The sequence below is a fragment of the Crinia signifera genome, chromosome 9, assembly GCF_055691185.1.
Source record: "Crinia signifera chromosome 9, ASM5569118v1, whole genome shotgun sequence".
In the NCBI taxonomy this organism is placed as follows: Eukaryota; Metazoa; Chordata; class Amphibia; order Anura; family Myobatrachidae; genus Crinia; species Crinia signifera.
Window position 1 is genome coordinate 22073853 of NC_139225.1, and position 144179 is coordinate 22218031.

Sequence of the window (144179 nt, forward strand, 5' to 3'; positions counted from 1 at the left end):
AAATCTGTCCCCCCACTGTCCCTGTGTGTACCCTGCCCCTCACCCTACTGACCCTGCGTGTACTCTGTCCCCCACCCCACTGTCCCTGTGTGTACCCTGCCCCCCACTGTCCCAGTGTGTACCCAGTGCCCCCGTGAGTACGCTGCCCCCCTCCCCAGTGCCCCTGTGTGTACGCTGCCCCCCCCCCAGTGCCCCCGTGTGTACGGTGCCCCCTCCTCCAGTGCCCCTGTGTGTACGTTGTCCCCCCCAGTGCCCCTGTGTGTATGCTGTCGCCCCCCCTAGTGCCCCCCCCCCACTGCCCCAGTGTGTATGCTGTTCCCCCCACTGCCCCAGTGTGTACGCTGTCCCCCCCAGTGTCCCTGTGTGTACGCTGCCCTCCCCAGTGCCCCCGTGTGCGTGCTGTCCCCCCAGTACCCCATGTGTGCTCTGTCCCCCCCCAGTGCCCCCGTATGTGTTCTGATCCCCCAGTGCCCCCGTATGCGTTCTGTTCCCCCAGTGCCCCCGTGTGTGTTCTGTCCCCCCAAGTGCCCCCATGTGTGTTCTGTCCCCCCCAGTGCCCCCGTGTGTGCTCTGTCCCCCCGCAGTACGCTGCCCCCCCCAGTGCCCCGTGTGTGCTTTGCCCCTCCCCAGTGCCCCGTGTGTGATCTGCCCCTCCCCAGTGCCCGTGTGTGCTCTGCCCCTCCCCAGTGCCCCCACATGTTTGCTGCACCCCCGCAGTGCCCCCATGTGTACACTGCCTAGCCCAGTGCCCAAGTGTGTACTCTGCTCCCCCCCAGTGCCCCGTGTGTATGCTGTCCCCCCCCCGTGCCCACGTGTGTACGCTGTTCCACCCCAGTGCCCCCCGCGTGTACGCTGTACCCCCAGTGCCCCCCCGCGTGTACGCTGTACCCCCCAGTGCCCCCCCGCGTGTACGCTGTACCCCCCAGTGCCCCCCCGCGTGTACGCTGTACCCCCAGTGCCCCCCGCGTGTACGCTGTACCCCCCCGTGCCCCCCGCGTGTACGCTGTGCCCCCCGCGTGTACGCTGTGCCCCCCGCGTGTACGCTGTACCCCCCAGTGCCCCCCCGCGTGTACGCTGTACCCCCCAGTGACCCCCCGCGTGTACGCTGTACCCCCCAGTGACCCCCCGCGTGTACGCTGTACCCCCCAGTGCCCCCCACGTGTACGCTGTACCCCCCAGTGCCCCCCGCGTGTACGCTGTACCCCCCAGTGCCCCCCGCGTGTACGCTGTACCCCCAGTGCCCCCCCGCGTGTACGCTGTACCCCCAGTGCCCCCCCCACACGTGTACACTGTACCCCCAGTGCCCCCCCCGCGGGTACGCTGTACCCCCCAGTGCACCCCCGCGTGTACGCTGTACCCCCCAGTGCCCTCCGCGTGTACGCTGTACCCCCCAGTGCCCCCCGCGTGTACGCTGTACCCCCCATTGCCCCCCGCGTGTACGCTGTACCCCCATTGCCCCCCGCGTGTACGCTGTACCCCCATTGCCCCCCGCGTGTACGCTGTACCCCCCATTGCCCCCCGCGTGTACGCAGTACCCCCCAGCGTGTACGCTGTACCCCCCAGTGCCCCCCCGCGTGTACGCTGTACCCCCCAGTACCCCCCCCCCCCCGCGTGTACGCTGCCCCCACCAGTGCCCCCACCAGTGCCCCCGTGTGTACGCTGTGCCCCCCTCTGCGTGTACGCTGTGCCCCCTCCGCGTGTACGCTGTGCCCACCCACCATGTGTACATTGTGCCCCGTGTACGCTGTCCCCCCCAGTGCCCCCCGTGTGTACGCTGACCCCCCAGTGCCCCCGTGTGTACGCTGACCCCCCCAGTGCCCCCCCGTGTGTACGCTGACCCCCCCCCAGTGCCCCCATGTGTACGCTGACCCTCCCAGTGCCCCCTTTGTGTACGCTGTCCCCCCAGTGCCCCAAGTGTGTACGCTGTCCCCCCAGTACCCCCCATGTGTATGCTGCCGCCCCCCGTGTGTACGCTGTCCCCCGTGTGTACGCTGTCCCCCCCAGTGCCCCCCGTGTGTACGCTGTCCCCCCCAGTGCCCCCTGTGTGTACGCTGTCCCCCCAGTGCCCCCCGTGTGTACGCTGTCCCCCCTAGTGCCCCCCGTGTGTACACTATGCCCCCCATGTGTATGCTGTCCCCCCAGTGCTTCCCGTGTGTACGCTGTCCCCCCCAGTGCCTCCCGTGTGTACGCTGACCCCCCCAGTGCCCTCGTGTGTACACTGTCCCCCCCCAGTGCCCCCCGTGTGTATGCTGCCTCCCCCTCATTTGTACACTGATCCCCCCAGTGCCCCCCGTGTGTATGCTGTCCCCCCAGTGCCCCCCCGTGTGTACGCTGTCCCCCCCGTGTGTACGCTGTCCCCCCCTGTGCCCCCCGTGTGTACGCTGTCCCCCCAGTGGCCCCGTGTGTACGCTGTCCCCCCTAGTGCCCCCCGTGTGTACGCTGTCCCCCCCAGTGCCCCCCGATGTGTACGCTGTGGCCCCCCCAAAGTGTACGCTGTGGCCCCCCCGATGTGTACGCTGTGGCCCCCCGTGTGTACGCTGTGGCCCCCCCCCGCGTGTACGCTGTACCCCCCAGTGCCCCTCCGCGTGTACGCTGTACCCCCCAGTGCCCCCCCCGCGTGTACGCTGTACCCCCCCAGTGCCCCCCCGCGTGTACGCTGTACCCCCCAGTGCCCCCCCGCGTGTACGCTGTACCCCCCAGTGCCCCCCCCGCGTGTACGCTGTACCCCCCAGTGCTCCCCCGCGTGTACGCTGTACCCCCCGCGTGTACGCTGTACCCCCCAGTGCCCCCCGCGTGTACGCTGTACCCCCTCCGTGTGTACGCTGTGCCCTTTAATATTACTATTATTATATTTCCTGCCCAGACGCTGACTACCCCATGGTACCGCCAGGACTGAGACGCTTCCACAGCCTGCGGACCAGATTCAGGCGCTTCCTTGAGTTGCCATCGGGAAGGCAGAAAGAAGCCATCAGAGGAGCAGCTGAACCCAGGTAAATCTGTCCCCCCACTGTCCCTGTGTGTACCCTGCCCCTCACCCCACTGACCCTGCGTGTACTCTGTCCCCCACCCCACTGTCCCTGTGTTTACCCTGCCCCCCCACTGTCCCAGTGTGTACCCAGTGCCCCCGTGAGTGCGCTGTCCCCCCCAGTGCCCCCTTGTTTACGCTGCCCCCTCCCCAGTGCCCCTGTGTGTACGCTGCCCCCCCCCCAGTGCCCCCGTGTGTACGGTGCCCCCTCCTCCAGTGCCCCTGTGTGTACGTTGTCCCCCCAGTGCCCCTGTGTGTATGCTGTCGCCCCCCCTAGTGCCCCCCCCACTGCCCCAGTGTGTATGCTGTTCCCCCCACTGCCCCAGTGTGTACGCTGTCCCCCCCAGTGCCCCCGTGTGTACCCAGTGTCCCTGTGTGTACGCTGCCCTCCCCAGTGCCCCCGTGTGCGTGCTGTCCCCCCAGTACCCCATGTGTGCTCTGTCCCCCCCCAGTGCCCCCGTATGTGTTCTGTTCCCCCAGTGCCCCCGTATGCGTTCTGTTCCCCCAGTGCCCCCCGTGTTTGTTCTGTCCCCCCAAGTGCCCCCATGTGTGTTCTGTCCCCCCCAGTGCCCCCGTGTGTGCTCTGTCCCCCCGCAGTACGCTGCCCCCCCCAGTGCCCTGTGTGTGCTTTGCCCCTCCCCCAGTGCCCTGTGTGTGCTTTGCCCCTCCCCAGTGCCCCGTGTGTGCTCTGCCCCTCCCCAGTGCCCCGTGTGTGCTCTGCCCCTCCCCAGTGCCCCCACGTGTTTGCTGCACCCCGCAGTGCCCCCATGTGTACACTGCCTAGCCCAGTGCCCAAGTGTGTACGCTGCTCCCCCCCAGTGCCCCGTGTGTATGCTGTCCCCCCCCCCCCGTGCCCACGTGTGTACGCTGTTCCACCCCAGTGCCCCCCGCGTGTACGCTGTACCCCCCAGTGCCCCCCCGCGTGTACGCTGTACCCCCAGTGCCCCCCGCGTGTACGCTGTACCCCCCAGTGCCCCCCGCGTGTACGCTGTACCCCAGTGCCCCCCGCGTGTACGCTGTACCCCCCAGTGCCCCCCGCGTGTACGTTGTACTCCCCAGTGCCCCCCGTGTGTACGTTGTACCCCCCAGTGCCCCCCGCGTGTACGCTGTACCCCCCAGTGACCCCCCGCGTGTACGCTGTACCCCCCAGTGACCCCCCGCGTGTACGCTGTACCCCCCAGTGCCCCCCCGCGTGTACGCTGTTCTCCCCCGGTGCCCCCGCGTGTACGCTGTACCCCCCCCACGTGTACGCTGTACCCCCCAGTGCCCCCCCCGCGTGTACGCTGTACCCCCCAGTGCCCCCCGCGTGTACGCTGTACCCCCCAGTGCCCCCCGCGTGTACGCTGTACCCCCCCATTGCCCCCGCGTGTACGCTGTACCCCCGCGTGTACGCTGTACCCCCGCGTGTACGCTGTACCCCCCATTGCCCCCCGCGTGTACGCTGTACCCCCCATTGCCCCCCGCGTGCACGCTGTACCCCCCAGCGTGTACGCTGTACCCCCCAGTGCCCCCCCGCGTGTACGCTGTACCCCCCCCGCGTGTACGCTGTACCCCCCAGTGCCCCCCCACGTATGCAGTGCCCCCGCGTGTACACTGTACCCCCCAGTACCCCCCCCCCCCGTGTACGCTGCCCCCACCAGTGCCCCCGTGTGTACGCTGTGCCCACCTCTGCGTGTACGCTGTGCCCCCCTCCGCGTGTACGCTGTGCCCACCCACCATGTGTACATCGTGCCCCGTGTACGCTGTCCCCCCCAGTGCCCCCCGTGTGTACGCTGACCCCCCAGTGCCCCCGTGTGTACGCTGACCCCCCCCAGTGCCCCCCCGTGTGTACGCTGACCCCCCCCCCAGTGCCCCCATGTGTACGCTGACCCTCCCAGTGCCCCCTTTGTGTACGCTGTCCCCCCCAGTGCCCCAAGTGTGTACGCTGTCCCCCCCAGTACCCCCCGTGTGTATGCTGCCGCCCCCCGTGTGTACGCTGTCCCCCCCCGTGTGTATGCTGTCCCGCCAGTGCCCCCCGTGTGTACGCTGTCCCCCCCAGTGCCCCCCGTGTGTACGCTGTCCCCCCAGTGCCCCCCGTGTGTACGCTGTCCCCCCAGTGCCCCCCGTGTGTACGCTGTCCCCCCTAGTGCCCCCCGTGTGTACACTATGCCCCCATGTGTATGCTGTCCCCCCCAGTGCCTCCCCGTGTGTACGCTGTCCCCCCCCAGTGCCTCCCGTGTGTACGCTGACCCCCCCAGTGCCCTCGTGTGTACACTGTCCCCCCCCCCGTGCCCCCCGTGTGTATGCTGCCGCCCCCTCATTTGTACGCTGATCCCCCCCAGTGCCCCCCGTGTGTATGCTGTCCCCCCCAGTGCCCCCCCGTGTGTACGCTGTCCCCCCCGTGTGTACGCTGTGTCCCCCCTGTGCCCCCCGTGTGTACGCTGTCCCCCCCAGTGCCACCCGTGTGTACCCTGTCCCCCCAGTGCCCCCGTGTGTACGCTGTCCCCCTAGTGCCCCCCGTGTGTACGCTGTCCCCCCCAGTGCCCCCCGATGTGTGCGCTGTGGCCCCCCCCGATGTGTACGCTGTGGCCCCCCGATGTGTACGCTGTGGCCCCCCGTGTTTACGCTTTGGCCCCCCCCCCGTGTGTACGCTGTGGCCCCCCCCCGTGTGTACGCTGTGGCCCCCGTGTGTACGCTGTGCCCCCCTGTGTACGCTGTGGCCCCCCCTGTGTGTACGCTGTGCCCCCCCGTGTGTACGCTGTGCCCTTTAATATTATTATTATATTTCCTGCCCAGACGCTGACCACCCCATGGTACCACCGGGACTGAGGCGCTTCCACAGCCTGTGGACCAGATTCAGGCGCTTCCTTGAGTTGCCTCCGCCACTGCGAAGGCACAAAGAAGCCACCCTGGTCATCAGAGGAGCAGCTGCACCAAGGTAAATCCATTCTCCCACTGTCCCTGTGTGTACCCTGTCCCCCACCCCACTGTCCCTGTGTGTTCCAGTGCCCCGTGTGTACGCTGTCCCCCCCAGTGCCCCCGTGTGTGCGCTGTCCCCCCCAGTGCCCCAGTGTGTGCGCTGTCCCCCCCAGTGCCCCCGTGTGTGCGCTGTCCCCCCCAGTGCCCCCGTGTGTGCGCTCTGCCCCCCCCAGTGCCCCGTGTGTGCTCATTCACCCCCCAGTGCCCCGTGTGTGCTCTGTCCCACCCCCCAGTGCCCCGTGAGTGCTCTGTCCCACCCCCCAGTGCCCCCGTGTGTGCTCTGTCCCACCCCAGTGCCCCCGTGTGTGCTCTGTCCCACCCCCCAGTCCCCCCGTGAGTGCTCTGTCCCACCCCCCAGTCCCCCCGTGAGTGCTCTGTCCCACCCCCCAGTGCCCCCGTGTGTGATCTGTCCCACCCCCCAGTGCCCCGTGTGTGCTCTGTCCCACCCCCCAGTGCCCCCGTGTGTGCTCTGTCCCACCCCCAGTGCCCCGTTTGTGCTCTGTCCACCCCCCCAGTGCCCCCGTTTGTGCTCTGTCCCACCCCCAGTGCCCCCATGTGTGCTCTTGAATTTACAAAAAATAAATTAAAAAAAAGCGATGAAATTCCATTGACAAAAAACCTCACGGTTTCACATGTCCCATTAAGGCTTCTTACACATGATCTGGCATTTCTGAAACCTGTTGTAACTCTTCCACTCAAACGCCAAAAGCAATGAAATTACGATCATTAAGGCTGACGCCTTAATGGACGTGTTCCTTGCGCAATACAGATATGGTACGCCATCACAGCCTGTGTGTAAGTGCAGATTCAGCACTCTCACAGAGTGAGATTGCTGTCACTCACACAATGGTGGAGCTGCTAATTCACAGATTTGTGTGCTCATTGGAATACACACATGCAGTCTATGCAACTGAAGGTCTGAGCAGTAAACAGAGCAGAGAGGATGGGGTAAAAGGTGGTGTTAATTGGGGTAGGAGGCAGTGTGGTGCAGATGGAGAGGAATACAAATGTGTAGATGGTAGGAAGGCTAAGCAGCACTGATGGGGGACAAACGAAGCAGATGGGTGGAAAACAGTGGCACAGATTGGGGAAGGTAAGACAGAGTGATGCGATTAGGTGGGAAACAGAGGAGCAGTTGGAGGAAAGACAGCACTGATGGGGGAGGGGGTTCGGAGCAAAGGGATAAAGGGAAAACAGAGCAGTACAGATGGAGAGGGGAGACAGCAGTACAGATGGAAGGAAACTGTCATGGATGAGGCAGGCAGAGCAGCATGGATGGAGGGGGAGACAGAGTATCACTAATGGAGGGGAAGCCAGTGTCACAGATTGAAGGAAACAGTGGCATCTGTGTGGAAAGACAGAGCAGCACAGATGGGGAAAGATACATTGGTGCAGATGAGGGAATACACACAGCAGTAGGTATCGGGGAAGACAGAGCAGCATAAATGGTGTATAGGAGAAGAAAGTGTAGATGCATAGTAGTTGGGAGTATTATAGTTTTTGCAATTATGAAAGATGTTTCTGGTAACTGTACGTGAATACTAAATGAAATGGATATAGGTAGTGAGTGTGAAAGATGTTTCCCTCAGTGGGATAGTCTAGTAATTTTGTTTATTCTAGCACCCGCTATCTTTGAAAACCCATGAAGTTCCTCCACCCTGTCCGGGGTATTGCTGTCTGATGTAGTGTTTCTAGCACAGGTCTGGTTTGCAGTGCTGATATACAGATCACACTGTGCTAGAAGCACTACAGCAGACAGCTACACCCCAGGCAGGGAAGAGGAACTGCATGGGTTTTCAAAGATGGCGGGTGCTAGAATGAACACTATAGTAATTCAGTGGGCTAGACAGTTTTAGATGATTGCAGGTACTTATTAGGATGAGTGCGCCACATAACTGCTCAGACCTTCAGTTGCATAGACTGCATGTGTGTATTCCAATGAGCACACAAATCTGTGAATTAGCAGCTCCACCATTGTGTGAGTGACAGCAATCTCACTCTGTGAGAGTGCTGAATCTGCACTTACACACAGGCTGTGATGGCGTACCATATCTGTATTGCGCAAGGAACACGTCCATTAAGGCGTCAGCCTTAATGATCGTAATTTCATTGCTTTTTGGCGTTTGAGTGGAAGAGTTACAACAGGTTTCAGAAATGCCAGATCATGTGTAAGAAGCCTTAATGGGACATGTGAAACCGTGAGGTTTTTTGTCAATGGAATATATATATATATATATATATGGATTCTGGGTAACTGGAAACATTTTGCAGGTGATGAGCTCACTTTAGGATTATGGGAAAATATGGATTATTTTAGTGTTGATTTGGTCAGGGGGTCCATCTAGTGATATTATTCACATCTCTAAACATTACCCGGTGCCTTTGAATGAAATAAACCCCTCAATTAACCATAAAAATACATGGTGCAATCACTGAGCAGAAATTACCTCACAAACCAGTCTCCATCTTTTCACTTTTGTTTTTGCATTAATACCAGCGCTGTCCTGTATTTTATTATTTATCTATTATTTATTATCCCTCCCAGCTCTGTATTAATCACTCAAATTTCCTAAACACATCAATCACCCAGAGTTCCATCCTCCAATCACACATCAGCAATAATAAAATGCATAAAAGTTTTCCATAATGAGAAGAAGAGATGAACGGTGTCTGTCGTCCATGTGTATCACAACACGCTAAGCGGGCGAGATGTACTAAGCCTTAATAAGTGATAAAATGGAGAGTGATAAACCTCCAACCAATCAGCTCCTACCTGTCATTTTTCAAATACAGCCTGTGACAGGGCTATTACGAGCTGATTGGCTGGTTGTTTATCACTCTCAATTTTATCACTTTTCAAGCTTAGTACATCTCGCCCGCTGTGATGTCAGGGCACCCCGAACTTAGGCACGGAGTCCCGGCAGCTCTCCTCCAATTATTGCTCTCAGTGCTCCTACCATGTGTGACATGAGTCTTGTCAATCCATGACACATGTAATACCCGGATTAGGGGTCTGAGCGCTCTAGTGCTACTCTGCACTACTCCCAGCAGAAAGGTGGGGGACGGCCAGAGGAGGCTGCACACAGGCCTCCTCCTCTCTTAGGGGCCCATTTATCATGATCGCATTCAGTGGCGTAACTATATATTTTTGCGCCCCCCCCCCCCCCGCCAAATTTTTTCGGCGCCCCCCCCCCCCCCCATTCTCATACCTGCCGGTCACTGTCTCCCTCAGTCACCCCTGCGCTGCTGCCCGGCCGCATCTGCGTCACTGTCCCGTCACTCGCTCCCGGCGCCGGCTCCTGCTGATAATGAAAAGTGACTCTTAGAAAATGGCTGCCAAAACTGTCTGCAATACGGGGGCAGCCATTTTCTAAGAGTCACTTTTCATTATCAGATGCGGCCGGGCAGCAGCGCAGCATGTAACTATAGCCCCGCAGCCCCCCAGGCGCCCATAGTTACTCTGCGCCTCCCCGCCATGGCGGGGGCTGCGGTGGCTTAGTTACGCCAGTGATCGCATTTACAATGCAATCTGGGCGGAATATTACCGCCCTGGATCGCATTGTAAAATGCGATCATATCACCTGAATTTATCAAGGTTGAGGGTGCAGGGACAGGGCTCCGAAAGGAGCCCATCCCTGCGAAGCCCTGACCCGGAAGCCGGGGGGTCAGCGCATGCGCGGTTATGCTCTGACCCCTGCCGACCCCTCTTACCGCACTACCCTGCTCGGGCAGTGCGAAGTGTAGCCATAGGCTACAATGGCGATAGCCCAGGGGTGCGATGCCGGGCTGCCTGATGTTGATACATCGGGCAGCTTCGCATCCCCCATAGAAACCTATGGGGGATGCGGCCAGCGGCGCTGCGGTATCCCTTTAATACATTTGGGGATACTAAATATTTGCGGTGAACCCCCGAAAACATGTGTTTTCGGGGATTTAACCACAAATATTGCTTGATAAATGCGGCCCTTAAACCGGCCCTGTGAACAACCACCAGTGTACAATAACCCACATTTGCAAAATGAAAGCAGGTCCTTCGTGTGAAGATACTTACAGCAATGACATTGAGATGGTGGTTACAGTCACACTGGGGGCAGGGCACTTTTGTCAGACCATGGCATTTTGCACCTATACGTCCCTGTTCTCTGTATAGTCATCCGCTGTATTCATAAAAATATGAAAATATAATCTCTTATATATTTGGCTACATCTGTCACTTAAAGTGTGTGAGTGTGTCTGTAATGCTGGGTGGAGCCTCTGACTCACATGACAGAGAACCAGGCCAGTGAGCCCACAGTGCCAGACACCCTCTGCCTCCCCATGTTGCCCAGCTACTCCACCACCACCAGGTGAGCGCCCCCCCCCCCCCCCCCCGCGATTTTTAGAATGTTTTCATATTCATTCTCATGTCGACAGGGACACCACTGAAGTGCCACACTTATGTCAACATATACATGTGTTGACCTTTCTGTGTTGATTTTTTTCTTGTGGCGATTCGCGGCACCCCCCTCAACCCCCACGACCCCCCTCCCGCAATTCACGGCACCCCGTGACCCCCCCCCCCTCCCGCGATTCGCGGACACCCCCCCACCCCACCCCCCGCGATTCATGGCAACCCCAGGATTAAATGGCACAGGCAAAACACTGACATGGCTATGGTCGACAATGAAAATGGTTGACATGAGTTTTTGAGGATTTATTTTTCATTTTTTTAATGTTTTCATATTCATTCTCATGTGTCGACATGGACACCAATAAAGTGCCACACTTATGTCAACATTTACATGTGTTGACCTTTCTGTGTTGATTTTTTTCTTGTGGCGATTCGCGGCAAACCCCGTGACCCCCCTCCCACGATTTGCGGCACCCCCCCACACCCACGGCACCCCCCCTCCTACGATTCGCGGCAACCCCCACCCCGCGACCCCCTATCCCGCAATTCGCTGCACCCCCCGCGCCCCCCCCCCGCGATTCGTGGCACCCACCCCCCCAACCCCCGTGACCCCCCTCCCGCAATTCACGGCACCCCCCCCCCGCGCGATTTGCGGACAACCCCCACCCCTGCGATTCACGGACACCCCAGGATTAAATGGCACATGCAAAACACTGACATGGCTATGGTCAACAATGAAAATGGTTGACATGAGTTTTTGAAGATTTATTTTTCATTTTTTGAATGTTTTCATATTCATTCTCATGTGTTGACATGGACACCAATGAAGTGCCACACTTATGTCAACATTTACTTGTGTTGACCTTTCTGTGTTGATTTTTTCTTGTGGAAATTTTTTTCCAACTTTGTGCACGTCAACCTAGACATCATCAACCAAGACGTTGCATAATATACAACACCTTTTCTGTTTTACTGTAGGTGTTTTAAGTCAGATATTTTACTGCCACTATTACTGTTTATGTAAATGCATTCTGTATGACAGCAACATCCTACCATCCTGCTACAAGAATATATAACCAACTAGGTGATTAATCGCACCCCGTGCCCCCCCGCCCCCCTCCCACGATTCACGGCAACCACTGTGCCCCCGCAATTCGCAACCCCCCCTCACGCGATTCACGCCCCCCTCCCGCGCTTTGCGGACCCCCACCCCCTCCTGCGATTCGCAGACACCTGCACCCCCTCCTCCCGCAATTCTGCCCCCTCCCTCCCTTAATTCACGGCACCCCCCGCTCCCCTCTTTAGTCCCCCGTATGCCCACACACCCCTATCACTACCCAGCTTCCTGCTCTCCTGAACCGTAACTTCCACCACTGGGGAGTGGCTGACGCTGTGTTGCCCACATACCCCTATCACGCCTCATAGCCCAGCCTCCTGCTCCCATGCACCCTAACTCCCACCCAGTAGGAGGAGACACTGACTTAGGGCCACCGTCCTGTACTCCTGTGCTGCCACGCTGGACCCTCACCCACTGGCAGAAGCTGCACAGTGTCTCCTACCCTCCTCTTTAGTCCCCCTTATGCCCACACACCCCTATCACTACCCAGCCTCCTGTTTTCCTGTGTCGTGACCTCCGCCAGTGTGGAGCCGCTGACTCAAAAACACCCTACTATACTATTGCACACACCCCCCCCCCCCCACATGTCACTGTACCCTCCACACTATCAATGTACATCTTACTCTGTAACCGCTTTTTAATTAAACAAAACAATACACACCCCCTTCCAAATCATATGCTCTCTATTTAACACATTTCACCTATAACTCAAGTTGCAATACAGGCATCTTTCATACAATTCTAACCATATTTCTCATATACAAACGTTCACAAATTAAGGGGGCGCAGCTCCTTACGACGGTGTGAAGATGAATCACCTAGTATAGACATATCTACCTACATACATACAGATGCATCCTCGTGTACCTATTGTAGCTGTAATGCGACATCCAGCACAAGTCACCCAGCACAACTGAGACACTCTGAGATGCGCAGCATCAAATAATCTGGAAAACTGTATTTTTCTTTACATTTTCATTTCATCAGCAAATCACCTCCCACAGGGCCACATGTACTAAGCCTGGTGACATGATAAAGTGGAGAGTGATAACGCACCAGCCAATCAGCTCCTAACAGCATAACATTGCCAGTTAGGGGCTGATTGGCTGGTGCAACTTCATCAGGCTTAATAAATCTGTCTCACAGTGTATTACAGATACTGGGTTGCTACTTTAATGCACAGAAGCTAGTTTTACACATGTACATATGTTTGAGTGTCTGTTTTTGGCCATTTCCCCCTGTCCGCCTGTGTAAGATGAGTGGGAAGAGGATGATGTGGAATATAATGTAGATGTGATGTGCCGCACGGCCATCACCAACTGCCGCCCGCATGCCACATCTGAATGATGCATGGTGTAAAGCCTCAGCACTGGCATTTCCTGGGCAGAAGTGGATGTGGACACAGGAAAGAAAATACCTCTCAGGTGAGATTGATTTTTTGGCTAGTAATCGCTGCCAGTGATCTCTGTGAGTTACTGTACCAGTGAGTGGAGCTCAGCGCACAATTAAATCTGTGCTTTTTCTTTCTTTTTCCCCCTTTTTTTTTTTTTTTTCTTACTTTGATCACCTTCTGCCTCCGGCTACAATGAGCCGCCGAGAGTTGGCCCAGCTAATTGGAAATGAAGGTCAGTAAAATTTTTGTTATGTAAATTAAATCTTAAGGTGGCCACACACCTGCAGATTTATCTTCAGATCTGGCTGGTTGGAACAAAAATCTGGTGATTTCTGAATGACAGTTTGGCAGTTTTCCAGCATTTCCAAGCAAATGGTCAACTTGCTCTCATCCATAACCATGTTTTTGTTCCAACCAGCCAAATCTGAAGATAAATCTGTAGGTGTATGGCCACCATTAGACCAATTCCTCTTCTCTAGCAGTTGTCATATGTGGTGGGAGGGATTATAGTAGTGGTGGTTGGCCAGTGTCCCTGTGTTACTGGCTGGCACCTCCCATGCTGTTACTTACAGATCAGGAACCGCTAAACATTGGGGCCTGCATCCGTACACGCATACTGCTGCAGCTCTGTTTTTCAGTTGTATGGTAATTTAATATATACAATCATGTTATTGCTGTAACTCTTATTGTACACCAGCAATATCTGATCCTCACATGTCACATATGGCTATTTGTTATATCTACAATATATGAAATATCATTTAGATGGACCCAGCCAGAACATCAGACTGCCTTGGCTGAGGTCAGGACGCCGCAGACCATCCGATGGGAGTCGATCAGGAAGAAGATCTGGACCATCATCGGGAAGAGGAAGATCTGGACAGAGAGGAAGAGGAGGACATGAGCCCAGTGCCAGTGACCATCAGGCAGAGGCAGTGAGACCAGATCGCCTCCTGCTGGAAATATTCCTGCAGTTCTTCAAGCCCCGCCTCCCCACCTTCTGCAGGCACACCATTGCAGAAGGAGAGAAACCAGAGTACTGCACCATCTGCATCTCTAGCATTGAGGTAGGTACGGAAATGGCTTTGTCGCACTGTCACCACACCTTCCATGTTCCCTGTCTAACAGAATGGCTGAAGGTCACCAACATCTGCCCTCTGTGCCGCGAGGGACTCTTCAGCCTGAATGTTCTCTCCCACCTCACCTGATGGCTCCCCGGCAAATCAGAACCACCACAATGTAAGATCAAAGGTCTAAAGCGGTAAGTTCCCATCTACTATTAATAAATTTTTACATTTTTTTTATCCTTTTCTTTTTTTATATATATTTTTTCTGAAAACAATCTAATGATTGTAAAGACTTGTTCCTGATCCCTCCCAGTTTCTACAATCATTTTTCTATTCTAAAAACTGGAGGGAATTGACGGCAACAAGCTGGGGATTAGGGCTACTGGCGACACCCCACAAAAAAAAACGACATTGAGCAGCCACCTCATGGGTGTGTTGGAAGAGCTGCTAAGCTGCTAATTATTATTATTATGGTGACAGTTACACCGAACTCATTGATAACTTAACAACTTGATCATTTAACATTTAACCTTGGGTATCGCCGGGTACTTCAGCTAGTAATTAGTAACCTGACGATTTTCCTCGCCAATAGGTCTCTGTCATTATTTTAGATTTGTTGATTATTGTTTTACTTGTGTATAAATAAATGTGTCTAACATTAGCTGATGCAGTATCACATGATTTATAGAGCTCCAAATTAATACATTACATTGTGCCACAGGTCGTGCGATACATCATGGAATAACACCACACGGGCTACAGAAAAACAGTGTTATAGGCTAAGGCAGAATGTCCCAAACTCCATAATTACTGGCCAGGTTTTAAGGATGTCCATGTGAGAGCCCTGCGAGGGGACCTGCGGAATACATGTAAAGTAATCCGCGTCCCCTCGCTGCGCTAGCTGCGCTCGCCACGCTTTGGGCCCGGTGGCTCTCTGCACTCGCCACACTATATAAAATCAACTCCACTTCGACGTGGATAGTGGGGGTATAAAAAGGTTGGAGGACGCGTTCCGCCGCCGCTCGCCACGCTTCGGGTGGCGTGGATAGTGCTGATGTTTTAGGAACACATTCATACAGCTGACACAGTAATGACGACATGTGTTAACTAATAACTAATTTACGTGAATAGGAGCGGGTACGAGAAAATCGCATGCTACTATATATACATGATGCGATGCGATTTCATTACGTTTGCGTACGTAATAAATCTAGGCGCCCTGCTAGGAAACAAGTACCAGATGTCTTACCAAATCTCTCTACATTCCTACAGGGCCAATGCTAGGGGGTTTGGCGCCCTCCTGCAAACTATAAATTTGCGCCCACCCAAGCTTTACAAAGGGAATGGCCACACAATAGTACTCCCACTCCAAATTACACCACATAGTAGCACAATATTATACACCTTACACAGCTGTAACTAGCCATTTTGGTGCCATGAGTTCAAAAAACAGGGAGAGTTTGCGCCGTAGGAGCGCGCAAAAATGTAGGAGCGTAGCTTTATGGGGAATGGGCATCGTCATATAAAAGTACCAATTACACTGTAATCCCCATAACACATTATGCTTCACACCTCAATGCCCATTACACATTATACCACACACAGTAAGGCACATTATACATAAAGTAATGCCCATTACACATTATGTCACACATCATGATGCCCCTTACACAATATGCAGCACACCATAATGCCCATTACACATTATGCCACACACCATAATTCTCCTTACAAAATATGCCATGCACCATAATGCCCATATGATACTGATTATGCTACACATAATGCTCCTGGATATACCCACATTTGAAGGGCTGCTTATTCAGAACGCCCACCCAGTTGCCGACATTAGTAGCGCTAACTATACACGTGCCTACACCAGTTGCCGACATTAGTAGCACTGACTATACACGTGCCCACACCAGTTGCCGACATTAATAGCGCTGACTATACATGTGCCCACACCAGTTGCCGACATCACTAGCTCTGTCTACACACATGCTCACACCAGTTGCTGACATTAGTAGTGCTAACTATACACGTGCCCACACCAGTTGCCGACATTAGTAGCGCTGACTTTACACGTGCCCACAGCAGTTGCCAACATTAGTAGCGCTAACTATACACGTGCCCACAGTAGTTGCCGACATTAATAGCGCTGACTATACACGTGCCCACACCAGTTGCTGACATTAGTAGCGCTGTCTACACACATGCCCACACCAGTTGCTGACATTAGTACCGCTGACTATACACATGCCTACATCAGTTGCCAACATTAGTAGCGATGTCTACACACATGCTCACACCAGTTGCTGACATTAGTAGCGATGTCTACACACATGCTCACACCAGTTGCTGACATTAGTAGCGATGTCTACACACATGCTCACACCAGTTGCTGACATTAGTAGCGCTGACTACACACATGCTCACACCAGTTGCCGACATTAGTAGCACTACCTATACCCATGCCCACATCAGTTGCCGACATTAGTAATGCTGCCTACACAAATGCTCACACCAGTTGCTGACATTGGTAATGCTGCCTGCCTATACACGTGCCCACACCAGTTGCCAACATTAGTACACTCACACTTTAGTCTGCTGCTGTCCTGGCAGCTCAGCCTCTCCTGTGTCTCTCTTCAGTCTTGCTCCATCATAGCCCCGCCCCTCCGTCCATGTATCCCCGCCCATCCACCCGTGTAGCCCCGCCCCTTTTAGTTCGTACTGCTGCCCTGATGTTTAGGAGTCTGGAGGGAACTCTGTGCCTCCGGCAGCCTCAGAGACAGCAGGGGATGCAGAGCAGGGACAGTAGCGCCTCTCCTGCCCTGCTTTGCATCCTCTGCTGAGCGGGTAGCGCCGGCCCTGCATTCCTATTACATTTCACCCTCTCTGTCCGTTTTGAATCGGTAGCAGCTAGTTCCCCTTCGCCGTAAGGACCTGGGGAGGAGAGGGGGCGGGAGAGGGGGCGGGAGAGGGGGCGGGAGAGGAGGAGCAAGGTCAGAACAAGACAACTTTTTTTGAGCCGACATGTGCCGACAGGCGGTATTTCATGCCCTACCATCCACTAGGGCGTGGAGGAGGTTATTAAAGCTGTGGCGAGCGAAGCGAGCCACCGTGCCCGAAGCATTGCGAGCGAAGCGAGCTATGCGAGGGTCCATTTGGGTCCCTTCTTCTGAACTTGCTCCTCCTCTCCCTGCCCCATCTCCTCCCCAGGTCCTTACGGTGAAGGGGAACTAGTCTCAACCGTTTTGAATCCCTCTGGTAACAATTGGGATGAGCCCGCCTTATTCCCTGATCTGATTGGCCGGCTACAGCACGTGACAGAACTTTAAGCCAATGGGCGGCGACTCTGTGCCCGGAGATCGCAGCGAAGGGGCCGGAGATTCTCATTCAAATCACCGCAGCCCGAGAGCGGCCGGAGCGGGCTTGTTCTCCTACACCCGGAGCCAGGGACAGCCGGGCGTAGCACCGCCATGAGCCGGGCGCAGCAGACACACCGAGGGGGCTGAGCGGGGTCCCCAGCCCAGAAGAACACCGGAGCCCCGCATCGGGCCGCCCCCAGGAGCCGGGCGTGCTGCCCGGGGGTTATAGGGACCATGCCGGTGAGGAACAGGTACAACCTAGTGGATGATGGATGCGACTCCCGGGTCCCGCTGCACAATGAGGAAGCCTTCCAGCACGGCATCCACTTCCCGGCCAAGGTGAGCCCGGGACTCCGGCTGTCTCTATGAGCTGGCTATCTCTATTACCTGGCCACCTCCTCTGCTGTCTCTGTTACCTGGCCACCTCTCTGCTCTCTCTGTTACCAGGCTGTCACAGTGCTGTTTATATTACCTGGCTGTCACACTGCTGTCTCTGTTACCTGGCTGTCACACTGCTGTCTCTGTTACCTGGCTGTCACACTGCTGTCTCTGTTACCTGGCTGTCTCTGTTACCTGGCTGTCACTCTGCTGTCTCTGTTACCTGGCTGTCACTCTGCTGTCTCTGTTACCTGGCTGTCACTCTGCTGTCTCTGTTACCTGGCTGTCACTCTGCTGTCTCTGTTACCTGGCTGTCACTCTGCTGCTCTTTAGCCAGCTCTCTAGTGTCTCTTGCTGCTGTTTGCTCTCTAGTGTCTCTTGCTGCTGTGGCTGTCTTTGCTGCTATGTTGCTGCCTGTGTGTCTCTCTCTGCTTGCTCTTACCCACCCTATCACCTCCACGATGTTGGGAGAGCACTACCTCTGCCTTGTCCTGTCACTGAACATTGGGTTGCTGGCTCTTTCTCTGCTCTCTTACTTACGCTTCTCTTTCTCTGCTCTCTTACTTACGCTTCTCTTTCTGCTTCTCTCTTAACCCACCCCACCTGCTCACTGTTGGGAGAGCGCTACCTCTGTGTTGTCCAGTCACTGCGTCTGTGTCATCCCCTAAGAACCTTTGTTGCAGAATCTGTGCTGTGGTTTGTTCTGTACTCAGCGGCAGGGTCTGTGTTGCCGGTCTCTGGGGGAACAGGGTCTGTGTTGCATGGTCTGTGTTTCCTGGTGGCAGGGTCTGTGTTGCACGGTCTCTGTGGCAGGGTCTGTGTTGCACAGCTCGTGTTGCCCTGTGGCAGGGTCTGTGTTGCTCAGGGGCAAGGCCTGGGTTTCCCGGGATCAGGGTCTGTGTTGCCCGGTCTCAGGGGCATGGTCTGTGTTGCACGGCCTGTGTTGCCCTGTGGCAGGGTCTGTGTTGCCTGGTCTCGGGGGCAGAGTCTGTGTTGCATGGTCTGTTTTTCCCAGTGGCAGGGTCTGTGTTGCCCGGTCTCAGGGGCATGGTCTGTGTTGCACGGCCTGTGTTGCCCTGTGGCAGGGTCTGTGTTGCCTGGTCTCGGGGGCAGAGTGTGTTGCACAGTCTGTTTTTCACGATGGCAGGGTCTGTTTTTCCCAGTGGCAGGGTCTGTTGCCCGACCTTTTTTGCCCAGTGGCAGGGTCTGTGTTGCCTGGTCTCAGGGGCAGAGTCTGTGTTGCACGGTCTGTTTTTCCCGGTGGCAGGGTCTGTGTTGCCCGGTCTTGGGGGGGGGGGGGGGGCAGGGTCTGTGTTGCACGATGGCAGGGTCTGTGTTGCACGGTAGCATACACACCCTGCCAGTGCTCTCCCTGATACTGTTTTCTGGTCTGATGATGCAAGAAGCATATATGTAATATTAACCGAATGCCGTATATCTGGCAGATAACTCGCACGCGCTTTATTTTTCCTGTAATCTTTAATAACTGGGATAAAAATACTTCTGAAGGCAACACTAAACAAACTTCATTCTGTATATTAATCAGCCTCAGCAAACACATTGCATTGTGTACATGCCGGAGTCACTTTCCTACCACAGTAATCCTACTTTTCCTCACTGTTCTGTGTGTTACCCAAAGGCTCATTGGTAGCTCTGGTTTCCTTGTAGGATTACCGGAGAAAGTGTGCATTGGGGTGAGGGCCAGCCGCTGCGCTCTAGTGTGTTACTGATGGATAATCAGCCCCAGTCTTTGCATGATTATACACTTAGAGCTGCTTTTGCCTCGCACTTACATTTGAAGGTGGGTGGGCTATCCCCTGTCCTATCGGTCATTGTTTCTGGGGCTCTCGGGGACCAAATGTAAATCCAACGTGTCACACATTATCCACCACATTTAGGTCAATCTGGTCCGAGTGATGATGTGTCGCCGGCATGGTGAGATGTGATAATCGGTAAACTAGTGACCACTCTAGCACCTGCTACCTTTTGAAAACCCATTCAGTTCCTGCTCACTGTCTGCTGTGGTGTTTCTAGCACAGGTCTGGTTTGCGTATCAGTGATGATATACAGACCACACTGTGCTAGAAGCACTACAGCAGACAGCGACACCCCAGGCAGGGAAGAGGAACTGCGTGGGTTTTCAAAGATAGCGGGTGCTAGAATGAACGTAAACTAACTGTTGCCATTAGTTGATCATCGTTTTGGATCTTCTGATGCTGGGCATGGGGAACAGACACCGCCCCACCTCACCCTTGCAGTATGTACCGCTGACCCTCACTATCAAATTTCTGGTAAAGAGAATAAAAAAAAAACCCCAGAAAAACAACAATATAAATTGTGGAGAAAAAAGTCGACTTGAGTTGACTTTAGTTGACCTTGCTGCCTGTCGACCTAGTGTTGTCGACCCATTGCTTGCTGAGCACAATGTTATCGGTGCGGGGTACCGGCCCTGAGGCATGGCGAGCGAAATAGGAACCTAATTGGAGGTCCATGGGCTCCAGTCTTCAAGTTGATACTCAAAAATGAGAAAAACTAACGTTTTTCCGGTGTCAACCCTTTCAGTTGACCTTGTGCATGTCGGCTCATGGAAGTCCATTTTACCCCACAGTGCTGTGTATGGATGATATCGGCTGCAACAGATCTCTTAGGTGACTGAAGCTATGTATATTTGTATAGATGAGGCTGACTGATGTACAGGGCTCTTGTAGAGGCCCAGTCGGCGGCTGCATGATCAATGATTAGCTTCTGGCCCAATTACATGGTTCATAGGCCTGTTATAACAGGAAACGTGAAAGAAGCTGCTGTCTCCAGCACCCTGGTAGGGGCGGAGCCATGGTGGAAGGTTCATTGTGCCTACGAACTTTGCTCAGAATTGAAAGCAGATTGTAGATTATAAAGGACTCTACGAGATTCATGCGTTTGAAAAAACAAATAGTGCACCTGTTTCCCAATTAAGCAATAAGTAGAATTCTTGAAAGCCACTTCTATACAGTATATTGCTGTTCTAAGTGGTTTGCACCTTCCCTGGTTTCCCTAGTTGCTTATATACAAGTAGGAATAGCAAGGTGGCCATTTAATATGTTCCGCTTACCGCAGTCCTGTGTTATCTGTCAGGTTGTGTGTTGTCGTCCCCCATTGACAGCGGTGAGTGGATGTCACTGTTCTCATATACTGTAACATGTTACTATAAGCAAGGCTGTGCGCTCTACCACCTGGCACTGCTGGAAAGCGACCAGCCTGGCTATGGCTGTGTGTAGTCTCTGGTCTCCGAATATCCTCTGTGCTGTGTCCGTTACAAATCCTTTCAGATCCCCAGGGAATAATAGGCGCAGCACAATCTGCCCGGGAACGGATGAATGAAAGAAATTCCAGACATCATTAAACCTTAATAACCTCCCTTTTATAGATGCGCTCTATCATATGCAGACAGCATATTAATATCTGCAGACAAAACACAACGTCTTCAGTAGGGAAAGTTCTTATACAAGGCCGCAGTTCTTTTTTTATTTGCTTCTGATTCGTGCTGTAGCTCCTCATTCGCTTCTGATTCACACTCTGACCCCTTCTGATTCATGCTCCAGCTCCACATTTGATTCTGATTCACACTCCAGCTCTGTCTGCATTTGCATCTGATTCATGCTCAAGCTTCATTTGTATTCACTTCTGATTCACGTTCTGGCCACTTCTGATTCGTGCTCACGTTCCGTCCGCATTTGCTTCGGATTCAAGCTTCTGCTCCATTTACACGCTCTAGCTCCTCGTCCACCTCTTGTCATGGCAGAATAATACCCCTTTTACACCAAGGAATAACCCAGGTTGGACCCAGGTCAGTGTTGGTGTAAAAGGGGCCAACCCAGGTCCAGTAACACTGGTTTCTTACCCAGGTCCTGACCAGGGTTGAACACTGGTTGGACCTGGGTCGTGGGCGGTGTAAATGGTCCCAACCCAGGTTGGGACATCCGGGTAGTGCTGAAAGGATACCAGAAGTGCTGGACGCCTTTCCACAGTGCGCTGCAGTGGCAAAAGACAGCAGCCAGGAAGGATACGGGCAGTGCACACAGAAATCATAATTGGATGCAGTATCATTTATATTTATTATTATTATTATTATTATTTGGGGGGCTGGGGGGTGTCACATGGGTGATGCTGCACTTTTACACCGCTTTGTGTGCTTGAGCACTAAATAAAACTTTGTGAAAAAATATTTTACAAAATAAATAAACCAACATTCTTAAATGCTAACTAGTCATGTCTCTTAATTTTTATTTTAAATCATTGAGGGAAGGTTGGCTGGCAGTTAATCAGTACTAAAATGTACATTTTTAATGTCGTCATCCATAGGGAAAAGCAGTGCTGACCCAGGTTCAGTGTAAACGGCGCAGACCTGGGTCACAGTGCTGTGTAAATGGGGTTTGAAGCTGGGTCCAACCCTGGAAACTCCTGTGTTAAAAGACCAGGGTCAGACCATGGATTTTGCATGCTTTAAGGTCCCCATAAGGACTTACATACAATTTTTTTTTTTTGCATAAAATGTAGGAGCTGGTAGAGGACGTCAAGTAAAATCTTATTTGATACTTCGGAGTCAGGTGCTGCAGTGCACCTGCTATGTGTGACTGATGAGTCCGATTCCGACTCCTCTTATGTTCTGACCGACTCTAATCTGATGCGCACGGGACCAGGCAACAGATCGGATGACGTACACATGAGATTTGGGCCTATTTTCACCCGATTTCTCAGCCCAGTCCATCAGGTGAGCCTTTTATAGGTGACTGAGAAGCTAGCTGAATATGCAGTCTTGTAGCTTTAGAGGGCAGTACTTCTATAGCCTGAGGCAAACTTACTTTTAGTGTGTTTTTGACTACACTTTATCCTTTCTGTTGTTGGACGTTGTTCTGAGTCCTGGACCCACTTGTGATTGCACTGCTGTGACCTGTACTCCAGCCCCTCTGATTGCGGATGGGAGTCCTCTCTGCAGACGTGCTCTGCGGTTTTTAATTCTGTGATTGCTAATGACATCCTCTGAGTTTCTTTCCAGAGAGTACAGAGGCATTTTGTCTGGCGTAATCTGTCATGTCAAATGTAACAGCGATTGTCTGCGCTGATTAATAATCGTACACTTGGGCCTGCCTGAAGGAATTGGGAGTACTGACACTTACTGCTCATTCAGGAGACACTTTGCATTTAATTCTCATGATGTACCATGCGTAGTGGAAGACATGCTGAATCAAGTGCTGCCTTTAACCCTTTGAGTGCTGATATCCGCTAAAAATACCAGCGTCGCTAAAATTTGTTATATAAAATAGAAAAAATGTTGTTTAAACAAAAATTATATTTCCTATATAAGGTAACAATTACAGGTCGTTCTGAGGAATAAAAAGTATTGCTAGCCAATTTTCAAACCTATTTTGACAGATTCATTTGGCACTCAATGGGTTAATGAGAACAGAACTTCTGTGTGGGGTGGATGAAAACGAGGCGAGAAAACAATTTATTATTATTATTATTATTTCAACTCAAATATGTGGCGGCTCATTGACTCTTGTTCAGTGTAGCATAGTGTGTGTGTTTTTATATGCAGCAGTCCCAAAAAGAGGTGTCTCTTCCTCCTCCAAGTCCTGGGCTGCGACCACCGATGATTTCAAAATCAATTTTTTTTTTACCCCACTACAGATTTTTTGCACTATCACTAAATATATATCTTCCCCCCCCCCCCCCCCCCCCCCAAGGTGCCAGGACACGGAGCATAGCTCCACCCCCAAGCTCTCCTATTGCGATTGGCCAATAGGCCAGTCAGCGACAATAGATGACCATCAATAGTTTGAATCATAGATGGTCATCTATTACATGTTGAGGACCAATCCCAAGCCACACTCCTCCTTTTCTTTTCTTTTTTTTCTTTCTTTGATTACTCACTCTACATACATCCTCCATTCCCACTCATTGTACAGCAATGGCTTAGATGACTAGTGTACACTGTGAAATGGCTGCCTGGAGCGGACACTACGGCTCCTTTATACTGGAGCCGTAGTGTCCGCTCCAGGCAGCCATTTTACGGTGTACACTAGTCATCACCTAATCTCCACTGGTATTACATCCCATCTCCTCTTTAAGCTGGTTATGTTCAGCTCATGCAGTCTTGTATAAGTCATGTAACATGGTCCATGCACCATTTTAGTCATATTCTAGTATAACAGGCAGACATGTAGGTAGGAGGGCCTTACTCACAAGTTTTCTATCGGGTAATAAGCAGTGATACCCAAGGGTGGGTGTTATCTGTTGCACAATGGTCCACCTAATTATAGTGGATCTCGGTGGTCTGTATGATAAGGTGAACCAGCAATGCTTACTTGCCTACCTTAAGGTTCTCCTCAAGCTTTTCTGTGGGGTGGTGCAGCGCTTGTAGTCATTAAGCCCCGCCCTTTCCTTTAAATGCTGTGATTTGCGACTCTTTTGGAGGGTACTAAATTACACGATTTTCATAATTTTTGCATAATCCCTCCCCAAAAGCGCTGCAAATGCTGGTATTTGACAGGGAGAGGGTGCGGGGACCCCACTAATTGTGGCAGGCTTGCCCACCCTTCTGGGAGGCCTGAAGGGGGAGCTGATTTTCTGGCTCCTCCTGGCCATTCTGGAAGGGTAGGTAAGTATGCAGCAATGCTGTCCTGGGGTCAGGAGGATGGAAAGTTAGAGAGAAAATTAAGTGGGTATATGTGTGGGATGTACAGTAAGGATGTGATTGGATAGGACCGATTATGTGGGCGGTTCTGGAATCTGATAAGCTGCCTGAAGAGGTGAGTTCTCAGGGTAGGTCCAGAGACTAGAGGAGAGTCTTATTGTGCGTGGGAGGGGATTCCACAGAGTGGATGCAGCCCGAAGAAAGTCCTGCAATATATGTTACATCTGACCCCCCCTGCAGTCAGCGCTGTAGCTAGGTGTCACGGTGCCCAGAGCAAGGGCATGTTTCGCGCCCCCTTCCCCCCGATTTGTAGTAGGCGGGGCTCCTGCGTGGCGAAAAGTGGACGCGGCCTAACATTATACCACACACCGTAATGCCCATTGCACATAAAGCCACATGCTGTAATGCCAATTACACATAAGGCCACACATGATCCCCATTATAACAAACCGTAATGCCTATTATACATCTGACACATAAGTCATGCTCATTGCTAGGAACTTCATGCTCGATGCCAAGGAGGGGACACGGAGCTGGTCACCCTGGATGTAGGCACTTGAAGGGCAGAGGGAGAGGACAGTGCTGCTGCCCACCTGGCGATTAGAGAACTTTAGGCATGCCCAGCCCACCATTGAACAGAGGAGAGAGGATGCCAGTAGTGCGCCTCTCTAATCTCCTTGGCTCCTGAAGCTGACGCTCACTTGAGCCATCCTCCCCCTACAACCCTGTAGCTACCGTGCTACAGGTGACCCTTAATTGCAGGACCAGCTCAGGGGCCAAAGTGTCCCCCCCCCCCCACCCGACAGGCAATCGCTCCCTTTGCCACCCCTTGTGTCTGTCCTCCTCTTCCTCCCTGTGTGCATTCATTCAGTCCCCTTGCCGCTTAGCAGCGGCACTGCGTGACACAGTTGTCTGGACAGGAGTCGGGACACACGCTGCTGCAGCTGCAAACACAGACTTGCGAGAGTGTCAGCACAGCTCCACAGTGGTGGAGGACTGCTGGCTGTGTCCCGACTCCCGTCCTGATAACTGTCACGCAGTGCCGTCGCCTCTATCTCATCCACCCCACCCGTGCACCCGCCGCAAAATAAAAAAGGGTATTTGTGTGTCCAGGCCCCCTGAACCCCCTCCCTCTCGGCGCCGCGCTGATGCATCAGGGAGCACACCATCCACCGTCCTGCAGGAGCACACTGCATGCTATTTAAAATCACATCTCCCGCTGGATCGCTCTAGCAAATACGCATTCGCGGTCCAGCACCCACCAGTTGATTGGCTGCTGGACCGCAAGCGCCTATTGGCTAGCAGTCCAGCGGGAGACGTGAATTTTAAATAGCACCACGTCTCCCCTACACAGCCGGTAGCTAGCGGGGGAGACGAGAGTGCAGGGGAGCGGACGAGCTGGCGGTGCCAGCACGGCTCCGGCGCCATAATAGCTTCCAGCGCCCGGAGCTGGTGCTCCACCGGCACCGCCCTCGCTACGCCTCTGCCTGCAGTGCACATGGTTTTGTCCATTAGAGAATTTGCTTTTGCAAGTGAACCAGAATCAGGCCCATAGTTTCAGTACCCTGGCTCTGAGTGATAGATTGGGCAGCATGTTCAGAGTATATTGTGTGTTCAGTGCTGCAAAAACATTGTAATTAAGCCTTCATGCCACTTTTTATAGTTAAGAGACGTAAAGGGCAAAACGATGTTCTCAGGGACTTAGTAAGTGGCCCCGGGTGCTGAGGAGAAGCCACAATTGAGCGTTATAGTACCAGCAGAGTGTTATTGTGCAGCCCAAACTGTAGGGTAACCCATTCCTGCATAAATCTGTATAATATTTGGAATTGGGGCCAAATGCAAGGAAGCTGCATGTGGAAAGGAGACGCTGAGCTGCATAAAGAAATGTTTGGATGGGGGATGGTGGTTCTCTTTGCCCAGAGTGCCAGTTACTGTCATATTATTGCACTGTATGTTCCTCAGATGTCTACAAGTGCAATCTTTATGCCATGAGCTGCCCTCTGCAGAAATTAGGGTTACAGATTACCATGCATGCATATGCAAAGCAAAATGCAGCCCCCTCCCAGTGCAGGGGGGATTGTGAAGTTGGGGACATGCTCTGATGACCAGGATGCATTTCTTAGTTGCCATGGCCACCAAGATTTGTCCAGCCCAAAGTTGATATCCTTTTCCAGTCACAGACTAACCAGCTGCTTAGACTGTGGCTGCACTGCACCCACCCTGTACCATCCAGTTAAACTCTAACTGCTTTTTATAATATGTGATGTCACCATTACATCACACACTAACCTGCTACATTATAGACTGTGTGACTGCACTGCGCTCACTCTGTGACATCACCATCCAATCACACACTAACCTGCTACATAGGCTGTGTGACTGCGCTATGCTCACTCTGCTTATGTTTGAGTTGACCGTCCCGGGTCCACAACCCTGCAACCTACCAGGGTTATTCCTCAAACCTTCAACCGGTCAGTACCCCGGTTTTTGTGTGCAAGGTATGACCCTGGTCTTGATTCGGTTATGCCTAAAAGTAATGACTTGGTTGAGGACAGTAGCACCTGGAGATTACATTATCCCCAAGTGGGCACTGTAAGACTGGATGACCTGATCGGAGGTGAAGGGTGATGACCAGGAATACATCCCAAGCATTAACCTGTGCTCAAGGTCTCTGGTCCGAGCCAGGATTAAGCTGTGTTTTAAGTCTGTAAGGGGTATTACAATAGATTGTTTCCCTGTTTCCTCATCTGCTTGCCTAGTATCCTATTGGATCTATTTACTAAGCCTTGTATAGAGATAAAGGCCCTTATTCAGATCTGATCGCAGTGCAAATTTGTACTCAAAATGGACAAAACCATGTGCACTGCAGGTGGGGCAGATGTAACCTGTATAGAGTTAAGGCCCATACACACTTGAAGATTTTTATTTCAAAAGACTTTGCCAAAATCTGTGATAAGGCCCATACACACTGGGCGACTGAGCTGAAATTCGCTCAAAACAGGAGGTCTGCCGGGCTGAAAGTGGGTAATCTTTCAACACGGCAGGCGCTCACAGCAGATTTAACCCAAAATTAACTCTCTGCACATGTTACATCTGCCCCACCTGCAGTGCACATGGTTTTGCCCATTTTCAGAACAAATTTGTACTGCGGTCAGATCTGAATAAGGGCCAAAGTACCAGCCAATCAGGTAACAACTGTCACTTTCCAAAAACAGCCTGTAACATGGCAATTAGCAGCTGGTAGTTTATCTCTCACCAAACAAAACTGTTCCTTTCCGACAGGGGTAATATCGGCACTTACCTATTCAGTGCAGCTGTTAACGACCGCATTGAAGGGTGTCAGATCCGACTTCTTTAAAGCTCTATACACGCGCTTAGATTTTTCCCTGTTTTCGATTCGATTTTGCTTATAGAAGGTTTTTGTGTCACTTTCGATCTGCATTCGATTCGATGCGCGCTCCCGTTTTCTCAAAATCTAACAGAAACATCAGTACTCTTTACCTAGAAGGGCACCCACGATTTTGATCTTGGGCATCGCCTGGTAAAAAATTGTGTCGGTCGCATCGCATGCGACCAAAAAATCGCATGCGATGCGACAGACGCGATTACCGCGATTTCCCATAGGGAATAATGTTAAATGTCCCAATTGACACGATTTTCCATAGGGAACAATGTTAAATGGCCAAATAGGCACCCTGAAGTGTGAAATGGCCCCCCCAATTTTTTTTTTTTTTTTTTTTTTTTTTTTTTTAAATATGTTTTATTGAGCCTCATGTATCAACATTGTTACAAACATCAGAATTAGATATAGAACAGTATTTTATGAGGATCAATTCACAATTTTCAAAATTATCCAAAGGCCCCCCCAATTAACGCCACCCTACGATCAACGTCAACCCGAAGCAGGCGAGCGCAGCGGTACGCATCGTACGACCTTTTCATACCCCCACTATCCACGTCGGCGTGGAGTTGAGAATAGAAAGTGTGGCGAGCCACCGAGCCCGAAGCGTGGCGAGCGCACGCAGACACCTGTGAAGCCCGCGAGGACGCGTATACCTGTGAAGGTGTCCGCTGCGCTCGCCACGCTTCGGGCTCGGTTACTCGCTGCGCTTGCCACACTTTCTATTCTCCACGCCGACGTGGATAGTGGGGGTATGAAAAGGTCATAGGACGCGTACCGCCACCCCTCGCGTGCTCGCTGCGCTCGCCACGCTTCGGGTTGACGTTGATCGTGGGGTGATGTTAACAATTGGAGGGGCCATTTCACACTTCAGGGTGCCTATTTGGCCTCTGTGGGCCATTTAACATTGTTCCCTATGGAAAATCGGGTCAATTGGGAAATTTAACATTGTTCCCTATGGGTAATCGCGTAGGTCGCATCGCATGCGATTTTTTTGGTCGCATGCGATGCGACCGACGCAATTTACATTTTAACATGTATTTCTATGTAAAATCGCGGGCATTGGTCGCATTGCATGCCATTATAATGGCATGCGATGCCCGCGATGGGCGCCCTTCTAGGTAAAGAGTACCGGAACATCTACTGTGCAGCCAAGGAAATCTCGAATTCGATCCAGTAAATCAAATGAGTACATTGTGCCTACATTTCGAAATCAAATCGAATGCAAAAGTACAGATCTAATGCCAGATCTAATAGAAAATCAAATCTAACATCAAATCTAAGTGTGTGTGTGTGTGTACGGGGCTTCAGTCAGATCAGCTTTGTCGGAAACGGACGCGGATTGTGCAATCCACGGATGTTTTTTGACAATCCGGCGCCGTTTTTTGCTAATCCACTGACTTTCTAACACTTGGCAGCCGGAACATTGTATTCCGACTGTCGAGTTAACTGTTGAATCAGACTAAAGCAGCCGATTTGTCAGGATGTTCCGACCGTCAGAATCCTGGATTTAATGGTTCTAGTTTTACTTTGTGACAGATGGATCCTCTACAATACACAGTTTGTTTATTAAACTTTCAGAGCCCACCGACCAGAACGTCACCGAGGCCGCCTCTCTGGAGAGCCCACAGTGGGCCAGAGCCAGTGGCGCAGCCAAATTGTTTCTGGTCTACCGCATCACACACAGGCAGCTGTGCCTGAGCCTCCTTAGACATTGTTACTGACCATCTGTTACTGTCGGGTGGTAATCTGGGAGCCTCTCTGCGGGGGTGCGCCAGCCTCACGCCTGACTCTTTTTTTTTTTTTTCCATCTTGGGAACTGTGCCACTTTTAGCAAACTTTCTCCTTGCCAAGACCAAGTCATCACTGTCGCATCGCTGGCATGCTGTCCCCGGCTGCTCATCAATCCCAGAATAAGCGCTCGGTGCCCAGAGCTTGGGTACTGCAAGATCCTGGTCCGGCACCTTGTGTCATTTCTAGTAAATGGTTTTAAATAGCATTCGTCTAGTCTGCAGCCAACTGGGTATAAAAATAGTGGGCGGATAATAAAATGATGCAGCTGACGGTTATTTTGGAGAACGGTCTGTATCTGGGATAAAAGCAATGGGGGTATATTTACCCAGTGGGGGAGGATTATCCTAGCCACAGTTTGTCAGCAGGAATTAAAAGGGCAATAATACATATGCAAAGCTAGGAGAGATTCCCCCCCCCCAATAAACTGGTTGTGCAGTGTAAATGATTGCCGCTTTAATAAAAACTGGAGATTTCTTACCAAGTCTCTCACTTTCTGAATCTCTCCCGTTATTAAATTTCACCCAAGGTCTTATTTGGGTCTGACGTCCTGTTCCAGCGAATGTTTCCTACTCTGCAGAGTGATTATCGGTTCAGCAGCTGCACTTTATTTGGACGTAGGACAGATCATTTTTATCTTGCGTGCTTAAGGAATTCTGTAAAACAAACTGCACCTGAAAGTAATCTGTCTTGGCATGCCAGGCCGGAGTGTTGTGCCGCACTGGATATATTACCATAAGAAACATTCAGAAAAATGCGGCCCTGGGGTGTTTTATTATACAATGAATGATTTTGTGCCACCATATCGTGCAGGAAGGATTTATCCATTCCCATGTCCTTCTGCCATGGGAGCTTGCAGTCCCATTTCTCCGCAGGATCTGCCTAGAGATGGTCTCCCCAACTTTTAACGCTAGGGCAGTGTTCCCCCAAATTTGGTCCTCAAACCTCAGACTGTTTGCGTTTTAAGGATGACTTCATTTTTTACTTCCAGTCATTTTCACTTCACAGTGTGCGCTCAAACATGGATATCCTTAAAACATGGATGAGGCCTTGGAGGACAGCCTTTGGGAAATACGGCTGTTGGAGGAGGGGGGGGGGGGGCTGTTTTATTCGCTAAATTGACTTCATTTTAGTCAGTTTATATATTGTGAGGGTGGCACGGAGTTTTGTTTTACCCAAAACTTGCACGGAGTTCTGTTTTACCCAATGAACCTTTCTGAGTTTGTTGTTCCCTAAAAACAGTGGTTCCTGGATGTTGTCCTCAAGGCACACACAGTGCAGGTTTTAAGGATAGCCCTGCTTTTGCGCACAGGACTAAATGGGTGATTCTGGTTGGCTTGGTAAGCTGAAAAGATCACCGCTTACCAAGCACCAGAGACGTCACCTGTCCAAACGGCGAATCTCCTTGTTTACGTGCGATGGGACGTGTAACGAAGACGCATTCCCTCGCATGATCTGCAACTATTGAATGAGTTTTCCTGGCTTTGCAAATAAGTCAGCGGGAACTGACTCTTTTTTTTTTTTTATTTCCAAAAACGGTTCGGGCTGCTGACATCCTGTTACGTCAGCCGCCTGCCCCGGGACTTATTTGTCCCACCCGCGTTCCCATAGGCAACCCCCTGCCCTCGTAGTTGTCCGCCCCTGGCCCGTCCAGATCTTGGCGACTATGGGCTTGTACACACAATGCCTTTCGGTACAATGCTGCAGAATAGGCATTGCACAAAGCAGAGTCTATATTTGTAGAGTTATCTATAGAATAACATGTCGCATTTGAAGACTTCGCCGTTAGCAAAGGGGAGCTGCGCATGCGCATTAATGCGCGTAGATCAGAATGACCCCCTTTGTTACTACTTCATTCAGTTTTTTTGAAATCCCCTCTGCACTGCCATGGATGTCCTTTCAAACCTGGGGGTCGATACCATTAACCCCGAAGGGTGCGAGTTGCTGTTCGGTTGCCGTTTTCACGCTAAAAACGGCACCCGAATTAACCCTAACTCGCACCCTTCGCAGGGCCGAATTCACTGAAATTTGCTCGCACCCCTATGGAGGTGCGAGTACTTTTCAGCGAATTCTGCCTGACGTAAAAGTGTGCCGGGTGTCGTGGTGATTCGCACTCGCCGAATCATCTGCACCCTTCGGGGTTCATAGGATCGACCTCCTGGACTGTAAGGCTGGCCATACATATACAGATCGATTGTCAGATTGGGCTGGTTGGAACAAAAACCTGGTAATATCTGAATGACCGTTTTTGGCAGGTTTCCAGCATTTCAAAGCAAAGTGCCAACTGTCCTTTGCTCTCATCCATTCCATTACCAGGTGTTTGTTCCAACCAGCCAGATCGGACAATCGATCTGTAGATGTATGGCCAGCTGGTTCCTCCAGGAAACCAGCGTTTAATGGTTTTTCGGTAATGTAATGTTTAGTTTGGGCAGATTGTTCCATGTAATCGTGTATGGTGGGCCATCAAGCAGCCAGGGTCCAATGCCCCCCTCAACCCTCCATAAAATGTTGGTTGGGATGAATGGGCAATCCGGTTGGATAGTGACCACTATGGGAAGGCATACCAGGATATGTAGTGCCACAGCAGCCGGAGGGATGCCCCTGCTATATGGTATCGCTGACTATAGTGGTGTTCATTCTAGCACCCACTATTTTTGAAAACCCATGCAGTTCCTCTTCCCTGCCTGGGGTGTCGCTGTCTGCTGTGGTGTTTCTAGCACAGGTCTGGTTTGCATATCAGTGCTGATATACAGACCACACTGTGCTAGAAGCACTACAGCAGACGACACCCCAGACAGGGAAGAGGAACTGCATCAGGTTTCAAAGATAGCGGGCGCTAGAATGAACACTAAATAGGGATGAAGGTTTATTCTTTCTCCTGCTGGAACCGTTGTAAATTCCTGATGACGAGATAATGGGATAAATCACTTAGATTCCATTATTGTCTAGGTCACATTGTTTTATGTGCCGCATATGTCATGGCGCTGGCTCCTGTTAGTCATTTGTTAGATTTTTATGTCTATATCTGCTCTGCCTACATTCCCCGTTGCTATGTGATTCTCTGCCGACGCAATACGCTGCCGACGCGGAATTCTCTCTTTCTGAATCGAGTATATTTATTGATTTCATTACATGCTTCGTATAAAACCAACGCCTAAAATATTCCAGCTAAATGCAGCAATATCGCCTTCCGTAAACACCTCCATCATTAAATGCAAATCTGGAAATGAAGAACTTGATCCACGACACATAGGAATTATTGTCCAATAAATACAAAATTGCGCCATAAACAAGATACTGATATCAATACAATTCGTTTTTGTGTTTACAAATACAGGTTGAGCATCCCTTATCCAGATATCTGTTATCCAAATTATTCCGAAAACATACTTTCTGGAATGCATGTGTTTTTTTTTGTTTTTTTTGCTAACAGCAGTACTGGGAACATCTGTAACTGGTGGCATGATATGGAAATGGCACTACTCGGGACTTGATGTGTAACTGGCAGTACTGGGAACATCTGTAACTGGGGACAGGATATGGAAATGGCACTACTGGGGACAGGATGTGTAACTGGCACTACTGGGTACATCTGTAACTGGTGGCATGATATGGAAATGGCACTACTTGGGACTTGATGTGTAACTGGCAGTACTGGGGACCTCTGTAACTTGTGGCATGATATGCATATGGCACTACTTGGGACTTGATGTGTAACTGGCACTACTGGGAACATCTAACTGGTGACATGATATGGAAATGGCACTACTCGGGACTTGATGTGTAACTGGCACTACTGGGGACCTCTGTAACTGGTGGCATGATATGCAAATGGCACTACTTGAGACTTGATGTGTAACTGGCACTACTGGGAACATCTAACTGGTGACATGATATGGAAATGGCACTACTCGGGACTTGATGTGTAACTGGCAGTACTGGGGACCTCTGTAACTTGTGGCATGATATGCATATGGCACTACTTGGGACTTGATGTGTAACTGGCACTACTGGGAACATCTAACTGGTGACATGATATGGAAATGGCACTACTCAGGACTTGATGTGTAACTGGCACTACTGGGGACCTCTGTAATTGGTGACATGATATGCAAATGGCACTACTTGGGACTTCATGTGTAACTGGCACTAAATATATGTAAGAAAATTGTACAGAGATTGCACACAAACATTGCTTCTTGTTTTGAAACCTGATTTAATTGTCAATTTGTGTGTATTTCATCCCCTTTTTTTTTTTTTTTTTTTTTTTTTTACCCATATAAATGCATTTTGTTTTCACACATGGGCCCCATCCTCAAGATACCGCATAGAAATATAAAAAATATTCCGAAATAACAGAACAATCTTATCCAAAAGGCTTTGTCTGGTCCCGAGCATTTGGAATAAGGTATACTCCTGTATGTGGAAGTTTTATAAATGGTGTTATATGTTTTTTTGGATTTTTTTTTTTTGTAATTTGTCTTGATGTTTCCTCTCAACGTGTCCAATTGCTGATTAAACCTTTTCAGCAGCATAAGTAACCGCTGTGACCCTGCAGGCTGTGATGCAGGGTTACACTCTGGAGGCGGCTGCCTGTCAGGCGGAACCCATACAGTACTCTGCTGGAAGTTTGCTGGTTCTCCTGCATCCTCAGGACGTGTTTGGAGTCTGTGGGGAGCAGGGCCTCTGCGCTGCTTGATTCATCCGATATTCCCAGCTGCGTTCTAATGATTGCCTCGTGCTTGGGGTTTGCGCACAAGAGCGTTTCAGACCAAGTGTGATTACCACGCGGCATGAAGTTCATATACAGGGCTCGAAAATAATCAAAACCGATGGACCTGTGAGATCGTTTGTGTTGCTCCGCGCTAACCCTGCTATTGCCTGCCTTAAGTACTGAGGAGTTCTGTGAGACTGTTCATGTAACAGCTGTAAAATTCCCAATGTATTAATCAGGGCATCTTATTCCTCCCCTATAGTTCTTTCATTCCCATCCCCCAGCATTGTCTCCCATTGCTAGAGGAGCAGATTCCAATCAGAATATGCAATCACAGAAGCCGGCAGTGATCCACGTTCAGAGACCGTCTCTTGCTTAACCATTCTCAGAAAATGTGGTCAGCATCCCCATTTACTGAAGCGCTGCCCCAAACCCCAATAGAAGGCACTGCAGTCAATGGGGTGTATGAATGCCGTGGGCGAGCGGCGACAGCGAGCAGGGCTTCCTGCTCGCTCTCACCACTCACCCATTCAACTCACCCCCCTCATACGCCAATTCCCCCTCGCTCCAGGGAGGGGGAATCGGTGTATGTGGCTCCAGAAGCAGCGAGACTCGCGGTTTAATACAGCGGGGTTTCTGCATTAGCCGCAGGTCTCGCTGTATTGGGGAATTCCCTGGAACGTTGAATAGGGCGAGCGGCGGGTTAAACAGCGAGGATCGCTGGTTTTCTGCAATCCTTGCTGTTAAACCCCCGTGCCGGCTGTTTTGAATACTACCCAATAATGCAAGGATTTTGAATTCTAAGGGGGGGTTATTCAATCTCCCCCAGTATTTCCTCTTGTGCCTATTCAATGCTGATGTTTCTGACCGCATCGAAGGCAGTTTTCTTCAAAGCACATCTGACTTTAAAACAAGTTGGATCTGTTTTGTCGGAAAAGGCCGCAGATTGTATAATCTCGTCCGTTTTTTGCCAAACCTTCGACTTTCCAACACTCGGGACATTGAATTCGGACTGTCGTGTTGCAGTAGAGTGGACCGAAAACGTCCTGGGATTCTGACTGTCGGGACGTTCGGACGGGGAAATTCAATTCAAGCCTTGGACAGAGAAAAAGTGTACGGAGATAAAAGACCTTCTTCTGGGCCACAGGAAATGCTTTTAAATTCGCAGTGTTGCGTGTGGATGTAGCTCCGCCCGCCACCCACACGCCCCCCTCGCTCGCCGAGTTCCCCTCATGGCTGTAATATGAGTCTTCTCTTCAAAGTAACTACTAATGGCTCACATTTCTCTTACATGCAGTATGTGTAAAAAAAGACCCATCGAGGTTTCTTTGTGGAATCCCATGGAAGAAGGTGCTCAAAGAGATCTATATTTCATAGATCACCTCCAAAAGTGAATTGTGACTGTGGGCCTTATTCTAGTTCACTCTTTCTGACAAAATCCTTCTTAGATGGACAAAACCATGTGCACTGCAGGTGGGGCAGATGTTACTTGTGCAGAGAGAATTAGATGTGGGTGGGGTTTAACGTCAAAGTGAGATCTATATTGCAGTGTAAAAGTAAAGCAGTCAGTATTTACCCTGCACAGAAACAAAATTACTCGCCCAAATCTAAATCTGAACATTTTACATCTGCCCCCCTGCAGTGCACATGGTTTTGTCCATCTAAGAAGGATTTTGTCAGAGAGTGAACTAGAATAAGGCCCTGTATGATGTGCTTACATCAAATGTATCTGGCGAAAACTTTATAAAGGTATCTTTACCATCAATCAGACAAGGATGCACTGTCCACTCCCAAAGCCGTACATATAAATGACACTCTCACATTCATATGGCAGGTGGAATACATATGAGGACTGAAAGATACTCCTATAAGTATATGTGGGAAAATCACAAGAAGACTCCTATAGTGCAGAAAGTAAGATTTATTTGTACAATTAAAAGGGTTTTCCCCGTATCATACTGTATATCCCGGAGATGAGAGAACCCTTAAACGGCATACAAGAGACGATGGTAATCTTGGGTTCTTATCACTGTTCTAAAGAAATCTCCAGCCTCTGTGTATTGGATGGGGTAAAAAAGTCCTTAACTCAGCTCCTCCAACATGTTTCGACGTCCTAAGATGTCTTTTTCAAGGTTCCCATGGGCGCGACCCCTCTCTGATGCCACCCGCCCACACTGCTAGGTGCGACCGGGACAGCAAATTAGCAGTTTGCCGCGCCCGCTCGCACCCAGCGTCTGCACATGTGCAGACACTCGACATCGCACCCCTGAGCATACACACAGGGGAGCGTGTCAATTAGAATAACCCACAAAGTACCGACCAATCAGCCCCTAACTGGCATTTTCAAAATGACGGGAGTTGATGGGCTGATGCGTTATCGCCTTCCACTCTATCTCTTCGTCAGGCTATATACATCTGCCCCATTGCCCACTTATTTGGCATATGTACAGGAACGGATAAGATCACATTGGACAGTTGCGTGAACACGTCCCCTGTGGGCACACACCTAGGTGGCGGTCCTGTGGTCCAACCAAACCCTGCACAATCGGAGTGGCAGGAGCGGGGATTGGAAGTAATATCTGCCGCACTGTTCTTCATGATAAAACATTGAGTCATCGTTCCAGCTCAGCTGCCGAACACCAAGGTCTTCCTTCCTTCCTTTCTTCTACTTGGTCGTGAATCACATCGTCTTTATAATAGTGCCATTACATAATGAGGTACGTGAGCACTTTGCTTCGAATCCCAGCCCTGACTAGTGAAGGGCATGTAGCAGCCTCTATCTCCGAGCGTGATGAATGTAGGCCCGATGTCCTCTCCTTGTGGCTTAATGCTATTTATATGCAGAGGATTCGGCAGCATCGCTTGCTTCTAACTTGTGTATATCTTACTTTCAACAACCATCCACGTTTACATGGAAACCAATCAATATCCCCATTCAGCGCCTCATGTACTGGAAGAATACGTGCTCAGGATGGAAGGGAATAACAGCTACAGATGTTGAGATGCACAATCTAGAGCCAACGATGAATTAATTAGGAGACGATTATGCAGATTCCGCAGGATGACAAACTTGCACTTGGCGCCGTCTCCGTGTTATGATAAACAGCTTCCAAATGCAGAGTCTGTGATTTAAGGGGTTTTTATTTCAGATTAATGACTGCAAATCCTCTTGCAATAGATCTGATCAAACAGCCGCGTGGAGTCATTGTCTGAAATCCGTGTCTCCGCTGCACATACTGACCCTGGTGATGGCGGATCAGACCCCTCCCCATAAAGGGCTCTACAAACTAAACAATCTGTGTAGAGTTTTTATGATCTCTCCATGTTTGCATGGGCTCCCCCCCCTGGATTCTACAATATACTTCCACTCTCAAAACATGCTGATTACTGTCTTTTTTTTTTTTCTTGTCAGTTGACTGAAGATTCTATCTATAATTTTCAAGGATGCAAATGAGCAATGATAGACATTCTTTGGTTGCTGTGGGCAACATCCTCCCCTTTGCATGGGAGCGTACTGGGGCAAAGTTATTCAAATGATTTCTCCCCTTTTTGCAAATATAAGTTAATCTTGACTGACCTATATTTGCTGCGTCCGGCTCCGAGAATGGGACGGGCCCTGATGCATTTGCATGGGGACGCCCAGTGTTTTTCCTGGCCGCACCCATCTTTTTTTGTGGGTACGCCCAGGAAATGCTAGGTGTCCCCATGCGCCAGCCTAACACCCCCCCCCCCCCCGCCTACATCCAGACCCCCCCCCCCCCCCCCCCCCCTGTTTGAACGCCTCTGTGACTTAGCAAGTCACCAAAGGCGTCTGCGCAGTGGGGCACATACGCCAGGGACCGAGTGTGTTATGAGAGCTCCCAATCGCCAGTCACTTTAGACCAGAGCTATTCATATGTTCCAGCGCTGGGTGCCCATTGCTGTGTGTGCTTCCTGTACTCAGGTAGGCCCGGGTAAAGCAGCGAAATTCTGGGAAGCCTTTGGGCACAAGAAAAATGGGAAAACGCCAAACAAGCAGAAATATTGGAGGCCCGCGGTGTCTTTGGCCGGTCGGCGCAACAACTGAATTTTTTAGTCAGGCTCAGGGCGCTTTCGATTTGTAAAGCTCTGTGCTCGCTACATTAAGTAATATAGATGTTTACGCAGTAGGCGGTGCCAGATGCACGACTGCCCCCCACCCCCTGAATGTTACGTTATCTTATTATAGAGAAGCTTTTTATTATAGCTCTTATGTAACAAGGTCATCGTAAACCATTGTTAGTGCATCGTTATTCTATGTTTGTCATGAGCACCTTTGAGGGGGATTAATTCGACATCTTCCAAGAACGTCTCTCAGCCGAGGCCGGATTACAGCGCAGACAAAGCCCCTATTGATCGGACCCTATTTTCCCCTTGGATTGTTCATTTGTCTCATTGTGAGCTGTGCTCAGTGACGCTGATCCTTTTATTCTGTCAGCACTCTCTCCAGTTCCCCGTAGTTCTGATGGAGCAACATTCCAGTGCGATTACTCAGTGCCCTATAGGGGGGAGGTGGGGGGGGGGGGGGGGGACTGACACCAGAATTGGGAGGATTCCCTATGGGCGTTCCTGGTGAAGACTGCACAGCGCTGTCCCGGGCACCCTGCTAGCCAAATGTCAGTGCCATGAGGCAGCAATGATGCCGCTGTGACCCCAGGGAATTGGCACGATTAGCACACCCCTAGCTATGTTCAGGGCAAAGGCTTTGCTCCCATCACAGAATCAGACCTGTGATTGATCACTAAGTGACGATTGGTCAGTTTGATCATCAAAGATTTGAATGTGAATAAACCGTTCTACCGGCTGGGGTAGTTTGGGAACACCGGCCTGATTCATGTTTGTAAATATAGCCAGCTACTGGGCTAATCCATGCTGCACTGCAGGTGGGCAGATGTAACGTGCAGAGAGTAGATTTGGGTGCTGGGTGTTCAAACTAAAATCTAATTTGCAATGTAAGAATAATGCTTTCTAACCTTTGTGGGCTACAGGCAAAAGCAGACTGTGTTGACCCTGCACCGAAACACTATTATCCAGCCAAATCTAAAATACACTAGCACGAGGTATCGCACGCAGCCTCGGTTGCAATACCTCATCAACTACCCACCGGTGAGCCCGGCTCCCCAGGTGCTATATCACATACAATACATCATATGAAGTTCTTTTGCATTGATGTATCGGCCCGATGGGTCGAAATTGTGGGGATTTCATACTAGGGCAGTACGGATGGTGTAATGGTTAGCATTACTGTCTCTCAGCGCTGAGGTCATGGGTTCAATCCCCACCATGGTCCTAACTGAGCGGAGTTTGTATATTCTCCCCGTGCTTGCGTGGGTTTCCTCCGGGTACTCCGGTTTCCTCCCACAATCCAAAAATATACTGGTAGGTTAATTGGCTTCCAACAAAATTAACCCTAGAATGTCTGTGTGTGTGTGTGTGTGTGTGTGTGTGTGTACATGGGGTAGGGAATATAGATTGTAAGCTCCACTGGGGCAGGGACTGATGCGAGTGTTCAAATATTCTCTGTAAAGCGCTGCGGAATATGCAGCTATCACTAGGGGAGCAGGGGGTACATGGGACGTGTGTCTCTGGGCCTGGTATGACCCCCCCAAGTGGTACACCCATTATGAATGTCTGCGGAACCAGCACCATCAGCCCAAGATGTGTGGTATATAAATGGGCCTCTGTCTGTCCTCAGTCTTGCATTGTGCGCTTAAGGTATACTAGGTACTTAGCTGTAGTGGTTCAGCACGGTCAAAGTCTGTGGTACTCTAAATGGGGCCTTTTGGTGCAATGTGAGGATGGCTATATGTGGACACATCTGTATATACAGTATATCATTCATACCGGGGTAATGTCATCATCAATTTTTTTCTTTCTTTTTATAGTACATTGGTAGTCTGGATGTGCCGAGACCGAACAGCCGCGTGGAAATTGTGGCGGCGATGAGAAGAATCCGGGTAAGTGTGTGTATGTGTGTTTGTGGTGTGTGTGTTTTTTTTTTTTTTTTTTTTTTTTTTTTTTAGCAAATGTTTATTGACAAAGAAGGATGACAAACATATAATCTGCCAACTGGATTCTCTCACTACGCTGCGCGCGGATGTATGCGCTTACACATTCACTCGCAGGACGAAAGTCATAAGGTTGACACGAGTTTTGCACGTTTTTTTTTGTCCCACCGCGCCCTTGTGGATGGCAGGGCATGTGGGCTTGCTTGGTGCCTTTGTAACCATTAGCCACTTCATCAGGCTAGTGCAATTACTTTTCCTCTTTCCCCCTATGCTCTGGCATCAAAGCTGCAGAATACATTTTATTTAGCGAATACGGAATACCATCCGATTATGACATATGGAATGGTTTTGTTAGTGAGGGACACACAGAGATGGGGGGCATCCATGTCCTACTGCTGCAAGCAGTTACGGGGCAGCATGATCACCAGCCACTGACCCTAATGCCGCAGCTTTTTGATGACGCCCTGTTTAGTACCCTCTGGCTTGCCGTGAATGGACTTGCCTGTGACCAGGGGAGGGGGGGGGGGGGGGGGGGGTTGTCTCCGTAGCCCAGGTTGCTGCTGCTGCTCTGGTTGCGCGACAATACAAGAGCAGGGGGGGATATGCATTATTGCTGTCAGCTGCAGGTGGCTGGGCTGATGTATAAAGCCAGACATGTCACTATAATGGAGCACGGGCCTGCTTCTACGCTCAGGCCTATGTCTCTATGCGAAGCTCGCTCATCAGTCATTGTGACACCAAGCTTTACAGATTAATATCCATATAGATGGGAATCTGCGTTTCTCACATTTGCACATCTCTGGTCATACATATACATGGCTGTCTCCTAGTACCAGGGGTAGCTGAACTTGTGCCGCAGGGATGCAGAACACCACACACTGCATTACTGGAGGAGCACAGTACCTACCTGTCTGTGGTTCTGCCCCATTCACCTGCTGAGAAGCAGACACTTATATAGCTGCTTAGGAAACCAAATACTCCCAACAATCTGTCCGTAGTCCTATCCGGACCAGCCGGGATACAGTCATTGGCTTGATATGCATTGGGTCAACCAGTGAGGGTCGACAGATGAAATATGTCGACAGGGGTTGAAGGTCCTTCACAATCGTGTCAACAATGTGAAAGTCGACAGTTTTTCACGTTATTTTTTTTGCTCTCTCCTTATCCTCATTATTAGCACAGTTCCTCTCAATGGCCCCTATTCAGATCTGATCGCAGTACAAATTTTGTTCGGAAAATGGGCAAAACCATGTGCACTGCAGGTGGGGCAGATGTAACATGTGCAGGGAGAGTTAGATTTGGGTTGGGTGTGTAGAAACTGAAATCCAAATTGCAGTGTAAAAATAATGCAGCCAGTATTTACCCTGCACAGAAACAAAATCTAACTCTCTCTCTATACATGTAACATCTGCCCCACCTGCAGTGCACATGGTTTTGCCCATTTTCCAAACAAATTTGAACTGCGATCAGACCTGAATAAGGGCCATAATGTGATCTTTGTAATTTATCCCACTTGGAAACCTTTTAAAAACCATTCCAAAAACAAGTGTAACAGACTCATCCTGCGGTCAGCCCCACAAACACTCTCCCTCCCCGCGCCGTCCAAGGTTTCCTCGTTGTCAGTCTCCTCACGTTCTCCTAACGAGCGGCTATTATCCAGGCCTGCTCCTGTTTCCAAAATACAATCCACCAGACCCGGCCAGCCAGCTCCCCACCCCGGCAGCCACTGGCCGGGCTCCCTTCTGCTAGTCGCTCAGCATCGTGGAGTTTTTTTTTCAATTAAGTAAATATAATCTGAACCAACCCGTATTGATGAGTGATAATTAGAATGGAAATGGGTATTGATTGTCGCTGTGGTAATGTTCACGGAGGCACAGCCAGCTAATTTACTTCCTATCACTTTATATGACATGACCACAGGAATAGACCCGAAACCAACACAAGCGAAATGGGATTTAAATTGCAACCGCTAGAAACGGTTGTCCTTCCCGTCTCTCCTAATACTCCTGAGCATTGCACGGCTACAATGTGCGGCAGCTGGAGGGAAGTCCAAGCAGTATATTACGGAATTCACTAATATACGTACCCACAAACGTATAGCCACATTGATTCATTTACAGTAACGTGTTGATCTGCTCCTGGGCCATTTAAACATCTGCCTGCATATTTAGGTAGAGTAACTCCCATCATCTTGGGAGTGACCGTACCGGAGGTCTGGTCCTTTATACTCATCTGACTTCTGTCCTCCCACATCAAGCGGCAAACGGTGGCTGACGTCGCTGGTTCTTCCTTTCTGCTCATTGTACAAGGCCAGGAATAGAGAAGGCAATTTGGGATCAGATGCGTCTTTGAATAGAAGCTCCGGGTATCTTTCTTCTTTCAGTAATATTGAAATGAACTCGTTAAGAGAATCTGACTGGATGGCGGTGACCAATCAGAAGTCGCTGCATTCTGTAAATAGACTGTACTGTATATGTACTGTGGGGGGACTGGAGTCTGTTCAGCAGCTACAATGGTAAATATAATCCCTATAGTTGTATTGTCTGGAAAGAAAAAATAATAATAATCACTATCTCTCTGTATACATCTAATACATTTAATAAACATCATTTGAGAATGATGTTATAAGTGTGTTTTTATAGACATACTTGACATATGGGCGTAAATGTAAAATAAATAGGGTCAGAGTTACCAGAGGTGTGGGGCTTTGGGCGAGAATGTCCATATTTTTAAGCAGCAATCATTACAAGGCCAAACCAGTGTGGTTACAGCCCTGCCGTCACTGACACCCCATGCATCTCCTGATATACTCTGTTTTCATGGTACCCTGCTACTCCCAATACATCTGTCTGTGGCTTCCTGCTGCCTTCATTCCCCTCCTCACATCATGTCACTGCCCCTGTCACATGCACCCCTGTCCTCACTGACACATCACTCATCTCCTGATATACTCTGTGCTGCTGGGGACCCCTGCTCCTCCCACTATATAACTCTCAGTCTGTGGTTTCCTGCTGCCTCCTTCCCCCTCACATAATGTCACTGTCCCTGTCACATGCAGCCCTGTCCTCACTGACACAGCACTCATCTGATATACTCTGTGCTGCTGGGGATCCTGCTCCGCCCTCTATATAACTCTGTATATGGGTATAAAAGGGATTTCACCAGCTCTCCAAGTATGTGCTACCCCTGGATGTGTGGGCTATACTACAAAGCACAGAAGAAGTCTTATAGGATATCGCAAAGTTATTCTGCGTTGTTTAAGTTTGTGAGTTGGAGCCAGACGCTGGCATCTGTTAGAAGTGTGTCATTATGGGTGTCTGTTGGCACCTCGGATCTCTGTCCCCTGTAATTGCCTCAGAGTGCTGTGATGTTACAGTAGCAGCTGTCACCCTGCTCTGTCACTGCGCACAGCGCCTACCTGCATCTAGACGGTTTCATGTGTCCGGCTACCGCAGGACTGCTGAGAGATGCTGCAGTAATGAGAGGACCTCATCAGAAGTAAATGAGGTTTCTAAATGTCACAAGAACATTCTACTGAAGCATCGGCGTAGAGGGCAGCGCAGCTTCCAAACCAATTAGAGTCCAAACCCGCCCCGGTGAGGACAATTGGATGAGCCAGAGATGCGCTGCTGAAGGTTCCGCATTGTCATATTATACTCCTAGGCCAGGCATAGGCAACCTGCAGACCTCCAGCTGTTGTGAAACTACACCTCCCAGCATGCCTTGCCAGTGTATTGCAATTAGGAAATGCTAAAATTGTAGCAATGCATGCTGGGATGTGTAGTTTCACAACAGCCGGAGGTCCGCAGGTTGTCTATCACTGCGCCAGGCCTAGACTCTTTCAGAAGATGTAGCAGCAGTGATTTTTATATGCATATTTTCTGGCTTAGGCCGTAAAGCTGCCACTTTGTCGGGTGAACATCATGCACAGAAATGTAACTTGGTCGTGCGCTTGTCGCACCATTGTTGTATATTTTGAGTTGGGCAGTTATCTCACCGGTTCCATGTCGCCGCAGGGTTTCAGAGACACAGCAATCTTTACAAGCGCCCCCATCCCCCCCCCCTGTCGGAACACCAGACGTTTTTTTGTAGTCCTGCTGGTGAGCGCTTTCTGAATAATAATTATTCTGGCATTCATAATACTGAAAGCTGTCGGACGGTTTCTAATCCCGCTCGCATTTGTCTGCAGGAGTGGCTTGTTCCAAAATCACAAATCCTTTCATCAAATGCCACATCTTCTATCCTAATCTGAAAGTTTCCGCAATAATTACCACAATGAGAAGACGGTCATTTGGAGTCTTTATACATTAACTTCCTATTAATAATGAATGTTTCTGGCGGTCAACCAGGTACATCTAGGGGCAGTGATTTGAGAATCTTGGCCCTCCAGCTGTTGTTGAACAACTACACATCCCAGCATGCCTGCAACGGTTTTAGCATGGCCAAATAGCAAAACTGTTGCAGGGTGTTCTGGAATGTGTAGTCCAACAACAGCTTGAGTGCAAAGGTTCTCCGTATCTGGCCTGTGCGATGTTCTACAAAATGCCCTGCGTTCTATGGGGTCCGCAACTTGGCACCCTTCTTTCATGACTTTACAGAAAGGAACTTTTTTTTATAATTTTTATTTTTTTTGCACACATGTAAATAACGTGCAAGAATGAAATGTCACGTTTGACCTCCTTTTCAACTGTGTATCTTTTTTACATGTCGACGTTTTTTGTCAACCATATGGTGTCGGCCAAGCGCAGTTATCCAGCTTTCTCCCTCCCAGGCAGGTGATAGCAGGACATTTTTATTGCTTTGTTTTAAATAATACCAGTATTAATAACAAGTGGAACCCAATACATATATTACTTGATCATTGGTTCCTTTAGATAGCCACAGGGCTCCTCTCAGTGCACAGATGATGGCAGAACTAGATGCGGAGCTCCTCAAAGTGCACAGATGATCTTTAACTAGTTGTACTGTCCTTACACTAGGCGAAGATCCAGCAACTAGTATACATATAACTGCAGTGCTCCTCTCAGTACATGGACGATTTCATAACTAGCACAGCTCCTCACAGTGCACGGATGATCCCATAATTCACTGCAGAGCTCCTCACAGTGCATGGATGATCCCATAATTCACTGCAGAGCTTGTCACAGTGCATGGATGATCCCATAACTAGCCACAGGCTGCTCACAGTACACGGATGATTTCATAACTAGCACAGCTCCTCGCAGTGCATGGATGATCCCATAACTAGCCACAGGGCTCCTCATAGTACACGTATGATCCCATAAATTGCCACAGGGCTCCTCACAATGATCGGATGATCCCATAAATAGATGCAGAGCTCCTCCGTGCACAGATGGTCCCATAACTAGCAGCAGAGCTCCTCACAGTGCACATATAGGGTCCCATAACTAGCTGCAGGGCTCCTCGCAGTGCCCGGCTGGTCCCATAACTAGCCGCAGGGCTCCTCGCAGTGCCCGGCTGATCCCATAACTAGCCGCAGTGCCCGGCTGATCCCATAACTAGCCGCAGGGCTCCTCGCAGTGCCCGGCTGATCCCATAACTAGCCGCAGGGCTCCTCGCAGTGCCCGGCTGATCCCATAACTAGCCGCAGGGCTCCTCGCAGTGCCCGGCTGATCCCATAACTAGCCGCAGGGCTCCTCGCAGTGCCCGGCTGATCCCATAACTAGCCGCAGGGCTCCTCGCAGTGCCCGGCTGATCCCATAACTAGCCGCAGGGCTCCTCGCAGTGCACGGCAGATCCCATAACTAGCAGTACAGTCCTAACCCTACACGGGTGGTCCCTGTAATCATCCTTCCATCTGTGTGACACACATGGCGAGATGAGCCGCATATCTATGACAAACCTGCTGGTGGGATTTCAGCAATACGATGAAGTATTAATACTGTAAGTCTCTGTCCCTCTCCCCTCCTGGGAAACGGAGCCTAGGCCTAGCATCAAGTTTCTGTCGATCAATGCATTAGAACCATAATACAGAGATGACAAAGCTGTCTCGTACGTCTGCGACCATTTCCCGGCTGAACATATATTTTTCTCCCTGCAAAAGAAATTGTAAATCAGTTTTGACATCTAGTTAGTTGTTACAGTACGGTTAGGAGACGGAAAAGCAAAATCCGGACTGTGACTGACAGGCCCGGCTGAACGGCAGACGATTAAATCTCTTATGGGGCCATAACTTTTCATGTATATCCCGTCTTAATCCAATATATACGGCCTTCGGATCATTCACCTGTATGGATTTTCTCTCTGTTCTTTGAGCAAAGTGGAGAAATTTGATCTTTGGCTGAATCCAGAAGATCAATAATCAGAGACGTCTGAAGCTGCAGCCTGGGGAACATTGGTTACTTTGTTCTGGTTTGGAATGGGAGCTTGTTTCTCAGTGCGCGCGCAACAAGCTCAATGTACCGCCAGCTCGTATTGGGCCTGATTCATAAGCGGTCACTGCTATGTCTATTGGCGGCTGCCTTTCTGTGGGTTTCATGTAAATGCCGCTACAAATCCCTTCCCTGATGTTACATTATGCATGCAAGTACTGAGACCCACTGGGACTGGACGCCTGGCTATTCCACTTGCCATCACAGACTGGGTTCTGGTCTCACGGGACCTGGCCAATAGGGAATTCTCTTACCCGTCAGTAATTGCCGGTTACTGACTCCACCCACTGAGCAATGGGCGGGTATAATGCCACCACCAGGGTCCTACCACGTGGCACCTGGAACCACGTTTCCTCGAGCATACTCCTATCACCGACGCCTGCATATTACCTACTGCAATATGCCGTACCATCTCTGTGCGCCTTGCTTAGTCACCACTTGCAAATGCCCAGGATTTTCAACAAGATGTTTTTGATACGGCGTATCTTGATAGCAAAAGCTCCTTTGTGCATACATCTTGGACCTTTTATTCTGGTTCACACACAAAGCTGCTTTAACCCCCTTCAGTGGTACTCCCTGAAAATTCTCAGGTTTACCATGGTCTGCGCGGTTTAGTGCCTGGGCAGCGCCCGCTGAGATCAGCTTCAGCCCAGCCCCGCCTCCTTCCCCCCATCGTGTGTGGTTTGGCTTGGTTTATTTCATGCCGCACACAGCTGGGGGGTGTGGTATAGGGGTCCGACAGTCATTATCCCGACTGGCCGGACCCAGACAGCATGGCGAGCACAACAAAGCCCCTTGCGGGCTTGCTGCGGGCACAGTGGCTCGCCTACGCAAGCCACCTATTCTATTCTCCCTCTATGGGGTCGTGGACCCCCATGAGGGAAAATAGCCGACGGCCGCCGGGAACCCGGCTGTCTGTGTTTTGACAATCGGGATCCCGACATCGGGTGAATGCCTGTCGGGACCCCGTCCGGCACCCACAGCTGATTTGCTGGGCAGTGGCTGATATAGTGCTTAGCGGCGCTGCCCGGCCCCTGGAGGGACTATGTATCTGTATTGTGGATGCATTATTTTGTATATGTAAAGTCATCCACCTACATACAGCACTGCAGACACTCTGTGATGCCTTACAGCTGTGTACATACAGTATAGTCTACATGGTAAAATGGGTGTGTGTTTGTATAGCGATAGGTTTGTGTGTCTGAGGGCAAAGGTCGTGGCTTCTTTCTAAATGTGGGTAGGCACAGCGCAAGCTGCATATTGGACCAGTATAATCCGTAGTGTGTGTATGTGTGTGTGTGTGTGTGCGTGTGCGTGTGCGCACACACTCCCATGGTTGCCTTTGACGAGGCTAGGTTTTCGATTTTGGACTGAATCTCCATCACTACAGTGTATACCCAGCTTTGGCACTTTGAATCCACTTAATGGAAATGTTTGCTTTTTATTTTGTGACTACAGGCATGGCACCGTGAATTCTTAAAGACTATTATAAGTAAATGCCCCTGGTATCATTCCTTGTTTTTGTTGATTGTGTTCTACATTTAAATGAACTGAACCAAAGCGATAAAACACACACACACACACACACACTCTCCCCCTCTAGGGAGGGTAAACCAGAGAGGTACTAAATCTGCCTAGCATCAATTAAGACTCCACAAGCTCCTCCCCCTAACAATCCTATAGGGCCGGAGAAAACTGCAACTAGCACATTAGGGGGAATACCCAGAGAAACGCCTCATGGTTTAATCTCCTTCATGTTTATTTCAATTCAAAACCTTCAGTCGTATTGAGATGTACGGAGTGTGATCTGTAGGTTTAGTCTATCAACGCATATTCAGTTGGCAGGGAATAATAAGCCGTTAAGACTATTTTATTAAAAGATGTAAAATCATATCAAAGCCTTATAACCTTGGATTGTTCGTGGTAGAAGGCATGAAAACTTAAAACAAAAAAAAACATGGTTGGTCAAGGTTTCTAAAGGCCCCGTTCACTTGTGCGATATTTGGGCCCTTTTCATCCGATTCCAAATCTGTTGAAAAGGGCACAAATCGCATGTGCCTAAACTCTAATTCCGAACTGAAGCACCATCCCGTGCGATCAGCACCGAGGTTGCAGCGGGGAATGTCATGGCATGTAATATATTGTGGGGAAAAGGACTGTATTCAATATATCTCATGCGATTCTGCCAACGTGACCTTCCCGAGCAGCTGGAATGGATCGGCTGCGACTTCTTCACCCTTTGGATGCGGTACACTGTGTTTGTGACATAAATTGTGACAGTCATGTTGACCTTTTTGACTGTCAACCTTCCCATTGTCGGCCTAATGCTTGTGTCGACCTGAGTCTTTTTGACCTTCTGTGGCCGACCCAATGACTCCTACCCTTTCAGAGTAGCACTCCTTATACCAATACCTTTATGGACTTGGCTGTCTGGGAAGCCTCTCATCCAATGGGTGGGGTGTGTTGAAACGGAAATCTAAATTGCCGTGTAAAAATAATGCAGCCAGTATTTACCCTGCACAGAAACAAAATAACTCACCCAAATCTAACTCTCTCTATACATGTTACATCTGCCCCACCTGCAGTGCACATGGTTTTGCCCATTTTAAGAACAAATTTGTACTGCGATCAGATCAGAATAAGGGCCACAATGTAGATTTCAAGCGGAACAAATCACTTATCATATTGTACTGTAAGTAACATCTGATGATCTCATAGCAGAGACCAGTTGTACAATGTGCTGTCTGCTAGCTGATCGCTCCCTGAGATCCTGTGCAGGTTCTCTTCTCCCTCTGCAGCTGGGCCTCTGGTATCACGCTCTGCTTTCTGTCTCCTCTATTGGCCCACCGACCACAGCTTTACCTGTCATTACCAGGCATATTTGTATAAAGGGCAGCATCAAGTGCTGGCTTCATCACACTGTCTGCGCCTTACATTGGCGATTCATCTTTCCGAAGGACACACTCCCCACCGCAGACTAATCTTCCATAGATCTATTCTGTGAAGTGCCCACTACAGGAGCCTGGAGTACACCCAGCTGCCTGTACAGTAACAGCCTCCATCCTGATAGCAGCCAGCCGACTGCGTTCCCCAGGCTCTGCACTGGGGATCGATGGGCTGTAGTTGCCGTATGAAGCTGGTGAAATCCAGGGACGTTGCGGTGCAGCATTAGACCAACAGATAAGAAGCAGTCAGAGAAATCCTGTTGTGCTACCAGCTTATCTAATAGGGAATCGAGGGGGTAATTCAGGTTGGTTTGCAAAAGCAATCTCCTTTTAATGGAGAAAACCATACTGCACTGCAGGTGGGGCAGACGTAACGTGCAGAGTGAGTTAGATTTGGGGGGAGTTATTTTCTTTCTGTGCAGAGTAAATACTGGCTGCTTTATTTTTACACTGCAATTTAGATTTCAGTTTCAACACTCCACCCAAATGGGGCATTTTATGCAAATGGTTGTGACAGAGCTGTAAACTGATAAATTGTACTTTTATTGCAAGAATGGCCCCAAATTTTATTTTGGTCTGTCCTAGAGTCACCCGGTGCCAGTGATGGGTCCGTGCCCACTCCTTAATGAGTTTGAGCTCCGTTCCCAGTCTTTATGCAGGGATGGTTCAATGCAAGAACAGACACTGACATTTCTAGAGGTGTCTGATCACGCCTGTGTGCCCGACCACCGCATGCTCTGCCTGGCTCCCACGCTGCCAGTCTGCAGCGCCTGTATATGTGATTCAGGCCTCAGCAGCAGACGCCGAGCCCTCTGGTCGGAGACAGGTTACAGATGCCAGGTTCTCCAGACACGGAGGTCTTATAATTTATGCCCGCTCACGTCCGCATCTGATTTCCCGACACACTGACAATTTGTCATGTTGATGCTGTGTCTCTTATAAGCTGTTTGTATAATTATAGTTTATATTTGTCCTGGGACTTAATGTCGCTGCACCTGGAAGGAGACGTTAAATAGCCCTTGATTTGCCATGGGGGGAGAGTTACTAGCGGATTTGTTGATACTTTAGCTCTCTCCAAGATTTGATAAATCTCCCCCCTATGTCTTGGATTTGCCGCAGAACCCTTCCTTCACGATAGCATCCTCTCCTCATTGCTTTCTCATGTTGTTCTGCGGTATAACGTTGCTATATACTGTAAGTATGTATTTGTGCGATAAAGAAAAATGACAGGGCAATTTATCATGGCGTGGTATAAGCGGAGGTCTCCCATCCTCCCTGCGGATTTAATTCACTTATCCCGTAACCTCGCGGTGGGCGGACAGAGACTATTCACGGCGGTGCTAGATCCTAGATACTGCACTCGGAGGGAGAGAGGGCGTTCTAGTTGAGTTTGAAGGCGACTCTTATTTATGGCGTTCATAAAACCTGTTTATTTAACATTAATTTCTGCTCTTTTCCATGTTAGAGTAATTAAAATGCTACTGATTTACAGCGAGATGATAAGTGGAAGGAACGCTCCGGATTTTTGTGCCGCTGATTGAGGCCATAGGCGCGATGCGTGCCAGTTATTCTGGCGCCCGGTGGTATCGGGGGAACAGGGAGACCGGTGAGGCTTCCTGGGTGTCAGTAGGTGACGGTCAGAGTGTGGAGGTTCTGGGTAACATGCAGATGAGACAGAAGGCAGGTACTGTATATCACTATATACAGTACATTCTGCTGACTGACAGCCATAGGAAATGTTACCTAAATAGGGGGAATGGGATCATTGAATAGACAGTCAAAAGTTTGATATGCGGTTTTTTTGCTGTTTTTTTTTTTTTTTTTTTTTACCCGAATATCGACACAGTCGACATGAACACAATCGTAGCACCGCGTCCCCTCTTATGGCTCGATGTGCTTGCCATGCTTCAGGCACGGCCTAGTGCAGTGCTTGCTAACCTTGACACTCCAGCTGTTGCTGAACTACACATCCCAGCATGCCCTCATGCCCTGCATCAGTTTTAACATGGCCAAATAGTAAAACTGTAGCAGGGCATGCTGGGATGTGTAGTTCAACAACAGATGGAGTGTCATGGTTAGCCATCACTGCCCAAGTCGGCTCAAAAAAAAAAAAAAGTGAAAAACCCCATGTCGTCCTAATGCTTGTGTTGACCCAATGACCTGTCGACCTTCAAGCATGTCGATCTAATGCTTGTCAACCTAGTTACTGGAGACCTAGTGACCGTATTCCGATAGGGGGAAATGTGATCACATGGAGAGAGAGCGTACCAGCCAATCAACTCCTAACTGTAATGGCCATGGCTTCTACAAGGCTTTGTTGGATCCTGGGCATTGCATACAATACCATAACCGTATAAAAATAACTGCTAAAAGCCAGTTGGTACCTTCAGGGCCGGTGCAAGGCATCTAGGCGCCCTAGGCAAACCTACAGGATACCGCCCCTCCCCCCCCCCCCCCCCCCTCATAGAGGGTGGAAGTGACACCTTGTAAAAAAAAAATTACTGCCACCATCCTATAGGAGATGACACCCCCCCCCCCCCATAGAGAGAGGAAGCGCCACCTTGTAAAATAATGACTGCCACGCCACATCCAGATGACTGGCAGTGGCAGATCAGACTATGACACTGAGTAGCTGGGTGGGTAGGAGGGGGCGGGCGGCGGAGGCTCCTCCACCCGCCGGAGATTTGCAGGCCTGCTGCGTCGGTGTCTAAGCGTACGGGCACCGGGTGGGGGGGGGGGGGGGCAGTGGATTTACGCTGTCTTGCCAGCGGGGGCAGGGGCCGCCGCCGGCCGCCGCTGAAGTTTCCCGCTGGCTGCTGTAGTAGGCCTGATGACCGGTCCAGGCGACTGACTGACTACTGTCTGTCAGCGCAGGTGGCAGCCATGTACACGGGCGGCTCCGGTGGGGGGACAGAGTCCGAATTATTACTCACAAGCTGCACTTGTTGCTGTGTGGAGTCTGCAGCCTTCGCCTTCTACTTCCTCCTCTCTTCTCTGCGGATTGCGTCTGCGGTAGCGACATGCGTAGCAGCTTCCTCCTGCTGCTGCTGGCCAGGCCAGCTCACTACCGCCCTCCAGTGGCCGGCGCCCTAGGCAAATGCCTAACCTTGCCTAGTGGTGGCGCCGGCCCTGGGTACCTTATCTCTCTCTGATTTATCTCTTATGACTAAGAGACTGCTGCAGTTGTATGTGGGGGTGGGGGGGGGGGGTGAATCGGCATCTGTGGTTCTCAGATCTTACGCTGGTCGATGGTGACAGCTGAGCAGGCGGATGACGGTCCACCACATGCGGTACAGTCACTGCTTGGCGAACTGCTCAGGTATCGAATCAACTGTGGCTGCTCTGTAGAAGTGAGCAGTATACTGCAGGAGTTGGGGGGGGGGGGGGGGGGGTGGATACACATAGATCTACAGTATGGCCCAGAAGTGGTGCTAGTATCCTACAACATAGGACCACCAGAGCAGAGATGCCTTTCCGTGGCTGTTGGCTTACCATTTCTATGTAACCGCAGTTCTGTTATACTCTGGATAATTGGGGGCTGAGTTACAGCTGATATCTGACTCGGTTGCTGTACATTTGTGACCATTGCACTATTATATTAATTGAGCCTTAAGCCAGAGATTGTCCCACTCTGGGCTGGATGTGGCTCAGAACAGGAATTCCCATGCACCCAGCATGGACCTGGGGCTGCTATTGTCCATCTCCCAGCTGATGTGCGGAGTGGACGGAAGCCTCCGCCTCTTCCTCTTTGCAGCCAGCCGGCTTCATGTTGACAGTAACAATCAGAAGATCTATTCTGAGAGCTTTTTGTCACTGTGACATTTGCGTTTTATTCAGTGTTCTGGTCTAGTCTGGAATTCCTCATTATTCTGTGCCGCTGAGGGGCGGAAGAGCCGCTGTGCCTCTTATAGGGGCATTGATCGCTGGTTTGGGGGGCTCTTAGCTGTTGTCCCTGGAAGGAGCGGGATCCATTGCAGTTATAGGTGGCTAGTCTGCGGAGCTCGGTTGCAGGAGACATTGTACAGGATGAGCTGTGTAATCTGTTCTTTTGATCAATTTTCCAAGAAATCTCTATATACTATGAAATTAGCTGGCGCCCTACAGCCGTACTTCCCACAGCAGTGGCTGCGGTCACTAATCAAACACTTCTCACCACCAGTGCGCTACAGCGAATAGCAAAACAGATTGTTCAGTTTGCGGACTTGCAGCACTGAGTCTTCGGTTTGGTTTCCTTCAAGGCCCTGGGTGTATGTTTCCCAGTCTCCTGGAATTCATGCGGTCTTAGGACCCTCCTGTCTCCTCGCCACCATCAGGTCATCTACCTCTGCCTTCTTTCATAAAGAGGCCAATACCAGGATCAGCAGGATCCTGGGATTTGGGCCCCAATTCCAGAATTGAGAAAAAGGCCCAGGATTGGCTTCCCTAGTTTCTGCTAATTTGTGGGTTCTTCCATCGTCTCCTGGCTCCATATTAATCCCCCGTGGCTGCTGCTCTCCCATGTACAAGGTCCCTGGTGCTGGCTTCCAGCTGGGGCGTTCTGCTTGCCTCCATGTTGGGGAAGCGCGCAGTTAGCTCCTGCGTGCCGTTGAGACCGCCACTGCGTCTCCTCACCATTCCTGTTCTGATGGATAAAATCATCTGTTCCTGGATCCTGTTAGGAACATGATACTATTTTCATCCTTCCGGTCAGGCTTTCCCTGTCTCCTGTTCAGTCATACCCTGTAGTACTTTGTTATCCTCCTTGTTTAATTGACTTTATTGTTACTGTCCTGCCCGGTCCATGGGGTTTTCTTGCCCGCTAGTTGTTTTGGTTGGGATATTTATTTTACTTCGTTGCCCCTTTAATCCATGATTGGATGCACCATGTCTTTAGGCTGTTGTTGCCCCTACTTTGTTGGGTGGGTAACGTCTTTTAGTTGGGGACCCAGTTATGCCGTAGTTCGGGGTCTGGTACACAGAGTTTGGGGATTGGAGGCACAGGTTGGCATAAGTGACCCAGTCGGGTGCTGGTGGTATTCCTTCTTTAGATTGCGTGTATTTACCCGCCTGATTCTGCCCGCCGGTGTGCTGGTTTCTTATATGGTCTTTCCGCTATCATTTCTGCTGCCTCCTCATGTGCTGGAGCGTTATATATATGACTCTGCGTACAGCTGAACACTTGTCATGTCCCCTGTTTTGTTTATTGCTGTTCTGTGGGTGCAAAGCTACAAAATCCATAAATACAGTAGAATTATTTGGAAACCGGCCTCTCTGGTCGTCTCTAATTCACAAAGAAATATATCCAGACACTGTTGTACAACACATGGCCGCGTGCTGTTATTGTGGAGGTAAAGCCACACGCAATGACGTTATACTGGTGGTGTACCCTGTGATATCGCAGTTGGCCCCATACCCGCAGAGCTTGGCCCCAAAAAGAGCCTTATACCTGATTTAAGAAAGAAGTCTTTGGCACCCTAGCAGTCTCCTATGTGGTATATCATACCCTTCAACATGACCCATTCCATTAGGTACAAAATGCTCTGTTCCTGGACCAGTGGCAGTTGCAGAGATGGGGCTGCAGCACTGTCCAATATTCAAAAAGGGGAGCCACACCTACTGCCACCCCAACCATCACTGTCCAGGACTCACTGACAGTTGATGTGACTCCCCCTCTTTGAATTTTGAACTGTGCTGGAGCCTCACCTCTGTAACTGGCACTGGCAGGGAAGTCCAGGAACAGAGCATTTTGTACCTAATGGAATGGGTCATGTTGGAGAGTATGGTATATGACCATCCTATCCTAGATAACAGCTCACCATGAATGGGATGACCGATCCAAGCTCCCTTTTTTCCTTAAGTCCCATCTCTATATTCCCGTTGAACAATCCAGACTTTGCTGTACGAAGCTTCTACCCCAACAGATGTCACATTTCCTGCGGAGCCCAAAGTGTGACAACTGGGAATTCTCCGTGTCGTCTCGGGAAGGTATTAAGAGCTTAGGATGGTTAGATGTAATTAAACATATCGGATAAACCCTGTGGAATTTTGCTGTCTGGGCTGTTCCAGGCCGCGCTTGCATGGTGAGAGGACACCGGGGTACAGAATTCATGCATTTACTGATACGTTAATTTACTAACTGGGGGTTGTCCATGGAAGTGGTAACCATCAAATGCTTCCGACCATCGCCTGAGAACCATTGATGGTTGAACGATTTAAAAGTTCATGATCGGCATAGATGACGAGACCAATGAAAAGCAGCATCGCAAAGCAGTTACGTAAATGGGATATTTACCTAGATTTCTGGGTAGCTAGAAGTGAGGATATGCAAATCAGATCCGACTTCTTGGGCGGACGGAGGGGGAGGCTAAAGCTGGCCATACATCAGAAAGATCGATCTTAAGATCGATTGCGCTCATGATTGTGTACAATTTCCCTTGAAATCCCGGCAGTCCTTGGTGGTTTTTGGACACACAATCTGCATACAATCCATCATACAATCAGTCATACAATCCATCTGCTGATGGATTGTATGATTGTGTACATAAGATGTGCACACAATCTGCATACAATCAATCTTACAATCAATTGAGATTGTATGATTGGGTACAATATCTTTCTGATGTATGGCCACCTTAAGGCGGGAAGCAATGGGTTCGCACGGTAAAAGGGTATCGGCATAGATGCAACTGTGGTAACCATGGAAACAGATGCAAACGCACCAGTCAGGAGACAGGTGAGAATATTTACGACTCATCATCCAGGTGAGCCCAATATCCCAAATCCTTTCCCCGTGTTCTAGAACAAGGACTTCTTGTTTCATCTCAGTCTCCCTGGCATTATTAATGTAAGGGCTTACAGTACAGTATGTATTTTGTACATCAAAGCACGTTCACGCTGAGCGGCTTCTCTCCGATATGCGGCTGCATCGTTAGGCAAGGGTTCAGGCTGCTCCTCCAGGCACAGCTGTGGGGAGGTAGAAAGCCGGTCAGACCGCTGGACAGCGAGACGTAGAGGCGCAGCCAGAGGCGGCTTCATCTCGGAGCATCAGCTTTAATTAAAATGGGACTCGACTCCTAATTGGTATTTTGTTGCATCAACATTGCCACCGCAAAGGAGAAATAAAAATGTCTGTGACCTTTCCCGGGATGTGATTCTCCTTCTGTCTGGATGTCTGGGGCTCCTCTGTTGCTCGTTTCATCATTTTAGCATATAACATTCCAGCCAAGTGCTCTCCAAGGAACTTGTCATGCAAATTGCTTTTTTACTTGCGGCATAGTAACTGTATTCGTGTTATGCACAGCACAGACCTTTTTAGGTGTATTTACTAAACAGAGACATTAGCGCTGGGACGAAGGGCTGGCTATTACTGCGCATTCATCATGTCGCCAATATACGCAGTCCTATACTCTGGCCCATGTAGGATTGTGTGTTTGCCGGCTGCGTCCTATTGGGCGTACACTGCGGGGTGACCATGTTATGAATGCCAAATTAAAGGCCCTGGTCCGTAGATTTTCTAAGAATGGCGTTGTAATCGGTTGCTTCGTTTAGGAATAATGTGGCGAAACGGCCGCCTGCCGTTTGCAATGCAGCACCATTGTGCTCTGGAAAATGTGGCAGTTGGCAAACTTAACCCTGTGCACCTGCCAGGTGACCTGGACCATGTGACCTGCTTAGCGCTCAGGAAACTGACCGTTATTTGCAGTCACCACTAAGCAGGGATTATTTTTTACATTGGTCTGCGGAGGGGGGTTAAATGTTCCGTCCCAGCAACCTTAGCCCGGTTGAAACAGGCACATCAGCTAGTTATTGTTATTGGAAGATTGCTGTGCAAGTCTGTTGCCTGATCTTTAGGTCTCGATAACAGAACATTATTCCTGGAACTCCCACCCACACCCCAGCTCCCTGTTGTATCACTTATTTTCATGTGATTTGCACGCCTGCCTCGGCAATGTGTTATATTCTAGCTGCTCAAGTCTCTATTCTCCCTGCCAGCATGGATAATTATGTGCTTTATTAAAGTTAATACCTAACCATAGCAATAACCAGGCAAACATATGCTTATGGGTTTCCCTAGATGCCTGCATTATCCTATTAATCTCTGCTGGTCCGTGCCCCCCCCCCCCAAGCACACGCATCAAATATATTTCATTTTCTGCCAGGCTGCACTAAATCGCAGGAATGTAGCCTCTTCGGATTCCTGCCGGCCTGATGCTCTTGTCACCAGCGATGCCACAGCTGTCAGCAGGGGGGCGAGCACGGAGCCACCCTGGCTGGCAATGGAATTCTAGGAATCTGGCAGCTTTTCAGCAAGAGAGCATGGAAGACCCTCTGCTGCGCTGGTCGCTGTCCAATGTTCCACAGACGCACAACAACATATTGTTATTAATAGAACATATAATCGGTGGGAAATACTGGTATACCAGGATCTGATTGGCTTAGAGGAGCACTCGCCCAACACCAGAGGTGCCTCATTTACAGCTTCGTGATTGGCTAAAAGCGGAGCACTCGCTTAACTCTAGAAGGAACTCATTTACAGCTTCGTGATTGGCTAAAAGAGGAGCACTCGCTTAACTCTAGAAGGGCCTCATTTTAGAGTTCTGTGATTGGATTAGCAGGGCACTCGCCCAACACCTAATTTACAGCTCTGTGATTGGCTTAAAGGAGCACTTAACCAACTCTAGAAGGGGGTATAAGGCTAGTTTTGACTGCACATGCAAGGGCCTGCTACTGCAAGAGTTAGGGGGGGGGGGTGCTCACAGTCCCCTACTGATGTGTTTGACCTACAGTTCCACCCTCAAGGTCGCCAAAACTAGATATTTGCATTTGCTGATTGAGAATTGAGTGGGGTGGCCCTCTGGTCACTTCCTCTCCCCTGTGCTATCTGAGCTCTACCAGTATAAATCCCTAGACCCCATATTTGTGCCCAGTCCCTATATTAGGGGCCTGCATACCTGAGGATGGTACCTTCTCCTTGATGAGAACACATTCTGATTATGACTGGGAACCAGGTTCTGGTGCTATGAAGGTAGTGCCATGTGTGTTATTCCTGCCCCATGGTCGCAGACTGTGATTGGTGTTGTCATAACTCATGCCACAACAGGGGGTTGGCTGAAATACTCTGTGCTACATGTTACAGAAGATCTAAGAGCAGAAATGACAATGTTAAGCATTATATATGCAGAATGGAAGTAGGACAGTGTCTTACACAATGTGACATTGAGATGTCACATTCTGTGCATCATTGTTGACAATAGGTTTAATAATTGATCAGAAATTTTCCCTGGAAGACGTTTGCTGTTGAGCTGGTGACTGAGCCGGTCACAGAATGTTCCCCTGCTCTACATCATTGTGATGGAACTTCATGCACTGTAAGAGCTCATCTTGAATGTATGCATTTAGTGTGTGTATAAAATATTTGTTTTTTCTTAGATGTTATAACCAGGAATGCCCGGACAATTGTTTTCATCATTCAAGATCCGCATCAGTCACGACATGGTAGTGGGTGGCTGGAGTTGGGGCGGAGGTGGGGTACTGGTGGTAGTGGAATGCTGGGGAGGGGCAGTGGTAGGAGTGGAATGCTGGGTAGGGGCAGTGGAGGTTCATGGGCGGGGCAGTGATTGTAGTGGGAGGCTGGGCAGTGGCTAATGCTGTGTACACAGTGATACAATCTGCATAAGATCCAGATAAGATTTTGACTATATAGTCAAAATCTTATCTGGATCTCATGCAGATTGTATGGGTTTTATCCCAAGCGAACCAGATGCGTTCAAGATGCGCGCTCCCATATCTTAACCAGAAAGTCTTGGCTGCCCTGTCTATATAGTGCATATCTGCACTATATAGTCTAAATTGAATGCAGATAGTGTAAATTGTATGCAGATAGTCTAAATTGTAATCGCATCTGGATCTTATGCAGATTGTACTAGTGTGTACACAGCATAAGGATGCAGAGGGTGGCTAGGAAATGGCTGTGGAAGCAGAGTGTGGTTGGGCAGGGGAGGGGCAGTAGTTGAGAAAGGAAGGAGGTGGGGCAGTGATGGAGGCACAGTGGTATGATGCTTTTAAATAACAGGGGGAGATGTATGAAACAGTGATAATGGTGGAGAAGTGATAAAGTGCTTGGTACTTTATCACCGGCTAATCAGCCCCTAACTGTCTCTTTTTAAACCCAGCCTGTAACTTAAGTCAGGAGCTGATAGGCTGGAGATAAAGTACCAGGCGCTTCATACATCTGCCCCAGAGTGTATTATAAAGCTCTGCAAACTGAGTGAAGCAAACATTCGTACATTGTCTTGTTATATTGCGTCAGCGTCACCGTTCCTTCCATGCGTCCCCGATTCCCTCATCTGTTGTGGGCTTAAACATTTCTTCACAAGTAACTTAAGAAAACAGTTGGGAGCCGTCATCTGGCATCCAAGAAACCGGAGGCACTGCGGCAGATGATCCAGCTATAAATGTCCTCTGTACGAGGTAATTAGCCGGAGGAAGGCGGGAAATTATGTGATCACTGATATTTTTCTCAGCGTATTTCAGGACATAGATATAGTCATTAGCTAATGTGGCAATAAACACCACTGAACGTATTCCAGCTACGATGTGTCGGAGAATAAGCAATGCTGTTTGCCGGCGTCTCAGTAACTCACAGGTTGCTCTGTGCACATTGCCACATTTATGGCTCCAACGTGGCAAATGGCAGAATATTATGATCTTAGCGGCTCTGCTGTAGGTATGACCCGGGTGGTGACAACTGACATACCCCACTGAACCCATCTGAGTTTTGCAGTCTGTGGGAGGTTCCGGGGCCACCAGGAGAGTACCCACATGAAAGTAGGCGGAGCATACAGACTCTTCACCGATTTAAACTCCTCACCTCAGTGCTCCGAGGCAGCAATGCTAGCCACTGTGCCAACCAGAGCCAATACATGGGTTACAATAGAATCTTATTACTCTGCCTATTGTCTGTAACTAACCGGATGATCTCTCCTATATTTGGATGCATGGCATGTAACCCCTCTCTCTCACTCTCTCTCAATCACATGATCAGTCAAAATGGCAGAAGAGTTGATGGCAAGCGCAGTGGATGAATGGCTATGTATTTTTAGCTAATAATCTTCTGTCCTAATACGGTGGCACCTATTGCCTAGATCAGCGCAACCTGGAGTACTCATACCCCTGGGGATTACTCTGCAGACCAGCTAAGGTTACTAGCAAATACAATTGGTAATGGGGGAAGAAGTCGTCTCCCGTTGCCATGGAGACGAACCACGTTGTGTCTCTGGTTCCGTCTGCTGAATCAACAGCGTCTACTGGTGCTTTCGCCTGACCAGCAATCCACTGAGTGCAACCCGTGCTGCCCTCAGACCTCCATGACCATCTGCCCATGCTGACACGGGTGGGGGAAGCAGCGGCATTAATCCTACAGACATTAGCGGGAACCCCAGAGACAGTGCACAGAGGGACCCAATTCCTGACCGCACACCACTTCTCTGCTACTCCTTAATATAAGGACAGGCATACCAATCACTTGCACTCCACTCAAAAGTACTGTGGATATTTCAAATTAAGAGGAGGTGGTGCTTTATAATTGAAAAGTTTAACCAAGGGGTACGGGAGTGAAAAAAGGTTGGGAACTGCTGGTCTAGATGGTAGAACAGGCCTGGCCAACCTGTTGCTTTCCAGATGTTGGGAAACTACACATCCCAGCATGCTTTTCCACAGTTCTAGCATTCCATAATAGCAAAACTGTGTCATTGCATGCTGGGGACTTATAGTTTTACAACAGCTGGAGAGCCACAGCTTGGCCAAGCCTGTGCTAGAAGCTTGCCACGTAATGATGGCTCGCCACGCTGATGCTGCCGGAACCTACTCCTGGCTTCTGTCCCTCATGGACGCTGAGAAGCTTAGAACCACACAGCATCTCATGACTGAACAACCACAAAGGCCGCCCTGAAAGGCCATCCGTGGGCTTTGTGTCAGCTTCTGGCTTTCCTGTCACCTCCCCGATAGGCAGAGAACAATATCCCAGAGCACAGTGGCTGTGACGTCACCTCTATACAGCGTGGTGTGTTGTCAGCATCCGCTCGCAGCTGACTGTGGGAATGAGGCTCGTTAGCGCTGCCTCCAGCAGGCTGGTAATTATCCCTCTCATTCAGCCTGAGAAATGTCCCCTATTCACTGTGACTCACGTTCTTCAGCGGCTGCTCTCTATAATGAGGTGATGGAACGTCGTCCTCTTCGCTTTGCGTTTCTTTTTCTTTCACTTCAACTTTGTTCCGTCTTTTTCTGAGTCTGCCACGTTACGGGATATGTTGTAGTCTATTGCTGGTGGTTTGTATCCATGTTATTCTCTTCAGCTCAGGAATATATATATATATATATATATTCACACTGGTGAACTTCAGCTGTATGCTACTGCTCCTGACATTTTCAATGTTAATCTGAGGATTCTGTTACATCTGGCTATTATCATTATTTTGGTTATTCCAAGCCCGAATACTCTTTTCTCTGATTGCGGAAATTTACTGGATTATGTCTTATTGACATCTGAGTCATAATATTATCTTTACTGAACATCCATAGTTACTGCTGACCGCAATTTCTGCCCCTGATGAAGTCTGGTTCAGACGAAACGCGTTGGGCCTTCTGTTTATGATTATGGAATCTCTGAGCAATTATTGATGTTCATCTACTGTATATTTTGTGATTCCCATTGAAGGGTTTTTATTGTACATGATTTATATGTACTTTTTATTTGTATTGTGTATTAAATATATATTTTTACTAAGTGACATCTATTGGTCAATTAGCGCACTCTGATCTCCCTTTCTTTTCTATGTCTATGTGATTGGGTCTTTGCTAACAGAGGACCCTTCAGAGGTGCTGCTCTCACTCTACTAGCGCAGGAAAGGGTCTTTTCCTTTTTATATATATATAGAGATGAAGAAAAAGACTGGCACTCGTGGGTCTTTTTAAAGATTGTATTAAACTGTGGAACAACCAACGTTTCGGGGCTACGCCCCTTTGTCAAGGTGTGTGTGAACAAATAACATCAAAACGTGCTTACCTTAAATAAGGGTGAGTGATTAGGAGGCTGCGTGGTATGCTGGGCCGGGCCTGCTCCATCAACGGGTCGTGTCGCCGGAACTGGCTCACAGGAAGAGGTCACTGAACCGCATGCGGTTCAGTGACCTCTTCCTGTGAGCCAGTTCCGACGACACGACCCGTTGATGGAGCAGGCCCGGCCCAGCATACCACGCAGCCTCCTAATCACTCACCCTTATTTAAGGTAAGCACGTTTTGATGTTATTTGTTCACACACACCTTGACAAAGGGGCGTAGCCCCGAAACGTTGGTTGTTCCACAGTTTAATACAATCTCTAAAAAGACCCACGAGTGCCAGTCTTTTTCTTCATCTCTACTGTCTACCGAGACGGGCACCGGGGCAGTTGCCCATGAGGACGGAGTGCCGGACCGTACCACAAGTGTGTATATGTGTGTATATGTATATATGTGTATATATATGTGTATATATATGTGTGTATATATATATATATATATATATATATATATATATATATATATATATATATATATATATATATATATATATATATATATATATATATATATATATATATATTGCAGTACTGCTAGATGACCCAGTTGCGGGAGGGTTATGGTATAGTGAAGGGCTCAACAAATTCTTAAAAATGTAGGAGCCAGGATGAAAGTGTAGGAGCCAGACAAACTAATAATGGGGACAGTGTGTGCCAAACATTTACGCCATGGTGCCTATTGCATGTCGCAAACCCATTATATATTATACTACATGCCATAATGTACTGGTGTCTTTCCTTCATTGTTCATACAAGCAGTTATTACTCCGATTCTGAAAAAACAGAATTCTGATCCAAGATCTCTCTCAAACTACCGTCCCAGACTTCATAGATCTGCCAACTTCCATGCACCTCCAAAACTACTTGAAAGACTTGCCTATACTCGCCTCACACACTTTCTTAACTCGCACAACTTAATGGACCCGCATCAGTCAGGCTTTCGTGCCCAACACTCCACAGAGACAGCACTGACTAAAGTTGTGAATGATCTGGTCACTGCTAAGTCAAAAGGCCACTACTCACTACTAATTCTTCTAGATCTCTCTGCTGCCTTTGACACTGTTGACCACACACTTCTCATACAAACAGTACAATCCATAGGTCTTAGACACAGCCCTCTCTTGGTTCTCATCCTACCTATCTAACCGCTCCTTTAGTGTTTGTTTCTCTGATTCTACCTCCTCTTCGCTACCTCTTTCAGTTGGAGTACCTAAGGGTTCAGTTTTAGGTCCCCTGCTTTTCTCAATCTATACCTCATCTCTTGGCAAACTAATCAGCTCCTTTGGATTTTAGTATCATCTGTATGCGGATGATACTCAGCTCTACCTATCCTCCCCAGACCTGTCCCCATCTGTATTGAGCCGTGTCTCTGAATGCCTTTCTGCTGTTTCATCCTGGATGTCATCTCGCCACCTCAAACTTAATATCTCAAAAACAGAATTAATTATATTTCCGCCAATAAATAGTAGTTACCAACCTGATATCTCTATCGCTGTTGAGAAGATGACAATCACTCCTACCTCTCAAGCTCGCTGCCAAGGTGTTATCCTTGACTCAGCACTTTCCTTTGTACCCCACATTCAATCTCTCTCAAAATCATGCCACATGCACCTAAAAAATATATTTAAAATTCGCCCTTACCTTACACAAGACACTAAAAACTCTAATCCATGCTCTCATCATCTCACGCATTGACTATTGCAATAATCTCCTTATTTGCCTTCCCCAATACAGACTCTCACCACTACAGTCCATCATGAATGCAGCTGCAATGCTAATCTTCCTAGCCAGACGTTTATTGTCTGCAAAGCTACTCTGTCAGTCACTTCACTGGTTACCTGTATTCTACCGTATTCAATACAAAATTATTTTACTTACACACAAAGCCATAAACCAAACTACACCAACATACATATCTTCTCTTATCTCAAAATATCATCCAACACTACCTCTACGCTCCTCCCAAGATCTGCGTCTCTCATCCACACTCATTACTCGCTCCCATTCCCGACTGCAGGACTTTCTTCGGGCTGCACCCACTCTGTGGAATGCCCTCCCAAGCACAATAAGACTCTCCTCCAGTCTCCAAGCCTATAAGCGTTCCCTAAAAACTCATCTCTTCAGGCAAGCTTATCAAATTCCAGAACCAGTCATAGAACCTTGCATTCTGGTGGAATCGATGCAATAAAGAATACAGTATCTATCCTTATGTATCAATGACTACTTCCCTATAGATTGTAAGCTTGCGAGCAGGGCCCTCCTACATTTTGACTGTCTGTAAATAACCTGTTTTGTTGTATCACTGTCCCCTTTGTAAAGCGCAACGGAATATGCTGCGCTATATAAGAAACTGTTAATAAATAAATAAAATAAAAATAATGCCCATTATACGTGATGCCAAACACTGTAATACCGATTACATATTATACCAAACACCGTAATGCCCATTACACATTCTGCCACATGCTGTAATGCCCATTACATAGAATACCACACGCCGTAATGCCTATTACATAATATGCCACATAATTTCCACTTAACTACATGCTTGTTGCTATGGATTTCATGCTCTGTGCCAGGAGTTACATGATCTGCCAAGGGTTAACATGCTCGTTGCCATGGAGGATTATCCCTCTTCCTCCCTGCCAGTAACTGCAACAGCCAGGCAGAGGGGTCGTCAATCAACCACTGTATGAGAGCAGGTTCGCCGGGGCCATTTCAGAACTCAAGCCATTCGGAGCTCACGGTCTGACAGGCAATCAGGAGCTACCGCTGCCACTCCTGATTGGCTGCTAAACTGCAAACTCCGATTTGCTCCCGATGCCGGCACGAGTTTTCAAATAGCACTGGCGGACCTGTTCTCATACAGCCGGGTGGATTGATGACCTCTCTGCCCAGCTGTTACCGCAAGCACACCCAGCCATGACCATATTCTTCTTCCTCCCCCCAAAAATTCTGGTTGCCAGAAAGCATAATCTGGTCGCCACTGTGGCGACGTGGCCCCCGGGGTTTGTCGAGCTCTGTTATAGCAGATGGATGTTGTCTAGATCAACCATGTAATGGTAAACCACCCTTATTCAAACCCCTAAAAATAGTCGACTGCATCTAGATCAACCGTAACGGAAGTTAGACGCCAACGTTAGAGCGGCGGGAGCGTAGTCAATGGTCTAGACTTCATAGATCTGCTGACTGGAGACCGTCATGGGGTCCGTCCCCGATATCGCTGTCCTGCCTGGTGTTTTCTCTGCAGCCAATCACTTTGTCTTCAGCTGTACTCTGGTAGACGGAACTGTGGGCCTGATTCATGTTTTGCAACTGCAGACTTTAGCAAGTGAGTTGTCACCAAGAAATTTAAGTCACCGGCAGGAGTCATCGCAACCTATTTGCAGTTGCGTTCACATTCACCGCCAACACGCAATAATGTAGAACATTTGGTCAAAAGGGTTGGAGTATGGCTACGCAGACTGGACGTGGCAGTAGCGATGCAGGCGCGGTGTACTGTATGTACAAGCCCGCAGGTAATGGCAGACCCAGGGCTATGACATCACCTCACCCAGGGCTATGAAATAACGGGGAGTGGTTTTTGCAACCACTCCCCGTTAACTGCTCCAAATGACACCTTTCTATCCATCACTCTCCCGTGAGATCCTCATTGAGGGCTAGATCATTGCGTCCCCAGAGACGTTCAGCGTACTCACAGAAGGGAGAGAAATGAATCTTCCCAGCACAGTGCTGACCAGCGAGATTCTCCGCACTCCTACTAATTTCCTTACAATCTAATTTACAGACTGAACTGCAGCAGCCTCATTACCGTCCTTTGTGCACAGAACTTTACCGCCTCTCGGAGATTCATGGTCTGTCCGATATAACAAGCAACAATCTACTTCTCGGGATGGAAGCCGCATTCATACAATTTAAATATGACAGGAAATTAAAGAGCCGGAGCCGGTCCAATCGCCTCCACTGACAATGTCATAGCCTTGATTGAAGGAAAAGATATTTTTTTGCCAACTTCTTGCTAGGAGCCTTGCATAAATCACATCCGTATAAGCTGTCATAAATCATCTTATCCAGACAGGCAGAGAATTGTGAGAATTGCATTTATCATGTGGCAGCAGCTCATCCTAATCCAGTCGGTAACATAAAGGCTTTCCCTGGAATTTAGAACATCCCTGCGCAGCTTTTGTGGGTACCTTGTCTCCCATTCGTGCTTCTGAAATGAAAGCTTAATTGATTGCTAAATTAATGAGACTGGGTGGAATAATGCATGCCGCTGGAATTCTGCCTGCAATACTCTGTTGAAAACTCATAAACACAATGTTGCTGCCAAGGAACGGGCAGTGAATAATTGACCGTTACTGAGAAACTTGACATGGAAACTATTGGCGACACAGATTAGTGGTGTTGCTAAGCAGCCCAAGGTTGGCAAATGGCAGCCAAAGTGTGGATTTTTTTTTTTTTTTTTAGTTTTCAACAGATTATTTCAGGCAAATGCCATTTGTCACGTATAGGGGCTACAGCAGGATTTGTCTTTGGTAGGGAAGTGTGGAGTTTAAAGCCTCTCCCTCACCAGCCCTGCTGAAGGCAGGATCTCTAATGGTGGCCTAAACTGAGATACGATCATTGCATTGATCGGTCTGACTTCATTAAAATAACAAAGTACTGGTGACAGTGGAACTCTGTATTCTGACTGTGACCTTGACTGTGACCTTATCTGATAAATGGAACAACTGTATTTAGTTAGGGAAATTATACACATTCACAAATTAAAGATTTACAATTGTGCATATTTCATATACTTTCACAAATAATCCTAATCCACGGTTAATGGCCCAATCTGAGGGAATATTGTCAATGTTGCAAAGTATGATGGATATATTTGTGCCCAGCAGGATATTCTTCACTGATGCCCTTAGTAAATGTAGCTGGTCTCGTTCTCTTTGCCCAGGGCTCACGTGTATGGCACTTTTGGTCTCCCCCCTTCCCAGGGGTCACCTGCACACTAGCAGTATTTCTCCAGGTAAAGGGTGACGTCCTGGCAATCCTGCAGTGTTTTCGGATGGCGCTGCCTCCCCTCCTGCAGATTCCTCAGTGCTGAGCAGCTATCTCCAGGCTAGTAATAGCCTCTGCGTGCGAGATCCACACCAGAAGGCCCAACATGAACTAATCTACGTCAGCACAAATCTACTTATTTAAAGGTTTAATTATTCAGCACACGCAACAATGCTGTAACTTGCGGTCCCATCTCCTCGCCGGCGGTTCCGCGACATAAAAGCTCTGGGTACAGAGGTCCGATCAAATATTTAGAGAAATGACAGGGGGGAGCCTGAGATCATGTCCCGGGTACATTATTTATACCAATAAAAGCTGTGAGAGTGTTCACATGGCGCTTTATCGCTGGAGGAGAAGTAAAGTGTCTTGTTTACTGAAATATTTACATGCCGATGTGCAGTGAGTACACGTGTGTCGGCAGCGAGGTACATCCCGGCGGCTGCCTCGTACTGTAGCAGCGATTACATGTGGGATGAGCCTCCCCTGCATACATAGGAATGAACATTTCCCAGTGCCTGTTACAACGGACATACTACAGGTGTGTGAAAGAATAAAGGTTAATCCAGGGGGTGGCCAGAGGCAGACTGAGCAGCTCACCTGCTTGATTATTCCGTTTGGAAGAAATGGTTTGAAATGGTCAATAGAATGATCAATTACCCGCAATCAATGATCGTGGGTAATTGGCTTGCATGGGACTATTCAATTAGCCCCCATTAAATTGGGCAAACTAATTATGAAGCCAATAAAAACAGTGGTGAAACTTTGTGAAAAAACAATGTTTTTGGGGGTATATGAAACAAACCCGCCACACACCCCCCCACCCCATCTAGGGTGTATATTTACAATGTTGGCATGTTGATATTGACCACAGTGATGTTCATCATGTTTACATTGATGGAATGTCATCTGATCATTGCTGGTGGCTTACCTGGTACGGCGCGTCCAGTGGTAATATTTTTTACCATAGCGGGTTATCCTGCAGCAGCTCCAGATGTGATTGTCCCTGACACTTAGCCTTCCCCTCCCCCCTGTAGCCTAACCCTAGCATTCCCCCTGGGCCTAGTGCCTAACCCTAGCATTCCCCCCAGTGCCTAACCCTAGCATTCCCACTGGGCCTAGTGCCTAACCCTAGCATTCCCCCCAGTGCCTAACCCTAGCGTTCCCCCCAGTGCCTAACCCTAGCATTCCCCCTGGGCCTAGTGCCTAACCCTAGCATTCCCCCCAGTGCCTAACCCTAGCGTTCCCCCCAGTGCCTAACCCTAGCGTTCCCCCCAGTGCCTAACCCTAGCATTCCCCCTGGGCCTAGTGCCTAACCCTAGCATTCCCCCCAGTGCCTAACCCTAGCATTCCCCCTGGGCCTAGTGCCTAACCCTATCATTCCCCCCAGTGCCTAACCCTATCATTCCCCCCCAGTGCCTAACCCTAGCGTTGCCCCCAGTGCCTAGCCCTAGCATTCCCCCTAGTGCCTAACCCTAGCATTCCCCCTGGGCCCAGTGCCTAACCCTAGCATTCCCCCTGGGCCTAGTGCCCTTTCCCTAGCATTCCCCCTAGTGCTTAACCCTAGCGTTCCCCCCCCCCCAGTGCCTAACCCTAGCGTTCCCCCCAGTGCCTAACCCTAGCGTTCCCCCCAGTGTCTAACCCTAGCATTCCCCCTGGGCCTAGTGCCTACCCTTACTTTCTTCCTAATGCCTAACCCATACCCCAGGGTCTAACCCTAAACCTCCCCCTAGTGCCCAACCGTACACATATATTTAGCCCAATCCTAACCCTCAACCCAGTGCCTAACCCTAACACCCCCCTCATGTAGCCTAGTCACCCCCCTCCTCCTGACCCTAACTGTCCAACATGCCACTTGGCCACAAACACTGCAGAATTAACGCACATGAGACCACAAAGAGACCCAGATGCTCTGTAACCTACCATAATCCAATGGGTCATTATTAGGCATGTCGGAAACGTGATCATAACCTGATCCTAGTGCCACAGAAAATGGCCCATCAGCTCCACCACTGACCACATTGGGCCCCTTCATAGTGAGTTAACCCTTGCAATGGCTGCGGGACAATGGACGAGATGTAACAAGAGATACTCCTGTAATTCCGGTGAGAGGCGACGTGTAATATCCCTGGTGACAGAGCGTGGAGACCACCCAGTTCCTCTGCCACCTACCCTCAGGCCACCTTCCAAACTGCAGTTAATGATGTGTGTAATCAGGTCACAAGAACGCCAGGGGCCGCAACCTTCTCCCGCTCACAAGTGACAGAGGTGAGCTACCGGAGTGATCGGAGACCGCCTTCAGCATTCCATCTTATTTACTGTTCCACTGCATGCTCGGCCAAGCATGAAAGTCACAGCTCTGATTTGGAAAGACAGGCTGTTAACCGCTTACCTCCGGGACCGGTAGGGATAGTGGTCTGGTCTACAGGGCCTAATAACAGCGGCAACAATGGTGTCCGGTGACTGTGATAAACGCCATCCTTCCCCTGTCACACCCACATACTTGTCAATGTGTCTATGTATCTACTCACAGGTAACTGCCTTGCTAGGAGTGTATCCCAGGCCTCCAGCTTCAGCTGTCTCTCTTCCCCCCCCCCCCCTCTCCCCTCTGCGGGATCCTCACAGGAACCATAGCGGCCAGCAGTCCCTAAATCCCAACAACAGACTTTTTAAAAACCTGTTTCTGTCCCTGGGATATTAGGACATCTGGCCGCTGTGGTTCCTGGCCGCCGCTGCTCTGTCACAGAGGGGCTCCCGCGTGGAATTACCCTATTTTGCATTTAGCAGCAAGTAGAGGAACTGGGTCATTGCACCATGTTTTTCACCAGGGTCCTATATGTGGTATCAGGCATCAAGCTCCAAAACAGTGGGGCAGATTTATTAAGCCTGGTGAAGAGATAAAGTGGCCAGTGAAAACGCAGCAGCCAAACTGCTCATAACTGTAATTTCTCAAACCCAGCCTGTAATGTTACAGTTGGGGGCTGATTGGCTGCTGCATTACAGCCTGGGCTTGAAAAATAATTGTTTAGCCCCTAACTGTCCCACTACATGATGAGGTTAAAAATAGCAGTTTGGAGCTGATTGGCTGCTGTGTTGCAGGCTGGGTTTGAAAAATGACTGTTACAAGCTGATCGTTTTTCAAGCCCGCCCTGTAATGCGGAAGCTAATCAACTCACAACTGTCGCATGACAGGCTGGGTTTAAAAAGTGACAGTTATGAGCTGATTGGCTGCTGCATGTTCACCGCTCACTTTATCATCTCCAGGCTTAATACACTTCTACAGTGTTTATGTCGACATAAACACCAAAAAAAACTTGAAAAACTCATTTTGACATTTTCCTATTGCTGGTGTCAACATTTTGACCATGTCGACCTATGGTCTGTAGACCAATAGTGATCGCCACTCCATTTGAGTGCATTTATTATATATTACACAGGAGCCCGCGACCCTGAACATGCATTTTAAGTCTTCAAAGAAGCTTCCATTCCTCCACTCCCTGCACCCCCTCCAGACTCCTCCCTACCCCCACCGCAAAGCACTTGTCAGCTTGTGCAGTCTCAGCGCTTTTATCTGCAGAATTATCCCATGAATTATGCATTGGGAGTTGTCCTCTTAGGTTTATTCAATAAGCCGCTTCCTAATTTACTCCGCTAGCGATACGTAAACATTATTCCCCCCATGTGCCAAACATTTCCGTACGGAAATCCACGCGGCCTTCGCGCCGGAGATAGATAAATAACAGAACTTTGAGATCAGCCGTGGGAAGATAACTGAATCTATATATGTGATCCTCATGTGTGAAACCTCCGACTGATGTATAATTCAGGTGCGTTGACAGACGCGCTAGTGTACGCAGCAACTTCTGCGCAGAGTCTTCAGCTGTCAGGAAGCTCCTCGGCCCATTGATCTCCAGAATTTTCTGCGCCTCCGCCACGCTTATGTTTGTTGGTTTTTGTAAAGCGAACAGACCTAAAATACAGATGGCGAGAGATGATCAATCTTACGCCGTACCTAGACAGAATGTCTGATATCTTACATTGTGTTCATTATTCTGATCTCCGCACCGCATGCGGTTTATCTTTGATGATCAGCCGTTTCTAAGTTGTGCCAGGACTTTAGGCTTCAGAAAAGTCCCAGCTTCCCAATAAGAGACTCGGATCCTAGGCGGTAGCCATAGGTTGCCTTCCCGGTGAACTCCATTTCATCCGGTGGGCTCTTTGCCACTACCACCCACTGTCCTTGATTTCTGGGGTCACTGGCTCTTGTGGGTCCCTTCCGCTTACCTCTATCCAAGGATGTAATGACCGCTGGCCACAAATGTTTTGTTAATCTCAGTTTTGGTTGTTCTGCATCATGTGCCACATAAGTTACTGTGGTTTATGCAGCGTCTAAGGATAACGCGTTTCGTTATCGTAAAGTGAGTTTATTTTTCTTTATGCAACTTTTTTTTGTTTTTTCCTTTTTGTGTTTTTCTGTTGTTCATTTAATGTTTATATTCTATGCCAGTGTCTTTTATTTTTTTTTGGATCATGGTACCGTAAGGCTTATATACATGGGGCACTTTTTTTTTTTTAAGCGATTGGTCTAGATTGCTTCGAAATGAAGTAAGGATCGATCGACTGCGATGCACGGTCACATGCGTCGCCATCGCCTGACTAGATCTTCACTAAATTAAGTCAGATCGCTGGTGTTCTAGCCAAAGAACACCGGTTAACAGAGATCGCCCATACACACATCGCTACGTGTGTATGGGGGATCAAACTGCCGAAAAGCACAAGGGCGATTTCCCTAGTCTCAATCTCTCAGAATGCCGGCTAGCAGAATCCCCCACCCCCCACGTGTTCGGGGTTTTAAGGGAATTGTTTTCACTGCAAAAGTTTTCTTATTGATTAGAAAGAGAACCTGCCCGTGCAACTGAATTGTGAATGGATTGCTATCCACTCCAGCTAAAGGTGCCCACACACTAGAAAGATCTGTGATCTTAAGATGTGCGCATAAATGCCTTGAAATCTTTGGTCCGTCCTGGACCAAAGATTTCAGGCAAGTGCACATCTTTACCAAAGATTTTTCGTAAGATCCCGTATGGATCTTTTGTTAAATCTTCTGATCTTTTGTGCAGCACGTAAGATCAGAAGATTCAGCTAAAGATCCACGGGAGCACGCATCGGACCAATATCGGCCGATTTTCAACCGATTATCGGTAAATATCGTACAATATATCGGCCGATTTATCGAAAATCGGACAATCGGCCAAAAAATCGTTCTAGTGTGTGGGCACCTTAAGATGTCGGACTGTACATCTAGGAGTATTGCCTGGCTCTACCAGTACAGGACTGATAAGGATAGTAGCCCAGTAGTAGCCAACATACATACATACATACATACATACATACTACACTGCAGCAACTTGTGCAATCAATGATACATTATCTGTGTTCTCTTGTACTGTATGCTGGACGGAACTCTCTGTATCTCTTCCGGACATTTGTTTACTCTGTATAATGTAAAGATAGATCAAAATAACAAGCTGGTGGCCGGTGGCCAGTCGCCGTCCGTCAGGTCAGTCTTCCCCTGTATCAGGACACTGTATGTAATTGCATTTGCTCAGAAGCGGCGCGCAGATGTAACCGATCGTCTCCTTTCCTCCTCGCAGTATGAATTTAAAGCCAAGAACATCAAGAAGAAAAAAGTCAACATTACCGTATCCGTGGACGGTGTCAAAGTGGCGATGAGAAAGAAACAAAAGGTAATGGTTATATACTGGGACGAATTGCCGAGCGTTCTAAAGTCTCAGGGATACATTAATGTGCCAGGTTGGGTTTACATGTTCACAGCATGTGCCGGGCTTCCCGTACCCCTTTCATAAGCACGTCGTAAGACCACCCAGTGCTACACAGTCCGGCTAGGGTTTTGGGTTCTACAAACCAAAGGACGGGTATTTCAGATCTGCTCCCAGTGTCAACATGCTGCTGGGAGTTGTAGTAGGACTAGTGTTCATTCTAGCACCTTTCAAAACCCATGTAGTTCCTCTTCCCTGCCTGGGGTGTTGCTGTCTGCTGGGGTGCTTCTAGCACAGTCTGGTCTGTATCTCAGTTTAAGCCAGACTGTACTAGAATCACCAAAGCAGGCAGGGACACCCTAGGCAGGAAAAAGGTAACTGCACAGGTTTTGAAAGGTGCAGGGTGCTAGAATGAAGGGCAGCTGGATGACATGGATGCACAGAACCCTTGTACTATTATAAAGCTCTCCCATTTATCTATACCACTGGATAACTTATACCCCTTTCACACTGCAAATACCAGGTCGCATTCTGGCCTTGGACCACGGCAACCCAGCAATAAGCCGGATCGCTGATGTCAGATGATTGGGGGGCGGGGAAGGAGGCAGCACTTGGAGCCAGGGGCGGATTGGCCCACCGGGAAACAAGGCCATTTCCCGGTGGGCCGGCCCAAAACGCCGTAAAAACGGGCCGGCCGCGCTCCCCCTGGACTGTCTGGGCACTTTGCCCACATCCACAATGGCCACGGGAGGGTTGCTGCGCATTCGCGATTGCGCACGGCACCCCCGGGTTGCTGCAAGAGTTCTTCTCCCGGGCTTGATTGCAGTCACAATCTGCCCCCTGCTTGGAGCTGTCGCTGTCTCCAAGTGCTGCCTCCTCCATAGTGTTAACGGGACCAGGGCCGCTCGGCCTGGATTACCCATTTACACTGTGCCACAACCTAGTCTGGACCTGGAATTTACCCTTCTTTGAACCCGTATGCTGGAAATTTTAAAAAGGTCCTCGCACAGAAACCCGGGTCTAACCGCCAACAACCCAGCATCGATGTGGGTTATATTTGTGATGTGAAAGGGGTACTATCCGGGTCAGAGGGTTTGGCGCTTTTACACTTAAACCGGGTCGCCCACAGAGGCCGACCCAGGTTTAACCCTTCTAACCCGGGTCAAATTGCTGTGTTGGTTATAAACTGTGGTGCTTTGACACCGCACCTTGACCCAGGTCCGTACGTCACAAACCCGACAATATCCCGGGTCTGAGACGCGAAAGCTGTATAAGATGTTTAGTATCCTTATACTATACTAAAACTGCTCTCAGTATCCTATATTGCTGGGAGTTGTAGTATGACAGCTGGATGATTTGGATACAAAGAATCCTTCTATAATAGAGCTCTCCCATTATTCTAGGACGCTGGGAGTTGTAGTACAGTGACAGGGCCAGATTCTCTAAGCTTCAAAAGTGATAAAATGGAGAGTGATAAACAGCCAGCCAATCAGCTTCTACCTGCCATGTTACAGACTGTGTTTGAAAAATGTCAGACAGGAGCTGATTGGCTGTCTGTTTATCACTCTCCAGAGTCGGTTGTAATACTTGGTATATTACCGCTAAAATCTAGAACATTACCTTATAGTAATTACCCAGGAATCACATCTAAATTAGCAGAATCCTGACACAAAGAGATAAAGTGGAGGAAATCCTGTCATTTCTGGGGATCATACATAATAAATACAACAAGAAGACGGCGTATAACAAATATATCAAAAGCAGGAGGAAAACATTGCAAATTGTGACACCGGGGCTTCAGATCAGAGTCTACAGACGCTTCAAGAGTTTGATCAAATTCATGTTTGGGGGGAGGTTTGGATATAGAGGGAAGTTCTAAACTTGTCATCTTGTCCTTGTTTTACACTGCACATCCTGACTGGTGGGGCATGTAACTGGTATTGCTTTATATTTATGTGCAGAGATCGGCATGTTACTCATATAATGTGTAGATCTAGATCACGGGTTCTCAAACTTGGTCCTCGGGGCCCCCCAACAGTGCATGTCTTGCAGGTCTCCCCACAGAATCGCAAGCGAAATAATTAGCTCCACCTGTGGATCTTATAAAGTGTGTCAATGAGTAATGAAACGTGAACTGTGTGGGGTTCTGAGGACCGAGTTTGAGAACCCCTGATATAAATATATATACGCAGTAATATTCGGTCAGAATGTCTTTTTCATACATTCTTCTAAAAATGACAGAATGAAATAATAATGATTATCCAGCATCCACAGGCGCTGCTGCCGCTCTGTCAGGTCATTATAGAGAACCTTTTACACAAGTCAATAAGGAAGATCGGTACTTCTTTACTTTCACGGCGCCAGCATGGCGCCGCGCGTCAGAGTCCCCTTGCGGGGCTCGCTTCGCTCGCCCACGCTGCGGGCTCGGTGGCTCGCTACGCTCGCCACGCTAATTAAAATCAACTCCATGCCAACATGGATAGTGGAGGTATGAACTATCCATGTTGGCATGGCTTTAACTTAGTTTATTTTACTTAATTAGTGGCGAGCGTAACCCGGAAGTACGCGCGGCGCCATGCTGGCGCCGTGAAAGTAAAGAAGTACCGGAAGATCTCCCGGTGCCACTTCAAAGCCACCGGAGGTGGCAGCAGCGGGGTAATTGATTTGAAGGCTTTGAAGGTGCGAGGAAAGATCTCGTACAATGCCGTCATCTGTTTAAAATAAAAGATGAAAAGCGAAGAATCTCATTTAATGCTTTCTTTATAGCAGCCGCAGACTCGTGTACATGTGACAGCTGAAATGCTAATGACCTAAACAGCTTGTCTGCAGCAAGTAACGTGGTTTGTGTAGATGTTGGTGAAATGTTATGAACTTTTTTTTGTGACATGAAGTGGTTACAGTAATGTGTAGAATAACCTGGAGGGAGGTGTGATGTGCTCCCGAGTGATCTATAGTAGACCAATTTAGGTTATTGTTCATCTCCTGATATACTCTGTGCTGCTGGGGACCATGCTCCTCCCACTATATATCTCTCAGTCAGTAGATTCCTGCTGCCTCCATTCCCCTCCTCACATCATGTCACTGCCCCTGTCACATGCAGCCCTGTCCTCACTGACACATCACTCATCTCCTGATATAGTCTGTTCTGCTGGGGACCCGGCTCCTCCCACTATATATCTCTCAGTCTGTGGCTTCCTGCTGCCTCCATCCCCTCCTCACATCATGTCACTGCCCCTGTCACATGCAGCCCTGTCCTCACTGACACATCACTCACCTCCTGATATAGTCTGTGCTGCTGGGGACCCTGCTCCTCCCACTATATAACTCTCAGTCTGTGGCTTCCTGCTGCCTCCATCACCTCCTCACATCATGTCACTGCCCAGGTCACATGCAGCCCTGTCCTCACTGACACATCACTCATCTCCTGATATACTCTGTGCTGCTGGGAACCCTGCTCCTCTCATTATATAACTCTCATTCTGTGGCTTCCTGCTGCCTCCATCACCTCCTCACATCATGTCACTGCCCAGGTCACATGCAGCCCCGTCCTCACTGACACATCACTCACCTCCTAATATAGTCTGTGCTGCTGGGGATCCTGCTCCTCCCACTATATAACTCTCAGGGCAGTATTCAATGAAAAAAATTCTCTGTGCATGGCGAGAGATTTTTTCTCTCGCCATGCACTCTCCATGTTCCGGAGCCTCCTGCTCCCACTATTCAATGTATTTAAGACTCGCCGCCACTCGCGGCGATTCTTAACCCCTGCAGCGGACGAGCGTCCGCGGCAGGGAGCTTTCAGGGAGCCGGGGGACGGAAGCAGCCAGAGAGATTAAAGTCTCCCTGGCTGCTCCAGAGGAATGTGGAGGGGAGGTGGGCTCCCCGGGACCCAGGCAGCACAGGCTGCCCCCCCCCCTATAGCCAGCAGGGGGACCCAGTATTCACTGCACCCGATCGTGCATATTAACGATCGGGTGCAGTGAATATATGAATATCTAATGAGCGGCTCTAGCGCTCCGGCCCCCTGCTGGCTGCACTGTGTAAAAAAAAAATATATATATTTTTTAAAATTAAATATATATTCATGTGCTATAAGCATATATATATATATATATATATATATATATATATATATATATATATATAATAGCATGCCCTTTCACAGAAATTTTACACCAAAATAAAAAAAAAAAACCTTTTAGTTTAAAAGTTCACATTCCAGCTCTCCATCAAAAGATGGAGAATTTCTACACGGAGAGAGACGGCGAAAATCACTTAGAAAGACGGCGAATATTTCACATTGAATAGGGTGGTTCACTTTTGGAGAGCAAAATGCTCCGTCCAAGGCGAAAAAAGCTAAAATTCTCCATAAAACACGGAGAATTTTTCTCATTGAATACTGCCCTCAGTCTGTGGCTTCCTGCTGCCTCCATTGCCCTCCTGACGGATTCAGTATTGAATCCCGGCGGTCGGGATCCCGGCGTTCAGAATCCCGACACCGGAATCCCGACAGCCGAAATGCCGACAAGGGGGGGACGTGGATCGCCCCCCCTTGCGGGCTCGCTGCGCTCGCCACGCAGCGGGCCCGGTGCCTCGCTACGCTCAGCACACTAATTTATTCTCCCTCCAGGGGTGTCGTGGACACCCCAGGAGGGAGAAAGTGTCGGCATTTCGGCGGTCGGGATTCCGGCGTCGGGATCTTAACTGCATCCCCTCCTGACATCACGTCACTGTCCCTTTCACATGCCGCCCTGTCCTCACTGATATATCACTCACCTTCTGATATACTCTGTGCTTCTGGGGACCCTGCTCCTCCCACTATATAACTCTCATTCTGTGGCTTCCTGCTGCCTCCATCCATTTCCCTCCTCACATCATGTTACTGTCCCTGTCATATGCAGCCCCGTCCTCACTGACACATCACTCATCTCCTGATATACTCTGTGCTGCTGGGAACCCTGCTACTCTCATTATATAACTCTCATTCTGTGGCTTCCTGCTGCCTTCATCACCTCCTCACATCATGTCACTGCCCCTGTCACATGCAGCCCCGTCCTCACTGACACATCACTCACCTCCTGATATACTCTGTGCTGCTGGGGACTCTGCTTTCTCCATTCCCTTTCTCACATCGTCATTGGTTATTAATGTGGTGGGAAATGTGGTCACCATTGTTCTGTTTGTGTCCCGCAGAGGAAAGAATGGACCTGGGATGAGAGCAAGATGCTGGTGATGCACGACCCCGTGTATAGGTAAGAGTCTCACCCCCTATGTATCGATTCACCCCTGCATCACTCCATGTGGGAGAGCCATATACAGAACATGTATATAATGTATTATACCAGGCAATCAGCATCCCGGACGCCACCCTGACGCCCTGCTTTATACAGATAACTGGCGGGAGAGAGCAACGTTTCCAGGAATTGAAATGCAGATTCATTAAATTCTTGTCAGATGAGAAGGGAACAGTTAATTACTTGTGGCGCCTTCCTATATATACTGGCCGCTGTAGCTGTATTTTCCTGCTGTCATTTGCAAAATGTTTATACGGTGCAGCGCCATATCCTTTATCCGTGTAAGGACTTTTACTTCAGCGCCCAGGTTTAGACCCAGATGCCCAGTCACGGGTAGAGGGTAGTGACTGGGCGAGTGTAGGGAACACATTGCTGCTTTTGGTGTTCGTGCAGTATGGCGTGTTTGCAAATATATATGTGCAAGATTATGGGAGATAAATCTGTGTTTTAGGACAACTTTATCTTTGTATGTTATTAGCAATAGCGCACCTTAAGTCGGAGGAACCGGTCCAGCCGCTGCGTAAACCACTAGGCGCTAATCTGGGGATCTGGGACAAGTACCGATACTATAAAACACATCTGCTGCTTTCCCCTTGCCGGAGGTTTGCTCGGGAACGTGCGTTCCGGATTAAACACTCTGGAGTCGCAGATGTGCCAGTTATAGATATTAACGAGATTTAATATATAGGCTTGCTCAACCGGCGACCTGTTGTCCAATTCACCCGTTTGGCTGCTTGTATACCAGCGTGTGCCCCACCACTTATTTCTTGGTCCGTTTTGGTCTGCTGCTGATTGGCGATTACATTTTTATCTTGTAAATAATTTTATTAAATAGATTTTATTTAATGAGACTAAATCCATTAGTGCCTTCAAGTTGCCGCACAGGGGAGGAGGGACTTGTAGGACAAAGTATCAGACGCATAAATGCGACACCTGTCGAGGAACCGCTCACAACATCCAGACGTTCCCAGGATTAAGTGCAGTCTGCCGTTGGAGAGATCAGATTACGGATTCTGTGGTGAGGTCTCTGCAGAATGCACAGTAATGCCCGGGTGGAATTCTGTGCATCCGTTCACTTGCAAAACTGGAACCAGTGACATCACATAGTCGCAATCAACAGTGTAGACTTCCCTCAGTATACTATAACCTATTATAAATATTTTGTGCTCCTCCCACTTAGAGCGCTACAGCCTATAGGGAACTCTGTTACAGAGAAAAGGGTTTCCTGTGAAAAACATACAAGTTTCTCTTTCATACACTGGACCCACGAGGATGTTCCAAAACCGGCTCTCAAGGTGCCTAGGGTCACTGTTGCAGTACCAGATACCTAAAACTGGCATATTCAGCCACAACCTGTTGAACTTGGGAGTTTTGCCGAGATGACACCAAAGACAACGTGGCAGTTCGAATTGCTTATTCGAAGTTCCGTTGGGGCTTGAGCCAGAATTGGCAGGTGTACCTCTCCCAATATAGAAAGAGTGTCCTCATCCTGGCTGTAGCTGGTGTTTAGTAGGGGCAACCATTATTGTAGGTTTCATAGGGGACCATAATCAAATATTTTCTTAAACTTGTGATTTACTGTAGGTGAGGCAGCCAAGTTGTTGATTTGGTGAGTCCTTAATCAACCTCTAACCTTCGTGCTTCCTGCACTCCATCAGTCCCGTCCCCCCAACCGAACAGTAATCTACCCCCACTGCAAATCTCTTCCCTGCGGCAGAAGACACCCCCCCCCCCCGCCCCATGGTGCGTGGGGCAGTAAGTCTGCAGTCTTGCAGGTGATGTTTTGCCTGCAGCTCAGCAGATCCCTTTAGGATATAACAGAGCTGCAAACTGTTCCGCAAGTCAGGATGATTTATGTGTTATCTCCTGTGTGTCTTGATTTTAGACTGCGACAGGCCCCCGCCGTGACCTCAGCGTTGAGTTATGCGTCTCATTAGGATCTGAATGTGCTTTGGTTTCAGATAAAGCAGAATATTCCTGGTAGCGTTCAGCTACTAGCGGGTGACGGGCTGGGCTCATGCTGGCTTGAAGTTTTAACGACAAAAGTGTCTACAATTAAATGTGTAGCAACACAACTTTGTTTTTATCTTCCTAGCCCGAATAGCTGCCTTGTGTTGGAGGCTAATGGCTACTGGCAACACAGATTTTAGGAGCTTGTCATTATCACCTGTACAGTAGTAATATGTTTAACTACTGAGTGCTTTATAATCACTTATGGGCCCTACACACATAGCGATGTGTGTAGGGCGACCTAGCTATGCTAGGCCGGGCTGTGCTGCGCCGCTATCGCATAGCACACAGAGCTGACAGCCCACACACAGAGCGAGCTGTCAGCTCTGTGTGCTAAGCGAGCAGACAGCGCCAGTGTTCTTCGGTGGGAGAACCCTGCCGATGCCGAGATTGATGGACACTGTCCATCAATCTCGGCCAGCGATAAAGACGCGCGGGGACGCGCACTGCTGCCAATTTAGCCCCCACACATACACCGATGTGAGGGCATTTTCTAAGCGACTTTGCCAAACTAAGCAAAATCGCTTAGAAAATGCCTTCATATCGGCATGTGTGTAGGCCGTATCAGTTTGTGTTTGCATTGTGTCAATAATACCCTCCAGTGACTGGATTAAAGTAAGGGATTTAAACACCAAACCTTCTGCATTGTAGTCAAGCACTCTATATGGCAGTAATCTGTAATAATGTATTAAATATCTGGAACTGTTTTTTTTTTTATATTAACTTTGGTCTCCCTTCTTAAAGCATAAAATGAACAGGACTCTTAAGCACCACACCTCATGCACTGCAGTCAGACACTCATTGCATTAGCTATTTGCTAACTTCCTTATTAAAACGTAAAATGGACAGGACTCGCAAGCACCACACCTCATGCACTGCAGTCAGACACTCATTGCATTAGCTATTTGCTAACTTCCTTATTAAAACATAAAATGGACAGGACTCTCAAGCACCACACCTCATGCACTGCAGTCAGACACTCATTGCATTAGCTATTTGCTAACTTCCTTATTAAAACGTAAAATGGACAGGACTCGCAAGCACCACACCTCATGCACTGCAGTCAGACACTCATTGCATGAGCTATTTGCTAACTTCCTTAATAAAACATAAAATGGACAGGACTCTCAAGCACCACACCTCATGCACTACAGTAAGACATTCATTGCATTAGCTATTTGCTAACTTCCTTATTAAAACATAAAATGGACAGGACTCTCAAGCACCACACCTCATGCACTACAGTCAGACATTCATTGCATTAGCTATTTGCTAACTTCCTTATTAAAACATAAAATGGACAGGACTCTCAAGCACCACACCTCATGCACTACAGTCAGACATTCATTGCATTAGCTATTTGCTAACTTCCTTATTAAAACATAAAATGGACAGGACTCGCAAGCACCACACCTCATGCACTGCAGTCAGACACTCATTGCATGAGCTATTTGCTAACTTCCTTATTAAAACATAAAATGGACAGGACTCTCAAGCACCACACCTCATGCACTACAGTCAGACACTCATTGCATGAGCTGTTTGCTAACTTCCTTATTAAAACATAAAATGGACAGGACTCTCAAGCACCACACCTCATGCACTACAGTCAGACACTCATTGCATGAGCTGTTTGCTAACTTCCTTATTAAAACATAAAATGGACAGGATTCGCAAGCACCACACCTCATGCACTACAGTCAGACACTCATTGCATGAGCTATTAGCTATTATGTGGCAAGTCTGCTAATTCTAAAATTACGCTACTTGTGAGGCTTATTATAGACTAGAGCAGTTGGACAGCATCCTCTGTCTGGCTAGTAGGGTGGCAGCAGGGAGAGACTCGGGGGGAGATGTAATGATATCATACTAGGACTCAGCAGGAATAGAATGATCTACTGGCACCATTAATTGCAGTGTAGTGCCATGACAGAGGGCTGATACTATCTGGCTATTACATGTAAGAGGAATGCATATTTATGATGCGCTATTACCAGGCATCATTTGCAGACTGGTCCCGGTTTGTAGCGGCTGCCAGCGGAATATCACACAATAGTGAAATACTTCTCTCCACGTTCTCTATTCCTAGCCACGGCCAAGAGGGATAATGAATGTTTAATTTCCACGTTCCCGTTCCAAGCGCCGCTGAATATTCATGTCAAAAATTCCATTCTCTCTTTTGCCCTAACTGTGAATAATAACTGGGACATTAATCTAATGGACTGGATTTTTTCCCCCCTCCCCTTGCAGAATATTTTACGTATCGCACGACTCCCAAGACCTGAAGATATTCAGTTACATTGCCCGGGATGGGTCGAGCAATACATTCAGGTGCAATGTCTTCAAGTCGAAAAAGAAGGTGAGTGCAACTCAAGACACCAGGTGTCCCCATGGCCCTTACTATTTACAGCAGACAATAGGGGTGGCCTATGGAGCTACCCTCTATGGTGTGGATGTATGAAGCAGTGATGAGGGAGGAGAAGTGATAAAGTGCCGGGTCTTTATCACTGGCCAATCAGCTCCTGACTGTTCCTTTTAAACCCAGCCTGTAACTGAACAGTCAGGAGCTGATTGGCCGGTGATAAAGTACCAGGCACTTTATCACTTCTCCTCCCTTATCACTGCTTCATACATCTACCCCTAAATATCGTAATACCGTCAGGCGCTATTTAATGTCCTACCATATACTATGGCGTGGTAGGAGGAAATAGTGTGCCTAGTGCAGCGGGGCACCGTGCCCGAAGCATGGCAAGAGCAGCGATACACTTTGACGGTGTCCATGTCGACATTTGGGACAAAAAAAGTGGAAAAACTCATGTCGACATTTTGACTGTTGACCTAATGCTCGTTTCAACATTCCAGCCCTGTCGACTTTAGCCATGTTGACCTATCTCAGGTGTCGACCTTCAGTGGTCGACTCAATGCATGTCAACCTAATGACTCCTACCCGTAGTAACTGGGACCTGAATGCATCATCCCTGTATAAAGAAACCAGGGCAGGGTGAGGTCTGACGTAGAATGTAGTAGCAGTTTGTGTCGGCAGCATATGCATCTATTCCCGACACGTCCCCGTCATCAGCAGGTGCAGACGATACGATTTGTAACGGACGAGTGTAGGAATGTTGGCAGGTCTGCGGGGCCCTCTCTGACCCACGGGAGCCACCACTTCAGTCATTGTTGTGGTCTGTGAGCGAAAGGTAGTAGTCCTGGGCTCTTGTTGCACAGAAAAGGTTGGATACATTGTGCAAACTGGCGCACAATCAGCGCTGCTTGTCACACGAAGCAGCGAGGAAGAGGAGGTGTCCAATCGCGGTGCTGAATTATGCATCATCTTCCCTCTCTCCCCTGTATTATACGGCTCATTTAGGGCCAGATTCTCTAAGCTTCAAAAGTGATCAAATGGAGAGTGATAAAAAAAGCCAGCCAATCAGCTCCTGCCTGCCATTTTTGAAACACAGCCTGTGACATGGCAGGAGTTGATTGGCTGTCTGTTTATCACTCTCCATTTGATCACTTTTGAAGCTGAGAGAATCTAGTCCCTAGAGTTCTGGAGCAGGACATCCAGATAACGGGTGAACATTTGCACCTGGATAGCCCACGCTATACCTTTTACAAGAGGTGTAAATAGCCTTTTCTCTTCATGCAATCCCCCTACTCCTGGGTGTTCCAGGTAACACAGCGCAGTTTGACATTGCAGTTATCAGTTGTGTGTATTCTCCTAACTCCAAATCTGAACGTTCTAGTTTTGCAACCACCGAAGGTGCCAAGGTTTCATGGAGGTGCAAACTAGTGTTTTCTATCTGTATTTCCCCCTCACTGTGAATGAGGCGCCTGCATCTCAGCCAGAGAGGACAGAGGGTGATCTGATGTCTCCTTTATTACTGTCTTCTCTGGAATTGGCCGCGTCGGCTGCAAATATAATACGGCTATTGATCCGTTCTGTAGCCCCGACCTCCAGCCGTAAATCTACAAAGGACTCGTCCTTAATTAAGAAAGAATATAGAAACATAAGAAGTGTGTTGTGTTACCAAAACTGGAAGTAAAGAGTCTGAATAGAAATTATAGTACAGATTTGCCATTCACATGGGTATCTGAGTAGCGGGAGGGACCTCTGCTCATAACACGGGACATGTGATGGGGGAGGGGCCTTCATTAATGTCATCAGCGCGGAGCCTTGTGTGCGCCATGAATGCTGGAAGCACCCGTGTCACCCCAACTTGTGTCTAGTTTATGACTCCTGGTAGTAAATGTGAATATAAAAGACAACATTGCACATTGTATCTGTAGCTGTACGTCCTGAGCTTGTTAAGGAAAAATTGTTCTGTGCCACCTGGGATGGATAATGGATGTTAGGCCATATGGTCCTCTGTAGGGAAGAGTCTTCCCCATTGCAGGCAGGGGACGGGATGGGCTGGTTACTAATAACATCACCTGGAGCCTACAATAATTCCGCACTCTGATGACATCATGACCTTTACAGGTTTTGAGAAGTAACAGCCTCTGAGTGTCGGAGCATCACCCTATTCTCTCCCCTCTCCTCTGTCCCTCACTCATTTACCTGTCCATCATTTGTTTATTCTGCGTCAGCACCCTCATTAGCAATGTGCAAGTAATACCCCTTTTACTCCAGCCGCCCGGCCCAGCATAAAACCGGGCGGGTGACGTAACCAGGAGGCGGGGCCGGGGTGGTGCTGGGAGATATCGGCATCTCCCGGTGGCGTCTTTACAGTGCAGTGAATAGGACCTGGGTCGCTTCGACCCGGTATACCTTTTCTCACTGCCCCTGGAACCGCGACCGTCCCGGGTTCAATCCGGGTCAAGACCCAGGATGAAATCACAGAACTTTGGACCCGGGACAATCTTTCAGGACCTTTTCACACTGACCAATTTCCCGGGTTGATGCGCGTTCGTGTGCAATCACACGGGAAATATTTGTCAGTGTGGAAGGGGTATAAGTATCTTATCTCTCAATTGCAACTTCCTTGCTGAAAATGTTGCATATCCTAGAGAGGGAGGGAAGTGTGTGTGTGTGTGTGTGTGTGTGTGTGTGTGTGTGTGTGTGTGTGTGGTGTTGGGGCGCCTTCCCATTCTGTATGATGATCCTGCATATGATGCCTATATTGATCCTCTCCCATCTCTAGAGCCAGGCTATGCAGATTGTACGGACGATCGGACAAGCCTTTGAAGTGTGCCACAAAATGAGCCTGCAGCACGCACAGCAGAACGCCGACGGACAGGCAGACGGAGCCAGCGACAAGTCCCTGGAAGAGCAGAATCCGGAAGGTAGAGGGAGACAGAGGTGCATCAGCGGAAGCGGCTTCAGCTGGAGAACCAGCTGCGGGTCCTTTTGTGTGCGGGAATAATGATCTAAATGAGAATCACATCCGCAGCGACTGCGGACGCGTGACAAATGGCAATATTCAGTTTTATTTTAGTCCTGTCAATATTCCCCAGCCATGCATGTAATCCATACATTTATATGCAGATGAACAATATGCCCTTTGTCCTTGTGTAATTGCTCATTCCGCCTTCCGCGCTGTATTTGTGCCCGGAACTTGCAGCTGGCAGGGACGGAGTTAAGTGCGGGCTCAGAGCCTGTGTTGCTGAGGGTGCAGATATTTCAGGAGGTCACATGATCTACGGCGAGGGGGCGTCACACCTTCTCCAGACGAGTTCAGTCTATGCAAATGCCATGCAAATTAAGCAACAGGCAAATTAGTATTCAAAGCGCAGCAGAGTTTGCACTAAGTTGTCACTTTCTCCTTCGTTAGGGTGGCAGCTGGCGGTCGCCGACGATACGGCTAATGAAGACTCTGTTGGCGATGCGAAGAGAGCGGCTCTCAGCGATAAGGGCGTCTGCGAGCGCGCCACTTCTGCTCCTGACCTGGGGATTATGAGATGCGCCAAGGCCCTGAAAGATCAGGTAAGAGGACGGTTCTCGTGGCGAGATTGCAGCAGGCTTTCCGGAGTCTGCTGTCTAAGGAACAACCGAGAACCCCTCCAAATGAAAGCATGTTGATGAGTAGCTGGGCGCTCAGCAAGTGGAGGGCGCAACTGGGAAATGGGGGTCAAAACGGCAATCCTGAATAAATGTTCGGTCATTCAGAAGATCCCACTAAACTAGTCTGTGTGCGTGGGTGGCAGGTGACAGTATGCTGAGGCACTGTCACCTTGTACCTTGTGGCTTATGTTCTAGTCATCCAATGCTTGGAGGTGTAGAAAATCTGCAGAACTCGTTGATTACATCACCCCCATTGTCTCCGGGTCATCGGATGATCCACGTTTCCACATTTATTAAACATCACTCCTTAATAGATGACCGTGCAAATTACTGCAGGGAATATGGTCATGTAATTTTATTTATTTCAGGCAAACCCAGGCGCCACAGGCCCTAACCAAATCCAAGGTTACATAGGCTGAGCACATCACACTGGCCATCTGGCCTTATGTCCTCCAATAAGAGGTCAATTCACAGCTTAAATGGTCCTCTGGTCCCAAACACACCATTGCACTCACTGCGGCTTCCCATTTATTTATTTATTTATTTATTAACAGTTTCTTATATAGCGCATACATATTCCGCAGCGCTTTACAGAGTATAGTTGAACATTCACATCAGTCCCTGCCCCAGTGGAGCTTACAATCTATATTCCCTACCACATGTACACGCACACACACAGACATTCTAGGGTTAATTTTTGTTGGGAGCCAATTAGCCTACCAGTATATTTTTGGATTGTGGGAGGAAACCGGAGTACCCGGAGGAAACCCACGCAAGCACGGGGAGAATATACAAACTCCGCACAATCCCCATGGTGGGGATTGAACCCATGACCTCAGTGCTGTGAGGCAGTAATGCTAACCATTACACCATCCGTGCTGCCCCTGCAGAGCCTGGCGGGGAGTGGTCCCCAGTGCCTAATAGACCACCAGGCCATCGGGCCAGTGTGCTTGGATACATTGCTGTGGCTCCTAGTCATTGGTGTAGTCTTATAGGCTGGCCTCCTGTCCATTTGTCTGGTCAATTCTGACCACTCCAGAGTCCAGCATATCTCCAAAGGGGCCAGAACCTACAGGATCTGTGACTGGAAGACCCTCACTGCCTACGCCATTCTATCCCAGATTGGGGTTGGGCCTCACGTAATCTGGCTCATAGCGGATTCCCTCTTATCAATAACCTCCTGTAACTGACTCCACCCACTGCACAGTGGGTGGGAATGTTGCTGCCACCTTGATGCTCCTACCACATGGCACCTGGAACCAGGTTACTGATGATGAGGTACCTACAACTGGCAGCAGAATACCACTTACTGCTTAGTACGCTCCTGACATGCCACCTGACTGACGTCGGCTGGTTTTCATCTAGTCACTGGCCATTGAACACGCCTCTGCATCGGTAACTGGCAGAGGGCGGAGCTTAGGGATGTTGTGCCCCAATGATTACAGTCGGAGGATGGCGACACTTGTGTCATATTACTGTTTGCAAGATTGAAGTCTGTAGTCTTGAAATCAAGATGTTTATATAGAAAAGGAACCAATTTGCTTTCCCCAAGCACAGTCCTTGTTCCTGTCTCTTTCCCTCCAACGATATTCTAGAACTGGAGTGGGTTCAGAGTAGGGCAGCTGAATTGATTAAGGGTTTAGAATCATTGGGCTACAAGGAAAGGCTAGTAGCCAGGTCAGCTATGACCACGTTCCAAAACAGGGGCCCATTTATCATATAATATCTGTGGGTAATTCAGGTCTTTTTGGGGGTTGGCTGCAACTATTAAGTATCCCCTGAATGTATGTGGTAGGGACCTGCTGCGATCCCTCCGGCCCCGGCCGCATTCCCCATAGGTTACTATTGGGAATGCAAAGCTGCCTGTTGTATCCTCATTGGGCAGCATCACGGTGGATAGCGGGGTCGGCTGGGGGTCAGCGCTAACTGCGCATGCTCAGGCACCCCGCGAAGCAGAGCGCAAGGACTGTCTCCTTACGGAGCCCCCGCATCTGCAGGATGATGCATTCCACTGAAAGGATTGCGCAATACAATGCAATCTTGGCGGTGGATGCCCACATGACGTCAGCGTCCGCCCCCATTTTGTCCATCTCCGTGAAGGATGAAAGTATCGATTTTTATCTGCGGAAGGGAGGAAAAAAAATCATTCGATGGTGAGCGACCATCGAAATATTTTTTTTTCTCTGTCAGGTCGCATGCGAGCGGCTGTGTATGCCTACAAATCCACTCGTATGGTTGCACGTGCATTCGGCGGGGCGGCGTTTACCTGCTGACTAGGCAGCAACTATACGCAGCATAGCAAGCGGGTCTGAATCGGGCTCATAGTCTGATATTTGATGGCATTTGGAGGCAGCTTTATGTGAGATCGCCACCCGGTACCTTGTGACGGATGCGCCTCTGTACTGGCACACTTTAGATGCAGCGTGGCACAGAAGCGGGTCACACAGGAGTCAGGGCGGTTCAATGCATTATCTTCAAATGTGCCAATCGGAGCCATAATCCGCATGAAAAACCATTTTATGTAGAAGGCAGTTCCCGGCCAGTAAAACCCTGGATGGCCAATTACATCCTGGATGAATTGCCCTTTATATTAAGTGTGGAGTCATTGCAATTTGGGAAGCGCCTTTTATTAACAGCCTTGTATTGGCCCCTTAGTGATCATTTAATCTGCAGATGAGCGATACCTTTGTTGAGCGGTGGAGCCATCTAGTGGGGAATTGCATGCACTACATGATGGATATAATGTAAACTTATGTACGGTCTATGTAATAATAATAATTCTATTTATAAAGCGCTCTTTCTCCAATAGAACTCAAGGCGCTTAACAGATAGAATGAATGTAATACAGTACAGGAACAATGAAGTACAGAAAGCTTTTCATAAACAATACTTAAGGGAAGTAGTCAGGGCAGTACGGATGGTGTAATGGTTAGCATTACCGCCTCACAGCACTGAGGTCTTGGGTTCCACCTCCACCATGGCCCTAACTGCGGAGTTTGTATATTCTCCCCGTACTTGTGTGGGTTTCCTCCTGGTACTCCGGTTTCCTCCCACAGTCCAAAAATATACTGGTAGGCTAATTGGCTCCCAACAAAATTAACCCTAGCATGTCTGTGTGTGCGTGTACATGTAGTAGGGAATATAGATTGTAATCTCCACTGGGGCAGGGACTGATGTGAATGTTCAAATATTCTCTGTAAAGCGCTGCGGAATATGTATACGCTATATAAGAAATTGTTAGTAAATAAAGGGAATGAAGGAGACGCTTGAGTAAAAAGGAAAGTCTTGAGTCTGTTTTTGAAGCATTCTAGAGTGGGGGTCTCTCGAACTGTGCGGGGAAGTGAGTTCCATAAAGTCAGAGCTGAATGGCTAAAAGCTCATATGAATTACGGGAGGTCCTAGGTACTAATAAAAGTCCTTCATCTACAGACCGCAGTGATCGGGTGGGACAGTATGGAATCAGAAGCTGCTTCAGGTACCTTGGGCCTTAGTCATGTAGGGCTTGGAAACTCCGTAAATTGATCTTGAAGATGATTTGCCAGTTTATGGGCAGCCAGTGAAGGCAGTAGAGAATGGGAGTAATGTGGCTAGAACGGGGCTGGTGGGGTAACAGCCTGGCAGCTGTGTTTTTTACCAGCTGTAATCTTTGCAGTTCTTTTGCCGGAAGACCAAGGTAGAGGGCACTGCAGGAGTAATCCAAACGACATGATACAAATCATGTATGTATGACTTTTGACAGATCTGCAGAGGGGATTAAGTGTTTAATTCTGGTTATGTTCCTCAGGTGGAAGAATGAGGATTTGATTGTGGCTGATATCTGATGTTTACGTGTCCAGCCACCATCTAGTACCACGCCAAAATTCCGCACATGATCAGAGTTGTGTCAGTCCAGTTGGGTGGCTGTGTGGCACTCATCCACTCCTGGAGCTCAGCTAGATGCCATTTAGGTTTTTTATTGGGTTTTCAGTACCTGGAGCAAAGGACAAGTTGTGTATCATCTGCATAGCAGCGGTAGACAAGGCCATGGCCTTTTACTCATTGGCAGCATGTACACTGCAAAAAGCATGGGGGATAATATCGAACCTTGTGGGACACCGCATAGCAGTGGCACTGATGAAGATGAGTCTACTTCATACGGCACTCGGTGAGCTGCCAGCGAGAAATTATATGAACCAGGTGCTGCACCAGAAGCCCATGGTCCACAGTATCCAATGCTGCAGAGAGATCCAGAAGGAATAAGATTGAGCAGTCACCTCTGTCTCTTGCCAGTAGAAGACCGTTTAGCACATATACCAGGGCTGTTCCGTACTATGTCTTCTCCTGAATCCTGATCCTGGAATGGATCATACTTATCATGAGTCATAGATCCATATAAGATGATCGCAGAGAAATTGGACCTTATTCTGATTGACGAATTTTGCAGCCTTGCGTCGGCCTTGGACGCCGCCATGAAACGTTGGGCATTCCCATATGGTAATGAGGCTGCCCGGCGCCCCCCGCCCTTCTCTGCCTGCGGTGTCGGGTGCCTGCACCCAGCGAGCAGAATGTTTTCCGTGGGGGCACGCACCCTGCGTCTGCGCAGACACACAACATCGGTCCTCTGTGCGAATGCTCGGAGGACCGAAAGGGTCTGAATTAGGTCCATTGTACAGTCTGCATTTATCAGGACCCATCTCGTTTATTTGTTTTTGTTGGGGTTCAGTAAAGGCGTGAGCCGTGTGTCTCTGTGATCTGGGCTGGGGGTGTCCGTCATTCTCCCCAGCTTTGCAATGTTCCCACTGACTGCTGCAGCGATAGTCTGGTCTCATTCCAGTTGTGTTACAGCGGCCTTGAAGCGAGAGCCGGGGAGATAATCGGCCATATACCCCGATCGTCTAATTATACCATAAACACATTTTTAACCCCTCTTATCCCTGGTTCATCAGCAGAATACTACTTTGTCAGTACAAGAATGGCTGTCCCCTGTACCCTGTATTATTGTTTAGCAGAATGTCGCAGGTGTCAGGGAGCAGCCGTATGCTAGAACATATGTCATTAATTGGAGAACATGTCAGCAGGGGTCTGTACAGATGCTGGGGTATAGTCAGGGTGTATAGAGCACATGGCGGAGCTCTGGTATGACCTGGTCTCTGGCTCTTTTGCAGGACACAGAAAACTGCTCCATGTACTCCACGGTATCAAAGAAAGTGTGTACTCCCAGCAGCAGCATTACTTCCATCTCTGCGCTGACACCTCTGGCCTCCCAGCACCGACTCCAGCTTCTCCAGCATCAGCTGCTACAGCAGCAGCAACAGACGCAGGTGGCAGTAGCACAGGTGAGTGCATTCCTCGTTCAGTAAGACAGAGTAAATGTGTAGCACAGGTGAGTGCAATACTCCTTCAGTAACACAGTGAGTGTAGCACAGGTGAGTGCAATGCTCGTTCAGTAACACAGGGAGTGTAGCACAGGTGAGTGCTCTCCTCGTTCAGTAACACAGTGAGTGTAGCACAGGTGAGTGCTCTCCTCGTTCAGTAACACAGTGAGTGTAGCACAGGTGAGTGCTCTCCTTGTTCAGTAACACAGTGAGTGTAGCACAGGTGAGTGCAATACTCCTTCAGTAACACAGTGAGTGTAGCACAGGTGAGTGCTCTCCTCATTCAGTAACACAGTGAGTGTAGCACAGGTGAGTGCAATACTCCTTCAGTAACACAGTGAGTGTAGCACAGGTGAGTGCTCTCCTCATTCAGTAACACAGTGAGTGTAGCACAGGTGAGTTCTCTCCTCATTCAGTAACACAGTGAGTGTAGCACAGGTGAGTGCAATACTCCTGCAGTAACACAGTGAGTGTAGCACAGGTGAGTGCTCTCCTCATTCAGTAACACAGTGAGTGTAGCACAGGTGAGTGCTCTCCTTGTTCAGTAACAGTGATTGTAGCGCAGGTGAGTGCTCTCCTTGTTCAGTAACAGTGAGTGTAGCACAGGTGAGTGCTCTCCTCGTTCAGTAACACAGTGAGTGTAGCACAGGTGAGTTCTCTCCTCATTCAGTAACACAGTGAGTGTAGCACAGGTGAGTGCTATCCTCATTCAGTAACACAGTGAGTGTAGCACAGGTGAGTGCTCTCCTTGTTCACGAATACTGAGTGTAGCACATGTGAGTGCTCTCCTTGTTCAGTTACAGTGTGTGGGGCACAGGTGAGCACCTTCATCGCCCGGTAACACGGACGGTGGGTGATTGTAGCACAGGTGAGCGCCCTCATTGCCCGGTAACACGGACTGGAGGTGACTGTAGCGCAGGTGAGCGCCCTCATCGCCCGGTAACATGGACTGGAGGTGACTATAGCGCAGGTGAGCGCCCTCATCGCCCGGTAACATGGACTGGAGGTGACTGTAGCGCAGGTGAGCGCCCTCATCGCCCGGTAACACGGACTGGAGGTGACTATAGTGCAGGTGAGCGCCCTCATTGCCCGGTAACACGGACGGTGGGTGATTGTAGCACAGGTGAGCGCCCTCATTGCCCGGTAACACGGACTGGAGGTGACTATAGTGCAGGTGAGCGCCCTCATTGCCCGGTAACACGGACGGTGGGTGATTGTAGCACAGGTGAGCGCCCTCATTGCCCGGTAACAGGGACTTGGTGTGACTATAGTGCAGGTGAGCACCCTCATCGCCCGGTAACACGGACTGGAGGTGACTATAGTGCAGGTGAGCGCCCTCATCGCCCGGTAACACGGACTGGAGGTGACTATAGTGCAGGTGAGCGCCCTCATCGCCCGGTAACACGGACTGGAGGTGACTATAGTGCAGGTGAGCGCCCTCATCGCCCGGTAACACGGACTGGAGGTGACTGTAGCGCAGGTGAGCGCCCTCATCGCCCGGTAACAGGGACTTGGTGTGACTATAGTGCAGGTGAGCGCCCTCATCGCCCGGTCACACGGACTGGAGGTGACTATAGTGCAGGTGAGCGCCCTCATTGCCCGGTAACACGGACTGGAGGTGACTGTAGCGCAGGTGAGCGCCCTCATCGCCCGGTAACACAGAATTGGTGTGACTATAGCACAGGTGAGCGCCCTCATTGCCCGGTAACACGGACTGGAGGTGACTGTAGCGCAGGTGAGCACCCTCATCGCCCGGTAACACAGAATTGGTTTGACTATAGCACAGGTGAGCGCCCTCATTGCCCGGTAACACGGACTGGAGGTGACTGTAGCGCAGGTGAGCGCCCTCATTGCCCGGTAACACGGACTGGAGGTGACTGTAGCGCAGGTGAGCGCCCTCATCGCCCGGTAACACAGAATTGGTGTGACTATAGCACAGGTGAGCGCCCTCATTGCCCGGTAACACGGACTGGAGGTGACTGTAGCGCAGGTGAGCGCCCTCATCGCCCGGTAACACGGACTTGGTGTGACTATAGCGCAGGTGAGCGCCCTCATCGCCCGGTAACAGGGACTTGGTGTTACTATAGTGCAGGTGAGCGCCCTCATCGCCCGGTAACAGGGACTTGGTGTGACTATAGTGCAGGTGAGCGCCCTCATCGCCCGGTAACACGGACTGGAGGTGACTATAGTGCAGGTGAGCGCCCTCATTGCCCGGTAACACGGACTGGAGGTGACTATAGTGCAGGTGAGCGCCCTCATTGCCCGGTAACACGGACTGGAGGTGACTGTAGCACAGGTGAGCGCCCTCATTGCCCGGTAACACGGACTGGAGGTGACTGTAGCACAGGTGAGCGCCCTCATTGCCTGGTAACACGGACTTGGTGTGACTATAGCACAGGTGAGCGCCCTCATCGCCCGGTAACATGGACTGGGGGTGACTGTAGTGCAGGTGAGCGCCCTCATCACCCGGTAACATGGACTGGAGGTGACTGTAGCGCAGGTGAGCGCCCTCATCGCCCGGTAACATGGACTGGGGGTGACTATAGTGCAGGTGAGCGCCCTCGTGTGGTGTAGATATCCTGCACCACATTGTGCATGGGATGTCATTACTGTATGCTTCCACCAGCTGGTGCTTCTGACAAGTCTAATGGTCCAAAGAAATAGTTTTATGTTCTATTATATAATCCTAATATAAACCTTTCTAATCTGTGTTGTAATTTGTGAAATTGGCGGCATTGGTTGATTGATGCATTTGTAATCATGATGGGGGGAAAAAAATTCTTATATTAGAACTAGCAAATAAAAACATGTTATCTTTTAGCCCTTGACGTTCATATAAATATAAACTAGTGATTCCTGGAAAGAAAATATTGAGTTGCTCTGTTCTACATTGGAGACTTCGATCTCCAGTTTTTGCGTCATTTTGGAAAATAAGTTGGACAGTTTTGGGGAGAAGAGGAGGAAGCAATTGGGGAGTGTAACTGTTGTTTGTGTGTTATCAGGTCCAGCTGCTGAAGGATCAGCTTGCGGCAGAGACCGCAGCCCGCATAGAGTCTCAGGCCCGGGTCAGACAGCTGCTGCTGACAAATCGTGACTTACTGCAGCACATCGCGCTACTGGTAAAACAGCTAAAGGAACTGGAGGTCCGATCGGACACTAACCACAACGGTGAGGGTCAGCGAGCGATACTGTACCAGGAATAATCGGACACCTATGAACAATCAGACATAAATGCGCTGTATTTTGCATTGCTGCCCTGTATTCTGTTTGCAGCAATGTATGGATGACCATCGATGATTCTAAATCATCGATTGTTTATGGCCGATGTTGAATACTTTTGCCATCGATGGGGGAGAACCAGATGGTTTCTCTCCATCGATGGAACAGCAAAACGATGTTTTGCGTTTTTGTTTTTTCAAAGTGCAGATAGCTCCGCCCCCGACTCCCGTGAAGCCCCGCCCCGTGTTTTGATTGGACCACAGGCCAAACAGTCAAACACAATGGATGACCATCAGTAGGTAAACATATTGATGGTCATGCACTATCGATGGCCAGTTGCACTATTGCCATCGATGGCGACTGCAATGATGGCCATCCCTATAGCGATGCTGCTGATGTTCCCCTATGGTCACTTGCTCATAATGCACTTTCTCTGCCATTTACAGCGGACAAAAGGTCTCTACATAACTTGGCCATCGCCCAGTCTCTGTCCCTAAACTTGAAGAATCTGTACAGCCTGGAAATAAACCTCCCGTCCACCTCCACCCCGGCCAGTCTGCAGAATGCCATAACCGGGAACATCGGCGAGTCCTACCTCAACCTCCTGAACCTGGAGAAAGAGACAAACCGAGCGGATGTAGTCGGCAGGAGTGTGGAGGGGTCTGAGGTTATGCCGGAGAAAATTGATGAGATTCCAAGAGGACCCGAAGACAAGTGAGTTTCCAGGAGATGTAATATTGTACAGACATAGAAGTAGAGAGCAACACTGCGCTGAAATAGAATATAAATGTATTCAAACCAATAAAACTGCATAAATGAATCATACATACATACGTAAATAATAACAATAAAAGTAGGGCCTACTGAACAGTATTGCTATAGTTGTCCAGTCCCATGAACAGAGTAGGATGTTGCTTAGCAGTACTAGTTGAAGAATGTAACACAAAGTCCTGTTAGGGACATGTGGATTAGTGGTTGCGTTAGTATATGGAGGGGGGGGGGGGCAGTGTAGCACAATAGCAATAGGTTTCCCTGCCTTTCAGAACAGAGGAGTTGCAAGGATTGCTGGTTTTCTGTAATCGCCACTCTTTAACCCCCTCGCCGGCACTCGCCCCCTCATTGCATACTGCCCTAATACTGCTAAGCATCATCCTACTCTGTTCGTGGGACTGGACTACTAATTTCAATACTGTTCATTGTGCCTGCCTTTCAATAGGCCTTAAGGAGCCCATACACGGTCCGTTGTGTACGGCTCCGTTTTGTACTATGCGATGCGCGCTCCCGCGCATCACATAGTACGGTACAAAAAGTATGTGCTGCACATACTTTTTGTACTAGCTATACATCGGATCGGATCGCAGTGCATGCACAAGGGATGCGATCCGATCCGATGTGTGCTGTTTAAGCACACAACGGATCCGATTAACGGACCGTGTATGGGGGGCTTTACTTTTATTGTTGTTGTTATTTATGTATGATTTAATTTATGCAGTTTTATTGATTTGATTAAATTTATGTTCTATTTTAGCGCAATGTTTCTCTCTCTTTCTATGTATTTTTTCCTATGTGAATTAAGTACCCACATCACCCTGCTGCCTGAATATTGATTTTATATTCGGGCCCAACGCATTGTTACCTTCAATCGCATAGCCACCACCCTTTTTAATATTGTACAGGATGGACATTGGTGTGATATCACCCACCCCCTGTGTCCACCAGTGTCTTATACTGCAAGTACAGTAACAAGATTGTATTATTTCTTCAATATAAAATCTCAGCAGTTGTGGTTTTTGTTGTTCCCTGTAATCAGGTTCCAAATCCTCAGCCTACTAACCCTCTAACCCAATATCAAATTCCCAGCCCTGCATACACTTCACTATTACAAAATAAGAATAACAGGGCTGCTGTCCACAAGCATTGATATCCAGAAGCTGGATGCTGTCCAGGCCCCTCCGCTGGGCCTGACTTACCTTCCATCCGTTATAAATTTGCATTTGTCCCTTTTGTCTCACTGAACCTAGTAACTTTCTCGCCTCCAGCTACACACTTATCCACCTCTTATATCATGTACCATGTAACTTAACCACCTTCAGCTTTAATGTATAAAAACACCTTTTATCACTGAACTAGTTGGAGGTGGAACTGAAAAGGAAATATGGTGGGTATAGGAGGAATGCTAGGGGGCTGGTAAGCTAGAATTGCTGCTTCAGGGAACGTTTCAAGCTGAAGGGAGTGTGAGAATGTCGGACAAGGTGAGGGGGTGCGCTCAAGGGCGTGCTGCGGGAGACACCTTGGAGGTGGGAGAAAGCAGTAGAGATAAGATGACTGTTAAAAAGGCCTAAGAGAGGGCAACAGATATCATTGATAGAGAGGGTGATATGGTCATGGGAGGATGAAAGGACCCTGGAAGTTCAACCGTAGGAGGGCAAGGGGTGACAGAGGGCGGAGGAGGACAAAGGAAGGATTATGATGGTCCCCTGAAGAGGAAGTGGGAAGTGAGTGATCTGCAGGAGCTCAGACACCTATGAAATGTATTGCAGTGTAGATGTCTTATGGCCATGTTGCTGAACTGTACCTTTCCACAGCGGGTTGTCTGGAGATAGCGGCGGTGATGAAGGTGAATTTGTTTTCAATTTGTATTTTTGCTTCTCTTTTATCCAAGGCTTCTACATTCTATTCCAAAACTGGTCCCACCACCTCCTATACTCAGAAAGAGGTCATCAAAGATACTGCCGGGGCAAATAACAGAGTCCAGGTCAACAGAGAGCGTGACCCACACAACTCCTACCAGTGTCAACCTGACCAGCTTCACCACAATCACGTCTTGCTCAATAACACCTGCCGAGTTCGACTCTGAGGACACCAGTCCGTCCTACAAGAACTCTTACTTCCCGGGTTTTGAGAATGGAGATCTTTCCCCGATAAAGGAGATGTCTCATACCTCATTCCACCGTGGGACCATAGAAGAGAACAGAACCTTCCATTCCATCAGCAGTAGTTATGAAAACTTGGAGGACACCCCGACCATCGTGCCGGAGTGCAACGGGTTGGTAAAGTCGCTGAGCATAGAAAGCACATTGCCGTTTTCCACAGCAAATGATACCTGCTTACACATCAGCCTTTCTGAAGACGACTTTCCGAACATGAATGCGGATGATCACGTGGTGGTTCATAAGCAATGGCGGCTAATAAAAAACGGCAACTGACAGCCAGGGCGATTGGCCTATTATAGAAGCAAACAATAGTTTTTAGTTCCACAGGAGTTAAGTGGCAGACTTTCCCCTTTTTAGAACCCGCTGTTAGATTTAATAGATGAAGATGACGTTCGAGCAGCGGAACCCATCATGGAGACCGGTTTGTGTTATGCTCTGCAAGCATGGCGGATCTAGCAAAGAGGGCCATGGCCAGACGCATAAGCAATTGGCAACTTACCTTACACGACTTCTTTTTTTTTTTTTTTTTTCTGTAAAAGTGTCAACCGGTAAAAGGGAACCAGTAAAGTCCCTTTCACTACATCGTAAAGTGTAAATGGGACTTCTGTCCACATTTTCCCACCTCGGATTAAACCGATTGCAACAAAATTATATTTTTCCTAATTCTGGACCACCTACATTTCTTTGCTTCTTTGCCATAAGCGTGTGGGCTACTTATTGTGATTTTTTTTTTTTTTTAAATCAAAGGTTTTATTTTCAAAACGTTTGGGTAAGAAATTGAGCAGAACAATGGAAAAGAATGAGCCATTTGTGCAACACGTGAAATATGGTTTTGCAGTTATGGGTAAATTATATTTTGTTTAAAAGGTACAATCCTGGTCTGCTGAGGGAAAGTGAAACAATCTTTGCTGTATCCAGATGCTCACTAAAATTGAAGGCCACACTCTGGCCAAACATCTGAACTATCTAATGGGCAAGTTTCAATGGTGCCACCTATGGTAGCATCTAAAGATGCACCAAGCTGGACTGTTGTGTCTTTGGATGCACAAACTGGGCATCTCGGTTCTTGCATTTAGATGCATGGCTGCACAGCAGGGGAATGGTTTAACATTTGCATAAAGCCGCAAATATTTACACTACTCGTCTACTTAGACCAAGTATGTAGATGTTTTATAATGGGAACAGCTGTTTAGGAGGGCACCGGGACATCCCAATTAAAGTCAGTGCACCCTCTGTAAGCCGAAGGACTTTGTTGGGAACAGGGACTTCCGCTAGATCAGTTAAGGAAGCATACGCTGTGTTCTAGAGTCTTATTTCAGCCTCCACTTAAGCCGAATGTTGCTGATTAGTGTCCGGAATCGGGCAAACGTTGACATTCAAGTGGATCAGGATCCAGCGACATATACAGCATCCCGTATAATAATAAAACACAGTGCTCCGATTCTTTACACATCTGTAGTTCAGCAAATGCTGCTGGGAAATAACCACTTGTCGCCGCTACTGTAAATGGTCTGTTTTCAGGGAATACGCCCACTGCTGACTGTTTTATGCTGAGCTAGGAGTGGTCATTGCTGATTGGCTCTGTGGTATCATGCGTGGTATCACGCGTCCCACATGTTTGACATGGCGGGTTATATGTATATAATCTGAACGTCATTTATCAGGCGCTTCAATGTACCGAGCGGTTAATCTCTGCTGTTGTCTTAATATTCCGCTTAAATATTAGAGGATATAATGTTGGGTGGATCACGGTAGATTTATTGTGCAATATTTAATATAAAATTAATTTCCTCCTAAATTAAGTCTCATTTACGCCTCAAACTATGGCATAAAGACAATTTTATATATTTTTACATAGAGCTTAATAGATGATATTCACATTCCGTCGTCGCCTCATTTTATATTTGTACATCTATTTTAGCTACAAATATGGCTATTTTTCATATCATTGTCACCCTCGCTGTCTGTTTTTATTGCAAATAAATCTGATGAGAATTCAGCGATGAGGCAGAATAAACTGCCAGCTAATGGGCAAAAGACCGTAAAACAGATCATTGTGTCCTAAGCCAGGAATAACGCCAGTAATCAGGGCTGCAGCGGGAGAGCAATTACTCCGCTCAGCAAAACATCTACAGAACATCATGTTTTACCCTTTACCGGCCCTTATCTGCCGCTCCTCGTTGTCTAACCGTGAAGATTTTCCTGTATCTTTATGGAGAGTATTTTTCTTATCGTATAACATGAATTGGGGAAAAATCTGAATATAAATGTGTCAATTTGTATTTTGTTTACTGTACAGAAATGTAATGTGTGGGCAGTGTCTGGCTGTCGGGATGCAGTCACCTTTTTGTGAGTAGGGAATATAAATCCACTTTGTGGAAAGCAATAATATGTTCATCTTTTATAAGGCTTAGGCCTCAGAAGCTGTACGTTGAGTGGGGAGGCTTAGCCCCCGATAACTGTACGTTGGGTTGGAGGCCTATTCCCTCGGTAGTTGTAAGTTGGGCATAAGGCTTAGGCTTCAGGAGCTGTACGTTGTGTGGGGAGTCTTAGCCCCGATAACTGTACGTTGGGTTGGAGGCCTAGTCCCTCGGTAGTTGTAAGTTGGGCATAAGGCTTAGGCTTCAGGAGCTGTACGTTGTGTGGGGAGGCCTAGTCCCTCGGTATTTGTAAGTTGGGTTGGAGGCCTAGTCCCTCGGTAGTTGTAAGTTGGGCAGAAGGCTTAGGCCTCAGGAGCTGTACTTTGGGTGGGGAGGCTTAGCCCCCAATAACTATACCTTCGGTTGGAGGCCTAGTCTCTCGGTAGTTGTAAGTTGGGCAGAAGGCTTAGGCCTCAGGAGCTGTACGTTGTGTGGGGAGGCTTAGCCCCCGATAACTGTAAGTTGGGTTGGAGGCCTATTCCCTCGGTAGTTGTAAGTTGGGCAGAAGGCTTAGGCCTCAGGAGCTGTACGTTGTGTGGGGAGTCTTAGCCCCCGATAACTGTACGTTGGCTTGGAAGCCTAGTCTCTCGGTAGTTGAACATTGGCAAGACGTTTAGTCCTCAGTAGCTGTATGCTGAGCGGAGGCTTAGTCCTCAGTAGGTGTACATTGGACAGGAGGCTTAGTCCCTGGTAGCTGAATTTTGGTGGGAAGGTTAGTCCTTGGTACCTAAATGTGTGGTCCCGGATAGATGGATGTACAAGGTACTGTACATAGAGAAGAAAATGAGTAGATGGATCTGTATGTGATTGATGGTCATGGTAAGTGTAGAAGAGAGAGAGTTTTGGACAGATAACTGGATGGGAACATCTCTGCCCCATCACAAGATAGCTTGTCAGTAAGCAATGACTGTATACAGTATCTCCTATATCATGGCAGAAAACGTAATTCTACTGAAAACAATGGTGTGGTTTATAAATGGGGCATTAGAGCAGTCATCATGCCTATGCTGCTGTGTTTAGGGCAACTATTAATAATATACTTATACATTACATTCATCTACAATTACCTCTAGTAGTGGGCCCTGCCCTGTAGAGCTTACAGTATAGGGGAGGTGACTTGAACACGTGCTGTTATAGGGCAGGGGGAGTGAGTTCCTGAGGAGTGGGCAGCGCAGGGAAAGTCTTGGATATGAGGTGGAGGAAATTCATCAGTCTAAAGAACAGCGGGGAGAGGGTGTGGTCTGGGATAAGGTTGGGGGGGGGGGGGGTTCGAAGAGAGCGTTGAAAGTAAAAATGAAGAACCTAAACTGGGTTCTGCAAGGAGCTGAAAGGGGAGCAGAGAAGTCAGATATATGAGAGGAAGACTGGAGAGTTATAAGAGGTTGTAGTTCACCAGGTGGGAGGTGACAAGGACAGGAGTGAGAGATTTGGTTGTGTCCAAGGTAAAGGGTCTGATCCTGGAGGCAAACACGTTAGATTGTGGAGTTGGCACGAATGCTTGTGGATTGTGGAGTAATGGATAGATTATATATAATATATATTTGTATAGTTTTTTTTCTATATCAAGTTATATAGCACCTTACAGATGTCCCCATATACATTTTGTAATACAAAAATAGTGTGATCCCTGCACCCAAGAGCTTACAATCTATTCCCTCCTGTTGAGAGACATTTAGCAGACATTTCCCTTGTGTCCTGTATGGTTTGGGTGCCATGCTTGTATGGTATGGGTGCCATGCTTGTATGGTATGGGTGCCATGCTTGTATGGTATGGGTGCCATGCTTGGCACGTTTTTACTAGAAATAACGTTCACACAATCCAGGTATATCTGTAACAGGCTGTTGTAATATATATATTTACAAGGTGACCTCATTCAGGTGTGTGTGTATACCAGTATGTAGATAGCTATATATGTATATACATAAGCATCTCCATCCATAATGGTGAGGACCGCAGTGAATGGATATAAGGGAACACAGCTGCTCCATTATATAGCGGAACGACGTTCCGTCCCCGGTTCTCTCTAACCAATGCACAGTTAAAAAATAGATGATAGAACTATATTATTATTATTATTATTATTTAGTACTTACTATTTTGTTGTAGGACAATTGTGAAGCTGCAGCAGTAGGTGGCGCTGTTGTCACTACGTAGCCACTTGTGGCGTTGGCAAAATTTTAGACAGCTACTGTGAACAAAGGGATATCGGTAGGGGAGACTGGCTGCTGGTCTGGGTCCTTGTAGAGACCCCGTACGTCGATGTATTACTAATTAGCTGTTGATTAGAGTCAGCAGCAGGCCAGAGGGGGATAATAGATTTAGCAGCGAGACTGTCCGATGTGTAAGGCAGTTTTAAAATCGCAGTGGCTTTAGAATAAAGTCAATTCAAACCAATATTCTGTAGTAGAGTGAAAAACATTATTTTGTAATATATTAAAGACCGATGCATATATATAAATTCCTGGGACGACTTGCAAGTAAGTTTTTGGACTTTTTTTGTATTATTTTTCAAATTTATTTAAAATGGCTAATACTACTGAGACTCTAATACCCTAATTACTTACCGGTTGGCTGCAACCGGACATATCTCTAACCTTGGGGTATACCTGCAGGAGACAACCCCCACCCTTCAGGGAAGTGGTCGTCTTTAAATCACACCCTGCGCAAACGGTAATACTCGTATATGTCCCGATTCCTGTCCATGAATGACGCAGGAGGAGTAGTGTTTGTTGATTTGCTCTCCTATCTCCTAGGATGTGACAACATTTCCGCTACAACGAATGTAGGGAAAATGTGATCTTGGGGTAGTGAGCAAGAAAGGCAAGTTTGAATGTTGCAATAAAGACCACTCCAACTGTGCAGATGTATCTTGTTGTAAACATCGGCGCCTTCGCTCGCAGCATTGTTGTTTGTACAGAAGCGTAGAAGGAACGCCTGCTGTTGCCGTGAATAAATCAAATTGCTGTCTGATTGCTTTTATGTAGTCTATTACTGGTAGAGATTTAATTGGTGAATAATGAACAATGTTGCACAGTGACTTTTTTTTTTTAATGAAATAAACGTGTCTTATCTTCTTACTCCTGTAGCCGTGTATATTTCATTTATAGGTAATAAGCTTAAAGTCTGTGTGTGATGGCTGAATCTGTTCTATCCTGTGCAGATGGAGGGGGCTGTGTTGTGCGGTTATTGCTCAGGCAGATGTGGGCACAGCAGCACGGACAGCGTCATGGTTAGCATTACTGCCTAACAGCACTGACCTCATGGGTTGGATTCCTACCATGGCCCTAACTGTGTGGAGTTTGTTTATTCTCCCCGTGGGTTTCCTCTGGGTACTCCGGTTTCCTTCCACATTCCAAAAATATACTGGTAGGTCAACTGGCTCCCAACAAAATTAACCCTAGAAAATCTGTGTCTCCGTGTATATGTGTTCACATATTCACTGTACAGCGCTGCGGAATATGTGTGCGCCATATAAATAACTGGTAATAAATACATAATATAATGTATAGTGTGTGTTCTGGATAATTACTAATAGAACTGCAGTTCCCTTTTACTGTATTTTGGGCTAATTATACCCCCACAGGTGTCATCCAGGTGTTTTTGGAAGCTGGACCCAGCAATTTATTTGAGAGAGTTCCAGCTCAAAATTCTGATTTAAAATGTTATGGAAGTTTTCAAAATACTGCATGCTATTGCTCTCTGTTATCATACACTTTGCTCAGAAAACCCTACAGGCTTGGGAACGTCAATATAGTGGGCATTTGCTGGTCTGAAACCACCGCCACCCCTGGTAATCTCTGTAAATCCATCATTGGGCATGGCAGCCATATTGATAAGAAGTCTATTGGGCGTACATAAAATGCATCCCAAAGAGCCACTATCCTTATCGCCATAGTGGGAAGAGATTTCGTGACGCTCCTGTGTTATATGATATGTTCTCTCTGCAGCTACAAGGGGATTGGTTCTAAATCCGGGCGGTCGGAATCCCGGCATTCAAAATTCCGATGCTGGAATCCCGACAAGGGGGGGACGTGGATTGTAACTGCATCCCGCTACAAGATGCCATGCTGGTCCTAGAGGCACCAGAAGAAACGAATAGCAGCTACCTCCGATTACATTAAAGTCATTCCTTACATCCCATCTATGAACCATTCATTTACTGAAAGCGGCTTTCAGTCTTCTCCTCGTGCCGTAATATGGGCAGGGGTCCTCTTCGATCAGCGTCTCATACCCCACCAGCTCCTGACCTTCATGCTGTCAGGATAAAGGTCACTTTGTAATGTGTGAAATGTCTCTCATCAGACAGTCTGAAATGTAATGATCTTTATCTGTGGGGTGGAGGAGAGATGGATGGTCCCCAGCAGAGGTGATAAGTGAAAGCCTGAGCTTCTTGCTCATTACCACATGTCTGCTCCTTCTCCCCTCAGGGAATATTGTAATGTAGAATCCGCGACCATCAAACACTAAATCTCGTCAATTGTATGTAACTGGGGAAATCAAGGTGAATTTCTTGATTTGTGGTTACACCAATTAGTCCTACTGCTCCACCACTGCCCACCAGGCGTGCCTGGGTCACCATCCATTCCTACTTCTCCCACCCGGAGGGCCTGGGTCACCATCCATTACTACTTCTCCCACTAGGAGGGCCTGGGTCACCATCCATTACTACTTCTCCCACCCGGAGGGCCTGGGTCACCATCCATTCCTACTTCTCCCACCCGGAGTGCCTGGGTCACCATCCGTTACTACTTCTCCCACCCGGAGGGCCTGGGTCACCATCCATTACTACTTCTCCAACTAGGAGGGCCTGGGTCACCATCCATTACTACTTCTCCCACCCGGAGGGCCTGGGTCACCATCCATTCCTACTTCTCCCACCCGGAGAGCCTGGGTCACCATCCATTACTACTTCTCCAACTAGGAGGGCCTGGGTCACCATCCATTACTACTTCTCCCACCCGGAGGGCCTGGGTCACCATCCATTCCTACTTCTCCCACCCGGAGAGCCTGGGTCACCATCCATTCCTACTTCTCCCACCCGGAGGGCCTGGGTCACCATCCATTACTACTTCTCCAACTAGGAGGGCCTGGGTCACCATCCATTACTACTTCTCCCACCCGGAGGGCCTGGGTCACCATCCATTCCTACTTCTCCCACCCGGAGAGCCTGGGTCACCATCCGTTCCTACTTCTCCCACCCGGAGGGCCTGGGTCACCATCCGTTACTACTTCTCCCACCCGGAGGGCCTGGGTCACCATCCATTCCTACTTCTCCCACCCGGAGGGCCTATATATGATTCTATTGCCCCAAAGCGACTACTGGGATAATTCAGACCTGCTTGCTGCCTAGTGAGAAGTAAAACTCTCCTGGGGGGGTGTGTATGTGCACTCCTACACCATTGGGGACAGGACTGAATTCTACAAAACTGGTAAAATCACCAAGCGCTCTACAAACATTTCTCAGAGTAGCCAGTCGCCTCGTCACACAGTGATAACGCAGTGAGTGCGCTGCAGTGATATGGACGCGATAGTGCTTTGTTCATCTGCATTGTACTTCAATCAAAAGTGGATTTCAGTTACTAAAATAGTCTCTGTACGGTTTATAAATTGCTGGTATGCTCTCCGTATTGTATTTTGTTAACTTTTAATGTATGTATGTTTTTTATATATATCTGTTGTAGATCTCTTTTTAATGTCACTAGTGCGGTTGTACACACCGATACTATTGTGTAAACATTCCTTTGGTTTGTGTCCTGTAATATTCCTCCTGGCTGCTGTAACTACATGTAGGCAACACGCCGAGGCGGTTATTCTGGTTGATTCGAATTCGCAGCCTTGCGAGTCCACCAAACCCCGCCTTGCGAATGTTTGGCTGCCGCCACCCATTCGCAAGCGCAATTCACATGAAGGGCATGCGAATGGATGTTAAGGCCCCCATACACTAGCCGATTTTGGTCAGATTTCGGCCAGATCAGTCGGATCTGGCCGAAATCGGACCAAAATCGGCTAGTTTTGATGTCCCCTCAGATCCGATGCGCGGTCCCGTGCGCATCGGATCTGCGTCGGGTGGTCGGATCTGCTGCACGTCCGACCACCCGACTTGGGACCTAGTGGGGCGGCGCGGCGGTGGTGGGAGCAGGGGGGGCTGGGGACGCTGCGGGGGACACAGGCGGCATAGAGCCGGGGGGAGCCGGGAGCTGTCGGTACTGAATAAAAAAAAAAAGCCCATATAATGAATGGGCGGCCTGTGATTGGCTGAGCGCTCTCTCAGCCAGTCAGCAATTGGCTGAGAGAGCGCTCAGCCAATCACAGGCTGCCCATTCATTGTATAGGCTTTTTTTTCTAGCACTGACAGCTCCCGGCTCCCTCTGCCCGGCACTATGCCGCCTGTGTCGTGTCCCCCGCAGTGTCCCCAGCCCCCCCTGCTCCCACCAGCAGCCCTGCTCTGTAGCCCCCCCCCCCCCCCCCTGCTCCCCGGGTTTTTTACATGTGATAAATCGAGACGATTTATCACATGTAAAAAATGGCAAATCAAGTGCCAATCTAATCAAGCTCCCCCGGGGAGCAGCCGGGGAAGCTCAGGGGGAAGTCGGGGGCGACTTGTCCTAAGGACAAGTCGCCCTAGTGTATGGGGGCCTTTACACAGTATAATCCATTTGCAGACCAGGGGGGATCCACCCACATCTTTCAATAGTCGCCGACCATCAAAAGACGTGGAAGGTGCACGCATATGTAAGGTTGCCCTAAGCAACAACAACTTTGTCCCAGTGCAAACGGACCTGAATAAGGTCTCGAGCCACAGTTTGCTTTAGCAAACATGCTGGAGCCACACAGCAAGGGGGTTACAAGTGCGTCGAGGACTAGTACTAGTCCATGGACATGCATTGGGTAACTTAGAATGTGAGAGACCGCTACAATATAGCCTGCGCATCTGCAGAGAGCGAGGGGGGTCTTATTATTTTACTAATGTGAGCATGGATAATTGGGCAAAATTTGTTGTCTAAAAATATTCTGATGTTCACATTCAGCTCATGAAAACACAACAGGAACATGTTGTTCCCAGCCAGAGACCACGTTAATATTCACAAATAATTTTCATTGCCGGAACTGATAGAGATTTCCTTGATTTCCTAAATTAACATTTTTTATTTTGTGTATTCATTCCACCCGCCAAGCAGTGGCATGTTGCCCCCCTCCCTCTAAATTTAACCCTGCGTCCCACCCCCTGCCTTATAGTACCTGGCCCGGCCGTCACTCTGCGGCCGCCAGCTGGGAGCCGCAGATCTACTAGCAGACCAGCGCTCCTCCTGGCTCCCTTTGACAAAATGGTCGCCCCCCTACAGCAGACCATTTTCAAGAATGCTAGAGGAAGCCGCCGCCGCTGACTCCTCTAGCATCTTAAACTATCTGCTCTAAGGGGGCGGCCATTTTGTGATGGACATTTTGTCATAAGGAGCCAGGAGCAGCGCCGGACTAGTAGATCTGCGGCTCCCGGTCGGCAGGCCACAGAGTGATGGCCGGGACAGGTACCCTGCAGGTAGCGGCAGTGTAACAATAGCCCCGCAGACCCCGGCGCCCACACTTACTTGGCGCCTCCCCACCACCGCGGATTCTGCAGCGCTATTGTTAAGCCAGTGCCGCCAAGCACAGTGGTAGCATAGTATGGAACCAAGTTTGAAGCATGGCAATGGAATCGAGATATGCGAGGGTACGTGTTACTTTAAATGGGGGTTCATTTTTATGTTGACCTTTTCGTCCATGTAGATCTTTTGGTGTTGACCTAGACTCCTGTAGACCTTTCCGTCCCCTCCTGTCCAAACGGGATGCAGTTAAAATACCAGCAATCGAGATCCTGACGGTCAGAATCCCGACCAAGGAGATCCTGATAGTCCGGCCCCAGGTGAGATGAGTATGTAGCTGGGGATGGGAAGAGGGCGGGGGGTGGGGGGGGGGGGTAGTTAGGTTTTAGGCACATACTTGGGGGTTAGGGTTAGGCACCACCTAGGGAGGGTTAGGTTCTAAGGGGGGAGGTTTAACGTTAGGCTGTGAGCTGGGAGGATCTCGCCTTCCAAGCCCCTGTCAGTGTTGCCAGTTTTTGGCATGCAGGACTTGGGATATCTACCGCTGGCATCCTGACCAGGACAGGATCTATAGGAAATAGAAAAATGTTCTGAAAAGTGGAATTATCCTCCGTTATCAATATAACCTAACAACATGACAGTAATGTAAGGAGCATCATTAGCCATATTACCATATTGTGTGTGTGTGTGTGTGTGTGTGTGTGTGTGTGTGTATATATATATATATATATATATATATATATATATATATATATATATATATATATATATATATATATATATATATATATATATATATAAATAAGCAAAAATAGAGGAGAAGGGCGCCTAATGGTGCAATATCATCTGGTTTATTTAAATAAAATATTAAAAAATTCCAAAGTACATTAAGCGTACCAGAATGTACTTTGGAATTTTTTAATATTTTATTTAAATAAACCAGATGATATTGCACCATTAGGCGCCCTTCTCCTCTATTTTTGCTTGTAGATTTGTGTGTCTCTCGTGGGAATCGAGAGTGAGGAAAGGAGCGATGGTCCATTGGAGGGACAAGTGCAGTTTTAAAAGACTGAGAAAGTGACTACAGAGTTGATCCAGCACAGGTGCCTGCGCACCCATTCCAAATCTGTTTTTTTATATATATATATATATATATATATATATATATATATATATATATATATATATATGGCAAAAGATACCTAAAACCGCGCCCTACTAATGGACAGCAGCACCTCTGAAAGTCCCCTGTTAGCCGGGACTCAAAACAGATAGAAATACAATACAGATACAGAGTGCGCTTAAGGTGAAAATACACAACTTTTCCTTTTGTTAGTAAAAGTACAAATATTTAATAAAAAGCCTACAAATAGGCATATAAAAGATACACAGTTTTACACGTTCATTTGGTGAAATCAAATCATACAGTGTACAATGATCCAATACAGTAGCAGGCCCAACGCGTTTCGTCAACCACGTGACTTCATCAGGGGCGTTCGACGACTTGATTGACACAAATGTGGTTGTACTGAAAAATGACAATAGTGTATATCAAAATGAATATGTATAACATTTCGATTAGAAAAGAAGTTCAAAAGGAGAGGAGGACAACGGAGAAAAAGAATTTGAACAAACACCAGTTTCATCAAAATTGACAAACATATACAGAAATAGAGGTGTATCCAATCCAAAAAGGAGAATTACTAACATACCATCAATTTACATTTGTAACATACTCTAGTGAACCCATTAAGAAGGTCTTTCACCTGAGTGCACAAAATATATTATAAATTCATGACATCCGTACATATAGTGAATGGTTACATGATTTAATAAGGAAATACAAAAAACGCGTTGGGCCTGCTACTGTATTGGATCATTGTACACTGTATGATTTGATTTCACCAAATGAACGTGTAAAACTGTGTATCTTTTATATGCCTATTTGTAGTTTCACAATGGGACTCCTAGAGATTTTAAACACCCAATAAAAGCACCACTCAGTAGAGATATGTGACTGTAACCGTGGGAAGTGCCAGTCTCCGGTCACCGTACTGAGGCCAAGCAATAATGAGTCTAGATTAGAGCAGATTATTATGTTTGAACTATAGGGAACGGTTACAGTAATTCTCCAGGGAGACAGACTCATTTGCTGGATATAGGACATTATGAAAAACAGAGAATATTAAGTGTTTTGCCCCCTGCAGTTATGTTAGGGAGTAAATATTTTGCAGCTGATTAAATTGACTGCAAGTTGATTTTTAACTATTTCGGGTACATGACTTGTTGGTGCATCTGACCATAGTCTGTGCTACCTAGTCCAAGCTGTGGTGATAAATGGATCCATTCTACCCAGACAGCCATCAAGATTTTACAGAAAAATATTTAGTATCCCCCCCCATGTGGCCCCTCCATTTTTGACAGCAGCTGCCCGTAGATCTCTATGGGGGATGTGATGCTGCGAAATTTACCCGGATTGGCTCCCCCGCACATAATGCCATCTGACAATGGCATTAGCCTGTTGTACCCTATGGACTATAACACCAGTAGAGGGTTCGATCATAACCGCAATATAGATGCAGTTTCACTAACACGAAGCGAACCAGATGTTTTCTGGGTGTGCCCATGTGTTTTTGGCGTGTGTCTGACATCAGCGCTGACCACTTCCATGCTGTCTCACTCGTACTGTAGGTTAGTGGCAGCCTCCAATTTGCACAAATGGCAAAAACTACAATGTTTAGTGGATCTTGTGTGGTTAAAGATCCATTCGCAAATGTGCACGGAACGTTTTTATTATCTGTCTGGGACCTGGCTTTCTATGCTGAATCAGGCCCAATGTGCGGCAAAACCAAAATCGGCTCCTGTTTCACAATACATAACCCTTGATTTATGCTTAAGGTAAAGTATCTAGGTTCCGAGACGCATGATTTTCAGTTGGGCAGTAGGTGCCGTGCATTTTATACCTGCTGAAATTTATGTAAATCCCTCGTACTTGTGGGAGGTGTGGGGCCCATTGCACCGCAATTGTGTCAATGTGGTAGAGCAATGTTCTGCAGATCTCTAGAGGTCAGCCATGTAATATTCTGCAGAATGTGTCACTGTGCATCTGTCAGGGGGTAGATGGGACAGAGCAATGTTATGCAATGTATAACATGTAAGTCACGGGGATATGCTTGCAGTGAACAGGCTGTGGTAGTGGCGAGTGGGAAGTTTTCAAAACTCACATTCAAATAAATGCGCGGACGCTGATTGGCTGAGAGAACACTCTCAGCCAATCAGCGTCTGCCCATTCATTTGAATGGGAGTTTTGAAATTTGCATGCCTGACGGTTACAGGTTCTCAAACTCGGCCTTCAGGACCCCACACAGTGCATGTTTTGCAGGTCTCCCCACAGAATCACAAGTGAAATAATTATCTCCACCTGTGGATCTTTTAAAATGTGTCAATGAGTAATGAATGCACCTGTGTACCTGCCGGGCGAGCTGGAAAACGTGAACGGTGTGTGGTCCTGAGGACCGAGTTTAAGAACCTACTCTTTCCCTATACAGCACAATCTCTGCCTTCAGCATCAATCACTTCAGTGATAACACGACCAACTGCTCCCTTGTCGCCTAATTAGCTGTAATTACCAGATTATATAACGGATTACTAGGCCGAGGCCCACGTTATGAAAAGAATCACCTCTGACAGCTCCGTATGCGCGCCACTTATCTGTGCCCTCAGCCATTGCGATGCTTGGTATTAATGAGACAAAATGGAGGTGCTGAACAGGCCGGTATGAGGAGATTATCTGAGGAAAGCAATCTCCCAGCCAGCGCTGTCTCTACGTGAGTAGGATCCATAATCAGGATAATAGCTGCAAAACTTCATCTGACGGTTATTAATAGAAATCAGTCTCCTCAGAAAACAACATGTCTACCCCGTTCTGCCAAGTAACCTGGTCGTCATCCTAAACTATTTAAGTTCTTGGAAAATGAAGAATGAACATTGTACTGTGCAAATCTGCTTTATTCCCCATGCACGGTGTCTGTAGTAAGAAAGGCCTACTCAGTGTTGTATGCTGTGCAAATAATCCCTAAATCAGTCATTGGGCAAATCTGACGGCGCACTAACCACACCAAACGCATTGTCACAGGGGCTTTGGACTGGGGAGCAAAGCTGTTCTATAATGTACTCTTGCAAAAAAGTCAATGGGGCATAATTAATAGCGTCTAGGTTTGCCGGAGATATACGAAATGGCTCAGAAATGTGGCCCTTGCACGAGTTGGAAGGAAATAAACCTAGGAATGGCCATCAATGATTTTAAATCATCGATGGTTTATGGTCGATGTTGAATAGTTTTGCCATCAATGTAGGAGAACCGAAATCCCCCCCCCCCCCCCCTCCCCCCAAAGGTGCCGGAACACGGAGCATAAGGCTGGTTTCACACACTCCGGTTCCTGCCGGACGGTGAAATCCCGCACGGCCAGGGAGCCGTGCCGCACACAGTACTTTATCATGGAGGGGACGGCCACAGCCCGGCAGCCGTCCCTTCCAGTGGCGGGATCCGGCTGTGGCCGTCCCGTGTGAATGGACACAATAGTGTCCATTCACAACTACTGTGTGCGGCACGGCTCCCTGGCCGTGCGGGATTTCACCGTCCGGCAGGAGCCGGAGTGTGTGAAACCAGCCTAACTTTGCCTACTGACAGCCAGAAGCCCCACCCCCACATTCTGAATGGCTAACTGGCCATTCAGTCAAAGATAATAGATGACCATCAATAGATAAAACTCTCAATGGTTCGCGATCACACAGTTTATTTACGTCTGTTGCTTGAACCCTGGATCCATACTCAGGACACAACCATTCTGCGCACCCGCCTGGGCTCTCAATGTAATGTGGGCTACTAATTAAATTTAAGGGTGAGGACGAGTGCTAATCATTTTGCAATGGGTGAAGGCTATTTAATTTAAAGTGAGATGTTGGGACCTTTAAATGAATGTCCTTTAAGGACACAAATCAAATCATACACCAATAGTGTATGGTTAATTAATAACACCACTAACTGCCACTGTGCAGATACTAACATACTGGGCGGTATTCAATGAGGCTGATTCGCCAGGTTTTTATGGCGATTTTGTGCTGTAAGGCGAATTTCTGACTAAAACGGTGAATCACCCTATTCAATGACCAGATGGCGAATACATTTCAAGGTTTTTTTCGCCATGATTCACCGATTAGCAATCGCTATCTTTTTATGGTGAAGTGGAAGGTGAACTTTTAAAATAAAGTGTTTTTGTATTTTACAATTGGTGTAAAAAAAATCTGGAATTTTATTCTGAGGAGGGGCATGCTATTTTTATGCATGTGCTTGTAAGCACATGAATATATATTTTATTTTTTTTATTTTTTTTACACAGACCAGCCAGCAGGGGGCCGGAGCCGAGCCGCTCATTAGATATTCATATATTCACTTCACCCGATCATTACATATTCATGATCGGGTGTAGTGAATATACCCGGTCCCCTGCTGGCACCCCCGGGGGGCAGCCTGTGCTGCCTGGCTCCCGGGGAGCCCATCTCCCTCCCACAAACGTTCTGGGGCAGGCAGGGAGACTTCCATCTCCCTGCCTGCCACCGTCCTCAGGCTCATATTCGCCGGTCAGGGGCAGCGAGCCCCTGACTCGTTGAATACCGGAGCCGGCGAGGCTCCGGAACGCGGCGACCAGTGGCGAGTGTGCAGCGAATCCTAAACAGGATTCGCTGCACGGCGCCGGTATTCACATTGAATACCGCCCACTGAATATTCAGTGGCACAAACTTTGTTCACTAATTTTGACGTTTATTTTGTTTATTAACTCTTCATGGCAAATTGTGCATCATATGAAATTATAGAGTTATTATTTTAGATAATTGGAATTAAAAGCTAAGTTTTATCTCACTCCTTATCAAAATCTTGCATCATATAAAAGTGTGCCTCCAACAAGGAATCCTTTCTGTGAACGACTGTCCACCTCCGGCCGTTTCCTTTCCCTGAGTGTACTAGTACTTGATTCCTGGGGGCACCTCCAACATTATTTAGCTATTGGATACTTACATTATTATTATCTTTTTCGTTGGTTTTTCAATATCATCTGCTATATATATGTTCTTGTCCTGTGCATGATACTACCCTTGTTTGCTACCTTTAAATTAATGTTAGGTCGGTTTCGGGGCTGTTAACTGAATGCGGGGTGAAGGAAAACTATTACATGTAAAACTAATTTTGAACATGGTATTAATTTGTTATCAGAACTTTTTTATATTTGTGTGTGTATATGCAAATTTTTAGTCATTATTAATTAAATGTGTGGCCTGGTTTGGGGGGGGGGGGGGGGGGGGGGGCAGGGGGTTGTATTTGCTGGTTTCCAGGTGGTCAAAATGGCAAAACAAGATAACAGTAATGTCGGTGCGGAACACTTGGATTGCTCTGTCATTGGCCACCTATTGGTTGCCGGCGTGCACAGCAATTAAATCCCCTTCATCCAGGTAAAGCGCTGCATTAGTCTATTATTATACAGGATTAACTGTGAATGCTATTCATTTTCATTTCCGTCTGGATAAAATAATAGGGAGGTTTATATAATAAACATGATCTGGTTAAGGTCTTCAGGACAGGTCTCCATCATTCCGGAATTCCGTCAGGTTGCTGCTGAGCTTAACCCTTTGCCTGCCAAGTGAATTTGTCAAAATAGGTGTGAAAATTGGCAAGGAAATATTTTTATTCGTCATAATGACCTGTAATGTTTTACCTATACAGGATATCATCTTCATATACACAATTTTTTTATATTGAATTTGCATTTATATAACAAATGTGAGCGACGCTGGCAATGTTTTGCGGCTATGTTGAACATCTCCCACAGAGATAATAGGGTTACACCACATAATAATAGGGTTACACCACAATTGGCTGCTATGGGCTATTGATTCCCTCTTTTAGCCTGTACGCATAAATAAGATTTGATGTAATAAGCCCCATTTGCTATTGTTATGTGGGAAATAACATACCGCTGTTTGCAAATCACTGACTGTTTTGTTGCAATGTAACATCTGATTTGGAGGAGCCGCGTCCCACATCCAGCCCAACATCTGGGCCAATTACGCATCATTGAGGCCTTCTGGCGGTGACTTCACGCCGGTCACTTATCTGCTATTTATAGATGCATGATTACAAACAGACCCGGCTCTCTGCAGCTGGGAGAACACAGAGAACGAGGCTTCAGGAGGGAGATGATTCCCCATCCACAAATTATTCTGTTTGTGCAGGGTGCTTGTTACAAGGGCAGATTAAGGCTTCGGGGGTCCCGGGTCACTTTAGACAGGGGGCCCCCTCCCATTTTTTACTGGCCGCACAGAGTACAGTATAGGCAGTATAAACTTGTTCAATGAGTAACTGCAAAAAAAAAAAAATATATATATATATATATATATATATATATATATATATATATATATATATATATATATATATATATATATATACACACACACACACCACATGAAAAGCCTGTGTTTAAATAGGGGACCTCACAGGCTCAGCGCTGCCTCTAATTAAAACCCTCCCATGACAGGCCGCTGCTGCTGTCTTTCATGGACCTGAGAAACGTGATGAGCTTCATCAATCAGAGCTCAGCACAAGCTTCTCAGCCTCTGACCCCTTGTGCAAAGTCTATTGGGTCAACTCTCAGTAATGCTCTGCACTCTTGTGCAGTAATTGTGCCTTGGCTCTCGACGCTCAGCACCATTAATCAATGTCACATTGGCAGATACTGTAGGTGAAGCTGTAGCACTACCCCACTCCCATGCACACAACCTTTTAGCGAAAAAAATAGATAGAGATGGGCCCAGGGGGCTGAGCTGTATCTTACGGGGTATTCAGCGATAGACAGTACTTACATACTGTACACATTACTGGCTGTAATACTGCAATGCTCACTCATACGCTGTTCATCTATGACAGACTGGAGAAGCCAGATGGGTGAATGACAGATCTGCTGTAATGGATTGCGCAGGACCTGCGGGTAAAGAGGATAGCACAGGTTGTGTTCAGAGACCCAGATAATATGATTACAGGTCATGTACTAATGGGAACTGAATACTCTACTACTAGAATGTTCCAACCCAGAGAGACACAAAGTAAACAACGGGCGTGCGTTACGTCTTGTGACACGGAGGGATGTGGTGCAACATGAGGACTAGTGGCCTGTTCAGAAATGTACATGAACCCAAAGGCTTACGTACGGGTCTAATGTTTGTGGGACTGCACATGGGCAGAACGTGTCCTGCGAGATGATATGCAGTGTCCACAAGATGCAGCTGTTTGGGGGCGAGCAGTAGGCGGAGCTGGGCAGCGCTGTCAGAAGACGGGGGTGTTAGACGATGCAGTGTCTAAGTACATACATGTATAAATACACATACTATCTAATCACTATCTCACTTCTGAGACAGAGAAATTAGAGTTTCTAATGTTGGATGCTCATTATCCTATATCAGTGATGGCTAACCTTGGTACTCCAGCTGTTTTTGAACTATACATCCCAGCATGCCCTGCATCAGTTTTACCAAATAGTTTGGCCAAATAGTAAAACAGTAGCAGGGCATGCTGGGATGTGTAGTTCAACAACAGCTGGAGTGTCGGGGTTAGCCATTACTGTCCTATATAATAAAAAACACTGCTCCTCACCTCTATGGGGGGAGGGGGGTTCGGGAGGGAATTTTCAATTGTTTTGCAGGTACAGTTACATGTGTTGTATACAAGGGCACAGCTACCATAGGTGCAGGGGTGCAGCTGCTATGGGGCCAGAGCTGAGAGGGGCCACCTTCCCTGTCACAGTTACATGTGTTATATGCAGGGATGTAGATACCATAGGTGCATGGAGTGCAGCTGCTATGGGGCCAGCGCTGAGAGGGGTCACCTTCCCTGTCACAGTTACATGTGTTATATACAGGGGTGTAGCTACCATAGGTGCAGGGGGTGCAGCTGCTATGGGGCCCAGAACTGAGAGAGGCCACCTCCCCTGGCACAGTTACATGTGTTATATACAGGGGTGTAGCTACCATAGGTGCAGGGAGTGCAGCTACTATGGGGCCAGAGCTGAGAGGGGCCACCTTCCCTGTCACAGTTACTGTACATGTGTTATATACAGGGGTGTAGCTACCATAGGTGCAGGAAGTGCAGCTTTTATGGAGCCATAACTGAGAGGGGCCACCTTCCCTGTCACATATACAAGTGTTATATACAGGGGTGTAACTACCATAGGTGCAGGGAGTGCAGCTACTATGGGGCCAGAGCTGAGAGGGGCCACCTTCCCTGTCACAGTTACATGTGTTATATACAGGGGTGTAGCTACCATAGGTGCAGGGGGTGCAGCTGCTATGGGCCCCAGAGCTGAGAGGGACCACCTTCCCTGTCACAGTTACATGTGTTATATACAGGGGTGTAGCTACCATAGGTGCAGGGAGTGCAGCTGCTATGGGGCCCAGAGCTGAGAGGGGCCACCTTCCCTGTCACAGTTACATGTGTTATATACAGGGGTGTAGCTACCATAGGTGCAGGGGGTGCAGCTGCTATGGGGACCAGAGCTGAGAGGGACCACCTTCCCTGTCACAGTTACATGTGTTATATACAGGGGTGTAGCTACCATAGGTGCAGGGGGTGCAGCTGCTATGGGGCCCAGAGCTGAGAGGGGCCACCTTCACTGTCACAGTTACATGTGTTATATACAGGGTGTAGCTACCATAGGTGCAGGGAGTGCAGCTGCTATGGGGCCCAGAGCTGAGAGGGGCCACCTTCCCTGTCACAGTTACATGTGTTATATACAGGGGTGTAGCTACCATAGGTGCAGGGGGTGCAGCTGCTATGGGGCCCAGAGCTGAGAGGGGCCACCTTCCCTGTCACAGTTACATGTGTTATATACAGGGGTGTAGCTACCATAGGTGCAGGGGGTGCAGCTGCTATGGGCCCCAGAGCTGAGAGGGACCACCTTCCCTGTCACAGTTACATGTGTTATATACAGGGGTTTAGCTACCATAGGTGCAGGGAGTGCAGCTGCTATGGGGCCCAGAGCTGAGAGGGGCCACCTTCACTGTCACAGTTACATGTGTTATATACAGGGTGTAGCTACCATAGGTGCAGGGAGTGCAGCTGCTATGGGGGCCAGAGCTGAGAGGGGCCACCTTCCCTGTCACAGTAACATGTGTTCTATACAGGAGTGTAGCTACCATAGGTGCAGGGGGTGCAGCTGCTATGGGGCCAGCGCTGAGAGGGGCCACCTTCCCTGTCACAGTTACTGTACATGTGTTATATGTATTTTTCACAGGGAGATGGTACATAGGGGACCTACTGTAACTTATCTATAGCTATGCCTTTGGCTACACACGTAAGAAGCACCTGTACACCTCCAGGTACAAATGCACCCGTCTTAAGGACTAATTAAGTAATTAGAACTTTCCAGTTACCGTAGCTTAATTACTATGTAAATACATTCCGAAGCGATGTCTTCTGCATCCAATGTCAGGAGCCAGTTTCCTATAGCATCAGGGAGTATATGAGTATTCTGTAAGTTTGTGCGTGTGTCCCCTGTCCAGTGTCATCCCCCCCAGACTCAGCCACTGTGAGAACTACATGTCTCAGTAGTTCCCACAAGCCCTCTCCCCGTTGGAAGATAGAGGGGAGACCACCGGCAGGTGTTTATCTAAAACTAGGCGAAAGGTAAGCAAGGTGTTTGTGTTTTATTATGCTAAACATCCCTTAGAGTTGACCATGTCCATGCTTATTCATACCTGAATAATTTCTCAGATCCCAGTTATTACTTTCTCCCTTAGTACCTGTTTATACAGCAGCTAATGGGAGCAATGTGTACGCTTAGTATTTCATCCTCATTATCATCCTCATTATCTTGTTAATAGAAACGGAACATTAAAAGCAAAGTAACTTGCTCAATAAATGTAAAATCAACGCCATCTGTTTTCATTAGAGATATAGATTTTTCCGATATAGCACAAAGCAGGAAATCGATAACTGCAAGAGAGCGATATGAGGCGGCAACAGTAACGATGTGACTGTAGGTATCAGGCAGAGCCTGTGGTCTTGGTCTGGTAAAGACCAATATTCCTCAATGGACCTCAGAGGCAGAACCATCCTTTTTCGATTACTACCAAATTGTTAGATTCTAGATCTAAGTGGGCTAATGGACCTCTGATGATTTCATAACCATATGACCCACAGCTTCAGGGGTTCCCCCTAAGGGGAGGTTAAGGTTAGGCTGGGGGGGAATGGGGAATGTTACGGTTAGGCTAGTCTACAGTCTGGAGGCGAGTCTAGAATTAGGTACCGGGAGGAGATTAGAGTTAGATTTCGGAGAGGTCCTTTAGCACACTTAGATTGAGACGCAACTACAAGTGCATGGTCACGGCCCCGCCCACCGCTTTACAAGTACCAGTAATGATCAGTGGGGGGGGCGTGTCCATAATTATTCACAAGGTTCCGCAGATATGATGTCATCATGCTGTCATGAGTGAAGTAAGCAGAAACAGTTGGCCACAGGGAAGATACCTCATTTCCAGGCACCCAGGAGAAACATCTGATATTCATGAGTCTAAACATACTAGGAGAGGATGAAGAGCATCGATTGGATTGAAACCATCCAATGGATTAGAAGAGATGGTCACATGCTTTCAACTGCGGAGAAAATGCTACTGTTCAATGCCGCCCTTCCAATGGCCATCCCTACGTAATCCTCTGGTCTGTTAATGTCAATGCCTGCGGGACACATTGGCGGCACATTGTGCTGGACAGGCGAGTAGAGAATGGAATACAGTAAAATGGGCCTAATTCAGACCTGATTGCAGGAGAGATCTTCACTGCAGGTGGGGCAGATGTAACAGATTTGGGTGAGTTATTTTGTTTCTGTGCAGGGTAAATACTGGCTGCTTTATTTTTACACTGCAATATAGATCTCACTTTGAAGAAAAACCCCACCCAAATCTAACTCTCTGCACATGTTACATCTGACAAAAGCTCTGCAGCTCCCCCGACACCAAGAACCACAGAGGCCTCAAGAACTAGCTGGGTGTAGCCGAGCCTTTTCTGTGAAGTATGACTATTTTGCTTGGTCCGGCGACTACTGAGCTCTCGTTTCTTGTGGTTGTTAAAGGAATAATGAAAGTGACATTTATTGGTATTTGCTCTTCTCCCAATGGATAACCGTTGACTAGGATTGGTCACCTACATGTCACACAGTCTCTCTGGCCAGGATATACTGTACTGCAGCTGGTCTGATTTGCTGTCCAGGGTGCTGAACTAATTATACCCAACTGTCCAATTACCGACAGTAAGGTCCCACCAGGGGCTCGAGTGGAGATTCCGAAGCCATGGTGCAAAATCACTGTCTCGGAAGTGACATAACAACATCAGCACAAGACCTGGGAGAAGCCCAAATAATCTGTTTTAAGTGTCACAGGATCGTGTTCCCCAGTTCTCGTCTCTGTGCTCCATGTTTGTGTTTTTGGTTTTAATTTAATCGTTGTGTTTTGGTTTTGGAAGGCCACCCTAGAGTGTCTTCGTTCAGATTTGGATTTTGATTTGGTTTAAAAACTGTAAAAAATAGACAATTATTGATGGAAAAAAAAAAATAGCTAAATTCATTTTCTTTTTACAATCTAAATCCAAAATTTGGGATTTAAAATCGAAATTCTGAACCGCTGGGATTTTCAAACTGGGGCTCAGTTCAGATTGGGGGCAGGGAGCCATAACATCCGCCACTCCACATCGCCAGCTACCGTATCGATAATAATCGCATATACTCTAAAATATGCAATTACTATCGCTAAGGCGATGTGGCAGCAGGTCCCCTCCTCCTCCCTGCACCCAGAAGGGGAAGTATGGTACTAGGGAGGAGGACGTCACTGCAGGAGGCTGCCCGGACACAGGTGAGGGGGGGCGGCGCACATTGGTGTGGGGCGGCGGAAGTCACGATAAGCCCTTAGGCTTCGATGGAGTATCGCCAGGTTTTGCTGGTGATTTCCCCCCCCCCCCCCCTCCACCCTATTGTGGTAACCTGGCAATCAGTTTTTAGTTTATACCAAAATGCCGTAACAACCCAGATAATGGGGTTTTTACTGCATTTTTGCTTTAGTGCATCACGCCCTGTATCTCCTTGTCAGATCCGAAATGGGTTTGGTTCTGTACAGATCGACATTATTAAGGTGTATTTGGCTGGTACTTTATATCTCTCTCCAACACTGTTTGGGAATAAATGTGTGGTTAAGTTCTCTAGTAATCCAATCAGCCCCTAACTGTAATTTTCAAACACTGTCTTTAGCTTGACAGTTAGGAGCTGATTGGTCATTTAATCACTTCCCCAGGTTTAATACATCTACCCCTCAGTCCTTAAGGCAACTTTACAGTCCAGTTATCAAGGATAACCCTGCTTGAGAACATGTGTTTTCCTTCGTACTTTGTTCTCATTTAACAACCTCTGCTTAAGAATGGATATCGGTCCTGATGACATCTCTAGCGGTTCTATCAGCAGGACGGTTACCACATTGCATCTCCTTAGAGGAACAGAAACCGTTCTATGAGTTAATGGTTGGTCCCTGAGTTGGCATCTGTGCCCTGGCACCACCCTTCTCCTGATCAGCCTCATCCATTATGCAGATTATTGCTGGGAATCCAGAGTCCCTGCGAGTGATGTAATCAGGAGATTCCTGCCACCATAACAGAGGGAGGTTCGTCCGTGTTAGATAACCGGCTGCTGGATCATAACCACAAAGGCACTGTGCTGCTAATAAGCATTATTCTGAGGATACAGGGGTGTTCCGCCCTCAGGTGACTTTAACTTATTGGCTGCATATGCCTCTTCTGTACATTTTACATCATGCATTGCTATGTCTGTCCTAATTGCCAGGTGTTTCATGCTCAATGCCAGGGGTTGCATCCTTGTTTCCATGGGTTTCTTCCTCGTTGCCAAGGGTTTCTTGCTCGTTGCCAAGGGTTTATTGTTTGTTGCCATGGGTTTCTTGCTTGTTGCCATGGGTTTCTTGCTCATTTGCCAAGGGTTTTATGCTCGTTGCCAAGGGTTTCTTGCTTGTTACCATGAGTTTCTTGCTTGTTGCTAGGGGTTTACATGCTCTATACAAGGGGGTTACATGCTCATTACCAGGTGTTTCATGCTCGTTGCCAAGGGTTTCATGCTCGTTGCCAGGGTGTTTCATGCTCGTTGCCCAATGGGTTACATGCTTGTTGCCAGGGGATTAAACACTTATTGCCAGTGGGTTACATGCTCATTGCTGGGTGGTTACACACACTTATCCCCGGTGGGGTTACATGCGCATTTCCAGGGTTACATGCTTGTTGCAGGGTGATTACAGGCTTATTGCAGAGGCTAGGTGCTCACAGCATGCCAGCACTCCCGAAATCCTGCAATTCCAGGGATCGCTGTACACTGCGCTCTCCTGACAGTTTCTAGAGGTCCAGTATAAATTTGTTGACAAATTTAGAATGTCAGCATTTAATGTCAACACCAAGTTGCATTTTTAGGACTAGATTTAGGCTAAAATAAGCCAAAACAATGGACATTATGGTGTTGTCAACCTAACATGTATGTTAACATACTGACTGTGTCGGCAGTTGGTATCCTTTGACATTCAACTCGTCTGAGCTTTGATTAGACAGAGTGCCACACCCTTATACTTTATATACAATGCATGGTGCACACCATACTTACCTTCTTTTAAAAAATAGTTTCAGGGATATTATAGTTGGTAATAGAATTTCGCACAGCACCCCATTGAGGGGGTGTCTAGTTCCATATATTAAGAGATTGTGAACCTAGAAGCGTGGGTGTGTACTGCTGCATCTGGGGGGAATCTTGTAAAATGACTTATATCCAAATGTAGATGAGCCCCAAAGCAGTTAGTAAGAGCTACTGTAATTGCTAGAGTGCTGGGATATGGCACTGATGATTCAATGTAAATGTATCTATCTCGCATTCCTTTTTTCCCCCCCAAAATGTAACAGTGTAATGTGGGCTAGGTGACATGCGGGAGATTGGTAAACTAATGAGGGAGAGAGGGAGATGGCTGCTACTGTATTTCAGGGAGTCTCCTGCACAATGCAGCAGGGTAGGTAAATATGGTGCACACAGACGTCCCATTAAATATGTTTTGTCTCTTTGTTTTTCCTTTTCAGTCACAGAATAAGCAGAGAAGGGACCAGACTGTCATCTGCTGTCACTGTATATGTCTGTGTGAGTGGAGAGATACAAGTAAGGTCACCTCCCCAGCGACGGCCGCTTCGCCCCGCTGGCGGCATTTAAAACAAGTGCATAACATTTGTTTTGTGTCATATGAATAAATAGATATATATATATATATATATATATATATATATATATATATATATATATATATATATATATATATATATATATATATATATATACTATAAGGGCACTTGATATCACCTATTATCAAGAAATATAATTTCCAAAGACAAGAATAACTGCAAAAAGTTTGTTTTATTATTATCTTTTATGCTTGTATCAATATGTTTTATGTATAATGAAAAACTTTTTATTGTGTATAAATTGGTAAAAGGAAAGACAGGAATAACCCTAATTCAAAGTTGAAGGGCGCCATATAACACTATTGTGGGGTTAATATATATATATATATATTCACACATTGTGTACTCACATAAACACAATACATGTATATGTGTGTGTATGTGTATATATATATATATATACAGTGGTCGAAGTGGAAATTTTGAAGTGGGGGTATGGAAATTTTGAAGTGGGGGTATGGAAAAGTAAAGAGTGAATATAGTGCGCACCTTCGGACACCCCCCTGTCCATCAACGTCCCCTGCCAGACTGCCCCGTTGTACAGGGGTATTACAAAAGCACAATATGTGCTGCTGAGTGATCAGAGAGCATCCTGAGGGGGAAAAAAAACTTTTTTTTTTTCTCTTCAGATTAAAGTGGGGGTATGCCATACCCCCGTATACCGCCCCACTTCGACCACTGTATATATATATATATATATATGTACTCTTTATTTTGCTTTCTCTCTCTCTCTCTCTCTCTCTCTCTCTCTCTCTCTCTCTCTCTCTCTCTCTCTCTCTCTCTCTCTCTCTCTCTCTCTCTCTCTATTTTTTTTTAAGTCTCCGAAGGGAAATTAGATTCTTTGTCCAATTCCACGGCTTCCAGTCCAGATGGAGGAGAACGATTATTGTGATAAGACATAATTACATATTTTAGACCCTGTTCTTATACTGTAGATTACATTTGTGAGTGGACTGAATAATGCATTACACAGTGGCATAGTGTATGTCTATATATATATATATCTATAGATATATATATATGTGTGTGTGTGTATGTGTATATATATATATATATATATATATATATATATATATATTAAATCATGTTGTCCTGAGCCATTAAACAGTAACAAAATCAATGCTGTGTTCTATGGTCTCAGCCACCGCTGTGCGTCTCTCATCCTGTTAATACTGAGCCCAAGGCAACGGAATAAATGTAGGATTTAGAGAAGATTTTCCCAGTGCTCCCCGCAGATAGCGTGTGCCCAGCTGCCGCTCGCCTCTCAGAAAGTGATGTTCCAATTATTTACTTATTGAAACTGAATAAAATCCTTTGAACTGTTTAAAACGCTGCACCTGCTCCCAACCTACGTGCAACGCAGCGGAGCAGAGGATTTAAGCAGAAACGCTGAGCTTCATTACAGGACACGCAGAATTAGCTGGCGAGTTATTGCCGCCTATGATGGTAACATTTATAGAGGCATAAATAGATTTATTTCATCTTTACAAACAGGTTCTGTGAATTATTCCATGAAGAAAATGATCCCTGCAGCCCTGTTATTATATTTCTCCACTTTAAGACTTAAGGGGCGGCATGTAATGCCGTGCGAGTTGGGCAACAGTGGGGAGGATGCCGGATGTACTCTGACATTTTTTTTTTAAATCGGCAATCGCTTCCAAGGCAAAACCGTGCTTTGTAAGTGATTGCCCCTTTAAAGCAAAGTCCGAGTTCAGCCAAGGCTGAATTACCAACGAGTTTTATCCTATTCAATGAGTTTCAAAACTTGTTGCATATGATCAATGGTGCTGCAGCCAATGAGCTGAGGACTGTTGCGTGCTTGAAAAATCACCTGTACTTGTGCACAGTTGAGTACGCTCAGCCGGAGAGCAGGCAAAGTCAGTGGCGTAACTATAAATTTTGCTCCTCCCTGCCCAAAAATTTGTGGCGCCAAATACCCCCCCCCACACCTCTCTCTCCAGCGTGTGACATTATGACGCATATTATTATTATAATTTTATTTATAAGGTGCCACAAGTGTCGTACAAAGGAACAATACAGGGAGACAAAACTTGGCATAACATTGAATAAATAACAAAAGTAGAGTACAAATAAAGAGCACCACAGATCAATACACATTACACCTTAACTATAAGTAGTGAGGACTTAATCAACATACAACTAGAGTCTTGAGGCCAATGATGAAGATGAGTATGTAGATGAAGATGGTCACTGAGTGTTTGAGTATAGGAGAGCTGTGAGTGAAATGTGAAGAGAAGTGGGCTTTGACGACAGGAGGGAAGAGGGCCCTGCTCGGAGGAGCTTACAATCTAGTAGGAAGAGGAGACAGACAGATTGCAAGAGGTGCAAGCAAGTGGGTGGTGGTTAGATAGCAGGATGTAAACAGGCAAGGGGTCGGAGAACCAGCTAGTTTATGCAGTGGAAGGGTACGCTTTGATGGATAGGTGAGTTTTCAGTGCCCGCTTGAAGCTTTGCAAGGTCGGGGAGAGTCTAATGGAGCGAGGGATTGCGTTCCACTGAAGGGGTGCAGTACGGGCAAAGTCCTGTACTCTAGCAGTGATCAGGGTGGAGGAGAGACGGCAGTCGTCAGCCAACCATAGAGGGTGGGAGGGTGTATGAATGGTGTATGAATATAGACGAGGTTAGAGATACATGGAGCAATGGAATTAGAGATGGCCCTCTATGTGAGTGTGAGGTGTTTTTTGAAGAGGATTCTGTAGGGGAGTGGGAGACGCATAATGGAGAAGCTGAAGCAGGAAAGAGGCAGAGAAACCAGCAGACACTGCTGCTTCCCCTGGCTCCGACGCATCCCAGGCTGCCCCAGCAGACCCATCTGCCCACCCATCCTGTACACAGAAGCCAATAGCTGGCTCCGTGTACAGTCAATTGAATCAGTGGGGGGATGTGTAGTCTCTGTCATGACCGCACTTGCGCTACAGCTGACTCGCCTCCGGTGCTCAGGCAGCGGCAGGCAGCAACAGTGCGTCGAGCAGGTGTCGGCGCCCACACAGACCCCATTGCCGCTCTCTCCCCCAAGCGGCAGCTAGGGCTGCCTTACAGTAGTTAAGCCACTGGGCAAAGTGCACATATTCGTAATAATGTCCATAAAACGGAGATGAGGGGGAAAAGTGCATCAGCCACCCAGGCTGCAGGGTCTGATTTATCACAGCTGGCCCATTAAGATGTTTGGGGCTTCAATTAGGGTCAACAAAAAGCCCCTTACAGTCAACTGAAGCCCATCAGACAACAAGTTCTGCCGGTCACTTACAGTAAGTCGATTCAGAGCTGCTAGCCTGGTGTATTCTGAGCTGAGAGCTGCTAGCCGGGGGATATTCTGAGCTGAGAGCTGCTAGCCTGGTGTATTCTGAGCGGAGAGCTGCTAGCCTGGGGATATTCTGAGCTGAGAGCTGCTAGCCGGGGGATATTCTGAGCTGAGAGCTGCTAGCCTGGGGATATTCTGAGCGGAGAGCTGCTAGCCTGGTGTATTCTGAGCGGAGAGTTGCTAGCCTGGGGATATTCTGAGCGGAGAGCTGCTAGCCTGGTGTATTCTGAGCTGAGAGCTGCTAGCCTGGTGTATTCTGAGCTGAGAGCTGCTAGCCTGGGGATATTCTGAGCGGAGAGCTGCTAGCCTGGGGATATTCTGAGCTGAGAGCTGCTAGCCGGGGGATATTCTGAGCGGAGAGCTGCTAGCCTGGGGATATTCTGAGCTGAGAGCTGCTAGCCGGGGGATATTCTGAGCTGAGAGCTGCTAGCCTGGGGATATTCTGAGCTGAGAGCTGCTAGCCTGGGGATATTCTGAGCTGAGAGCTGCTAGCCTGGGGATATTCTGAGCGGAGAGCTGCTAGCCTGGTGTATTCTGAGCTGAGAGCTGCTAGCCTGGTGTATTCTGAGCGGAGAGCTGCTAGCCTGGGGATATTCTGAGCGGAGAGCTGCTAGCCTGGGGATATTCTGAGCTGCTCCTGGATATCACACGTGAGGTCAGATTCAGCTTTGTTAGCATAGCAAAAAATGCACACAACTGGGCAGAACCATGCTCCAATGCAGGTGGGGCAGATGTAACTTGTGCTTAGAGAGTTCGATTTGGGTGAGTTATTTTGTTTCTGTGCAGGGTAAATACTGGCTGCATTATTTTTGCACTGCAATTTTTAGATTTCAGTTTGAACACACCCCACCCAAATCTAACTCTATCTGCACATGTTACATCTGCCCCGCCTGTACGGTTTTGCCCAGTTTTGTGTCTTTTTGCTACCAAATCTGTGTCAGGCCTATAATTGTCATCCGTACATGGTTAGAATGTTTGCTGTACGCAGTGAATGCAGGGTTCCTTTAAAAAAAAAAAAAAGAAGGAAGATAGAGTAAAAAATAGATGAATATTGGAGCAGACTTGGAGCGACATTATTCTGTTACACCGGTCACTGCGCAGACCTCCTGTGCTCACTGCATTTATAGCTATTGTGTGGCTGTAAGCCCTCAGTACACACATGAATCACACCTGCAGGCACTCTGTATTCTTAGTCTTTGGGGAAAGAACAATAGGATCGGATCTCGTTGCGGCGGCTGACATGAAAATCACCGTTGGAGACATGAAGTCACAGATTTTCAATCACCCAGCACTCACTGTCTGCTCCCAGCCTGCAAGTCTCATTGCTCAGACATTGCCTTCGCTGAACAGAACAACCCCAAAACCCATCTCTGGGTGGTGTCTGCTGTGAGACAGAGGGCTTCATTTACTAAGTGGCGCTATTCAGAATTTCCGCCGCGTTGGGGTGCACTGGATTTTGCCTGGGGTATTTTGTAATGAATTGTATTTCTCCCTTTAAATCCAATGGGCGGTGTAATGGTTAGCATTACTGCCTCACGGCGCTGAGGTCACCGGTTCGATTCCCACCGTGGCCCTAACTGTGCGGCAGGGGCGTAGCTAAGGGTTCATGGGCCCTGGTGCGAAAGGTCAGCTTGGGGCCCCCCTACATACAACAAAATTGTGGAACTACACGTCCCAGCATGCCCTGCCACAGATTTTAGATAATGGATTTCTAAAACTGTGACAGGGCATGCTGGGACGTGTAGTTCCACTGTAACAGTGGAACTACACATCCCAGCAGTTTTAGCAATTTTTCACATAAACTCAAAAGCCTGACAGGACTCACTGTAGTCCGATACAGGGCGCCGGGCGGTCCTGCTCCTGACAGCCTACTCCACTCCGCTATGCTGCATCAGCTGGCTCAGCCCAGGCTGTGTCGGGCGCCGACGTGCTGTGTGATGGCGCGGAAGCGGAGGGAGAGGGAGGGGGAGGTTGGAGCCCGCGTGCGTCGCGCTGACGTCACGCGGCAAGGGGTCCCCTTCCTATTGGCTGCCTGCGGCTGGGGACGGGACACGGTGGCCGTATCTGAGCTGTGATTGGCTGCAGCAGGGGGATTCGGAGCCGCTGCAGCCAATCACAGCTCAGATACAGCCACCGTGTCCCGTACCCAGCCGCAGGCAGCCAATAGGAAGGGGACCCCTTGCCGCGTGACGTCAGCGCGACGCACGCGGGCCCGCAAAGCAGCACTGGGAACGGGTGCGACTGCGTCCTGTTCGCTTCCCTCTTCCAGGACAGTGGCGGGGGTTGGACCCCCCTGGCTCAGGGGCCCGGTCGCATCTGCGACCGCTGCGACCCCTGTAGCTACGCCACTGCTGTGCGGAGTTTGTATATTCTCCCCATGCTTGCGTGGGTTTCCTCCCACAATCCAAAAATATACCGGTAGGTTAATTGGCTACACTACAGAGTGTAATCTCCACTGGGGCAGGGACTGATGGGAATGTTCAAAATATTCTCTGTAAAGTGCTGCTGAATATGTGTGCGCCCCCCCCCCCCCCCCCCCCCCCACACACACACACTTCTGTTGTTGAATTGACCCCTGATATTCCTTATACACATATAAAATCCACTATGCCATGGGTCTTCAAACTGTGGCCCTCCAGATGTTGTGAAACTACAAATCCCAGCATGCCTTGCCACAGTTTTAACACTCCCTTACAGCAAAACTGTGACAAGGCATGCTGGGAGTTGTAGTTTCACAACATCTGGAGGTCCACAGTTTGAAGACCCATGCACTATACCATTGTTCCTTTATATGTTGCACTCATGAGCTAAACGGGAAGCGGTCATCTATTAGAATGAACTTAGGTCTACAGTCACTAGGTCGACTGGCAGGAAGGTCGACCTGACTTAAGGTCGACATGGGCCAAGGTCGACATGACTTAAGGTCGAATTTGCATAAAGGTCGACATGAGGAAGGTCGACTGGTCATAAGGTCGACATGGGTTTTTCACTGTTTTTTGAGCCGACATGTGCCAACAGGTGGTATTTCATGCCCTACCATCCACTAGGGCGTGGAGGAGGTTATTAAAGCTGTGGCGAGCGAAGCGAGCCACCGTGCCGGAAGCATTGCGAGCGAAGCGAGGGTCCGATTCTCATTGCCAACTGTGTCCATGTCGACTGTGTCGACATTCGGGTAAAAAAACAGTGAAAAACCCATGTCGACCTTATGACCAGTCGACCTTCCTCATGTCGACCTTTATGCAAATTTGACCTTAAGTCATGTCGACCTTGGCCCATGTCGACCTTAAGTCAGGTCGACCTTCCTGCCAGTCGACCTAGTGGGGTCGACCTAATGACTGTAGACCTAAGTGTGGTCTGACAGATGTACCGATTCCGTTATTTCAGACTCTCCCCTGACCAGGTGATCCGGCATATCTGTAAATTCCTCTAATCCTATATATTGATACAACGTTAGAGGAAATGAGCCCTGCGCTTCCCCTTATACAAGCTGGGACATTACTTACCAAACGGTTATTAGTTTCCATCTTGAGCGACAACAGAGCTTGATAACGATTCACATCCTAGAGGGAGGATATTAAATCATGCGGCACAATGACAGATGCTCGTATGTGATCCACGGACTGGCATTCGTAGCATTGTATGTGTGCAACAAAGGACAATGTACAGAATATTTCAAATTTCAATGGATAGATCTTTTTATTTTTTAAATCTATTAATATAGGTAGCTGACCGGTCAGTAAGTATCCAGAAGAGAATGTATTGCTGTCCTTTTCAACCTTTTAGTGTATGGTCAGCATTTATTTTTGTCTGCCTTGGTGTCCTTGTTTCAGGACCACCCCATAGGTACTGCATGCATGTGCAGGGTCAGCCAGAGGAGGGCGCCACACCTCTCAGGAACAAACGGGACAGCTGACATAGGACAGATCGGGGCTGTCTCTGTCCTGTTATGTGTATACTGTACCTTGTTATCCATAATGTCTGGTGCAAGGGGTAGCTGCAAATAACTGTCACACGTTCCAGGTCACCCGGCAGGTGCACAGAGGGAGGTCACCAACTGTCACCTTTATCCAGAGCACAATGGTGATGCATTGTGATTGACAGATGTTTTTGCCACATATTGTAACTCCAAAGCAACCAATTACAAGACAAGAGCTTTAATTTAGTATATGATGTGCCCTGCTCAGAAAATGGCATCATAGTAATATTTAAGTATAAATTTTACAGCAACAAATTCACTTTGCGCTGGGGAATCCTCCAGACACCGCGATCACCGAGAACGTCGGCAGTGAGTTTGTGTCAGATCACCTCTTGCAGGCCCTCGCTGGTAGATTACGGTGAGAGGATTACAGGGACCCACAACACAGACAGAGGTTTCCAAATATTATTAATGGTCATGTCTGTGAGCCGTTCTCTGATGCTTGGAAGCCACGTGTTCCATTAAGTTTATTGTCCTCTAATCTTTGGCTGCAGTTGTCTCCTAAACCTTTTCCCATTAGCAGAAATGATGCAACTAACCATAAATCCTGCAGACAGTAGACAGTGATAAAACAAACTGGGTAACAACAGACAGACTTGGAGGTAAGAGGGCCACATACCTCCCAACTGTGGCAGTTCAGCAGGCGGGATGTTGCTGCGCGCCAAATTTTTCGGGGGGTGTGGCCTAATTTGGGGGCTCCCCCGCGAGGCCACGCCCCCATTTTGCCGCTATGGGGGCATGACCCAGAGGCTCTGTGAGCCTCTAGCCATGCCCCCAGCCCCCTGGCTGCGGGAATAGACGCTGTGCGCATGACAGGGGGGACTCCCAACAGCCCCCCCACACTGCCGCCCGCGGGTGGGACAGCGGGACAGGCCCTGACAATCGGGACTGTCCCGATAAAATCGGGACTGTTGGGAGGTATGGGCCCTGCTGCAAGCTTACAATCTATAGCGGTGATTTTTAACCTTTTTACCTTGTGACACACCGAATAAGATTTTAAAATTTCCAAGGCACACCATGAGATCCCCACAGGGCAAAACACATTGTCCCCCACAGGAAAAAAACAAACCTATTGGCCCTCATATAAAAAAACAATCACACTGGTCCCACAGGTAACACAAATAAAACACATTGGCCCATCACATGAACAGAATAGACCAGTAAATAACAGTTGAACTGGTGGTGGCTGTAAACTGGTTTGGGCATCTCTAGATCTGGGGGCACACTTGAGAACAGCTCAAGGCACACTAGTGTGCCACGGCACAGTGGTTGAAAAACACTGATCTATAGGGACATAGATGGGAAACACAAGGACAGGCACCAGTAATAGCATAGCAGTCCCACCAAGTTACAAGTCCAGAAGGGAAGCTATATAATACATAAGTGCCTCAGAGGGTTATGTGTGCAGTACCTAAATATGATAGGCTTGCCTGAAGAGGTGAGTTTTCAGGGAACGCTTGAAAATTTGGAGGCTAGCGGAGAGTCTTATTGGGCGTGGAAGGGCATTCCATAGGATGGCAGCAGCCCGATGAAAGATTGAATGTGGGGAACAAAGGACAGTTCAGAGTCAAGGATGACCCGTAGGCAACGAGCTTGTGGGGTAGGGTAGATTGCCGAGTTGTCAACAGTTATGGAGATATCAGGATGGTAACTGTTCTCGCTGGTGGGAATATAAGTAATTCCGTTTAGGGAATATTGAGTTTGAGGTGGCGAGAATATTCTCCTGTACAGCTTGCGGCCAGTAATGACCAGAGGTAGATGGCCCCTCCTGTCTAAAGGTCTCCGGGCCCCTGAAGGCTTAATCCATACAGTGACTGTTCTCTCCTCAGTATTGGCCACTGACTTGCAGCTAGTGTAGCGCAATGAACAGCACACGGTGAGGCCGCTTCTCATTGCAGAGTGGTGGGAGGCTGAATATTGCCCACCCCTACCCTACAGGGCCGGATTAACAATGGGCCTGATGGAGCTACAGCTCCAGGCCCACTCTCTAAATAGGCCCATGTAGCTGAGGGCTGGGGCTTTCTAATGAGCCCAGCCTCGCGTCTCTAGCCCCTCGGGAACCAGATATACCGCTGGGCAAAGCTGGAACGTTTTCCAAATAGGATAACATGGGACACGCTAATTCCAACCCCACCCTCCAACGGCTGCCAGTTCCCCCTCCGGCATCACAGAAGCTCCAGTCGAACCTAAATCAATTGGCCTTCAATCTGATACCAGGCTGGTCCATATGGGTTATTTGGTTTCAGAGATATTGCGGGTAAACCGATTTTTTCATTTCTGAAATGTAATTTCATGGTTGTTCATGTTGTTTGAGGGTAGATTTCTCTGGAACCAAATGGCCCATGGACCAAAATCATTCTAAGCCCACTCAAAAGTATCTTCAATATGATACTGGTCTCCTGTAAAGGGGTCAGTGGTCAGCACTGCAGCCCAAAGTCTGCAGCCGCCGCTGGAAGGTAAGTATATCTGCAGCTTCTATTTTCCCTCTTTTCTGTGCCAGTCCCTTGCATATGCAAACTTCTTTGCCATTTTCCACCCTATACCTCAATCCCTATTATTGCGCATAATAGGCCCTTGATCATTTTCAGCTCCAGGCCCATTTAGACCTTAATCTGGCACTGCTACCCTAGTAAATATCTTTTCAAAAATGGCTGTTGCCTCTTCTAGCATCCTTCACAACTGTCTCCATAAATAAGAAGCTACAGCAGGATTCCCATAGAACATCCTCCTTTGATGGGTGTAACTGTCATTATGTGCTCCTGTTGTCTGTTATTTCGGGGGGACAACTCAAATTCCATCATTTTTATTTTTAAACCACAGACATCATCTGCCTTCATACAGCACATTGGGGTCAGCAGAGGTTGTGACGCTGGCCAATCAGACGGCTACACGGGGTCACGGAGCCACATCGCGCAGGAGGGTGATGTGACATTAGTGGCGCCTCTTGGGATCTGGCTGGGTCAGTAATGTCACCAGAAATGGAGGAATGAAACTGAAAATCATGTAACGGACATCTCCATAATGGGGGATTAATAGCACCGTCCAGATCTAATGCTCTGTAACACAATAAGCAGGAGGCCTCCCCTGTGCCCTACAGCTCACCGCTTAATCTCCCAGCGAATGCCAAACAAATCTACATTTATGTTCTATTTAGATTGAAGGAAAAATCTCTTCTGAGCAGGGGAGATGTAGGGGAGAGGCTGCTGCTGGTGCTGGCACCAGGGGAGGTGAGAGGCTGCTTGCGGGACACAGGCTGTGAGGGGGCATACTATAATGTGTATAAGGGGTCCTACTATTGCGGTGCATAATGTGTATAAGGGGGACAATGGTGTGGTACACTACACTGAAGAGCACATCCCGTTTTCAGTGACCACGCCCCGTTTGGGGGCACATGCACCTTCACCACGCCACAAGTGCAACGTTCACTTTCCCATACCCCAACTTCAGAATTCCCACTTCAACCACTGATTATATTTATTCACACATGCCTGTAATTATTACTCTCCTCGAACTAGAGGCTCCCAGGTGGCACTCCTGGATGAGTGGCCGAGTCTCTGCGAGAGCCTGGTTGTCCACTTCCCTAGTGAGCTCGATGGATGGCGAAGTAGGCATCTGGCCTGCACCCAATTTCAAGCCTCCATATGTTATTTTAACCCACCAGTAGCGTCAGTCACACGAGAAGACCCCCTAAACCAGTAAAAGTTTTTAATTAACAAATCAAAGTTCCTCACAGACCACAGACGGAATACAGGAAGCGGGGAACATTTTGATGGGAACACATTTACTTCAGAATGTTTTTGTAGGCTGCATAAAGAACAAATGGCCGCTAAATGCACAGAAACCAGAGCGGGAAGCGCTGGGAAATACAAATGTGACGAATATTTATTAGGAACAAAACCAAAATGTTACAAAGAATAAAACAGGTTAACAGTAAAAAAGAAATACAAATCCCCAACAACTTTCTGCCAAGTTATTTCCAGATGGTGCTTTTCGTAATATTCGAAGACAGCTTCAATTTAAAATGATTACGTGTGACTTTGTGATTTATGGGTTCTTCTTGCGATTATATAGAAAGACCGCGACGATTAATTAGGCCAGAAAATCTGGGCACTTTGTCCATGGACAAGATAAAATGGCCGCCAGCTACGTACTCAGCCATCTATGTCCAGCAAACCTAATTGGCTGCAGCCATTTCTCTGCTCTTCTTTGCCAAAAGCCTTAATGATTGGTGAAATAGCGGTCCCCAGAGGGAAGTTATTTATAACTAGTAAGCCCGCTCGAAGCAAAAGCTTCGAAAGCTAGTATGCTATCTTCTGTGTTTGTGCATGTGTGAGGAAGAGATGTAGTTTCACTCTCTGCCAGCAGATGGCAATGTTTCGGAGGCTCAGACACTAGACATGTACTGTATATGAACAAAAAATGATAGATTATTTTTGGCACAATGCTGCCTTTAAATCACAATTCCTGAAGTTACACCTTTACTTCAAAACATACAACTGGAGAGAAAATGGAATATAGAAATAGGGGCGCAATTAAATACTCTTGTGCCAACTGTCCTTTTTATTTGATAGAGTGTGATCTTTCTCAAAGTTGTTGGTTTCCTGACGTGATATGCAGCAAAGTGAAGAAGAAAAAATAAACAAAAATAATTTTCAAATATCTGTGTATTCCTTATTTCATAACTGAGTGTGTTTATTTGATGCGGGAGTGGTGTGTTTCCATGAAGCGTACCGAAACTCACGTTAAGTTGGATGGTATCAAGCTTATAGTGGTTTCTTTAATACGACTCCAAGTAACTCCACTTCCTAATGATGGTGGTGATCTACTTTTCTCATCAATTTTTCAAAATCATGAAAAGGTGTTTCCACATGTGTTCCCAAAAAGAAGAAAAAACTTGTGTGTAGTACGTAAGTGTTAAATTTGTGTTATTGGTGAGTGAGGGGCTGAAAAAATATATTTAGCAGCAAATCTCACTTACCCTCTAAGCAAGTGCTAGACAACGCATAAAGGTTTCTTTATAATGAAGGGCGTACCCGCGCTCACGATATTATCTGTGGTTTTCAAACCTATAAAGGTTTCTTTATATGTTTGAAGAAAACTTCATGTGATGATAGTCAAATGCTCTGTGATCTGGTAACTCCAGTTGTTTCACGTGCATGAAGAAAATACAAAATTGAATGTGTGATTGAATATATTCAATGTGAAAGATCCCACTGATAATAAGTCACCAATATTGGCGTACCTTACTCACCCCTTCAAATTGGGGGACAATGCCCCTAGTGTTTTTTTTATCTTCCCTGTGGTTACCATAGGTATAAGGCTTCCCAAAAAAATTTTTATCAGGCCCATTTAGATAAAAAAAAAAAACATATTCCTTTTAATCCATAAAAATGTTGCACATGTCCCACTACTGTCTCACACACTATGAGGACTGTAACAATGTTTTAAAACCAATTAAATAAAAATACAAATCACAAAAAAATCATGAAGAAAATCCAATACATACATCCAGGAGAAAGGGGCTGTTCACGCTCCTCTGACAGGATCAACGCGTTTCGGTCTAGTGGACCTTTATCAAGATGTGTCAGAAGCCAGCTGTATACGGTGAACCGCCAATGAAAATTGAACAGGAAATGAGGTCATCCTATTCATTACAATATCGGTTACAATTCTTAAAACACAACAAAAAGTTCCTTAAATACAACATCCCTTCTGCTTGTACAATATTGTCCAAGGTAAAGTCCAAAATTGTTTCTTAAGTCCATATTTCAATGAAATTATGGAAACATGGTCTTAAGAAACAATTTAGAAATTTTTTGAAAAATTGACGAGAAAAGAAGATCACCACCATCATTAGGAAGTGGAGTTCCTTGGAATCGTATTAAAGAAACCGCTATAAGCTTGATAGGGCCAGATGCACTAAGCTTCAAAAGTGATAAAATGGAGAGTGATAAACAACCAGCCAATCAGCTTCTGCCTGACATTTTTCAAACCCAGTCTGTGACATGGCAAGCAAGAGCTGATTGGCTGGCTGTTTATCACTCTCCATTTTATCACTTTTGAAGCTTAGTGCACTTGGCCCTCTGATAGATGTACAGTATTGATTGCATCTATATATCTCTGAGCAGTACCCTATACTGTACCTTGCACTGTCTTCAACGTTGTTTCTCTTTCCGGGACTCTAGTTGCGCCAGGATCTCACTACGTCCCCTGGGCCCAGCAATTGGATTCTCACGGACGAGTCGATTGGTTCTCCGTGCTGGATGTGATACCCCTACCCGCATACCAATATTTTCAGGTCCACAATTGGGACCTCCGCACGTCCTTAAAAGGGGGACATGGCTTTGCAGAATGTCCAAACAATCACAAAGCCACGTCTTCTGTTCTGTTTCTGTAGGCCTCTCTGTCTCTCTAATTACACATCTATTCCCTGCTGCTCTGCCATGGGACTCTGCTGGTGGCGGGTGGGACGCAGGACTGTCCTGTGGAAATCAGGAGGTAAATGGGAGGTATGATACATGTATGCAGGTTGTGTGTGTGTGTGTGGGGGGGGGGGGGGGGGTAGATGGAGTAGAACCAAATTACTGCCATGCCCTCGGTGAGAGAATTCCTAGGTTCAGCCCTTATGTAACCCATGGCAATGCGCAAGAAACCCTGGGCATCAAGCAAATAAAATAAAAACCCCAGCAACGAACATGTCACCCCTAGAAATAAGTAAGCCACCCCTGGCAATGAGCAACAAACCCCTAGCAACGAGCATGTACCTCCTGGAAATAAGCAAGAAACCCCTAGCATCGAGCATGTAACCCTTGGCAGTGTCCAAGAAACTCTGGGCAACAGGCAAAAAAGAAAAAACCCTGGGCAATGAACATGTAACCCCTGGAAATAAATAAGAAACCCCTGGCAACAAGCAAGAAACCCCTAGCAACAAGCATGTACACCCTGGAAATAAGCAAGAAACCCCCGGCAATGTGCAAAAAACTCCTGGCATGGGGCATGTTACGCCTGGCAACGAACAAGAAACCCCTGGCAATGAGCATGAAACCCCTGGCAACGAGCATGTATGTTAACTTGAAATAAATTGCAATTAATGTATTGGGGGGGGGGGTTTGGTGCCAGAGACTTTTTTGGCAGGGGGTGCAAACACTCCTAGCTGCATGGACATCACCCTAACATCCATCCCAGCGGCACTTCCCAAAGGCTTCTTTGGCTTTACATCATCATCAGAAAACAAAATTGATCACGTTCTTCCTCCCCCGGTGCACGGACTCCAACAGCTGCCATCAAGCACGGCTAATAAGCTCTTTGCTCTGAGCCGAATGCCAGGGGGCATTGCAAATCGGTAACTCTTTCCTTTCTAGAGTGTTGCCCTTGGCGAGCAGGGACGTGACCTAGCGACACCTGCAAACCATAAGAATCCAATTAGTACAAAGGTATACGGATTAGCACTAAAGCATTCGGTTGGGGGTATGAGAAGATGTGTGTGTTGGGGGGGGGGGAGGGGGGGTCAAGTTCTATCTATCTATCTACGTATATATATATATATATATATATATATATATATATATATATGACCTGCAGCCTAATGAGGGCATATGCTTCCTATAGGCTGGCAGAGAGAGATGGACACAGACGGGTAGTTAGCGTTACAGGTAATCAGTGCCGGTTCCAGATCTACGGAGATGAGGGCACTAATGACATCAGCCGGGGCGAATGGCTGGGAGATGAGTGGAGACAGACAGCCGAAACTGGGCCTCTGCCTCCAAACCCACTAATTATGCCTCCGAGTCGACGGATTAACCACTGGGTTCTACATTATAATTGGGGCGATAAATGTCTCTTAAGTGCTCTTTCGCTGGGATTGATAGATCTACATGAGTCTATCCCTGATTTCCAGCCAGTACAATACTTATATGAAGAAACAACATTACTGTTGGGTTCTAGTGTCTCTAAATATCTCTTCCTGGCCAGGCGGGCAGTGGGCAGGGTATAGTACTATATTTATTTTTCTACTGTGGGGGTCAATGTGTCTGTTTTTTTCCTTATTTGAGTCAGTATGTTTTTTTTTTTTCCTGTGGCGGCCAGTGTGTGCATTTTTTTCCTGTGTGCATTTTTTTCCCTTGTGGGAGCCAATGTGTGCATTTTTTTCCTTGTGGGAGCCAATGTGTGCATTTTTTTCCGTGTGTGAGCCAATGTGTGCATTTTTTTCCTGTGTGGACCTCTGTCTGGGGGTGCAAGATGCAAAACTGGACTTTGGGGTTCTCTTTTCCCGCAAGCCACTCCCTTTGCAATGAGGCGACACCCCCTTTTTGTCGTACGCATCTTTGGTGCATATAAATGTTTAGAGCTTACATAACATCACCCATCGAACCAGAAATTACCTTATGCGAGACCGGCGGCAGGGAGGGACAAATAAGAGATTAAATTAGACGCATTCATAGCACCCACACCCCACCACTCTTACTAGTGCCCTTTGTATAAATGAGGCACTAAAACAAATACTTATAGAGGATTACTGACTCCCGCAAGGGAGATTCCTGGACAATACTGAATAAACAGGGAGAATATTTTTGCATAAAAGGAAAAGGCAATTAACACCCTAATTATACAGAGCTCATTCGAGCCAATAGGATACATTTTGTTTCTGTTGTCGCTAATTAAACGAGTTCCATGGGCTGGACAAGTGGTTCACAAGTGGTTAACGGAACAGACAGTAATGTTCCCTCAAAAGAAAAAAATTCTTTACGGTCAGAGCAGTCAAACTTTGGAACTCTCTTCCTGGAGAGGTGGTGTTGGCAGATACAATAAATACGTTCAAAATAAGGTTGGACAAGCATTTATTGGACAAAAATATCCAGGGGTACTAATAAGAACCATATTCTGTCTTTTACAAGGGATAAGCTATTAAAACGTAGGTTGAACTAGATGGACGCAAGTCTTTATTCAGCCTTATCTACTATGTAACTATGTAACTATGTAACTATGTAATGTTCCATTTATTGCAGAAACTGGCTTAACCTACAATTTGCAACCAATGATTCTGAAAAAAAAAAAAAAATGCATAAAATGGGTCAAAAAGCTGTCAACACAAAAGATGAGCAAATTCAGCTATTTGGTTTTCCTTTCTGTTCTCCATTGTAACAATCAGCAATAATAAAAAGTCTTCGAACAAGAGAACAAGTCACCCGGTCGTATTACATTACAACGGGGTGATAAATGCCCCTTTTTTCATCGCTGCCACCCAGTTATGGCAGCGGCATTTTACAGTACAATTTCCTTTAACCCATCTCATTTATAATGGATAATGTACACAAGGTTTGTAATCCTTGCTTGGGGAGATGAATGGCCATTTTCAATTATTCATCAACCACCCACTTCCGCCAGTGTACTCCTGAGAGTGACTGTGTATATTGCTGTAACTATCTATATATTACAGCAGGAGGACTGTATTACAGAGGATGCAAAACCACTTAATTGAGGATGCAATCATGTATAAGGGAATAATAAGCACGCTACATTATTTAATCTGTTATGCAAAGGGGCAAAGTCATACATTACTGATGCTGGTGGGAGAGGTCAGACATTACTGATGCCTGTGGGAGGGGCCAGACATTACTGATGCTGGTGGGTGGGGTCAGACATTACTGACGCTGGTGGGAGGGGTCAGGCATTACTGATGCTGGTGGGAGGGGTCAGACATTACTGACACTGGTGGGAGGGGTCAGGCATTGCTGACGCTGGTGGGAGGGGTCAGGCATTACTGATGCCTGTGGGAGGGGTCAGACATTACTGATGCTGGTTGGAGGGGTCAGGCATTACTGATGCCTGTGGGAGGGACCAGACATTACTGATGCTGGTGGGTGGGGTCAGACATTACTGACGCTGGTGGGAGGGGTCAGACATTACTGACACTGGTGGGAGGGGTCAGACATTAACTGATGGTGGTGGGAGGGGTCAGACATTACTGACGCTGGTGGGAGGGGTCAGACATTACTGACACTGGTGGGAGGGGTCAGACATTAACTGATGGTGGTGGGAGGGGTCAGTCATTACTGACAATAGTGGGAGGAGTCATCAGACTGTCAGTACCTGTCAGTATCCAGGAGTTGATGTGCTGCAGCTCATTGATACAAACCAGCTGCACCTTTGTCTTAGGGCTTTTTTTTTTTTAAAGTTCTTCTCCATAGCTCGTGGACATGAAGTCGCTCCCAGTCCTCACACTTCTGCAGACTAAAGATTATTTATCTATAGGTTACACTGCAAATTCACAGATCGTCCTCAATGAATCCTTGGAGACATCATGTAATCAATAAGTTTTATAAGGATGCATTGTGTGTGTACACCGGATCAATACCAGTCATCCACTGCGACTCTCTCATGTGGACAGTAACATGGCAGATCTGGGCTTTGGGACCAAAATGCTAAAAATTGTACAGCACACAAGTGTCCGGCACGGTGTACGGTACAGTGTTGCCATCTGAGATCTCCTGGCCTTAGCAACCAATCAGATTCGATTATCTTCTAGAAGGTGCTAAATAAACCAAAAGTAGAATTTGATTGGTTGCTATGGGCAACATCCTATCTTCAATAGACCTCCATCTTAGTAAATTTACCCCTATCACCTTATTTAACCATTTCAGCTTGTGCTTCACAGGTGTTTACCGAATCATGGGCTATATGTTAGCAATACAGCTTAGCAGAATATGTAGCATCTGCAGTAAGTAGTAATTTAAGTATCCTTTGTGCGGGCATCTTTATTCTTAGGTGTTTCCCTACAAATCATCTCCTTTCCAAAATCTCTCTGGAAGAGAGACCACTATGGCTGCAAATAACACATACAGGCTCTCAGAATGATGGCGTCATGTGATGGTAGATTTGGGAGAGGGTTGGAGGGGGAGGGGTTATTACACTGTGGATAGAGTTTAGAGATGTTTGTAAAAGCCTCCTATATCATGTAACTGTGGTTGCCATGGTAGTAGTCACATGACACTTTGCAGAACTATGAAAACATCAGCCTGAGGAAACAAATGAAGAGATAGTTGTTATCACCAAATGACTTCTTACAGTCGGCCATAGAGATTTTATTGAACAACAAAGTGATTTAGACGGAAGCAGAGAACATCACCCAGACAAAGAAATATAGGCCCTTATTCTGGTTCACTCGCAAAGGCAAATTCCTTCTCAAAAGGACAAAACCATGTGCACTGCAGGGGTGTGGGAGTTAGATTTGGGTGAGGTTTTACTTCAAAGTGAGATCTATATTGCAGTGTAAAAATAAAGCAGTCAGTATTTTCCCTGCAGTGAAACAAAATAACTCACCTAAATCTAACTCTCTCTGCACATGTTACATCTGCCCCACCTGCAGTGCACATGGTTTTAAACTCAACACAGTGACGTTACACTTTCATTATTTATTACACGCTGCGTCTGTTTAACATGAATAGACGTGAATATATTACCTTAACTTTTGATAGTGAGCCATCACTGCAGTTTGGCACACTCGTCGCCTAGCCCCAAGAGCTGACATTCTCATGCAGCGTCCTTCCCCCATATAATTATTCTTTATCCATCAGGATACTGCCCGTAGTATTACTCAGGGTAATGCAGCGTTTGTCCCAGTTTAATTGACAGACCTGTCAAACCGTCCTACTTGCTGCCAGCCCTATAATGCCCCTTATTCAATGGGTCTAATTGCCTGCTATACAAGTCCAGCATTGTGGGAACAGGACAATGCTGCAGAATTCTGCATACAAATCGGAAATAACAATGCACCACACCGCTAATTGCCATCCTATTTCCCAGTCACATAATAGACAACGCTAAACGACGCAGCTGAAATATGCGATTTCCAGACAAATAAACAACTATAAATAACACTTCCAGCCCGTTTGTTGTCACAACTTGTAGGAGGGTGACAAAGTCACTGGGAAATCAGTGCGCGGGCTAGGAAGCGCCAAACAACAGAGAGGGCCCTTCCGCTGCCAGAGATGGGTGCGAGGAGGACAGTTCTGTCACCGCCATAATTACATGTGCGCAGCATTGATATTCAGAGCTGGCCGATCACGCGGGAGAAATTAACTTTTGCTTGTAACGCAATTAAACAAAAAACCCTGAATCTGTGAACAACAAAATAACAAACACAGTTGGAGCGTGCACAAAATCTCAATAACAGGGTGCTAAAATGAATTTATAGCGTAAAGAAAACCGTAACATTGGGTTATATAGCATCCTGGCTGCTGTACAAACCCCGTCAGATCTCAGCAATTTCATTACTGTGAATTAACTTTATGACACTGAGACTGAGTGGTAACATTTTCCAGTCCTGCAAACACAGATATATTCATTTCCCCCTGTCCAGCAAGCCCAAAACTGGACTGGGTGCACAAAGATATACTGTATTATACGATATATATTGTATAGATGCATATCACAACAATACATTGTATGCACTCTCTATAGTGTGTACCTCTGATATGTGGGATGCAGTTACGATCCCGGCGGTCGGGATCCCGGCGTTCAGAATCCCGACGCCGGAATCCCGACCGCCGAAATGCCGACACTTTCTCCCTCCTGGGGTGTCCACGACACCCCTGGAGGGAGAATAAATTAGTGTGACGAGCGTAGCGAGGCACCGGGCCCGCTGCGTGACGAGCGCAGCGAGCCCGCAAGGGGGGGCGATCCACATCCCCCCCTTGTCGGCATTTCGGCTGTCGGGATTCCGGCGTCGGGATTCTGAACGCCGGGATCCCGACCGCCGGGATTCAATACTGAATCCCTGATATGTAATACCTGCCCATTGTCCATTGAATCCCTCCATTGGATGTCCAGAGAGACGATTCCAATACTGACGAGGTTGTACTTACATGATGTATATAACTGATTGTTACATAGTGGGAGGAGCAGGGTCCCCAGCAGCACAGAGTATATCAGGAGATGAGTGATGTGTCAGTGAGGACAGGGCTGCATGTGACAGGGGCAGTGACATGATGTGAGGAGGGGAATGGGGGCAGCAGGAAGCTACAGACTGAGAGATATATAGTGGGAGGAGCAGGATCCACAGCAGTACAGAGTATATCAGGAGATGAGGGATGTGTCAGTGAGGACAGGGCTGCATGTGACAGGGGCAGTGACATGATGTG

At 48.0% G+C, this 144179-nt stretch overlaps 1 protein-coding gene across 2 annotated transcripts; it reads left to right on the forward strand.

Annotated features, from left to right (window-relative positions):
* The first annotated feature begins 17266 nt into the window (after positions 1–17266).
* On the forward strand, positions 17267–103870 carry LOC146035214 (carboxyl-terminal PDZ ligand of neuronal nitric oxide synthase protein-like). 2 transcript variants are annotated; one of them, XM_083158540.1, is made up of 11 exons: positions 17273–17657; positions 40181–40252; positions 73438–73530; positions 78757–78815; positions 83118–83226; positions 86009–86150; positions 86639–86790; positions 92013–92183; positions 95225–95390; positions 95888–96155; positions 98104–103870. In XM_083158540.1, exons 1-11 carry the CDS (start codon positions 17553–17555, stop codon positions 98645–98647), a joined length of 1881 nt encoding a protein of 626 aa, XP_083014666.1. In that variant the 5' UTR covers positions 17273–17552; the 3' UTR covers positions 98648–103870. The 2 variants fall into 2 exon arrangements, with proteins under 2 accessions (XP_083014667.1, XP_083014666.1); XM_083158541.1 differs by lacking the exon at positions 40181–40252 and having other exon boundaries at positions 17267–17657.
* The last annotated feature ends 40309 nt before the right edge of the window (positions 103871–144179 follow it).

What these genes read in the sequence shown, in the direction of transcription:
- LOC146035214 (XM_083158540.1), top strand. Translation starts at nt 17,553, where the DNA reads ATGCCGGTGAGGAACAGGTACAACCTAGTGGATGATGGATGCGACTCC. An exon ending in CGCAGGTGGCAGTAGCACAG is followed by an intron (nt 92,184 to 95,224) that starts GTGAGTGCATTC and finishes GTGTGTTATCAG; the next exon opens with GTCCAGCTGCTGAAGGATCA. An exon ending in ATCGGACACTAACCACAACG is followed by an intron (nt 95,391 to 95,887) that starts GTGAGGGTCAGC and finishes TGCCATTTACAG; the next exon opens with CGGACAAAAGGTCTCTACAT.